This window comes from Periophthalmus magnuspinnatus, chromosome 21 (assembly GCF_009829125.3).
Source record: "Periophthalmus magnuspinnatus isolate fPerMag1 chromosome 21, fPerMag1.2.pri, whole genome shotgun sequence".
Lineage (NCBI taxonomy): Eukaryota > Metazoa > Chordata > Actinopteri > Gobiiformes > Gobiidae > Periophthalmus > Periophthalmus magnuspinnatus.
The window spans coordinates 11,536,387-11,674,890 of NC_047146.1; the positions used below are offsets into that span (position 1 = coordinate 11,536,387).

Here is a 138,504-nt window from a genome sequence, read left to right on the forward strand (position 1 = left end):
CTCCTGCAGCCAGCCAGAGGTTCATTAGCGTGCATGCTGCATCTCCATGTGGCGCTGCCTCCACAAAATAACAGGCCATTCAACCTAATGAGCCTGAGATATGAGGAAGCACTCAGAACCAGCCGGGCCGTATTGCTGGGTGCTTGAGCGCTGCCTGTTTTTTAGTGAAGAAGACTAATTTTGTCTCATCTGTGTCTCTGTTGTCAGCTTGTCAGACCTGTCACCATAGTGCCTAACGTCCCTGGGATCCCAGGCCCGCCCTCGCCACAGCCCACCCAATCAGAAGCCAAGCTGGTAGAGTATTTCTGACTTTGACTTTCAAATGACATATTATAAAGTTAATGTTTTTTGGCTATTGACTTAGCAGACACCTCTCATTTTAAATGCCCTTTAAGCGACACTTGCAAATAAAATAGTTTTGTCATTCAGACCATCCAATTTTGGTTAAAGTGAACTTTAACAAGTGAACATAAATCTATGAATGTGAAAAAATGAGAGAGAGGTTCCATATAATGCTTAGCTTAATATTTTTAGCTTAAAATGTGTTTTTTCAAAATATATTGGTCCATATTGGGGGATCTATTATGGAACCTATTTTGACGTATTTTATAGTACCAGTAAAAACTTGTTAATCATCACATTGGCCAGCCCTGGTATCACAGATTATATTATTTTGCGTGGTGATGGTAAGGACTTCTCTTTGAGTCTACGTTGGTATGTTAATATGGTCACAAACTGGGTGCTTTTGGTACTGTTCTTTACAGGCAGCTGTCAGTAACATTTCAAGTATTTAAGATGAGATATTGCCAAGTACTTCTAAAAACTACCCTCAGCATCCATGTGTCATAGTTATTCAAATGAGAGTTAAGTGAGAGCTGAAGTTTTATAATTGTGGCATAACCATGACTTATTACTACCAACCTTCCTAGTGTGCTTTAGTGGTTTGTAAAATACTAGCCTATAAAAACTGATCTACATTACACTATATATCTGAAATATTGCAAGAAAAGGACTAGTCTTATGTTCCCGGTTAATAATCGTGAGGTGCAAGAATATGAAGTGTCGGCAAGCAGGACGGTGGCAATGTGATGAAGCACTAACCAAGGAACCTGTAAGTGCTCACAGCATGATATGGCCGCCAAAATTAACAGATAAAGAGAGGGCGAAGGATTGATCCCGAGGAGGTGTGGGGGTGGGCTGGTGTGCAAGTTTGTCAGGGATCACGGGGTACCGCACTGACAAACGTAGAGACAGCGTTTTGCCCAGCATGCCGTCGCTGGGGCCGACCGAAGGGGGGGCGAGCGACGGGAGCCAGCTGGGGGGCATCCTGGCACACGCTCAGCTCGGCACATTAAGTCAGCCTCACCCTGAGAGGAACCTTTTGTTCAGCAGAATCCTCCCTGACCTGTGCACCCCCCCGCCCCAGTCCCCCCACATACAGCTCATCAGCAAACACCTAATGAGCCCGCGTCAAGAAAACAGACCCGCACTCAACCTGCCTCGCTCCCTGCCCCCACACTCCTCTCAGGGGGCGCGGAGACGGCACTTTACAAGGACTGATGATGCTGCAAAGACCACAATAATGATAATTAACTTGCTGAATTTAGAAGATTATGCTGTTAATTAGTTGCAAAATAAAGATAAGTAATATAGTAGCAGATGGTTGAATAAGACCCATGAGATGGAGGGTTATTACACTGATGAGGTTTCCATGGCAGAGATGAAATATGAATCTGACTGGCTTTTCCCTCTTTCTATGGGCCATTCCCTGAGAATAATATCTTGTTTCTGCCAGAAGAGCTTCTGGAAGGGTATTACACGATAAACTAATTTGGTAGATAGATTGGTCTGGCAAAGGTAGTTGTTAGAATAATGCAGCCCTCTGTTTCCCATGTAAATGTATTCCCTCGCACTTTGTTATTGCGTCGAAGGGCTCATTCACTTTCACCTTGTTTGCTCACTATTTGATTCTGGAGGAATTGGCTTGTGAATCATGGTCACGCACCTACATTGAAATTGTTTCTGAATGTGGCTGTATGTCGTGGGATCGGCTTCCAGTCAAAATATGTTTAAGTTGCATAGGTGAGCTTATTATTTAAATTTGACATAAAGACGCGGTACCATAATGTCAATGTTATTAGTTGATGTGCCAATAATAGTGATTGTTTACATAAAACTGAGTCAGAGCAAGATAACTGATTTGATGTGATATGTAAAGTTGCATTTTCTTGAGAACTGATGTAAGATCGTTGTGGTTTGTAATCTTTTTTTTTTTTTTTTGTCCAGAAATTAAAGACCACAGTAAGCCAGCAGCTCCCTCAGGTAACCAATGGTGATGTTGTTGAGGTGCAGAGTAGTGCTGTGACCCACACGACTGCCTCGGCATCCCCTGCCCCCACCCCCGCTTCAGTGCCAGCCCCTGCCCCAACTGCTACTCTGCCCCCAGCTCTGGCCACAAGCGAAGAGCCTTCTGCACACTCCCTCCAGCAGCCAGCCACCTCCACCACCGAGACCCCTGTAAGTTTCTACAACATGCACATTTTATCTTTAAAACCGCTTAATGTGTGTCATCAAAATGACAGCTGACAATTCCTTTGAAGCAAACATTTGGAGCCATTGGAGTTGAAATGGATTTGGATCAAAGTAAACGCTTAACATTTAAGAAAAGAAACCAGGTAACAGCAGTTACCTAACACATTAGTGAAACAAAATATCTTATAACATAGTCTTATCCCACTTTTTACTGCACATTATTTTCAGACCAGGAGAAATTTCAAGGCTGTATAAATGTCTATTACATATTTGGTCTGTTTGTCCCAGGCTTCTCCAGCACCCCTCGCACCAAACCCCCCAAGCACAGGAGGTCGGCGGCGCAGAACCACCAGTGAAGATCCCGACGAGAAGCGCCGCAAGTTTCTGGAGCGGAACAGGGCTGCAGCGTCCCGCTGTCGGCAGAAGAGGAAGGTTTGGGTCCAGTCTCTGGAGAAAAAGGCAGAGGACCTCAGCTCCATGAATGGACAACTACAGGTGATCTCTAGCTTCACATCCTGCCTTCAGCACGTGTTTGGTGCTCACAGGTGTCCATGTTGTCAATATGTATGTACATGTTTAGCGTTGTGTGCAGCACATCTGAGCACAGACTTCTTCCTTCTGTGGTGATGAAGTCATTAAAGCCCATTAAAGAGCGCTGGTGGTGACAGCAGCAGTGTGTGAGCCCTTTCCATCGATATGTCCCTGTCAATAAAGATGTATCCTCCAGATGTCAGCCGCACACAAGCGTGTCTTCGCTTCTGTCTCTGCAGTTTACTGAATGGCCTCAAAAATCTCCTAGGGAAAGGTGTCTTTTTGAACCTTCATTTCACTGGAAGCAATTAGGATCTGATGCTGACAAGTTCGAAACAGTTCATGTATCTGCTGTCTCTGTTGATAAGTGTGAGCCGGGGGTGCGGCACATCGGTGTTCCAGACAATTAAATGAGATGTGGTGTTTATTTGCTCACTGTCTTATTTTCGATCTTAGCAGGGTAAGTTGTGGAGGGGGAGGAGGGGCAGAAACAGCAGTGGAAGAAGTAATGGGTTCATGTTGTTAATATTAGCTTCAAAAAAAGCACTTGCCATGGGTGCGCTGGCTGTGATTTAATTTAAATAGACGGAGGTCAAAGAGAAATGATAGGTGAGTGGAGAGGGTTATAAACAACAAACGTTTTGGTAACTACAAAGAAGGGACCAACATGTGGCAGAGAAGAGAGAGGACGCCTCACATAAAGCATTAATCAGCAGTGCAGCTTTAGTAAAGACCCACGCTGACATGGCCCAGCTGATCAGTGAAAGTGCCTCTAATGATGCACAATTATTTTAACATCATCCTTAACTGGCTTTTTAATGAGGTGTCAGACCAGGCAACTCGCTGGGCTCTATGTGTTCAGTTTCCATTCATTCAAAGATAGAAACAAGCGTGAGTCTTGAATTACCCTTTTTCCATATATGCATGTACTGAGAGGTGCTAGCATTTTAAACCAGCCTGTGTTTGTTCCTTCATTTGTTTGTAGAGATGATTTTAAAAAGCACTTTTTATTGGCTGTAAGTGGCAGCCTTCATGGTGGAAGTGAAGCGAATGTGGCGCTGGAAACGTGCGCTTCTTCCAGCTGTGTTTAAACCTGTCTTACAATAGCTCAGCCCTGCCAGCAGCAGCAAGGCTAAACAGATGGAATCAAATAAATTGGCTGCTTTTAGACTAATAGATTAAGCTGCCCGTAGTCCTTTAAAGGAGAAGAGAAGGAGCTTAAATCTGCCACGGTGCGTTCGTGGGCCCCCGGCCGCTCTAAATCCAGTTAAAGTCACCTTCAGCGTAATGTGGCTCTCTTTTACGACATGCAGAAATCCTGCGCTCCCTTGGGAGCAGTAACGACACGCAGTGTAAATCTCTGCTGCATCTACAAAGTTGCTCTGACAAATCTGAGCAGCTCACCTCTGACAAATGTGCCGGGCACTCGTCGGTGAAGGCCTATAATTATTGTGAAGAAAAACATAAATGAGCAAGTGCATCACACACTTCTGTGTTCATTCATTATACTGTTGCCATTCTGGGGTTTTCCACTGGGCAAGTTACCTGCTTACCATATTTACCTTAGCCAAGGAGGACTACCTTCTCTATCAAATGTCCATTGGTTCATTTATGTCTTTAGTTTGTAGAATTTTATAAAGTTTAATGTACATCAGAAAAAACACCTGATATATCGTTGAGCTTATTTCCAAGACTCAAGAAAACAGCAGAAGTCAATACTCTTTGAAATTGACACATTTTTCATTTTCATTTTTTTTTTTTTTATTGAGGGAGAGCCCAGTGAGAATACCAGACACTACATAGGTCCATTTAAAACATTAAAAATAGGTGGAGGTGTTATTATAAATATGTATCACTAGATTATTGAAGTGCATTAGTGGCACCAGTGTACCCAGTTTTGTATGTCCTTGAAATATATTCCATTTTTGGTAAGAAAAATAACCAAACATTTTTTTCCCCATTTCAATTGAGGTAGACAATCGTGAGATCTTCTATTGAACGTTTCCATATCAATGTTCAACAAGCAAGTGAGATATTCAGGCACTCTATCAAGTAGCCCCTTATAAATAAATTGTATGCCATAGTTTTCTTTTCTGACAGATCGCGATGGCCAACCTACTTTTCATAGTGTAGAGTGATGGGTTTTAAATTCATCACCTGTTATGAAATGAAGGGCTGAGTGAAAGAGTGTATGTGAAGGTTTAAAAGTAGATAAGTATATTAAGTAAACATTTTATACTTGTAACTCGAATCAATGTGACATTTGTCAACAATAACAAAGCTGATGTAGCATACAGGATGTGCCTTAAGCAACATATGTTGTAATCCTTTTAAATAATCTAACAAAATAGTCTACCAAAGAATAGTTAGAAGTGAGCCCCCTGTTTTGATGTTTTCATGTCCAATTCTGTTCCACTTTATTAAGTCCTCTTGTGTGTCTCCTGTCTCCCAAAGAATGAAGTCACCCTGCTGAGAAACGAAGTGGCTCAGCTGAAGCAGCTCCTCCTGGCTCATAAAGATTGCCCTGTAACCGCCATGCAGAAGAAATCTGGCTATCACAGTGAGTAATGCCCCATTATTCTCAGCCCGAGGCACCCAGTCCAACACGTGGAAAATGAGCCACAGCTAACATCTCCAAGCTTTTCCTATGAGCAAGTATGAGCTATTGGCACGCTCCCCTGACTTTGTGTTGAGAAAGTTTGCCCAAGTTAAAATATTTGGTGCCGTATTGAACACAAATTCTGATTAATAGACGAGGCCACAGGTGTTCACATCCAAAAATCAGTGTGACTCGATATCAAACATGAATAAGCATTTGTTAGGGGAACATTCAGAACATCGCAGTCCAGCATAGACTCAAATCCTTAATGCACACATTTCCTTATTTTCAAAAAAAAAAACTTTAGGTTATTTATTCAGATGCTTTCCAGTTTGTTTGCATTTCTGTTGTCAGCTGCGTGTCTGTCAGTAAGCTCATTTAGAAGTACTCTGCTGCCATTTCTCTGTTTGCACATAGGTTTTGTCATGTTTTCTGCTCATAACTGAACAAGCAGCAGCCCCTTAGCTCTTCTTCTCAGCTCTAAATGCCTGCACTGACTCGTATTGACAATGATTGCCTCTGAAATGAGTCTATTAAAGCAGGAGGCTTGACAGGACTGCAGAGCGCTCTGGTGGTGGCCACTGGGCTGTTCATTATGCATCCCTTATTGTGAGGCATCCTCTGACACCCGTCATGTGCATTAAGGGACTGATGGTTTCCAGGCTGAAGTGGGCTGGGGACAGTGGCACTTGGTATCAGCTGGGCCGCTATAGAGGCACCAGAAATGGGCCATCTTTCTTTTGTTTGTTCAAGATCTCTTTTTATTGGACTTTCAGTGTGACAAAACAAACAGGCCTTAACACAATGGGCTGGAAGAAGAATTCAAGTTGTAGGGCAAGATTTAAAGTGACAGCTATGATGTTACTTTTAAATTATAAGTATTATATTGTTATACCGTTATTGTCCATATAAGATAAATGATGACTGATACAAATTTATTTATACTTGTATTAATTCATAATTACTAATTGCATAATTTCATGTAGCCCTACTATGGAGAATCCGTCCCGCGCTTTTAGGTTTACAGTTCATACTTGATTAGTTATGGTAAATTTAAAAAATAAAAATAAATCAAATCTTACTGCATACCATACCACCTTGAGAATGCCTGGTCTGTTCTGATCTCAGGGGCTCAGTAGCGTCAGGCCTGTTTAATACTTGGAATCGAGACCACTGCTACTTGTACTAGACACTAGAGCCACCAGTGTCCATGTTCTCTAATATATAAATCAGTATGTTGAGAGTGAACCATGTATATCATGTGTTTTCCTTAATATTCACTGTCCCCACCAAATAAACAAATGATGATAATAAAATGTATGACTATCAGGCATTTGTGGAATGCCATTAGTTACCCATATAACCCACATTTCCCACCAGGCAACAGTGCCCTCCAGACCCTGCACTACCCTCCACACTCCTGCCCACGCGTAGCAGCGGCAGGTGCGGTGAAATTACCCAGACTGCCCTGCAAACAAGCCAGGACATGTTTTGGGTTTGGCTGGCCAGTCCGTCCATCTGCTCGCGGCACTACCCAAGAAGGAACTGGCTGCTGCAGAAAACCTCCCAAAATTGCCTGTATTATGATGTATCAGCCGGCCAGAGCCTTAATGCCATTAGGAGCGATAATGCACACTTGAACATGGTAAAAACCCACTAGGCGGATTTATTCTGCGCCTGACCTTCTGCGCTGAGAAAAGTTTATAGCTCTTTGACATTCACTGGCACTAAATCAAATGGTCAAAGTCCAGTCAGAAAGGCAGAAGAAAGCCCTCCAATGCATTTGTGTTGCATTTTAATTACCTCTCTTGTTCTGGAATGCGCACTTTTACTATCCCGAAATCATTAATTACAAAGTGCCAGAACAAGTGACTTCATATCATTAGCAATATTAATTATCATTGTGCTCCTTATTCCTTTATGAAACAGAGCATGAGAGTAGAGAGTTTTTTCTGCCTCCATCAGGATCCAATTAATTCAATGCAACTGCCTAACAGCTGGTGGCATTTCGACTCCAAGTCTTCGCTAGTCTCCAGTGTGAGCATCATTAAAATCAGGTGCTGTAATCATCTGTCGCGGCAGTAGTTGGCAAGGTAACAAAAAACAAATGAGAACGCAGTTAAGGGATGGGGAAACAGTGCCACATGCCCCACAATGTAATGTACCCTTATGATGTGGGTTTAAATTGACATTGGAGCTTTAATTAAAGGAAAAGGGTGGCACAAGTAGCATTATGGGGATTAATGGAACAGTTTGCAGAAACAGCACGTGGAGGAGGCTGCATTACATCTGACGAGGACGACTTGTTATCAACCTTCCCACTGCCTCCTCTAATGTGTCTAAAGCTGGAGTTAATGGGAGAATACTTGTGCATTAAGTAGTGTGGTTAGAAATATGTATGAACAAAACTGCACTGTGATGTGTACAGTATTGAATTTGTTGCATTTAAGCGATTCTAATTCAGGGGAGCCTAAAGTGGGGCCCACGGGCTGAGTTTGGCCCTTTAATGGCGGGTCTAATTTGACCCAAGAGGTGAAGCTGCGATTTTTAAGAAGTATGGATTTTATTCAATTTTGCACTGAAAAAACTGCCAGGAGTTTAAAGGGAGCCCATAACAATTCAGTCATAAATATCTTTGCAGACCAACTTTTGACCTGAAAAACATTAATAGGTTTGATCTTTGTCCCACTTATACATATTCATTTTGGTTCAGCGAGGGAAAAAGTTTGGGCACCTCTGTATCTAGTTGCTAAATGACAGTTGGAAATAAGGGATAAATAAAAGAGCAGTGTTAGGGCTACTGCTTCTCAGCTGGGAGATTTTTGGTTTATTGCACAGCCCAACAAATGTGTAATTATTATTTTTCCTCTCTTTTCACACTTTCAGTTTTGGCTTCTTTGACATTTCCAACATTGATCATTTTTGCCAATACACATTTTATGGAGCCTTGACAGGGCAAAATAATTACTCTTAAGAATTTTGTGTTGAATACAATCAATCAAAATCAAGATAAGAATTGATTTTAACAAAAGTAGAGATGCACAATATAACAGTAAATCAACCACTCCTCAGTAAGCATCGGACAAGATTGAAATTTGATGTCACAATTATCATAGCCAAAGTAATTGGGATTAACGATTATATCATGATAATTGTTAAAGTTTGTTATGTTATGGATGTGAATAATCAAAATTTTAATATTATGAATAGGTTCCATATTTAAACAGTGAAAGTGAAAACAACAATGATCTAGAGGAGATAATCAGGATTAAGTAGCTTGTTTATGCACATTCTGGATACTGTGATATGACGATTATCTTTGTTGAAGATTCTCACAATTATATAAAATGTCCCACGAACGATTATTTTTTTGACCTAAATGATATTATTGTCTCCACTCCTCAGGTCCTCAGATGTATTCCCAAAGCTTTTTTCCCATAAGTAAAAAAAAAAAAGTCTTCATCAAAAGTGAAGTGTGTGTTTGATTTACAGTTCTGGAGAAAGAGGAAAGCTGTGAGGAGATGTCGGTCCCGGGCAGTCCTCAGAACGAGGCCATCCAGCACAGCTCTGTGAGCACGTCCAACGGAGTGAGCTCCTCCTCAGCCTCAGCCGTGTCTGTGCCCCCTACCACCTCATCCGACCAGAGCACAACAGGGAGCTGATCCTGCTCTCTCCAGTCTCACAAACAGACGAGGGGATTCTCTCAGCTTTATTTACTGTCTTCTTCTTATGTTTGGTGCATTTCTTTTAACTTGTATGAAGAAAACCACTGGCACTTTAGGTGTAACCATGGTGATGGAATGTTTTGTATTTATGACTTATTTATTAATGTATTTATTTATGAACTGTATATTGAGCCTCTAGCTTGGATTTGTGAATTGTTAAGGACTTGACCAAAGCACCCGGCAGCTCAATGTTAATTTATTTGCTTGTTTCTTGAATTTGTAAGCACCAAGTATGATATTCTGTCACTTTTTTCTATTTTGCGTTTTACTTTTTGCACATTTTGAGAGACGACGGGTTTACCTTTAGGGTTCAATGATCCACTAGTTCTGCACTGGCAGCTTTTCTTAGTTTTGAATACAGTCAAAAATGTAAATGAATCAGATTTGGACACTATTAGTTGTGTGTGGGTGAGAGCAACTGTAGTTGCATTGTGCATTTTGAATGTCTGACCTCCACTTGTACAAAGCTGTGAGGAGGTCCATGAGTTAGAATCATGTGTGAACTCATTTACATTCCATCTGTAGTCTGATTGTTTCTGAAGCAGTGATTGTAGGGCCCTCTCATTACTCAATCATGGTGATGTGGACTCATGCAGTGCCATTAACGTTTTGTATCAAATCTTTCAGCACATATGTCTATTTAGTTGAAGCCTGTTGTTTCAGATGAAGGCTCTGATGAAGTAAATGACCTGTGGAGAAAAGACCTGGCTGTAATGGTCATAAGTGACTTGTGCAGAGCACTTTAGGACTTAATGCTGTTCTCTTGAGTGCATTTAGGTTCATTGTAAATACCATTGTATGTGGTCTTGGTGTTCTGTACCTTATTTTTAGGTTAGTCAGGATTGTGTAGCTGAGCCCAGTTACCACAGGGCTAAATTTCAGTCAATAGATGCACCTTATTGACTGCTTATCGTAAATAAAAGATGTGAACAGGAATCACAATTTAACCTAAAGAGGATGTATATTAGAATACTACTTCTGCTTGTAATACCTGCAAGAACTGATTAATCTTTGAAATATGTAGAAGCCAATCACATCATGGAGTCAGTTTGCCTTTTCTTAGTTTGTATTGCTTACTACTGTGTAGTTTAAAGACAAGATAACGCTGTTTTCTTAAGATAATTTTTAAAGTTTGATTGTTATGTGCTATTTGCATGAGATTCCAATTCTCTGCGAGAATTACTGTAATGTCTCAAAATATTATTAGACAAGTTCATTCAACTAAGTTAATGAAGGCTTTTTGTTTTACCTCAACTGCTTAAAGGGGTGTGATTCTGTGTTGAAAGTGTACTTGTAATTTGTGGAAGTTCTGTAAAACAAGAATTGATAAGTTGTTGTAATAAAACTTTTAATATCTCTTTACATTTATCGTTGCCATATTTTGAATTCGATTTTTTTTCTTGGAGCTGCAAACCTTGCACATTATTTATTCTTCACCAGACCTACAAATACAGTAATAACAAAATATGTTGACATGACTTTTTAAGTGTTATAACTAAACTAATGTAGTTTTAGATGATCAGATCAGTGCGTTAGGCCCACAGTTCTCTCCTCTTAACAATGCTGACCTTGGGCAAACTTAAGCTATAATGGATTCCGTCCTTTTTTCCGTTTGTTTTCCTACCACTCACTCCCACATCATGAGGCATTCATGCTGTACTCTTAACAGCGTCAATATAAACTGGAGCTGAATTTGAATCGCAAACCTGACCTGGACTTCCAGAGACATGGTTAGGTTTATACATTTTAATTATTTTCATTTACCGGTACATGGCAAATTTTGACCTTAACAAAAGTATTTTGAGGAAAGAATCAAATCGAATAAGGCCCAGTTTTTATTTAAGTGAAAATGTTGAATTGACTTATCTGATTTTGTCCCTCAGAGAACAAAATTGCATGGTGTCTGCTGCCTCCTTGTGGTTGCTCATATCCAAGTTTTATTTCATTATTTTTTACATGGATCAAACTAGATTTGAATTAACAACATACGTTTTAACATTTTGATATGACTTTTATTATTATTATTTATTAACCATTTAATTGGCCATTATTAAAAGATCCCAACTTATATGAACTTATTTTAAATCTAAAACATAATGTAGGAAAATCTAATAAATTGAATACTGATGATTATAGAGATGCATACTACCAAATGTATCTCACTTACAATGAACACAAAAAGTCGAGGTGTCTTATAATGCTCCTTCAACGATGTCACCACAGAACTGCAGGACTAAGTCTACGTGCACTAACACAAAGTCTCCGGCAGAGGGCGCTGTGTCCTAACATGTCATGGGGAAAAAGAAGCGTGTTATTTATGTAAACATTATTGACGTCAATGAATATTCAGATATACACGGTCTAATTGTATAATCATTAATATGAGCAGGGCATTTTCTCGATTTTAATTATCCTGAGAAATTAAACACAAATGGAAGTGGAAAATTTCAAAACTACCGCGAAATATAGGCAATGTAAGTCAAAGATTATGTGACTCCCCCAAATACCACATCCAACGTTTGATAAAACAATCATTTAACTTTCATAGAGCAATTCTTATTTAGGCCTTACATCAAAGAATAGTTTAGTCCCAGGCTGCTCACAAAGTAGAACTGGGGCAGCTGATTAGTGCAAATCACACAGGGAGAAATAGATATGTAGGTCATAGCTCACCAATAACAAGGCTGGTGTCTGTTTGTGAATGTAAACTACATGTGATCCTGGAATATGCTATCTTTGAAGTCAGATCCAAAGAGAGGATAAAAAAGATGTCCTTCCTCTCTCCTCCTCCTCTTCCTCCTCCTCCTGCTCCTCCTCCTCCAGCACAGTCTTAATTGTGATTGTTTGATTAATGAAATTCCCTCTGGCAAACAGACTGTGTTATTCATTATTCATTCCATAATGATTTTAATGTTCATTTGATGAGGTTTCTGTAATGAAAGCACAGAGGTAGTTTTATGTGTTATACAGCAGCGTGGGTCAGCGAGGTACTCTTGAGGATCCGGGCTCAAATCTGACCCGCTCCTCCTGACAGCAGACATTGAATGATGGGGTACAGATACAGATACAGAGGGCTTTATGCACAAATGACATATTAGACTACACGTGTCACTAAAACACTAACATGATTTTGCCTCTTTTTTGTTAAGTTTATCATTTTACTTCCTAGTTGGACATGAACAGCAGATGTAACAAGTAGATGTAAGTCCAAATATTACGTTGTTAAACCAGATACTCCTGACCATAATCCTGAAAAGCTTTTAGTTTTTTGGAAATTTGAATTAAAAGCCAACATTTTAAGAATATTCTGATAAAACTGGAATGTCTCATGGTAGGCACAGTTTGTTGCCTATTAGATGCAGTGTATAGGCGTCTAATTTGATTTAGGATTGCTAAATGTTATAAAGGATGCATACAGTCTGTTCCTCTCTCTTCCTTACCTCCCATGATAATGACAGCCTCCTCTTCCTGCTCTCCCCTCCTTCTCCTCCCTCATCCTCAGCTCCCCCGCACAGTTTAATTAGTTGAGGAGTAGGGTCAAACGTCCTCATTTACACAGTGTAACCTCCACAGGCAGCACGGCCCTTTGTGCTCCTGTGCACATACATGTTTAAACTGCACACGTCAGCCCTCCAGCTCCAGTCTGTCCAACAATAGACTGCTCCTTTCCCCTGCAGAGAATCCAGGCATTTACACTGAATACAGATTATGTAAATACTCTGGTTATGTCCCAAACTAAACATATTGTGAGCTCCTTGCAGCAAAGATGGGCCCCTTTGTCATTCAAATGTTTCTTGGAAGGGCATTGAGTTTACAGACCATATGTAAGATTTAGATTTTAAATTTCATGAACATGACCTAACTGTTTCCCCAGATACAAATTGGACATGTTCAAATCAAATATAGCTGTTCCTGATAACACTTGTAATGCTGATTTATTCTTGATTACAAAAACATGATGGCCAAGTTGTTTATGATATACTGTAATTTGATGTTTTGGTTCTCAAGATGATTATCCAATCAGAAAGCAGAATGAGCTGAACTCGAGTCTCTCATCTGGGTTGCCAGTTTCATTACTGAAATCCAATTGCTTTAAATATACAAGCCACCTCTCTGATCTGAATACACACTACCTAAACCTGCTGCCAATCATCAATCAGTGCTAGTGCAGCCTGTGCAATTCAGGTGAGTGAATTCTGGAGGCCCTGAGTATTCAGATTAGGCATGGATTTACACTGAGTTAAAACAATGGCAACCCATTTTCAGTTGTGATTGTTGTACCTGTTTTAAAAGTGTATAAGGGAGCAGGTACATCCCGTTTTCCCTGTACCTCCATTTATTATTTTCAGCAGAATTATGTTGTGAGTGAATCTAATGGCAGTGGTCTTGCATTTGTGGTTGAGCTAATTCCAGCATTAATCCCACAGGCCAAAGATGGGACACACCGAAGGTTTGGTGAATCTGTCCCTTGGGTCAGTGATGCCCCGAGTTTTGTCTGCAGGCAAGACATGCCCTCTGTGTTAGCTCTGCTTCACATTAGCATTAAGCTACTCAGCATTAATATATGCGGGTGTGAGTCTGTTTCCCCCAGCAAGTGATACTGGAATCAATATTTAATAACTGTTCACATCATGTCCCTGCTGCAATATGCTGTTTATAGTGTCTCTGTAGAGCTGAACAAGTTTTGTACTGGGTGCTATCATTGTCAGTGCTGTGGTCTCAATGAAGGGCTATTAGCCTATTTTTGACCATAGTATTTAAATATTTATTTGTTTTTGCATTCTGAAAGCATAATTATGTTGGGGAGTTTTTAATAGTTGATAACGGCTAAAGATAAATCTTATGGTCATGTTGTAAGCTTTTGTTGCTCTGGCTGTATAAGGTGAGTGTGGCTCTAGCAGCCATATTCCCTTGTGGAATTTCAGGTAGCCAAAATTACAATAAAATATCAACTATATGTTTTTAGTAACTTTGATGTTCATTTCTATGTGCATACAAAGTAGAATGTGCAATATGTTTTTCCAGGAAAGATATAATGTCGCTCCCTCATTTACTTGTGTGTCTGGCTCTGTAATCATATTCAAATCCTCTTGTTATTTCATGCAGAGACTCTCTCCCACATGAGGGAGACCCCACAAGCCCTTGTCATTGGTCCAAAATCTACTCGTAGATGTAGTGCATATGTAACATAACATTCTGTGTGAAGAGTATTGTGTAGATTGAATAAGATGTTTGGAGAAAGATATTTCAATAGTGTAATAATAATGTTCATCATGATAGAAACAATGTTTAGATTAATGCAAAGTTCTTGTGCAATTGGTTGCTAGTAAATCACATTATTTTAATCACATTATGTTGCAGTGCACAATATAAACATAGGATGGAAACAGCATGGTTACTAAAAGTACAGTTACTGTTAATGCATGGTAATAATCACTCATGAAAACACATTCTATTTGATTGTGATATAATATTTAATTTTAAGCTTAAACCAGAATAAAGGCAGTGCATATTTTATTTGTAATAAAATGAAAACATGGCTTCAAAATAATAGATCCCTTTGTTATTACAATACTGTAAAATGTAAAGCACATTTTTATTGTATACAATAGTAAATGTCAAACAGATCTGATCAAATCCTACTGAGCCTACCTGTCATTAATGCTGTACTTCTGTAGGCCCACCTGCCGTCTCCACCTCCTCTGCAGATGTGTGATGACTGTCCAGTGCGTCTGAGGCTCTTTTGATGGCCTGTCCCACTAATAATGCATGAATATTGATTGTATGCTGAGTGGAGGCATGCAGCTCCTCTGATCCCAGTGTGAGGAGCACTTTTTTCTTTTAAACTATTTGAGAGAGAACATGCTGTGCAGGAACTGTGCTGACTGACCTTTGACTTCAACATGCTTACACCAGGGAACTGTGCCTCTAACTGCTGACCTGTACAAAGAGGAATCGATCAGCCAACACTTGAGCTGCCTCTAACCATTGATCGAAGATTGATTAGAGAATGAGTCAATGCAGAATTAGTTGAGGAACACTACCTGATTTTTGATCATGTAATAATGCGGACATGGAAAAGAATGTGTGGAAATATTGACTAAAACACACTCATTTAGTTATTTAAACATTTGAATGTTATTGTTTTCACTAATGACCAGTCACATGTTTGTATGCATTTGAGTTATGAACTACTTCAAGAAGACAATCGTTCACAATCCATAGTAGCAAATCAATGCCAGTCCAATGATTTTACTGGAAACATACTGGTTGGCTATCCTGATAACGCACAAAGAACAAAGACCCCATGTGTGTTTTTAAGCATCACATTAGGACAGGGGCTGCAGCTCTCTGTATTACTGCTGAAGTTGTGATTTTGATTAGCTTGCCAGTTGATACAGTTTGTAAATGTAGCAGTGCACTTGTTGTTAATCACAAATCCATAAAGTAACATTTCAGTTCTTAAAAAATACACATTATGGGGATATTGAGAACTATATAACATATGTAGATCATTATTTTACATTTTACTTATAGTAAACTGCAATATTGATCTAAAAACTACTCAATAATAGAAATGTGTAAGATGAATTATTGTTCAAAACTGCAGAACTGATTGGCACTGCCGCTTCACAGTAGAATTTCAGTGTAGCAGGCCATTTAAGTGCTTTTGTGGTTCAAAATGGCTATTTTGGTCATTTTCAAAATCCTTGTATGACCTTATGTCTCCATATATTTTTGATTACTCACAAGTAAGCACAGAGAAGAATACGGGGATAAGGCTTAGGTGAAAACTGAAATTTGCAGGGCAATTTAGGATTGTTCAAACATGCATGAATTAATCTAAGTACAACTCTGAGCAAGCTATAGATGAGGGAACACCAGTTATAAGCTCTTTAATCAATTTTATAAGAATGCCATCTTTGAACTATAACATAATTAGATCAACATGATAAACTTTAAAATAAAATAATTCAAGACATCATGGGAACAGACCTCATGATCTGGTTTGGAACTGCTTGATTCTGCATATATAAAATGTCACCCAGGGTGGAGCCATAAAACATGATGGGACAGGCTGACATTGACTTGCATTACAATGTCGCCCCCAGTGTCTGCACCCCCCTCCCCTCAAAGTGCCCCCCACCCCCTCCCACTGCTGACCGCTTTTACTGATTGTACCCGTATCATTGCAGCACAGCCCTGTTGATTTATTGGTGCTGTAGCCATCTTGATCCCCCTCATTAGCTTCTTCATTACACCGTCGATCATTTGGTAGGACGCCACTTCGTAACTCCACTTTTTATTGGGAACGTTTTTGTGGCTGTTATTGGGATTGGGATTTCTTATTGTCCTTCGTTTTATTCTTGAGTTTTTGCTCACAATGGCTCTGAAAAGTTTCTAAGAGATGAAAAATGCCTTACCTGCAGTTTGGACAAACCAATGAGCTGTTTAACATAGAAAGTCAAGATTAGATTAGTATTGCCATGGAGATTATTTTGCTGTGTTCCCTTAATAGTTAAATTCACTGTGCTATGAAATGTTTTGTTTATTTCTTGCCATTTGCAGTATTTGTCTATGCACAGTTTACCAGTGGCTGATCCTATTTCCATTCAGTGCTAATTGCTGATCTTTGCTGGCATCACTGTGGCCTGTGCAGTTTTTTGACCTTCAGGGAGCTGTCAGCTCATGCCAGTTAGTTAGCCAGTTCTTTACATTCAGAGAGCTAAAGTCGTTGTGCTTTCTTTGGTAGCATTTTGGTGACAGTTTATTGCTTTATCAAGTAAAGCTAATCACCTGTGGCTTTTTTGGCTGCTGCTTAATGGACCCAGAATTTGGTCTGCACATTTGCCCCAAGACCAAAATGGCTCATTGACTGTAGCTGAGGTTAACATCTTTGGTTAGCCACACCGTCGACATCGTTTGTACTTTCGACATTATGTGTCCTAGTTTTTTTCAGCATCAATCATTGAGTAAGCTTTTTAGAAAAGGTTAAAATGGTTTGTAGGAGTGGCCAAGCAAACATAGGCCTACACCTATAATACAACAAACCAAGAATCAAGATTATTATTAACCATGGCTGGGAGAGATATAAAAAATCCTCCAGTCTTTCGTCAAGGTGATAATGTAACAACTGCTGCTGTGACTTCATTATCCTATGGCTCTTACAAAATTGGAAAACCCCAACTGCTTCCTGTCCATTGTACATTCAAATATAAAGACGCTTTTAAATGACACAAAATCATTTACAGTGAGGCGTTACTTTACATGTGATTATGCATAATGCCTGAACTGCAGCTCTATTTGAAATGACCTCTCGATGTTAGCATGAATGCAATTACGACCTATTTCCCTGCAATATTTTCTGCTGTCTTTTATGGCGTTAATGTATCTCTGTCTTTTAATCAATATCCATAATTACTCAGATACAATGGGTCGATAATAGTTTGTGGGCTATATCCATCAGCTGCTATTAAAAATGTCTCTTTGTCACAACACATTGCACTAAGTCAGTTCAGTCACTCAATGCACTTTTCATAAATCTATCAAATGGGTTTAAAAGAGATTCTGAAAAGACTCCTGTACTAAAAAATATGGCTTGTGGTCTGTCAAAAAGCTTTGCCCCTCACCACTCTTAAGCCGGCTGAGCTTGATGAGGTAAAGGGATTATCAGCCTGGGACTGGAGAGTTAAATATGAGAGCAGCAGCAGATAAAGAGGCCACTTCACACTCACATGAGGAGTGTTATTATGTCTCTATGGGATCACAGCAGAAAGAGCAGGGCACCACCAAGCACTAAATGATGGACAGTAAGGGCAGAATTATTAAACAGGTGCACAGGGATCAGACTATTATGCATTTTAATATATAGCTACTTGATATTCATTTCTTAAGTAGGACACCATGGTATATTTCCAAGATTTTTTAAGTGGTTTATTGTCTAGTTTTAGTTTTGCATTATCTGTACAACATATTGAGGTCAAATTGCACACTATATAGTTTACCTGCTGTTGTTAATGACAGTTTGGAATGATGAATATAATTTCATCACAAACTCTTCTGCTTAAAAAAAAATAATGGTATATAGCTAATAAAATAGTTACTTTGGAAAGGAAAAGCCACAGAGAAACTCTTCTTTAAACCTAAATATTATGTTGTGGGGAAATGCTGGATTAGAATAGGAATAAATACATTTCATTCTGTACCAAAGCCACAATGAAACATTCAAAAACCATTACCTTTGTCTCAGTGTTAGATCATTATTCACGATCTCGGGGCACATGAATTCTGTTGGACGCTGCAGGAAATTGTGTCATGCCTGCTCTGGTCTCGTATTGTAATGCAGATGAGATTTTATGCATGTTATCTCCCCTCTGTTAATGACATCATCCATTGCAACATCCTTCTAAGGCGTTCTTCAAAAACAACAAAATGGCTGCCTCTCACATACGTTTTGCTTATAGTTTTTCTTCAGTTTTGACTTGGTCCCTTCCCTGTGCGGTTCTTATAGAATATTATTGCTCACCAGAGACTGAAGGTTGTGTCGCACCGGTGATTGTTGAGGCTGATTAGCAGACTTGCAGCTGTTTGCTTTCACTCCACCGAATGAATTAATCAAGAAGACAAAGACAAGCTAATCACTGTTTTAACGTCTCCTATTAAATCAAGTGAGGGCTAATTACCACAGCGTTCAATGCAAGGCTTTCAGAAATATTTCATATAGCCTCAGGTTATGAAATCTGAAGTAACCAGAATATTATATTTTTGTTTGTTTGATATTTCTTTTATTTATTCTAAATCATACAAAAAAACCCTGCAGATTTTAGTCGCATTCTGGGCTAAGGAAACTGTTTGTAGCAGTTTAACGTCTGGTAAAATTAGATCAATCTATAGCCCCCAACCAATGACTTTTGAAATTCTGAAATAAAACTAAAATTAAAAATATAAAATAAACAATGCAATACACATGTCTTACATCTTTTGGCCTCAGAGCATCCACCATTTCCCTCTGAATTAATTTCTCTTCCATTGCAGGTCTGGACACTGTATTACCATTGTGAGTTTGGGACAAGGCCTTGGCTGGTCATTTCACTTCAGTAAATCCATGCAGGCTTTTGTTGGACCTTTTCTAATTTTATCTCCTTACACCAGTGTCAACACACAACTCAGACCATATAAGCCGACACATATTGATCGCTGCACACACCGTGGTACTTATTACATTTATGTCCCAGTGCAAACAGACCTAAAGCTTTTTGTTATAGGTTCATCTGATATCAGTGTTTCTGCTCTGTTCCCTGGTTACAGAAGTAATAACGGGGGAATTAGTGGGACTTGTTTGCTGTATCAGTCTGACAGAAACTGTACATGTGATATTCCCTTATGACTGCAGAGCCAAGCCAAGAGCCACAAAGCGCAATAGAGTGTGAAGGTAACAGTGTTGTTTTTTTATTAAACATTTAACGATTTGATATTAGAGCTTTTATGACACGATTTCTTCATTCAAATCTGGGACAATGCCCTAGTGTAAATGACAGTGTAAATAAATAAAGGCAAACATATTTCTTGTGTATTGTCTAAATGTGTTCTAATGGTGCTATATATATATATATATATATATATATATATATATATATATATATATATATATATATATATATATATATATATATATATATATATATATATATATATATATATATATATATATATATATATATATATATATATATATATATATATATATATATATATATATATATATATATATATATATATATATATATATATATATATATATATATATATATATATTATAATACAGTATGAGGAGAGGTATGACGCTTGCTATACAATCAGGAATATTCTAGCTAGTCCTGGTTGCCTCAAAAGTGCTAATCTTCACCTACCGTCCTATTCCTTCTCAGTGGGGAATTAGCTGAGTTCCTCTAAAATAAATCAATGGCCTATTTGAATATCACACGGTAATCACAGTAGTCACAGAAGCATGTGACGACCTTTACGTCTGATGTAACTGCTTCACCACAGAAAAAGTAGCCCAGGAGTTTCTGTCTCCAAGCTAATGCTATCAAAAACCAATTTACATATTAATGTTAAAAAGCACCACAATCTGAATCTGCATACAGAAACAGTCGACTTGGCATCAGTGTTTTCATAAAGTTTTTCATTTTAAATTGAGTTATTTACATATTTACACTGTACATAAACACATTGTGTGTGAGCATTCATCTGTAACCTGCTCATTGCTGTGTGATCTTTAAATATTGATTTTGTTTAGTGATGCTAATTTCCCATAGAGAGCGTAAAGGTTTTGTTTTTATAGCCTCTTTGTTCACAAGGGTGCTTTTGCTGTGATCTTGTTGTGCATTACTTTACATTTCCAACGTTTGCTTCCCCTGAGTCAGTTAGAGTTTTGAGTTTCTTAGGGGTTATTCTAGAGAGTGGTGTGGGGTTGTGGGATGGGGTGTAGAGATGGGAGGGGCGTGACGTGCCAGTTTGCAGTTTCAAGATCACCCACCCACATGTTTCCTATTGTTATTCAAGCCACAGTTTCAGAAATTAGCATGAAAAAACAAGTCCTGTGGTGTATGAAACCCTTAATAATTAATCCCTAATTTATTTTTGTTTTACAAATCTTAACTTGCCAATAATTAAAGGCATTTCAAATTCTGCTGAAAGTCATAGAGCACATACTTCAATTATTATTTTCCTGCACAAATGTTTCATATCAAATAACCATTGTATATCTATATTGTATTCATCGGCAGACATTTTGCTCCAGGCTTTCTCTTAGTTTCTCTTACTATAACCACAAAATGAAAGTAGTTTACTCATTCGTTGGTGTCAAAGGATGTTAAATGAGCACTGACCCTGGTTGAGACAGTCCATGGTTAAGCTGGGGTACTGCCTCTACAATGAAACGCCTTGTTCTGGCCCAGCAGTGCAGCAGAAGATTACATCCTAGCTGACAATTGCTTTGAAATCATTTCAGCTTGTGATGAATTGCACTGTTATGTATTCCGCTCATAAAGTGAGGTTAGATAACACAGGAGGAAAAAATGGGGCTCACATACTACAGGTTACATAAGCATTTGTACTTTTTGGGTGGACTAACACTTTCTAATAATAGTTTCTGTTTCTGTATTTTGTATTCTTTGACATGCTAAAGAGCAGCAGTGTAGGTATCACGTACAAGCCTTTTAGACCAGGTGTCCATCTCGGTTTTTGCCTAAACTTCAATGATGTTATTCATGATGTCAGTCAAGGTTCACTGATTTGAAAAGTGCCTCGAGTCAAGTGTATTGACTGAATGATACAGTAGTGCATATAAATGCAGACATGTTGTCTTCACGCCTAATCAATGTCAATCATTTGGCAGTTCCATTCTCCAAGATGAAACCACATTGTACTGTTAGTTTACACTATTCTGTGGAAGAAAGTCTTTATGTAATTAGAAATACATTTACAATATTTACTACATTAATGTACTAATTTATTTCAAGTAAGGTTTAAGTTTTGCATTAACATTTGTATTGGGATAGAAGTTGTGAGTGACAAGATAAGATCACAAGAAAAACCCTTCAATTAAATCACTTGTTCTCCTCTGAAGGTGTGAAAACTAAGTGGCAAATGACAACAAGAGTCACACCTCTAGGCTTCAGTTGGCAGCTATAGTCTACCCAGGCAAATGTTGGGACTTTATGTGGAAATGCTATGACAAGTTTTCAAAATATAAATATTTTAATAGAAGAAATGCTGTATTAATTAAATTGTTTATCCTTAGAAAGTCCACCGTTTAAAGTCAATATGTAGGCTTAATGCATGATTAGCTTGAGTAGATATTTTCTGAGTGAACACATACAGCATAAATAGACCTGTGTATCTTATATTTTCATGTGTTTTATGTGGCCTTGGTGAACTCTGGATCACTGTATGCTAACATCACATAACAGTACAGAGCTCTTTCTTATTCAACACAGAACAGCTAATAATACTGAACCTGTTTATAGATTTTTTCAATGTAAAAGTCTAATTCCATTTTAATTACAGCCCATTAAATCCACCCATTAAAATCACAAACCAGTCAGCTCTGTGCTAGTGCTAAACCTGAATAAAAACACACAAAGCACATAAGCTCTATCCAAAATTCTGCTTTCAGTCAAAATAATGTCACATCTTACATTAAGTGGCTGCTAGATGAAGCTGATTTCTCCCCAGTTGCTCAGAATATCACACTTTGACACCTCTATCACCAGGTAGAACAGCACAGTGTGAAGACGGTGCCTTCGCTGTCTCCTCACGCTTTATTTTCAGGCATTAGTGGGTTAGTTGTAAGGTTGCAACTAACCTGTCAACCAGTCTCATAAGTCTCACATCTAATTTTGTCTAGGATACACTCGAAAAACTGCCTGTCGTTCCTTGTGATTTCTGTCAGTGTAGCATAAACCATACTAATTGTATTGTTCATACCTCAGCTCCTTGTAAAATATCTATTAACACAAGCTCCTCCTGGGACCAGTCAGCTAATTTGAGCAGCTAAGACAGGCGGTAGTGTATAAAAGAAGTCCACCGGCTCAGTAGCATCATTCTCCTGGGAAGCAACAACTCTTACCAGATGCTGTTCCTCTGTGCCTGCTGAAATAATCAAGTACAATATGGTCAGTGCTCCACAGGTCTGTGTCCTTAAAGTCACAGCACACACTGAGCTTGAAACTATGGGAGCGGAATGGAAAGTGGCTGCTGACCATCTGGTACATGGTAAACTTTATGAGGTAATACATGGAACATTCAAATCACTTATAATAAACTCTGGTATTTGGACACATTGTTATATAGTGTTTTTCCACTTTCAAGGTATTTAAAGCACTTTACATCAAGGAACCACTCACACATTCCTACACACACATTCATACATCAGTGTATGCAGACACTGGGGGCAAGGTGGGTTAAATGTCTTGGCCAAGGACCAAACGACAGCATTCATCCATCGCACCACCAACTTGTGGATCAGTGGATCTGACCACTAAACCAATGATGTTTATGTCAAGAGTGGCATTCGAACTGCCAACCTTTGGATCAGTGGACAAATGTTATACCAACTGAGCTACTAGAGTTTTATGCTTCTAAAAATACCCTGAGTTCACATTAGTACAAGTTTAATCATCCATTTCATAATAAATTAAAGAAGTGCAATGAATGTCTGCAATAACACAGGTGTATAGGCCTATGCAAAAATCAGTGAATTGTAATACTTCACTGGATACAGGTGCAGAACTATCACAGATTACAATAGCCATCCAAAATTGTTCATAGATGTAGCCATAAATTACCACAATAATTGTTTGACATTGACATTGCCCGTGCTGGGGGTGATATTCACCTTATTCCGGAAGTTGCTGTGGGTGCCGCCATCGTCAGTCAGGTTGTATTATTTTGCATGGGGCTACTGATCTTAACAGCAAATAAGTTCTACACGGACCACAGAGCCATTTTAAATCCTCCCAGAGAATCGGCAAATGACTTGTTGGTTACATGAACATAGAACATTTTATACAAATCAACCTACTTTTCTCAAATCATCCACTAAAATGAATGGGATTCCCGTTTAACCAGAAGTGCCACTGCAAAGAAAGTTTGATTTAGTAGTATTTCGAGGCCAAAGTGGGTGGGGTGGAATAAGGTCACTACAGTAGCTCTCATTTCTAGTAGACTTTTGCCTAAGATAGTTTCTTAAAGATAGATTTATTAGTGACAATGATTTTCTTATGAACGTCTGTCATAATAAAGCAGGAACTTGAACGGAAATTCAGTCCTTAACATAAGGCTTCACACCAGCAGGATTCCACATTACTCAGTTCATGCTTCCTTAATTATTATATTGCTATTGACTGGGTCATGTTGCATAACAATAAAAGAATGTGGCCTAAATTGTAAATTAGGTCTTTGTTTGTAACTCGATCAAGAATGCACTTTTCCAGTCTAATTCCTGCATTATCTAACTCTGATGCAACAGCTCTCTTTTCACCAACAACAATGGCCTGAATCTATCTCCAATATCTAATTTTACAAGTTGCTTTGCTCATCAATGTGCAACGCAAACTGGACAAAATGGACCGGAAACCTCTGCCCTGTAGCCTCAATGAATACATATGATTATGTGAAAACAAGTTATGAAATCTCCCTGTTCAAGTGTCCCTGGTGATGTGGAGGAGGATGCAGCAGGTTATGTAAGGCTCCCACACTGAAAGAGCAGCATTAATCTATAAACTCAGAGAGATCATGTGATGTTCAGATAGCTTCAGTGACGTGCTTTTACACATGTAGCCTATGTGTTCTGAGCCATTATTGAGAGATTAGATTTGAGCTAGGCTAAATCTACCATACATTAAACCATGTGCTATGTGCTATGGGTCAATTCAAGTTAAAATGATTGTAAGGCTTTAAATAGAGTTTAGAGATGAATGACGTCAAAATCTATTTACTCAATACACTATACAATACAATACATACAATTGAATCAATGCAAATTTTATGAATATGTCTCGAATATTGAACTGCTGCAAAGTACAGTTTAATGTGCTGTTGAAGTAGGCCAAAACAAAGATACTTTTGGTCTTAACTACATGCTAATAGCAATGTTGGCTAAATAATCAATCTAGTTTGCTAAACATGTTTATATAAATTTCAGTAAAATGGACAAATAATTCAAAGGATTTTTCAGATAGCCAGATTACAATTAGCAACAATAATTAGCTAACATTTGTCTTTTGTTGCGTATTGGCTGACCGGATGTCTCTATTTACACAGGACAGTCTCAGTTTTGAGCTCCGTGTCTCCTGTCCCAGCAGTTTTGTCCAAGTTTTATACAAGAAATATCTCAGGTCTCCCTATTTTTGACCAATTTTGATAAATGGTGGAATATATTGTGATATATTTAGCGAGAATAGACAATGTTACACATTCTTTTCACAGTTTTCTTTATACTAACCATCCCAAACTGGGTGTGTCCCAGTTTTTAATTTTGAAAATCTGATCACCCTAGTGGTGTATGCAGCATCACTTTGAGCCTATACTATCTCTGTACTCCTGAAGTACAAAAGGTAGGCTAAGTCATTCTCTTGATATTTCATTTCGACATTTCAAAGGTATCTTTTTACGTGCTAGCCTACATCATTAAGTGATATCTTCTGACTGTGTACTCACTAAGTAGATCATTTTCCACAGATTCTTCAGCTCCGTTTAAACACCTCTACAGTGGACGGTACTACTTCAGGTATTGACTAAAAGAGTGTATCTTGTTATCATTAGCCTGTTGCCAAAATAGCCTCCGTACAATGACTCATTCATCAAGCCCTAAAAGCTTCTTTCATGCTACCGCTGTGGCAAAGTGCACTCCACATGAAGGCCAATATAAAGAAGAGGTAAACTACCATTTAACTCTGAATTATTCAAACCTTTCCATTTGTCATACTGTGTACAGAGTTTTTTCTTGAATCATGGTTAATTAACCATCAACCAAAAACATTGGCTATGTTCCTGACAGGCTAATTACAAGGTGTGCTTGTGCAAATTTTATTTCATGTGTGGAGGATGATGGACTCAATTTTGTTAGTCTACTTAAGTAAAAGTACATATACAAAGGTAAAACATTACTCAAGTAAAAGTAAAAGTATCATATGAAAAAAAGTAAAAGTATTTAAGTGCCCATTTAAAAATGTACTTCAAGAGTAAAAAATAAGTAAGTAATAAGTATTTCACACAGTGTTGTTAATTTGTTTTAGTGTTACATGTAGTGATATTGACTAAAATTATACAGAAGACTAGCAATATGAATCTTTCTTAATTTTTCTTATCTTTTTCGTATTTATTTTTGCTTGCTCAAAGCAGAACCTTGAACTCAAAAACTTTAACCAGGATGTTATCACAAACACGGTAAAAATAACCCCTCAAATCATTTCAAAAGTACTTTTTACTTTTGAGTCCAGTTCAAAAATGCAGCAGAGTAGAAAGTACAGATACCTGCTCTCAAATGTAGTGAAGTAAAAGTAAAAAGTATCCACTCTATAATTTACTTAAGTAAAGTACAGATGCCTAAGAATTCTACTTAAGTACAGTACTTTACTGTTAGTCCAATAAATGCCAATGCCATTTTGTGCCATGTATCATTGCACAAAATAACACATTTGTGAAAGAAAAAAATGCTCAGACCCCGACCGAGGCATTAAGTAGCTTACAATATACAGAGCAGGCAACACTTGAACTCAAAACTCGCCACAATGGTTCAATGCATATTTCTTTATTTTCTTCTTGCAGGAATAAAGACGAGCAAATGTGTCTGGCTCCTCCACACTACAGTGGGCCTATGCATTGTAAAGAGCTTCTCCTCGGCATACTGTGACCTTCCTGTTTGAATTGAGAACGCAGATAGCAGCCTGCCATACATCACTGTCAGCACACAGACTGCTCCAGCCACATCCAGGTAATCTATTTGTCCCGCGAAAATATGGTGTAATTTGTTCATCTTTCTTGCAAGCGCAGCAAAAAGGAAACAATTTGAACCGTGCCACGTGCCTATGCACCGGTTGGGATGGGAGGACGCCACAGTAGGCTGCCTCAAAGTATCTGCATTGACAATATATTCCTCCTATGCATCGGTAATTTCAAGTCTCTTCCACTGTATTTTATGCTCTGTGCGACGCCACAGCGCTGGAAAAAGATATAGACTTTCACACATTTAATGGAACAATTGAAGCCAGCCACCCATGTATTTCTGCATTTCCACATCACTTATCTAAGGATTTCATTCACTCCTGTCATCATTATGTAAGCTTATATAACTTTAATGTATTGTTTGTATAGATTAATTGTACTTTCTAATATTTGTGTGTGACTTTCTGGTATGTTGACATTCCAAACACTGAACTTCAATATGATTGTGTCATGATGTCAGTTTTCCCTGTCCTCCCGTGCTCTCTCCCCCTCCCCTACCTGTGTGTCTGGAGCTGGGTGGAGTGCCTGACTCCTCCCGTGCACACCTGGGGTGCATCAGCCTAATCACCACCACCTGCTGCTGAGTACAAGAAGGCTTGGCAGTCTACACTCGGTGCCAGACCGTCCGCGTGTAAAACGTGAATGTTTCTAGCTAAGCTTTGTTATTTGGTACTTTCCTGCAAATGCTCATTTGGATTTATGCACCCTCCAGATTCCTGCCTCCACTCGCCCAGCTCCTGCCGTCACGTTCCAGTCCCGGTATCGTCTCCTGCTCGTCTCGTCTCCGGCTCGTCTAGTCTCCTGCTCGTCTCGTCTCCTGCTCGTCTCGTCTCCTGCTCGTCTCGTCTCCTGCTCGTCTCGTCTCCTGTCCGGTCCTGGTCTCTGGTTTGTCACCCGCTCCCCGCTCTGGTCTTCGTCTGCTCCGCCCGCCCTGGTGCCGCACCTGCTTCTATCCCCGTCCTGGTCCTGTCCTGCCCGCCTCTACCTGCACCGCACCCGCCTGACCCGTCTCCCGCTCCCCGGTTCCTGTACCTGCTCTTGTGACCTGTTTAAAGACTGCATTTTCACCGCTGTAAATAAACACTGTTAAAACTGCTCTGGTCTGCATCCTTTGGTCCTATCCGCACCGTTACGACAGAACGGTCTGGCCACTATGGACCAAGCAGGCTCAGACCCGGACCAGACGCGCCGCCTCACGCACTCTCACCCCGAGGCGGTGCTGGGTCAGCATGAACAATCCATTCGAACTCTATTGGAGCTAAATCAGACATTGTCCCAGCAGGTGGCACAGCTTAACCACCAGGTGGCCGCGCTCCTCGTCACCCCGCCTGCTGCAGCTGGAGCGCCGCCACGCCTCCCGGAGCCGAGAGGCACGGATCCGGAGCCGTATGCTGGACAACCTCACCTCTGTCGCGGATTCCTGTTCCAGTGCGAGTTCATGTTCCAGCAATGCCCTTCTCGTTTCAGCTCGGGGGCCACCAAGATCCGGTATATATGTGGATTACTCCGGGGCAGAGCTCTCCAGTGGGCAGAGGCGCGCCTAATGAAGACGTCTGTGGATAGCCTGGATTTTAATGAATTTGTGTCCACGTTTAAGCTGGTGTTTGACCACCCGCACTACCAGGACAATGCTGCCTCCCGGTTATTGACTCTCAGCCAGGGCTCCAGGACGGTAGCGGATTATTCCATTGAATTCTGGACACATGCGGCGGAGCTGGACTGGACGGACAGCGCGCTGCGGGCTGTGTTTGTGCGGGGCCTGAACGAGACTTTGAAAGATGAATTGGTTTCCCGGGACGAACCCCCCGACCTGCGGAGCCTCATCTCCCTCACTCACCGTATTGACAACCGGCTACGGGCTCGTCGCCGAGAGAGACGCCGGTCACCGGTCCCGCCGGAGCCACGCGCTGCCCCGCCCCCGCCAGATGAGCCCATGCAACTCGACAGGACCCTTGTGTCGGCCGAGGAGCGTCAACGGAGGCGTCGCCTGGCCGGGGCTTGCCTCTACTGCGGTGAGCGCGGACATTATGTGGTCACTTGCCCAGTTCGGCCAAAAGGGGGGGCCCACCAGTAGCGCTGGGAGTACTGGTGGGCGAGCAACACATCCTGGACTCTACTAATAGACTGCGGCTCAGCGCCACCCTGTGCGTTCGCACAGAGACTTTATGCGTTTCCGCCCTTATCGACTCCGGGGCTGAGAAGGACTTTATTGATGCCCAAGTCGCGGAGCAGCTCGGGGTCTACCTGGAGCCCCTCGAACGCCCCTTAAATGCCCAGGGGCTCAATGGACGTTTTCTGGGGCACATCACCCACATCACAGAACCTGTCACCGTGATTCTGTCCGGCAACCACCAAGAGAACCGTCAGTTTCATGTCCTGTCCTCCTCCGCTTCTCCTCTGGTCCTTGGTTACCCCTGGCTACGCGCCCACAACCCTGTTTTCGATTGGGCCAGGGGCGGAGTTTCGGGCTGGAGTCCCGATTGCCACGCCAAGTGCCTTCGGTCCGCCCTCCCTCCGGCCGGGAGGTCCGTTCCTGTCGCCGATCCGTCCCCAGACACCCCCAATCTGTCCTCGGTGCCTGCTGAATATCACGACCTGGGGGAGGTTTTTAGCAAGAGCAAGGCCCTCTCTTTACCGCCCCACCGCCCATATGACTGCGCCATTGACCTCCTGCCGGGTGCCCCACTACCATCTAGCAGGCTATATAACCTGTCTAAACCTGAACGCGAGTCAATGGAGGACTATATCCGTGGGTCCCTTGCTGCCGGAATCATCCGCCCGTCCACTTCACCCGTGGGAGCGGGGTTCTTCTTTGTGGCCAAGAAGGACAAATCCCTGCGGCCTTGCATTGATTATCGGGGTCTGAACAATATAACTGTAAAGAATAAATACCCGCTACCCCTACTGGACTCGGCATTTACGCCCCTCCACGGTGCGACCATCTTTTCCAAGTTGGATTTGCGGAATGCGTACCACCTGGTGCGCATCAGGGAGGGAGACGAATGGAAGACGGCCTTCAAGACACCCCTGGGACATTTCGAATACTTGGTTATGCCCTTCGGTCTCACCAACGCCCCTGCCGTATTCCAAGCCCTCATCAACGATGTGCTCCGTGATTTCCTTAACCGATTCATCTTTGTTTACTTGGATGACATCTTGATTTTCTCGCGGTCCCTCCAGGAGCATCACCAGCACGTTCGCCAGGTTCTCCAGCGCCTCCTCGAGAATAAACTGTTCGTGAAAGCTGAGAAATGCGAGTTTCACGCAGAGGAGGTCAGCTTTTTGGGCTTCATTGTGGGGCGGGGCCAAGTAAGAGCTGATCCTGAAAAGATCCAGGCTGTCACTGAGTGGCCCATTCCTACCAACCGGAGACAGCTCCAGAGATTTATCGGCTTTGCCAATTTTTATAGACGTTTCATCCGGGATTTTAGTAGGGTTATCTCGCCCTTAACTAAACTCACCTCTCCTGCTTTGCAGTTTGCCTGGTCCCCTGAGGCGCAGACAGCCTTCGAGAAGCTTAAGAGACTATTTACCTCCGCTCCCATCCTGCACCAGCCCGACCCTTCACGGCAATTCATCGTGGAGGTCGACGCCTCCGACTCGGGAGTGGGGGCCGTGCTTTCGCAGAGGTTCGACCCCCACAACCGCCTCTGTCCCTGCGCCTTCTTTTCCCGGCGATTGTCCTCGGCCGAGGTCAATTATGACGTGGGGGATCGGGAGCTCCTTGCCGTAAAGCTGGCCTTGGAGGAGTGGCGCCACTGGCTCGAAGGGGCGGAGCAACCATTCATCGTCTGGACCGACCATAAAAACTTGGAGTACATCCAGTCCGCCAGGCGCCTCAATCCCCGTCAAGCTCGTTGGTCCCTCTTCTTCAGCCGCTTCAACTTTCTCCTCACCTACCGCCCCGGATCTCGGAACGTCAAACCAGATGCCCTCTCCCGCCAGTTCGCCCTGGAGGATAGCCCGGTCACCGCAGAAACAATTATCCCCTCCTCGTGTGTGGTGGCCGCGGTCCATTGGGAAATCGAGGACACCGTCCGAGAGGCCCAGACCAACGACCCCGACCCAGGTAACGGCCCTCCAGATAAACTGTTTGTTCCCGATTCTGTCCGGTCTCAGGTGCTCCAGTGGGTCCATGCCTCCCGTTTCGCCTGCCATCCTGGTGCCGGTCGCTCTCTCTCCCTCCTCAGGAGACGCTTCTGGTGGCCCACGATGGACACAGACACCCGGGCTTATGTCGCCGCCTGCCAGGTATGTGCTCGGGCCAAGGCCTCCCACTCACCCCCCTCTGGTCTCTTGCATCCTCTCCCAGTTCCTCGTCGCCCTTGGTCCCACATCGCCTTGGACTTCGTGACGGGCCTTCCCCCTTCCCAGGGGAACACGGTGGTTCTCACCATTGTGGACCGCTTCTCCAAGGCCGCCCATTTCGTTGCCCTGCCTAAGCTCCCCACAGCCAAAGAAACTGCCGACCAGCTGACCAGTCATGTCTTCCGACTCCACGGCATCCCGGTGGACATCGTGTCCGACAGAGGGACCCAATTCACCTCTCAGGTATGGCGGTCTTTCTGCGACAGTTTGGGGGCCACGGTCAGCCTCACGTCCGGGTTCCACCCACAATCTAATGGGCAGACGGAGCGGGCCAACCAAGACCTGGAGTCGGCTCTACGGTGCACAGCCTCCGCCAACCCCGCGACCTGGAGTACTCACCTGCCCTGGATAGAGTACGCTCACAACTCCCTCGTGAGTTCCGCCACTGGTATGTCCCCCTTCGAGGCATCGCTGGGATACCAACCCCCTCTCTTCCCCACGGAGGAGAGGGACCTCGCCGTCCCGTCTGTTCAGCGCCATCTCCAGCGCTGTCGCCGGATCTGGAAGAAGGCCAGGGCGGCCCTTCTTCGGGCTGGAGCGCGCACTAAGGCGACGGCCGATCGCCACCGTGTCCCGGCGCCCGTATACCAACCTGGCCAGATGGTTTGGCTCTCCGCCAAGACGATCCCGCTGAAGACGGACTCCCGTAAGCTGTCCCCCCGATTCCTGGGACCGTTTAAGATCATGAGGATCATAAATCCATCGGCGGTGCGCCTCCAGTTACCCCCGTCTCTCCGGATTCATCCGACCTTTCACGTCTCCCAGGTTAAACCAGTCCGGACCAGCGACCTGTGCCCTCCGGCCGATCCCCCACCGCCCGCCCGAGTCATTGACGGCCACCCGGCGTTCACCGTCCGCCGCCTGATTGACGTTCGTCGCCGTGGTAGGGGCCTCCAGTACCTCGTCGATTGGGAGGGTTACGGTCCGGAGGAGCGATCCTGGGTGCCCAGGGCACGCATTCTGGATCCCGACATGGTGAGAGACTTCCACCGCGCTCATCCTGACAAGCCTGGGGGTCCACCAGGAGGTGGACCTTAGGGGGGGGGTACTGTCATGATGTCAGTTTTCCCTGTCCTCCCGTGCTCTCTCCCCCTCCCCTACCTGTGTGTCTGGAGCTGGGTGGAGTGCCTGACTCCTCCCGTGCACACCTGGGGTGCATCAGCCTAATCACCACCACCTGCTGCTGAGTACAAGAAGGCTTGGCAGTCTACACTCGGTGCCAGACCGTCCGCGTGTAAAACGTGAATGTTTCTAGCTAAGCTTTGTTATTTGGTACTTTCCTGCAAATGCTCATTTGGATTTATGCACCCTCCAGATTCCTGCCTCCACTCGCCCAGCTCCTGCCGTCACGTTCCAGTCCCGGTATCGTCTCCTGCTCGTCTCGTCTCCGGCTCGTCTAGTCTCCTGCTCGTCTCGTCTCCTGCTCGTCTCGTCTCCTGCTCGTCTCGTCTCCTGCTCGTCTCGTCTCCTGTCCGGTCCTGGTCTCTGGTTTGTCACCCGCTCCCCGCTCTGGTCTTCGTCTGCTCCGCCCGCCCTGGTGCCGCACCTGCTTCTATCCCCGTCCTGGTCCTGTCCTGCCCGCCTCTACCTGCACCGCACCCGCCTGACCCGTCTCCCGCTCCCCGGTTCCTGTACCTGCTCTTGTGACCTGTTTAAAGACTGCATTTTCACCGCTGTAAATAAACACTGTTAAAACTGCTCTGGTCTGCATCCTTTGGTCCTATCCGCACCGTTACGACAGATTGGAGACATACTCATTAATCAAAATTAAATGCGAGGGAGCGTGGATGTAGTTTACAGTTGTTGTAGGTCAACAGTGCATTAGAAGAAAACACTTCCCTTATATAACAACCTCCCTAAGCCATACAAATGCTCAGTATTTCTCAGCTTAATGGCTTAAAAAGGGACGTGAGGGAATGTTGAATTGCTTAAAATAAAAAAAGTTTTAGGGTCACTCACAGATTAAAGAATGAATTGGAACTTAATAACATAGCACTGTGATCATCATCAGTACAAACATCACTATAAACTAGCTCTAGAGTAGACCACTGTCCATTCTCCACTGCAGCATCTTTGGACAGGTTTCAAAACAGGCAGATCAATCAGTGTCAATTAGAGGCACGTTCAAAGCAAACCACATCCTGGGAGAGCTGGGCCCTCCTTGTGCACTTACCAGCAGCCAGACTATTATAGTGCAAACAGTGTAAAGTGCCCAGGATCTGAGCAGAGGAGAACGCTGCCCCTTATCACCAACTCTCTCCAGCATGTCCTCCAGAGCCCAGACATCCGCTGAGTTCAAACACCCCTTTTATGTCCAACTTAAAAATACAGTTCTTTAAGAGCTCTATCTACCTGGCTTTCTTTGTTATCCACAGGCATCTACCCCCTTGGCTGTGCCTTATGGCTGTGCTTATTGATTTCTGAAGGGGAGCTTGAACAGGCACTTCCTGTGGGGAGGTGAGAATGCTAGACTCTTATAATAGGCGAGTCGTGGGAGCATAATCACATTTGAGTGGCGGTGTGAAATATAAAAGCACTGTGCTAATGCTCCTCGCCCACATTGCCGTCACGGGGTTATATTTGAAATGTAGTTTGCATAAGTGCAGAGGGCCTTGCATCAGGACAAACTATACACATATATTTAAAACAAAGAAGGGCTGTATTATGATATAATCTGAATATATGGTTATATACCGATGTATGTTTTTTTTACAGTTTTAATTGTGGTGAGTGTTTTCTGTTAGTGGTTTTATTGTTATATAAGATAATACAGTGGTTAGTGAGTATTTAGGACAATGAGTCTCAACTTGTGGATATATATATAGGCCATTGGGAATTTCAGTCTTTTGAAACCTAAATATCTTTGCAACATAAAACTACACTGTAAGACACTATAATATCTATGATAAACCTTTATTTTACCAACAAAGTTACGTATCTCTCTCACTCACTCTTGAATTTATTTACCACACGTAGTCAAATTCAGTGGTAGAAATAGAATAACATGAAAAACAATGACTAAAATGTTTTTTGAAAGTTTAAAATAGAGCTGTAGCCATAGCACAGCCATAGATGAGAATATTCATACAGAACTGGACATTCCACGCTGCATAAAAATTGAGGTTAGGGTCATAAAAAGTATCAGTGGTAAAATGTCCTGAATTTTTGGTGACAAACATACAACTATATCAATAAATAAATACATAAATAGAGCTTTTTTCTAAATATATTAAAAATAAATTTAGTGTCTCGTTGAATCATGTTATTTCATGCTATGCCACTACTGCTACACTTCCATTCTGTTTCATCTTCATCATATTTGGCTATTTCCTGTTTTGTCCTTCTCATTCCATCTTCCTTTTATGGAGGTGGAGTGTTCTCATGGTGCGTCTACAGCAGTGATCTCATAGTTTACGTGCCTGCTGGGTCGCCTTTTGTGCGTCTAGCTCTTTGTGCGCCCCTCTCCACGCTGCAGTTTCTGTGGTAACATGATTTTGAAAATAGCTACTCCCCACTCTAACGGCCCACTGTTCAAGTTCTCCCGGCAGCAACCCACTCGTCTTGACTCATTCATTGCTCATTATCATCCCCCCCCCCCCCATTTGACCACCCCTTCTTTATAACTGATGGGGACAGAGATGGTAGTGTGGTAGTAGTGGTGGGGGCGGGGTGGCGGTTACTATAAAGCCGCTGGTTCCGCACTGTGATTGGCTGGTGGGATGTGTTTAATCCCCTGGACTCCTCCCCCCTCACTCTGACAGCATCCACACACACATAGGGCTGAGTGTTCCAGCAGGAATATCAGCGTTGCACAGGGAGGAGAGGATTAGCTAGAAGCCAGCTCATCTGCATATGTACTGTAGCATCCAGGACTGCTTCTTTTTTGTATAAACCTGGTATTGTCATCTCAAAGACTTTACTCCTGCTATTTCCACAGCGTTGAACGGAACTGAAGGACTACTCCTCTATTTTTTTTTACTATGATGTCTTGTCATACTGGAACTTGCAACTGACTGTCTACCATCTGAACCCCAGGCTTTCTTTCAATTGCTGGACTTTTTTTCTCCCCGCTTTCACTTTGTTTCCGCAGCAACAACATGCCATCCCAAGAGTCCTACGAGGAGAAGTCCCTTGTGCAAAAAGCCAAGCGGGAGGCCAATCAGGAGGATATGTTGGCCGCAGCTCTGGGGATGAGAGTGGGGCCACAGAAACCTCCGGCGACTTTCTGGCAGCCACTGAAACTGTTTGCCTATTCACAACTCACATCGCTGGTGCGGCGAGCTACTCTAAAGGAGAGCACACCCAGGGCTGAGAAGGTCCATAACTTTAAGGTAAGTTTGAACAAGCGTCAGGTTTTCAGCTCAGTGTGAAATGTTTCATCATGTATGGCCTGAGGGGGAACAGAGCGGCGTCAGAGGAGGTTCATCAAAAGGAAATGTGTTGGTGGTCTGTGTACTTCTGTGGTTTTGCTTTGAGCACCAGATGGACAGATTAAGCACATGGAGAGGGGGACAGTGGAGGAGTGTATCCCTGTTTGGCTCAGGGTACTGGTTTCACTGGGAAGAGAGGAGTACCATATTACCATTATTTTGTGGATTAGTTTCTGTCTACTCTAGTTCTACATCAATGAAATGAGTCATTTCTTTTGTTTAAGTAGACCAGCCTTATAATGTGTTATTACAAATCTGTGTTGTTGTTTTTTTTAAGTATTTAATAACAAAGTAGAATGAGGAAATATTACGTCTCAAATGACATCTATCCTCATTATACTTTGACTAGTCGTAGTTTTTTCTGCTCCTGTTCAACCCAATATGTATGCTGTGTAAGTTCTAACGATAGCTAAGCCTTTTACTGTTGAATTTATTGAAATAATCTTAATTCATGTAACTGAGTATACTTTGTTGCCCTTCTAGCTAAAACTAACGATAATATGTAGTTTAACTCCGTTCAGTCCAGCCCTTTGGCTTTGAACCTACACAAAAGAATCAAGTATCATATAATACACAGTATCACACAACATCATATGAAGAGATTGTGGTTGCTAGCGATAACAACAAACAAAGTGCCTTCCTCCCCTGCCACAAATCAGGAAGCGCCGTGGCTCCCCCTCGATCCCAGCGCCCACTCTGATTGGCTGGACTGTTGTTACCTGCCACAACATGGGGTTTTCTCTCCCCTCAGCTTCTATGTGGGCGACCCTCTGGTGTTTTCCAAAGAAGATTATCATGACACCTCACACCTTCTCTGCGGTGAAGTGTCAAAGCTGCCAGTGCCACGATGCCAAGGGGCGCTCTGCTCCCAGCTCTGGAGTGTCAGTCTGCGAAAACAACAAGCCTCCTCTATAGACACAGTATCCCCCTGTGTGCCACATCCAAATACTACAATGAGGCATCTGCTGACTGCCTTACTCTGTCACTTGTATCATCATTAAGGCTCTACTTGTCCAATGTTTTGGTTTGTGTGATATTTCAAGTGTGAAGACAGAATCCATGGCCATTATTGTGATTACAGCTATTGTCCCAAAATATTACAAAAACACTATAAGCAAATACTATGTCATACTCGCCAAATATACAATTTAAAACATTACATAAACAAAACAGTACCTAAATAACTGTTTCAAATAACTGTGTTTTCATTTATGATCAAAATAATTGCTTTTTCTCTTAATTTTGCAGCCCACACATATCATTATACGAAACCATTATGTGGTATAGTTTTACTCCACTGGTGTGTTAACAGTCTGATATTATAACATTACAACACATCTTATTAGCAGATGGTGGGTTTGAAAAGGTCAGTAAGGGACCAAGGAAGGAGACATTAATTTTTTATGTCAGTGTGAATAGCTGTCTGAATCCAGCCATGTTTTGTGCAAGATGGCCACGTACTAACTGCAAAAAATAGGCTATAAATGATCATAACATTTCAGTTTAACCAAATTGCTCACTGGATAGAGCATTAGAGTCTGTGAAGGTCCAAATTGGCACTTAATTAAAATACAGCCAATGGCGGAACAACTATTTTCTGCAGATAAACAGCTAAGATTATTCAGTTAGACCTAGTATTTACATCACTATAGCCTGTAATGTGATATACACTCTTAAAGTCTAACCTCTGTTTCTCTTTGTTGTAGGTGCACACATTTAAAGGGCCACACTGGTGCGAACACTGTGCCAGCTTCATGTGGGGACTCATGGCTCAGGGAGTCAAATGCTCAGGTACGTACTGTTCAGCTCTTACATAAACACGGCCTTCTGTTAACAGCATTTTCCACCAATACCAAATGAGCATTTATTTATGTAGGTTACTTGGTTTTTAGTACATCTGGTGCGGGATTAAGAGCATTAGATTAACCGAATCCCACCAGTAGCAGTGTGGTCCCAGATTAGTCGTTGTATAACACAATGAAATAGAGGCTGTGTATGTGTGATGTAATGCAAAGTTATGACCATGTCATAGCCACTGGCCTATTTTTTTCCAATCAGAAACAAAGTTATGATTGTTATTCCAAGTATTACTAAGTATCAGTCAGCTTTGAGTATTCACTATGTAACCTTAACAGCTGAGGTTCAACATTTACAGATTTTTATGTTTGGAGTGCCCAAGAGCAACCAATATTTGACTAACATTTGAAACTATCTATAGTCTTGAATACTGAGCAGACAAACTCCATGAAACCTCTGATATTGGAGGGTAGGCTGTTGCTATGGAATGTTTCTCCTTTGCCCTATTTAAAGAATAAGCTATTTCTGTTCCAAACATATTTACATATCTTGTGAATTGGTGCTTGCAAGCTCAACAAGCTCCTATTGTTGATAAAGAATCCTAGTGTGAGAATTTTGAGTCTAGCTGGGGTATGAGTTACTTTCCCATCAGTGAACAGTGTTACAATCCAGCTCGATACGTGTCTGTCATGTTTAATAGATGAAACAAGTATGCCACACAGCTTTAGCGTTAAATATTTATGCCTTGTTTTTAAAGCTAACAACAATAGCACTACTACCACATATGTTCCCATGCCATTTCCCAGCTCAGATTTTCATTTTGGTTGTCATTCCTCACAGTATCGGTATCTAGAACAACCCACTTTCACATGATGTACAAATTAGCATACCAAAAAGTGTGCTCAACCCCCTTTTTCAGTTTGAATGTGCTAAGTGTTTTTGGCCCAGCACCACAAAGACAGCTTCTGCTTTTGGTTTTTGTGGCACATTTGCTCATCAGAGTATATGTGCGTATAGACCCCCCTCTTCTCCAGTCTCATCCCATCACGGCCATGAAGGAAAACAAAGCTGGCATGTCTGTTTAATGAGGACTCCGAGCTCTGTTTCCACACATTAAAATTCACCAGCTTCAGCCCCACAGCTAGGTCAGGTCGTTCAGACACAATTTTATGTTGGGAACCAAAAAATGATGATAATGAAGTGGCTTTAGGTTATCTTTGCCAAGATTATTATAGCTTTGCTGGAGAACGTTACTTTGTTACTCTCTTATGAAATGAGGAACAGTACGGCTGGATTCTGACTATACAGAAAATGTAACTATAAATAGGCATGTAAAATGTCTTCAATTAAAGAATCAATTTAGTCAGTTTGGTTTACATTTGAGTTTATTTCAGAGATTTTTTTTTCAGCTACAAAAGAATATTCTGACAGAAAATTTTTGTTGAAATAAGAAGATTGAGTGGTCAGAAATATACAAAAATATGACCTCAAAAATAGACCTAGAACTAAATAAATTGGAAACAAGTCAAAATTATTCAAATTAAATATTACATACATATATTGAAGTCATCTGAAGTCACATGAAGTAATTTTAATTAGATTTTTAGTTGTGCTCTGTTTAAATTAACATATCTATCCAAAAGTAAGTATTTTGAGTCAGAATTGCTTGTAGGGTTTGGAAAATAAAATGCTATGATACCAAAAACAATAGCATTCAAATTATCTTAAAAAATATGAAAAATGTAGCCAACAATTTCATAAAGCCTTTAACCAAAATAAGCCAGCACAGTGCATCATTCTCACGATAGCAACTCAGACAGAGTTGACGGTGCGGTAAACCAACCTCCTCACTCTCTTGGAGCTCAGGTCCCAGGGGCCACTGGCTCACCCTCACCCGCCCCACATGGGACCCCCGCCCTCAGTGTGAATGCAGCCAGACACTGATAACAGATCTGCCCTATTCTCCGCCTGTCTCATGCACTTATGAGAATCATCTCTTAAAATAATTACATTTTTGCCCCAATGCATATCAATGTGGCTTGTGTGCTGTTCTCAAGGGAGCCATATTAATCAAAATGTGTCCTACACCACTCCAGAAATCTAGCTTACACCAGATCTTTGAGAATGTGAGGTGCTTTTTATATTTTTGGTGCTTGAAGTACAAAAACAGCTTGTCATTTATCAAAAAATCAACTTAGAAAAGCCTGTGAAGATGTGAGCGTTTGCAAAGCGGCCTCATTTCAGTGAGAGAAAGTAGGTCTGGAGTAGCCCGCGGTGCTTGAATTGCTGCTTCCTCAGCCTTTGTGTGCCAGAACTGGGATTTGGAAGAGAATGGAGCATGCAGTGTTCAGTCTCCCTCCTACAGGCCAGACTGCTCCTCTGCTACTTAAACCCTCTCTCTCTTGCTCTCTCTCTCACTGAAGTAAGTCTCTTCCTCTTGCTCCTGCCATGGAGAGAAGGTGAATTTTGCCCTTAAACAGCTGTGCTCCTTGTGCTCCCATGGGCTGTGACTAAAGACTAGATGCATGATGAAGGATACTTAGACACACTAATGCACCATTTGAGCACCCACTGGGCTACATTCAGAAGCACAAAACAGTGTTCGAAATCCCACAATTCAGACGGTTTCTTTGTTTCCTGGTTGTTTTCCCACTCGATGAATAAATAAGTGCTTGTATCCAGAAATGGCCGGTTTTATCCAGTACTCAAGGACACTTCAATGTCCCCTTTTGGCAGCAAGACAAGAGCTCTCCAGTGGTTCTTTGACATTGAGGGGGCAAATATTGATCAAGGGGATTAACAGTGATCTGCGAGCCAATGAGTTTAAAGGGCCAGCCACATCGCAATTAACCCGTGCAGTGCAAATGTGTGAAGAACACTTTAGCTCCGATTATTAAATGTCCACACCACAAAAAATTCAATTACTGAGGATAGATTTAATTTCACTGGAGAGCTGCGGATATATTGAAAATGCACAGTGACAGGTCTAGGAATGCCTTGTGAATAATATTTTCTTAACTAAAATGTGTTGTTTCTACAGATTGTGGTTTAAATGTCCATAAACAGTGCGCCCCTCTGGTCCCCAACGACTGCAAACCCAGCCTGAGACACATCCGTAAAGTCTACAGCTGTGACCTGACCACTCTGGTGAACGTTTACAACACAGCCAGGCCCATGGTGGTGGACATGTGCATCCGGGAGATCGAGTCCAGAGGTCAGTTTAGGACATGTACTAGAGGGGATGTTTCAAATGCATTTTTAGAACAGAAAATGATGAACTGGTATCATGGTTTAGATACAGGATTAGGTAAAATACTGTGCAACTAGTGACATTGACATGATTTGTTACAATGTTAAAGATATTGGACCTGATGTCTGGGGTTACAGTTTAGGGGAAAAAGTTTTATCTATTAAGTCACTAAACCTGGTAACACTACCCTTTTATTAGTCTTAAAAGCAACACCACCACCACCACCACCAACAACAACAACAACAACAACAACAATTACTTCATTAATATTGAACAGATAGTTTCTTAAGAATTATTCAAGCTTAGTAACTTAATTAATGTCCTAACACTAACTTAATGATTTGCTCAGTATGGCTTAAGTCTTTGTTCATGCTTTATTAAGGCTAATTAAGGCATAGGTGTTACAAAGTGTAGGACAAAACACTTCTAACTCACAATCATAAGAAATTCTTTTTATAATAGTCGTGAACCATTATTTCTTCACAAACCCTGCGTAGCTGATAAAACATACACCCTAACCTGCAATGTAAACTCTTGTTCTTTAAAAGTTCAATTTACATCGTTTCGTATCCACTCCAGCTCAGCCATTTCTTTTATCGCCAACTGTTGACATTTCCTGAAATATAACCAGTGTCTTACAATTAATTATTTTGAGATATCTTGCTAATAAACCAACAAACAACGACAAAACAAAACATATATAATATAACATTGTGTTTGCTGGGCTATAATGGCTAAACTGTATTTGTGGTGGTCATAAAAGCACAATAAAATACGCTTTACTTTTACAGCCAACAGTATACAAAGATTACATTACTTATGCCGTTAATGTTTTAGGGTGCCCAGACAACTGATGAGACTGTTGGTAATTTTCACTATAATGAGGAATCCATTAGTCTGTTTCCTACTGCCTTAGCTGATTGCCTCTCAGTTAAATCATTGGGCTATATAGGAAACTGCCTCATTGTCTGCTCGCTAACACACATCTGGAGCTAACTTTGATTTATGTCTTTATTATTTTGCCCGGTGATGCAGAAAACTATTTGCATCTACCCGTGTTATCCCATTGTGTGGCATTGCGGCCATTTTGGTTTTAATTCCTTATGCATATTCAAGAGTGCTTAATGGCAGTTTCCAGATTACCCAGGGCGACGGGAGCAGGTGAATTTTTCTGCATTAGCACTGACAGCCGTGACAGTGTTTAACTATTGTTATTATGTCTATTTGTCTCCCAGGGCTGAAATCTGAAGGGCTCTATAGAATATCAGGATTCAGTGATTCAGTCGAAGAAGTCAAGACGTCGTTTGACAAAGGTTTGGATTTATCTATACTATCGTCTTTGTAAACAATACGGCTGCCAAAGATTTTCAATGGAGCAGTGTGATATTGCAACAAATGTTCAGCGAGTAATCAACAGTATGATTTATGACCACACAGTTTATAACATATGGGTAGATTATTTCACGTAGGAAGGTACAGAAGTGTAGTTGGATTATTATCTGGCTATGAAATCATATTCTAGAGAGTAATTAGGCAACAAACTAAATTATATGTCATATCAGAAGTTAGTAGTTGTAAAAAGAAAAGTGTCATATTGTCAATACTGTACCATACTTTGTTACACAAGTGCTTGAATAGTTGTTTCTTTAATTACATCACAGTTGAAAGCCTCTATAAATTGCTGTCACCCTTTGAGTGAAGACTGACACGGCATGCGGACATTTGCTTACATAAGATTTCCCATTAATGAGAAAGTGACATGTAAGTAAAGGATTAGTGTCCATCTGCTGCCAAGTATTCTTCCAGTTCAATTCAGTGTGGACACGAAGTCTATAGGGGGCACATACAGCAGCCTCTGTCTAAGCTGTAGATTGAATAACCATCTTGGGATTCAGAGGCGGGCAGTTTGAGAAGGAGGCTGTCTTTCTTTGCCGAGAGCAGTGTGAATTTTAACTGAGAGGAGGCGCCCGCAGCATTGGGCTAAACTCTGAGCCAGATCGGCGTGTGGGAGATCATCCATGACAGAGTGTCATTCCAGCTCACAGCCCTGTGCTGTTCAGTCTGCCTGCACAAGTAGGCCACAGCCCACTCACAAACGCATGCTTAACTCCCCAAGTCAAAGAGGAGAGAGGCCAATGATACGCAGCAAGAGTTTTGATACTGGTGGTCAGGAGATTTCTGTGAAGTGTAGAGCTGATGTTAGCCTTTCCTGTGTAAAACTCCTCACTTTAAGTATTTCATCATCATGTCCACAGATGGTGAGAAGACAGACATCTCAGCGAAAGCCTATGAAGACATCAACATCATCACAGGAGCGCTCAAGATGTACCTGAGGGAGCTTCCAGTCCCTGTCATCTCATACGACGCATACCCCTGCTTCATCGAGGCTGCAAGTACGAGCAAACGCTAGTGCTAATTTAGTTGTTAATATCATCTTGCATTGTATGGGTGGAAGAAATAGTAAACTGTAAACAATGATTTTGAATAACAGAGGACAGAGATTTAAAAAACAAAGATACTGATTTAAGTCTATCTTACTTTCACTCAACTACATAACTACCTTTATCATGCATGTTACAGAATTTTTCAAATCAAAAAAAAAAAAAAAAAAAAAATTCTGAATATTTTTCAATGATACGTAGTCTTTTTATTTATGTTTGTATACAAATTAAAAGCTCCCTATAAATTAGTAGCATGTCTTCATTCTATTATTCTTACGACATGCCCCTGTTTTTCATTATATCTCCCAGTATTCCTCTAATTGCATCTATCATTTGCAGCACACCAGCAAAACTGCCTCAGGCCTTTGTTGTTCTTCCACTAAAAGCTTTTTTTATTAGCAGATCTGTGAAAACCCACCCGCTCCCAGACTAATGGCCTTTATTAGCAGAGAGGAAATCACTGCAATGCTGATTTTATCTCGTCCCTATTCTGGACTATTGAATCACCTTGTCATTCTGTTCCTTCCAGAGCTCTCAGACCCAGAGAAGAAGCTGGAGGCGTTTCGAGAGGCCCTGGCTCTGCTGCCTGAATCCCACACTGAAACGCTCAAGTACCTCATGGCACACTTAAAAAGGTCAGCCTCCTCAGTAGCCTTTACTACAGCTAAAAGTCAGCAATTTTTTTTTCTAACTTGACATTATAATCTGCTTGCAGGGTGACACAGAATGAGAAATTCAACCTGATGAACGCGGAGAACCTCGCCATTGTCTTTGGGCCCACTCTGATGCGATCTCCAAACCAGGACGCCATGACCGCACTCAACGACATCCGCTACCAGAGACAAGTGGTGGAGGTGCTGATCAAAAATGAGGATCTGCTTTTCTGAATACAGGACAGCTCAAGCTAACCACTATAATCCGTCTGTGTACAAACTTGAATCACAGTTTGAATGACACTTTTTAACCAACCCTCCTTTTTCTGGGTTTGAACCTTGTACTTATACTCTTAGTTTCCCCATTTTTGTCGGGGATGATAGGCCAGCATGCTGCGCACACGGTCTTTTCTTGTGTTGCTTTTCTAGTCATACTCCAATACTCCAGCATGTCTTCAGATGGCATGTAGCGCTCAGTTCATTTCTCTTCTGTCGTAGTCCTATGCTGTAAAATCCAATAAGCTACTGATTTTTGCACTGTACTTTTACAATGCTGTATTTTTGTACCTCTTGTACTGTTTTTATGTAACTGTTTCTAGCTCTCTGCCTCTCTGTCATTGTGTTCACACTGATGCATTTGCCTGACATTTCTAATGTGTTATATGCAACGCCATACTTTTGTACATTTAATTTGGACTGTATATTTTGTAAACATGTGCATGATCACTTTAATTTATTAATTTAAACATTGTTCTGAGAAATGAACCATGATGAACATCAACATTAAAAACAACCGATAAAACCATTTATGTGTAGGCCACTGTTTTGATTGCAGTCATATTAACAACACTCATAATGCTATAAAACTCTAGTTGGAAATCAGTATTATGCACTATATTAACTAGGGTATAATCATGATACAGACATTTCTAGAAGAGAGTAGCTAATGTTATAATAACACTTTTGATATAGTCATTTTAAAGAGCACAATAGATTCGAGGTTATGATGAAATTGACATTACCATTAACATATGTAATCTAAACAATCCGCAATATTTCGTATATTTTTTGCATTTAATAACATGCTTACACAGAGATTTGCAGTTTGAGAAGTACACATAATGTAAGAAAGAATATGTAACAAGGGAGCAAATTAATTGAGTATTTTGCTCATAAATAATAAGTGTGTAATTGCCCATGCAGATTCTGACCTTGACAAACTGATGATGGTGGATAGATGGTGACGTATTTTGCCGTTGGAGACGTTCTGCGATGGAGCAGAGAGCCTCGTGCACACAGCCTTCTGTCACACTGTTACACACACAGACTAAAATCACCTAAGGCCCCACTATTCTGTCAGGAGAGGCTTAATTACTGCTGTAGGACCAGCCGTGTCACGTGAGCGTACGCTGCTTATGCATAATTACCCACAGGTTATCATTTCTCAAGCAACAAGCAATTTCTAAGAAGCACGAGGAGGGGGAGCATTACGTTCTGTTTCCTCAGTGTGCAAGAGCTGTATAAGGAACATTTTGCCTTTTATATTAATTTGAGGTTTAAGACATGTCAGCTCTAATGAGGGTTGACATTATACAATAGTAAATAAATACAATCGTGCCATAATAACTATAAGAAAATAAGATGAAATAAAATGAATGAATAATAATAATAATACAAAGGAAAAAATAGAAGAGCTTTCAGTTGGAGGTGTCTAACGTATATATAACTGAAATGATAATATGAATTCATTTCTCTGTTTGCTGACCTCTGGTGGATAGAGCAAATCGTGGCCCTATCTTGCAATATTCTGAGTGATTAATATTGATACTAACCATCTATGTATCTAAACTATCATAGGTTCCATTGAAAAACAACATGTACCCTGTTGTGAGCTGCTTTTGTTCTTCCAGCCTGTATTTTGGAGGGACATCTTAACACAAAGGCGATGTTGAAGCCATCCCTCGCTGACACATAATCACTGGGGTTTTGTGGCCACATCACGTCCAGTTAATGTGCGCCAAACTCAGCCTTGTCTCTGCCGATTGTCTGCTGAAATTGGATTTTCACCCAAGCGTTTAGCCTCCGCCCGCTATCATGGGCTGTTTTAAATATATCATACCTTCATCTGTATAAGTGAGTGGGGGTAAGGCACACCAGTAATGTTATCAGGCCCTGTCTATCTATCCATGAGACACACTCATATTGTCCTGCATATGAAAAGACGTTCTGCGGTGGAGGGGCCTTATTCACAGTAATCAGGCAAAATTTAAAATTCCGTGATCCATGAGATAGCTGACCTTTCTGCGACGACTCCGATGTTTACGTCAAAATAGAATATGACATGACCACATTCAGTACAATAATAAGGTTTAGTGGTTTAAAATTGGTCTAATAGATGGTGGTTTAGATGGTTATTTAGTCTTAAAATTGTATTTAACGGTGCTTAATGCTGCTTTGCAGGTAGCAGACTCCCAACCAGGAAAAACTGTATTGTGCACCTTTAATACAATATTTATATTGTTTTCCAACTACAAAAACAATGCTAGTATATGAATGTGATATTTCATGGTAAACTGTTAATCACTATGGCACTGGTCCAAATATTTCATAATTCTGTAACCCATGTATATTGATATGGAGATAAATGCTTTCAACATGTACTGAATGTGAAAATACAATGATATTTTTCCCAGATTTTACAGCGATATTATATACAATATACAGGCCACGTAGCTTCTGTAATCCTCATAATCTGTATTGAAGATTGAGCATCCAGTGTGTTGCCCACTTTGCATCCATCCCCCGCGGATATTCACACCCACTGCACATTTAATCGCTTATGGAGCAAATACCACCAACCCACCCCGGCATACAGTTCTCCGGAGACCTCAATCCTCGCATGTGACCTGCAACCACCCCCCACTTCAGCTCCAAAAATGACCATTCTAACGCTGGAATGGGCAGGGGGGTATTCAGGTGGTCTGGCTGATTGGAAAGACAGTGGGCGGGTTAAGACAAATCCTTCTTAATTCCAGCATTGCCAAAACGGTCATTTGTGCCTAAGTGAGATGAATGGAGAGAGCGCTTGAGTGACTGGCTGATGGAACGCACGGGGGATGTGAGGAAATTGAGTTGCCTGACCCATCACTGGCCACATCTACAAAAGGGTGTGGGGCCAAACATCTGGTCTCAAATGAGCCACTGTAGTGCACACAAGGCTGCTACACTGTCATTCAAGCCACAAGAAAAATATTTATCAGTGAATGTTGGGTATAAATGCATTGAAAACCTAACAAATAAAATACATGTATCAAATGAATTGTGGGACTAAAGGACATTACATTACGTTTAACTTTCCTTCATCTTTGGTATTGTAGTCCAGACTTTTTTGTATTTTACGGTATTTGAACTCATATATGTGCATTTAATCTCATCCCATTTGCCATTAACAATGCTTGTACACAACCTACCGAATGTACATACAAATTTTTGGGATTATTTTCTTTCCAGTTTTGGTGCTGTGAGGTGCTGGTGGACTGTTTGATGGTCCATTTCCAGGAGTTGGAGTTAGTGCCCATCACCCCCTTCCACGAAGCTGGGTCGTCTATGAGACTAACCTAGGCCAAGTCATAGTATGAAGTGGAGAACGTGATGCTGTTAACGTCCTCCATGTTCTTCAGCGTGGCCAGGTCAGTGTAGTTGTTGTTTTTGCAATACTTCTGAGCTCCTGTCCAGTTCATTTTGATAAAGTGGTACTCATGAGTCACGCCGAAGCTGGAAAATCTGGAGTCTTACTTGTATATCAGGAACAGACAGTACTTTACTAGCCACGTTTGAGTATCTACAAGAAAAAATTTGTTATGAGCAGCCAACTCCATTCATTGTGATGTGCTTGGTGTTTTCAAAATCCTCTTATGAAAAATGCAGGCTGCAGGCTCACACACCACAGAAAACTGACTTGTTGTCGATGAAATCAAAGTGGCTTTGGTTAAACGTTCAAATACTGTACTTTCTTTAGTGTTAAACAAATATTTGCTCAGTAAAGTGTTGCGTAATATGTCCTCTTTCAACGCAAACATCTCAATACAAAAGCAACTTCCCACAACACAGCAAGAACACGCCTTTCCACTGTGGGAACTGAACCTGGGATCCTGATGCTGTGAGAAGACAGTGCTTTCCACCTGTTTGTTTAAAATTTGAAACTAGAAATGCCATAAAACCCTCAGATTAGCTTGTGCTTGTTAAAGTTGTCCATAGCAGTGCGGTTCGTTTTAACAAGCTGTCATAATGTGCTTCTACTGTGTTAGTACACCATTTGCTCCAAGCTTTAATAAGGTAACCCAACACGTGGTGATTAAACGGGCACTGGAAGGACCACTTTCCTGGGGTCAAGGTCAAGTTTATTTCCAGACACCACTCCTTCACTTCAACTCTGGGCCCACACCTCTTATTTACTGTATCACACAATTATTTAACACATAAATGTTAATAGTTGAATGAGAGACCGAAGAAATGTGTTGCGTCTTTGCACCTTCAGGTTGTCTACAGCCAACTTCACGATGGGATATTTCAGTAGTGGATTAGCTCGGCATGTTGATCTTCTAACACATGACAAAGTATGCAGCCCTCTCAGATGACAAGCATTGGCACAGGGTCATTCAGAGACAATACCGCTGTGTGGCTGCCGGTGGACAGTGCCGGGCTGGACAGTAAGTCATTTTGTCAGCGTTGAAAGAATGTTTTAGGTAGGTCAAACCTTTTTAATTGTGAAGTGGTCAGCAGGAGACGTGTTGAAGTTGGACGTTGGATTCGGATGCCTGGCTTTATTGGCAGTTATGGCACTATTCATCACTATTCATCTGTTAATGCTGGCAGGTAAAATGAAAAATCTGACCTGCATCCTAAACTAACTCAATGTTCTTAACCTTTGAACTATAATCTCTTTAACTATTTGATCATAAATTTTCCCTAACCTATAGTCTAATTAGTTTATCATAACCAGCTCTTTGATTGGCAACAGCACGTGGATTCCTTCCATTTCACAGACTTTAAAATGTGTAGATCTACAAGATATTCTTAATAATAACATTTAAATGCCTAAAAGCCTAATTCCTGTATAGAGGGTTGTTTGAGCAAGGGCATGTTAATACATTTGTGTTAATGACTACATTTGATTTGGCAGATATGTTGCGGTGAGCTTAGAATTTTACTTTATTAGTTTTTTTAATTATGTATATCTGTATTTGTTATTTTGCTTTAAACATAACAAGGAACAACAAAAGGATTTCAACCATGTGTAACAACTGTATTAGCTGTTATTCCTTTAGTCCTTATATTGACCCAGTAACCACTATACATTTCCCATTTTAAATTCCAAATACACTTCACATAATTTCTCAATGTATAAAGAAGATCAGTATAGTAAAATGATAAAAAAAAAAAAACATATATTGACATTTTTCCATAAAGGGAAGTTGTTGTCTATAAAATGTAGCTTATGAGTCAATTTATGGTACTCTACTTACAATGTTTGCTTTCAATTGACATAAAATATTTAATCACTTCCTGCCCTGTCCTAACAATATATACTAACACAATTTATTAGATGGACTGTAGCAGAAGTCTTAAAGGAGACATACTCTGCAGAAGTGACTGTTATAAGCTTTTGCTGTATGCTAACTCAGAGTTGTTTGTTGAGTGAATCATGTGTTTCATCCCAATACTTAGTTGATATTATTTACTGATAATTAAGACTCCAAAGCATGGGTTTCAAAATGTTGCATTAAGATGAACAAAATGTAAATGATGATCTACTTATGTTCTAGTTCCATCAGTGCTAACCTGCAAAACCATGTCTTCTTTAATGGTATTCTATGTGCTCTGTCGTAGGTGTAGCTTGGGCCTCCAGTGATGAAACCCGCCTCGTAAAGACCTTGTTCACTGGGTACAACAAGGTGGTGCGTCCCGTGGCTCACTTCACAGACCCGGTGGTAGTGACAGTCGGGCTGCAGCTCATCCAGCTCATCAGTGTGGTGAGACTGTATAATAAAAACACATGTAAACATCCAGTCTGAACCAATAATCACTACATATCTAAACACATTCTTTCTTACAGGACGAGGTCAACCAGATCGTCAGCAGTAACGTGCGCCTCAAACAGGTAGTTTCACAAATATGAATGCGTGTATCACTGTTTGATATAATTATCTGTTTGCAAGAAGAAGATTTTACACCATGTTATAATGGTTTTCTCTCATGGGCTTGCTCAGAGTTGTATTTTGATTGATTCATCCATGTTTCAGTAATGCTTTATTGGCTTTTGAGGCTTGAGTGCTACAAAAATTTCTGTTTTCACCTACCCCCTATCCTCACTCATAGCTGAAATATTAAATACATTTTGACTCATATACATATAAAGTAAAAAATGTTTCTTGGCAATATTTCTATAATGAAAACATAGTAAATACAAAAAAATGCCAGTTCTACAGATTTTAACATGAAATCATGCAAATATTTTTATTACCGTAAATTTCGGACTACAGAGCGCACCTTGATATAAGCCGCACCAGCTAAATTTGAAGAGAAAATCAATTTTGTACATATATAAGCCGCACCTGAATAAAAGCCGCAGGTTTTCATATTGTAACATGAGATATTTACACAGAAAGACGGTGCACCGACACGCTTTTTTTTAAACTGTGCCTGAAAATTGGCACCAACACGACAACAACACGGGATGAACACATCTGCAGGTTTAGAAAATAAAGCTGCACCAACACGGAAAATCTGCTTTTATTTCCTCTGAAAACTTTTGTCGTCTTTTTACATTGACCAAGTTGGATTCATTGATGTCGAGCTTACGTGCAGTGGCTCTATTTCAGGGGTCGGCAACTCGCGGCTCCGGAGCCGCATGCGCCTCTTTCAGCCTCATACTGCGGCTCTGCGTGGCTTGGGAACTGACACACACACAGCTCACAGTCCTGCGTAAAGAGCCCTGATTTTCAGACGTTGTGCGCACAGGGGTCAGGAGCAACTTTGGCCCGTCCCTAATGACACACTAATAAGCTCGTCCGTAGATGTATCATGAAAATCCTGCTGGAAATCGCCACAGAAATCTATTTGATGTAGTAGCAAGTATATTATCTGCTCTTGTCTCCGCGGTGACGTATCACGTTTAACACATCAGACACGACGCATTAAAGTAGAGCCACAAGCGAGTGAAAATGAGCCAAAACAAAAGTCTTTGGAGATCTTTTTAACAAAGGGGAAAAGGACAACTGAGGAGCCAGAAGAAGAGACTACGACCTCCAAGAAAAAGAAAGATAAATTTAACAGACAATGCCTACTTAAAATCTGGGTTTGTCGCTACAGGTGACTCACGCACAGAGTCCGCTCTGCGTAACATACGGGAAAAGCAAATAAGGCAATGAAACCTTCAAAACTGCTTTGGCACATGGAGAATAAGCACCTGGGATTAAACGATACGCTACGAGTTTTTTTTGTTGTTGTTTTTTTAAAGAAACTGCGGAGTAGAGTAGACATAATCACATAATCAGCGCGATGCATGATGCAGCGGTTTGGTGAGTTGTATTTTTTTAATGCACTTAAGTTGTTTTTGCCATATTTATCTGCCACGTGTAGAAGGCTTGTCCGTGAAAGTAAAACCTACATTATTCCGTTACATTATTGTTATTATACAGTGTTATCTTCATTTTAGATGTCAAAAAGTATTTGCGGCTCCCAGTGTTTTATTTTATGTGGAAAGTGGGTCCAAATGGCTCTTTGCGTGCGTGTTAAAGGCCGACCCCTGCTCTGTTTCCTTTCTGTTTCTTTATCTTAAAAACTGCATCATATCCATTTCATGATGCGCAAAATGATCGTTCAAAATCAAAACTAGTGAATTCTTCAGAGCAGAATCTTTCCCCACGTCTGTCTCACTTTTACGTTTACAGCTAGAGAGCGCCCCCCAGGGGTCGTTATCCAGTAAAATTCCATATATAAGCCGCACTGCTGTAAAAGCCGCAGGGTTCAAAGCGTGGAAAAAAAGTAGCGGCTTATAATCCGAAATTTACGGTACTAAGCAACTAATACTGGATATTACAATGGACAAAATGTAAAAAAAATAAAAATTAAAAAAAAGAGAGAGAGATCTACATATACATACCAGATCTACATATAAATACCAACCACCAGAAAAAAGCATTTTATGTCAGTAGTAGCCAGCACATCTGTCACATTATCACTGCTTTAGGCGATCCCGGTCTTTTCACTGTAATGACAGCATTCTGGACCAGTGGCTTTCAACCATAGTCCCTGTTTCATTCTTCTTGACCTATTTTGTAAAGATGATTCTACTTTTTGGGCACAAATAATAAGGAATATAATAGTAATACATAATTTAAAATGTTGTGTTTTTTTTTGTTTCTTTTTTTTTTTACAGTTTAACAACCATACTAACCTGCATTTTAATTTGTTAACTGGACTCTGTAATTTAAAACAATTTCAATTAGAAGCAGTATTTCTCATCAATGAACACTTACCCATTAGAATATTGAAAGGAGGACATGGAAATAACTGCAGCATTATGCATAGTATGGTCTATAAACTCAAATGGCCTAACAAACAAAAGGATTAATTTTGAGGATAGCAAATGATGAGATTATTTTTTCCAAACCCTGAACCCCGATTAAAGCCCCTATTTTATCCATTGTGTTGTCCTTACATACTAAATCTATAGGCAACTTAGCTTTAATGTTATTGTCCAGTTATGTACAACTTCCCATTGTTACACATGTCTGTCTCTTTCTATATCCAGCAATGGAAAGATGTGAACTTACAATGGAACCCGGAGGATTATGGGGGAATCAAAAAGATCAGAGTTCCCTCCACTGACATTTGGAGGCCCGACTTGGTCCTCTACAACAAGTAAGCCCCTCCCACAACTATAGTTAACCCACTTCAGCTGCAAGCCATGTATTTAAGTACTGCATTTTCCAGCAACAAACTGAGCACCTGATGTTTGCATCACACTTTCCTATACGCTGTAGTGTGTAGAGTGAAAGCTCACATTTCAAGCTAAATCTGGCCTGGTGTTACCCCTCAAGAACACCCAGCACCCCCCCTACACATGCACACACATATGTTGGATTTACATGCCTTATGGGGACATTACATTGACTTATATTTCCTAGAGACTGATCCTAACCTTAACAATAGTTACTACTTAACCTATTTTAACTTCACTTTGTCCCATGTTGTGGATCTAATGATAAAGGATGGAGACTTAATGTAAGAGAAGCAGGTCCTCATAATGTTAGTATGTATACAGATTTTAGTCCCCACAATGTGATAATTATCCACCCACACAAAGCATATGCCAGGTTTGACACACTGCTGCTTTCTCCCTGACAACCAGTGTCGCAGCAGCTAACACCAGGCCACGCTCTGGTTGGCTGCATGTGTGAATCCAGTGGAAGCATCTTCAGGCACCAGTGTCCATCGCGTTGACATTCCACTCATTACCTCCCCCCACTCACCCCCCTGATGTGGTCTAGTTTGATTTAAACAGGCAGCAATATTGGACGTGCGATTCAAGGAGTGAACTTGATGATCCATTTATGAGGGAAAATATTACCTGGTAGTAGGGTCCAAGACTGATGCAGTTTTATTTGCAGATAGAGTTCAAGCCTGTAGGGACACAGTCTATTCAATGTTGAACAGTAAGATAGAGAGGATGAGGTGGACGGTGGTTCTGCTGCTGTGGTAGAGAACAGGAAGGTTGTGACATTTAGTTGAACCTGCAGGGCATCATTGGCAAGAGTCTTTATATGAACTAATTGATTAATTGAGAGATGAAGGTACAAGGCAGGGCTTAGCCAACTGGGGAAAGGAATGAGGTTATAGTTCCTAGTTATGTTGTAAGCTAATACTTACAACATAAGTATGCTTTGTACCTTAAAAACAAACCAATAGATAGTTAAACAATATCTTCCTGGTTGAATGCACATTTCTGCTTTGTTTGCATGTGTCTGTAGTGCGGACGGAGACTTTGCCATTGTCCACGAGACCAAAGTGTTGCTGGAGCACACAGGCATGATCACATGGAACCCTCCCGCCATCTTTAAGAGCTACTGTGAGATCATTGTGCTGCACTTCCCCTTCGACCTGCAGAACTGTAGCATGAAGCTGGGCACATGGACCTACGACGGCAAGCTGGTCGTCATAAACCCTGTAATCACTCAGTGCAATTCTATGATCTCAATATAAACAGACGCTATACAACACGGGGCAACAGTGGCGCAGGGGGTTGAGTAGGCAGATAATGTTATTGTGTCCATGTGCACCAGACTTTACCCACATCGTTCACATTTTCTGCTGAAAGTACAGGTAGTGGTGATAGAATGGATAATGAAAAAAGAAAACTGAAAGATAACCATTCACCTAGTTTGCTGAGGCTACAGTAGCACCAATGTCAGAAGCAAAAGATTAATGAAAGTGACAAAAGAGCAACTTATGTATTATAATTATATTGTCTGTATCTCAAATGTTTCATTCTGGTTGTTTTTTTGTGATTCTACCAGGATTATCATTATCAGCAATTATTTACATTACTATTAGAGTCTGCATTTGTAATTAGACTGGCCACCCTGTTCCATTCTCATTTAACACAACTAGATGGTATCTACGTTACTGCTGTGTGCCAGCTTTGGCCTGACACAAGAAGATTACAGATGCGCTTGAACAAAGGTCAGGTGAGGGGAGGGGGTTTCACATCTACCATCTACTGGTTAAAAAAAAAAAAAAAAAGTGATAAACTTACAGATTGTAGCTGTAAAGATTGAATATTTATATAAAAGTGACAATTGGATTCATAGATCACAACATGAGTCACCTCACAATGCGTCAGAAAATTTTTTGATTTAGCCAACACAAACAGTTAAAAAATCAAACAATGAAGCAGTTATCATTGGTCGATAAAAACAATCAGATTGAGCAACATTCTTTCTCAAACTCTTACCACAGGACAGTGACCGGCCGGACCTGAGCCACTTCATGGAGAGCGGGGAGTGGGTGATGAAGGACTTCCGCAGCTGGAAGCACCAGGTGTTCTACTCGTGTTGCCCGGACACCCCTTATCTGGACATCACGTACCACTTCCTCATGCTGCGTCTGCCTCTCTACTTCATCGTTAACGTCATCATCCCCTGTATGCTCTTCTCCTTCCTCACAGGCCTGGTCTTCTACCTCCCCACTGACTCAGGTATGGACATGTAACCAGGCTCACAAAGTAGCCCTAGAAAAAAAATGGGAAAGAAGGCAAGGTCAGTTACAAAATAGTGTACAGTAATGTGTTGTACTTATCAGGAAATGACTGATGCCTAAATGCCTCTTGTGTTTTCTTTTGCACATTTTATGGTGAATTGGAGGGCTGCAAAGATTAATTGCAATTTAATCAAAATCACAATTTGAATAAATACAACAAGCAAATTGCAAAAAACCCCCAAAAACAAACAGAAGTTAAATTATCCTGGATTATTCTGGATAAAAATGGCTAACCCCATAGTTTAGATCTGTACAAATGTTTTGGAATGTGATTAGCGTATTTCAGTCTTTTGTCAATTCTTCTGGCTGCGTTTAAAATGTGAACTTCGATCAAAATCCTATTATTAAAATCAAATCACAATTCTTGTCAGAAAAATAGCAAAACGTTCAGCCTGAGTGAAAGGAGTAATTTGTTGTTGTCTTGGTGACATACAAAAGCAGTTGCAATCCCTAAACTAACTATCTCTATTTTCAGTCTGCATTTCTCCTGAATTTGTCTCACTTTAGTGTTTTCAAATTGTACAATATACATTTTTGCTGTTTCTGTCTTGTGAATTAACAGAGCAAAACATTTTTATCTATAGGCCTATTTTTCTTCATAAGGGACTCATCTCATGTTTTTGTCTTTTGCCCCGTCTTTTCTCTTGCGGGTTTGAGAGGATTTCAGAATGTCAAAACAAAATGAAATTCCCACTGAGTAAATCTCATTTCAGCAGAAGCTTAGACCAAGACAGTCCAATAATAAATTCGCCAGTGAATCGTAAAATGTCAACCATATTTAATCTGTTGGCGAGTCCCAATTCGGTCCTCTGACTTTCTCTTTAGTCCATGAATAAATTAATACTAGTGAACAAAAGAGGAATATTAGTAGAAAACACTTATGATGCTATACTGTTATGATAACTTAAACAGACAGCAAGCTCCAAACTTGGCCTTTAAGTATGGGGAGTCTAGCCTCAACCTCCACATCTGGCATGGCTATGGGAGCAGACCGGGCTCATTACCCAGAGTCCCTCAGTGCTGTCATGTCTGAACCAGGCCTTTGCTTTAATGTATTATACATCACTTGATCTGCGCCTCTGATATGACTGCTGACAGAAGAGTGCAGAAAGAGGCTGATGCCAGAAGATGCTCTCAGTGGGAAAAGCCGGCATCACAAACGACACGCCCTGAATACGGCTGCTGTGAATCACTGTCAGTTTGTTTACTCTTTCTTTGGTTTGATTTGAGGATAAAACGTCTGTTCAATGTTTTAAAGTGTAGTAAATGTCTGGAGGCCTCGCTCACGTGGGCCTCACATGAAGCCTGGATTTGAATTGTTGTAGTATAGTCAAGCCACAAAGTAATAATGTAATAGTATTATTGCTATCATCATGAACATCTCTTATCTCAAAAACTGGGTTACAAGTTATGATTTGAGACACAGTTCAGTTCAGTCAGCTTCATTCACAGTTACTGTCATTTCTCAGAAGTGAAAAATGTTGCAGTTGCTAAGAAGAGTCTATTGAAAAGACGATGCAATGTGTTTCTTCATTTGGCATGATTTGGTGGTATAATACATTTTTAAATGGTTTTCAAACTCAACTTCTTTAAATCATACTTCAAATAAGGTTTACAGTCAGTTAACAATTGCCACTTGCAGTAACCTACTTCAGACTCTAGGGGGCCCCACACCGCTGAATAAATCATATAGTGCGGAAGACATGCGTAAGGCACAGTGATATTGTGGTTCAGACTGTAATAGCCGACACATTTTCTCTGTACAGTTTATATTCATGAAATATACCCATACTGTACCTCTTTAAACGGGAAGCCTTTGTCCAGTGTGTAACTAAATGATTTTGAGCCTCAATAACCTTACCATGCATATGTATATATCCTTCAGTGTTATCTGTAGGCCTGTATGTTGCAGGTGAGAAGATGACCCTGTCCATCTCTGTTCTCCTGTCCCTCACCGTTTTCTTGCTGGTCATCGTGGAGCTCATCCCCTCCACCTCCAGCGCGGTGCCTCTTATCGGGAAATACATGCTTTTCACCATGGTTTTCGTCATCGCTTCAATTATTATTACCGTCATTGTGATCAACACTCACCACCGCTCCCCCAGTACACACACCATGCCTGAATGGGTCCGCAAGGTAAGCACATCTCATTTATTACTTGAAGAACATCGCCCTCTAGTGGTAAAGGTGTGGTATTGCTTCTGCTTGTGTATTGTTCTCACCCCATGTGCCCTGTTTTACTGCCCCAATGACTGTACCCTTTGTTTTATGGCAGGTTTTTATCGAGACAATCCCCAACATTATGTTCTTCTCGACAATGAAGCGTCCCGGAAAGGAGAAGCAGATTAGAAACATCTATGGCGCAGACTTTGACATCTCAGACATCTCAGGTAACCAGGCGACCTCAGTGCCCTACCAGTCACCCATCACCAAGAACCCAGATGTACGCAGTGCCATAGAGGGAGTCAAGTATATTGCGGAGACCATGAAATCGGATGAGGAGTCTAACAATGTAAGCCATTTTATTTTGTGTCTTGTGTAGAAGTTCATGATCGTTAGGATATAGTAAGACTCAAGTAATCTAAAAAAAATAAAATAAAAATAGCAACAACACTACAAAATCCAAAAGGTACTGGTAAAAGTAGCCTATACCGAGTAGTAGACTATACATTAGACCCATACTTGACAATTACAATACAGTAGTTTCTTTATTACATTACTGATACTTAGGCCTACATATTCTACATACAACTACTACCACTATCCTATTTATTTCCAGGCAAGTATAAGGTTAGCCTACACATTTGAATTTGTAGTCTATCATGTATTTTTTGTCATTGTTTACATCTCATTAATTAAAGGCATAATTGTTATTCCCCTGCAGGCAGCTGAGGAGTGGAAGTTTGTTGCCATGGTGCTGGACCACATTCTCCTCTGTGTCTTCATGGCGGTGTGTTTCATTGGCACTTTGGGTGTGTTCGCAGGTCGTCTCATTGAGCTAAGCCTGCTCTGAAGTCTTGACACAGTACAGGCCCAGTCCAACCCAGTCCCTGTTATTGTGACCTCTGTTTGCGTTGTTGAGTTTATGGCTGTATACTCCTGCTGTTATGGTTTGGTGACTTTATACTTATATTGTTTGATTTTTCATATTTGACAATAAGCTACTTTGTTTTGTTTGACTTGACACATTTATGGGAACAATTATTAAAAAATATTATTATCATCATTATCATTTTTACCATTTTTCAGTGTGAGATGTGAAATTACGCTTATTGACGAGTAGGAACAGGAGCACTGAACTGTACTCACTCATTTGACTGTCAAATATGTGCATAATTTGTTGTTTTTTTTCCCCAAGCACACTCTTAGTTTCAGTTTGGAAAATATAATGTACATATTTAATAGCCTAAGTGAAATTTTAGACTGGACTGAATGTTTTTGGGTTGTTTTTTTTTACCATTTAGACAACAGTGACACAACATTAGTAACAGTGCTTCTTTTACAGCCTGTGTTAAGGAGACAGCAAGCCTAACCTATGCAACTCACAACTTGTTATACTTGCTATAATAACGTACAACAGTAATAAGTAGCTTCACAATGAAAAGAGGCCATTGTTATTAACATATTTCCAGTTGCACAGTGAATCCTCCTCATTCATGACAGTAGAAGCTGGCCACGCCCCCTCCCCGCTGCGGCGCCTGTGATTGGTTGGTCGCTGTAGACGCTTTGGGGCAGAGTGACTGCGGCAGGTTACCATAACGCAGATTGTGCGCTCCCTCAACAGTTTCTATGGGCTTACATAACACCTTGTTTATGGTAATCAGGGACTTTATTTTACAACCTCTTAAAATATTCGTCGTAGTAGCTAAGTAAAGTAGTATTTAAGTCACTTTTAACAGCAGACTTTATAGCGGATATACAACTTGTCGACTACCTCCTACTATGGCTCCTCACCCACACTTCTCGGGACAGATAACATGAGGAGGACGCAGCGTGCAGAGGTAGGCTATACAAGTTGTTTAACCGTTAGACAAGTTCCTGTTTTTTCTGTCAAACTCAACCTCAGGCCTATATTATTGTATTTATTTGCATTATTATCAGAGGCGTGTTACAACCAAACATAAAAGTCGTTATCTTTTTGCCTTTGAACCAATGACTTTCTGTTCTCCACCATTTCTCAGTGCTGCTGCTGCTGCTGCTGCCTTGCTTTAGTGGTTGGTGGTTATATCTTGGCCCAAACCTATAGATGACAGCCGACAGGATCATGGCACCAGATGGGACTTTCCCCTTTTTGTACGAGGAGGACCCGGGTTTCTCCACTGGCTCCTCTGCCATGTCCATTGACAACTTGTTCCCTGCGTTACTGGAGTGCTTTGGCATTATTCTGTGTGGGTACATAGCGGGAAGGACTAACATCATCACCTCCACCCAGGCCAAAGGGTTGGGGAACTTTGTGTCCAAGTTTGCCCTTCCCGCATTGTTGTTCAAAAATATGGTGCTGCTGGACTTTGCCAACGTCATCTGGCCATTCTTGTGGAGCATCCTCATTGCCAAAGCCTCAGTGTTTGTAATTGTGTGTCTTCTAACATTGTTCGTAGCCTGCCCTGAGAGTCGATTCAGTAAAGCTGGTCTCTACTCAATTTTTGCCACCCAAAGCAATGATTTTGCTTTAGGGTATCCTATTGGTGAGTATGTCGTCAAAGCTTCCCACATTTACCACTGTCAGAATGCAGTCTTAAGTCCATAATTACACATTTCTAACACCTGCACAAAGTGTATGTGTTTATCCTTGTCATTCTTTAAACCTTTGCCATTCCTTTGGAAATGATAAATTGTTAGTTTAATTGTTGTTTTTACCATTTATAGACTAAACATGTGGTTAAGTATGATTTAATGTTCAACCTAAAACTTTACAGCTTTATAATATTTTTGCGCAATTGTCTTTCTCACAAAACAGTGATTTGCATTTACTTAAAGACTATTCAATTTTAGCTTTACACTGTCAATAATAAATACACTGGATTAAATTTAACTCTTCGTAATTCATGCATTTTATTGTTTATATTTTGCAGTTGCAGCCCTCTACAAGAACACATACCCAGAATACCTCCAGTACATTTACCTGGTCGCACCTGTGTCACTAATGATCCTCAACCCTATAGGATTCGGGTTTTGTGAAATCCAAAAGTGGAAAAACCAGATCAACCACCAACAAGGCAAAATTGTCATAGTTGGACATGTTATTCTACAGGTCCTGAAGAATCCTATAGTATTTATGGTTATTTTTGGTATCATTGCACACTTTGTACTGCATCAAAGAATCCCTGCATTCATGGCAGAATTTGTTGATGGGTTGGCTAACTCTTTTGGAGGAGCAGCTCTTTTCTATTTGGGTCTGTCCATGGTGGGTCAGCTGAGGAAGTTAACCAAGTCCACTGTTGTGACTCTGATACTGCTCATCACTGCAAAACTGTGAGTGAAAACTACCACCAGTCACTTTGACCAATAACTTACTTATTTTACCAGAATGTAAGCCATACTCTTAGATTAGATCCCTGTTTAGTAAAATGACTTTAACAGAGCACTGAAAAACACTTGCCATGAGTAGTTTCATTATAGGAACTTTGGCTAGCCAACATGTTTTGAGTGACTCATACTCTGGAGACCACAAGTTTTACACAAGCTATTACATGTTTAGTGATCTATTCAAAGCCTTGACTTGCTAATGTTATTCCAATGCTATCATTTACAGTGGTGCTTATAATTATTAATATTCATGTTCTGTTTTATTTAATTATTATTTTGTAGGTTATTATTACCCCTTGTTTGTAAAGACATGGTGGAGCTGTTGGACAACAGCAATACTAGCACCTTAAACCATACCAGTCTCTCCAACTATGCTTTTCTCTATGGAGGCTTCCCAACTGCTCCAAGTGTGGCCATCTACGCTGTTTACTACAATGCAGAAGTTGAAGTTGTAAGTATAAAGAGCTGTTTTGAAGTACACAGTTTTTATATGTATGTAATAATTTTTTGTATTTCTTTTCAGGTGACGTCCGGCATGGTCATTAGCACTTTTCTGTCAGCCCCTATAATGTATGTCTCTGCCTGGCTGTTGACAATCAACTGGATGGATCCAGATGTTTTGAGGAAATCGCTGCAGAATGTCAGCTTCAACATTAGCATAGTGGGACTAGTTGTTTTGGTAAGTAGATATAATAGTTAGTCTAGTGATTATGGTAGTTAGTGTGTCTCTAATGATATTTTGTGCTCATATCATTTTCAAATGTATTGTGTGTGTGTATTGTTTCTATCTAGTTAGTCAAGACTTACATCATATGTTGTGCAATCTATTCCGTATTGCTACACATAAATGTTTAAAGTTTAGGCCCTGTTATTTGCCTAAGGAAATAATATATACAATACAATAACATTAACAAACATCTTCGTTTAACAGGTTTGGACGATAAGTGTCATGTTTCTCAGTAAAAAATTCAAGAGGCTACCTCACAAGTTCGCGGCCAATTTATTCTTTGCTCAGGTCCCTACACTGATAAATGAAATGTACAAAATCTCATCTAAAGTTATGTTGCATTTGTAATATTAATTTCTCTTTGTTTTTATAGTTCATGACATGCCTTGGAATGATCCTGTGGAACTATATTGTTTACACGGACAACTTCATTGGACAGATCTTTACATTCACAATATTATGCATCTCTCTTTACAGCACTTATGTGTGGTCAGGTAATGTTTACGAAATATAGAGCAAATTTGACCATTTTTAACACCATAATTTTTGTTTTAGGTTTGATAGCCCTGTCTCTTGTTCTACTGAAAAAGTATGAGGATATGAAAGTGTCATCAGGCATGTTGGTCATTGTGGGCTGGGGGTGAGTTACTAAACAAAGAAAGGAGAAATGAAACAGAAATATTTGCAAAAAAGTGCATGTTTGTAAAGGACAATAAAAACAAAATACTTGACTTATGATTCTCTTTATTTTGCTCTTCTATTACCAGAATTCCTGCCTTTGTAACAAGCATTTTGCTCATTTCTGGGGAAATGGTGTCTGGCACTATAGATTTTGCTTTCTTTTACGGCAAGGCTCAGGTGTGTAAACCATCCAGCACTTTTGTCTAGGTCTGTGGTCGCTGCCCTAGAAAAAATACACTACAGTATTGCCATTGACTAAAGTCCCGGCTTTGTGTCCTCTTCCAGATAATCTGCTCCACAGTAGTGGCTGCCCTGAGTATACTCCTTGCAGGCAGCTCTCTTGTGTGTCTCAGCAGAGGAACCTGGGCACAAAAGGATGAGGGAAACTCGCCCACTATTGAAGACACTCTAGTGGAACCTGATAGCCCAAGTATTTCTGAGTCAAATGGTTTTTCAGGTGATAGTGACAGAGGTATCACTTTTTATATTGTTATAAATCAAACCTTACATTTTACATGCAACCTCTGACCTCATTATTGATTACTGTGAATGCCTGCGTAGTTTTACATCGGCCATACTTGTTGTTTGTTATCAGCTTGCCTCATATGTGACTGTGCCCCACCTCAGCCCATGCCTGATATGATCATAAGCACCAATATGAACAACCAGCCCTCACTCAGAGGTATAGTCAGTCATGCATTGTCTCTGCAATGCTTTTCTTTTGTACACAAACCCAGCAGACCTTCCTAATATATATCTGAGAGGAGACAAGGGTATATTCTTGAAATGCTTTTCCTATTCTTCAGGTCAGTGTGAGAATAACTGTGAGCAGACGGAGTGTCTGCTCATTCAGCAGGAGGAAGAGCGGTTGCAGCTTGTCGACAGACAGGTGGCCCGACATCTTATCTTGTGTCTACTCCTCACTGTCTGCTTGTTTGCTGTGAGTAATTGACCTCAGGGTTGAAATTAAACAAGTTAATATTAACACATTATTCTTTCCAAAGTCCATTCATTTACACAATATATTAGATGACTTTATAGTGTAACCTTTCCTTACACGTCAAGTGTTAAATCCCTTTTAATTCCTGTTTTGACAGAACTTGTCCAGCTGCCTGTGGTTGCTGTTGAATTCTGTTCCAGGTAGACTGTATTTAGAGCTGCAGTTTTTCTGTGCAGTGGCTAACTATGGGCAGGTAAATGTTTTAAAACTGGGATTAGTGGGATTTCCCTTGTGTACCTCTCTGGTAACTATGATGTTTTGTGCACCCAGGGACTTCTCTCATTTGCACTGTTTGGGCTGGACAAACATTTTATCATTCTGCCATTTAAAAGAAGGTAATTTTCTACCCAGTTTTATGTTTTTACTAAGCAAAGCATTGTGTTCAATACATGTTTGATAAACTTTTAAGGTTATACTCCCTGTGGAGTAGAAGACAGACGGAGCAACCCCGGACAGATCTCCCAGAGGATATCAGGATGACCTGCACTCAGTTCACCAAATACCACAAAGACCAGTGTAGTGAGGATATTGTCAGACAGAGAAGGTGAGAGTAGGTTTGCATACCTGTGTTCTGATCACATATAACAACAAATATTTTTAGTGTTTTAAAATGTATAACTGTTTTCCGTTTTATTAACATACTGCCTTTTTTTGGTGCTGGGCTCTGTTGACTTGTAGGTGTGGCAAGAGGACTATGGTGGCCTGTTTTCTGGGTTCTGAGCTAGTAGACTGGCTGTTGCAGGTGGGGCTAGCCCTGGACCGTGGGGAGGCTGTTCTCTATGGGACAAGGCTGCAACAAGGCGGTTTGCTACAGCATGTTAACCATCTGCATGGTTTCCAGGACAGTCCTCTATATTACCGATTCACAGAATAAAAAAATATTTCAAAAATGAGATGTCAGCTCATGATCAAATAATGCCACTTATTTACATTAAGGGAATGTTGCTTCTACTTCTATATAAAAATCGAATTCCTTAATAACCCTCTGTGACAACTATAAGTTAGGTGTATGACTAAAGCACATAATTCACACAATTTGCTAACGTCAAAGTAATTTCATGCGATACGACAAAATCACCCCAGTGCTATTTCAAAGGTTTCTTTTGATTATCTGCTGTTTTTTCACCATTAGGTATGGCCTCAAGTAGTGCCTCAGTGTAGAAATACTTTGCCTAAATACCTCAATACTTATCAAAACCAAAGAAGGGATTATGTCATTTGTACATGGCATTCATGAGGTACTATGGTGACATTTCATCATGTGAATGAATTGTGATTTTGCTTGGATGCTTGTAAATGTACACAAGATGAGGGAATGTAATATTTGTTGTGTTGTTTATTGCAGTATTATTTACAAAATATTATATTAATTAAAGTAACAGATTTTATTGAACTATTAAATATTGCAATGTACTTAATTAATTGAATCATGCCCAATCATGAGTAATACAGTTTTACACATGTTATACAACACTATGATGTTCTTACAGCTTGATTAACGTTTCAATATTAATCTCAACCACATTTGTCACGTGTTGAGATATGTTGTCTTCTGTGCTCACCAAATATTGGATTTTATGCAACAGTTGTGTTTTCAACAAGTTGAGACATCTCCCCTTAGCTTTTCTCATAAATAGCCATCTCCTCTTGAACACAGTTTGAAAACAAGTTGACCAAGTAATCTGGCTCCGTAATACCCTCTGAAACAATCTTGTCCATCTGATCAATCTTGTTTTTTTCAAGGCCCCTCATCCTCTCTGTGATCTTCTGTCCTCTGTCCTGCAATTCAAACAATTATGAGTTGTGAAAAAACAACAAGTAGTGAAACTAAATGACACAATTTCAACCTTGTGGGACTCAATAATGGCAGATACGAGTTCATGCTTGACAAATAACTTGTGTTTGCGATCGGGTTTGCTTTGGAAACGAGGCTTCTTCTTCACTGGATCATCTGCACCATAGGTAGGAGAACATGTCTCCTTAATCTGCTCCATGCCTTCCATAAAAATGAAAGGTTTGAATACAGACCTGAAAGATATGTAATAAACACATGTATTAATAGTTCTGTATACTATTTCTTCCAACAGATGAAATGTCATAACTAAGATTGTAACTTGTTTATGACTGGTATGTAGCCATGAAAGACGCATAATGCTGTGTTGTCAATCAAAGTTATGATAAGTGGCAGATGATGTAAATACTGATTGTTTCTTACTTACTTGCACATGCATGTGTAAGTGGGTAAGGGAGGGTGTTAAGTCCTTATTTTTGTCTTAGAGCAATTCCTTTTGTTTTGACATTTTAAGATTATGGAGATGGTATGACCAAAACTGAAACTCATATGAGGTGTTCTTGCTCTGTAGTGTTCATAGTATAAATATATATTATAATTCAAAATCAACTTTCATACCGTGCTGGATCTGGGGTTGCAGTAAAGTAATGCACGGCTGGCAGACTTTGATCAATAGGAACCACAGAAACCATGCTTCCTGTTGACATGAACATTCCCTCCATGTTGATGCCACTTTCTTTATCTCTCAAGATAGCCATCATTGTTTCTGCAGTAATAGAACCTTAAACATAAAAATAAAATACATTGTTGAACCTTTGTTTTAAAATCTCCATCAGCCAACCAAAAGACTTCAACAGTGGTTACCATTGCTTTTTTCCAGTAGCATCTTCCCCTCACAGTAGCGACTCCCAGAAGCTTCGATTCTGGCTGTTGTCAGGTAGGAGTAGACTGTGGCAAAATTAAACTGACTCTTTCCATCCCACCAGCCTTTGCTGCGAGCGTAATCCCTCATCTCAGGATGCTCTCTGTCAATCTTCGTAGTGATGCCATACTGATTGGATATATTGCGATATCCACCTAAAAAATCAATAAAGACTTAAAAAAACAAAACAAAAAAAACACCCATATATTCTTGAATAAATAAAAAGGTACAGATGTTTATGTGAGACTGGACAGAATGGAGTGAAAGAACGTTAAATACATATACACTGCCTGGCCAAAAAAAAAAAAGTTGCCACCAAAAAAGTAGGTCACACACTCTAATATTTTGTTTTGCACACAGTCGCTTTGGCATTGTTTCGATAAGCCTCTGCAATGCCACATGATTTATTTCTATCCAGTGTTGCATTCATTTTTCACCATGATCTAACCACTGCACAAAGCCTTCTCCAGCACATCCCAAAGATTCTCAATAGGGTTAAGGTCTGGAGTCTGTGGTGGCCAATCCATGTGTGAAAATGATGTCTCATGCTCCCTGAACCACTCTTTCACAAGCAGCTGGCAATTTATTTTTGGCCAGGCAGTGTACATTAAATATGGTGCTCTCTAGTGGACAGAATTGCTATGACAAATGGTGTAAACAGTAAGAAAAGTTAAGAAACCATATAAAGACATAATTTTATGCTTACTCTCTACTCTCTCTGCTGCCCAGTACTTGGCAGATGTCTCCAGCAGCCAGGCCTCCTTCCTGTCAGAGATGAGGAAGCTGTTGTGGTAGGTGAAGCCACTCTCATCTTCCATACAGGATCCCCCCTGACCATATTTCTGCAGAAGCTCAGTGATCACATCCACTGCTCCCTCTGCTGTGTCTGCCCTTTCGAGTCCTAGTCTGTAAGACAATGGTGATTCCGTTCTATAGATTATAAAGTAGTAAAAAACATATACTTGGAGACTACAAACATAATTGTGTGGTAAGTACAGAACAAGGCTTGTATCCCAAAAGCAATACCTGACTAGGTCCATGCCGAGAAGGGCCTCCTCACCATCAGCACTCTCTCGGCCCCATACTGCTTCATTGCCAATGCACACTCCATGTTCATTTGCTCCCATCTCTGCTCCCCATAGCCAGGCTGGTTTACTCAACACCACTGCATGTGTGTGGGGGACCTGCTCAATCTCGATGTATGTGCACTTCACAAAAGAAAACAAGGTAAATACATTGCAACTTAATTTCCCTATCATTCTGACTGTTACTCACCTCCACTGTCCTGCCCTCTGCATGGTCACTGGCAGGAACATACACCACCTCCTGCACCTCGTCACAGGGCCTGTCCGAGTTCTTCCCAAAGATGATGCGCTGTCCCACAGTGGAGGGGGGCAGAGCTACAAATGTATCACAGGATGACGGTTCCATTCTAGGTCAAAAAACTAGAAAAATAGATAACATCTTAGGACTTTATACAATAAATTACAGACTAACATTTCAGGAGGAATTATGTTATTAGGTGCAAAGATTCATTCCCACAGAAAAGACAAACACTTAAAGGCATCAATGTGGAATAAGGAATTAAAAGGTCCATGTATTTTCCAATGTTACCTATAGCTGTCACTCTGTAGTTTCTACTTTCATTTCTGCAAGTTGTTCTGTCCGTCTGATGCCCATGACACGGAAACAGTATGTCACGTGACGTAAACATTAATCATAGAGGTTTAATCTAGAATAATGAATAAAACTGTAAAGAGTTGGCTATACAAGGTCCATCATGCATTGGACTTCTTGGCCATTAGTTTTTACGTGTCCGTAAGAAATGTAAATTGTTCCGTCAATTCAAGGTCAATTTTAGCTTACATATCTTGTTCCACTGCGAGTTTCTAAAAAAGCAGATGCAGACAAGTAAAAAAAAACAAAACAAAAAAACAAGAAAAACAAAAAAAAACTGTTCAGTCGCTAATAGTCCTTTAGTTATTATAATAAGGTAACTGTTCAATATAGTTTTATTTTGTCAAAGGAGATGTTGGTCAGAATCACTTCCGGAGCGATCCCGTTTGTTGAGTTTGTTTACATGCGCAATGAGAGCAAGCTAGAAAAATTAAAGAAATCATAGTTATCATTTTGTTTAAAACCGTGGTGCAGCCATGGGGAAGTCATTTGCTAATTTTATGTGCAAGAAAGATTTCCATCCTGCGTCGAAGTCAAATATCAAGAAGGTGAGTTAAAATGTTTCTTTCATTTTAGCCGTCGCATGCTACCTAGCTTGCTATGCTAAATGACTATTATTTGCTGTGGCAGTCCTGTTTGCTTGTTATAAGATGTGTTTGCAAATTGCAGTCATTTTACTTAAGTGAATGTCCACTAAACGTATAGAAATGAAGCCTTAATGTTACTTGGTTTTGTCCATTGCTAACTAGCGTAACCTATGGTGGAGAAGCGGGAGGCAACTTCGGTCACAAAAGTTATGAGACTTTCGTTCAGTAAATCAGTTCTGTCAACAGTTACTCAACATTTTCTTCCACAGTAAATATGATGACATGTAAGAAAGTGAAAAGTACTACGCTAGCTACAGGCTATGCAAATATATCTTCATATTGCAGTCACTAATATCATCCAGTAGAGGGAGACATTAGGCATCCATCGTGGGCATCATCTATGTCTTGTTGTGTCTGGATATTGTGTCTACACTTCTTATTGATGGATCCCTACAGAGTTTGTTTGGAATGTTTTATGCGTGTGTTCTATTGTTTCAGCATTAACAAAAATCTATGACCCTCAATAGAATTAATTCCTTATTCTATTAATTTTTTGTGGGACAGGTATGGATACAAGAACAGAAACTCACCTTCGAAAAAAAGAAACAGGAGGAACTGATGCAGGCCTATCTGAAAGAGCAGGAGACCTACAACAACAGGTTAAATTCAATCCACGAACATCATTGTTTATTTTAATAATTTGTATTTTTTTATGATAAACTCATTATTTGTATTTTTTCACTATAGAGTCCTGATGGGAGATGATCGTGTGAAAAATGGGCTGAATTTCATGTATGAGGCTCCACCTGGAGCATCAAAAGGTAAAAGTAAGATCCAAACGCATGATGAATCTACCAGTATGGATGTGACTAATGTTTTTTTTTTCTTTTTATAATGTCTATCATGAAGAGGAAAAGAAAGAGGTAACGTGTGCACGGTTTTCTACCAAAGTTAATTTTGAATTTAAATGATCTAATGTGTTTCTGTATATCCTCCAGGAGGGCGATGAAGAGTACAAGTTTGAATGGCAAAAGGGAGCTCCTCGAGAGAAGTAAATTGTTGACACATTTTTTAATTTCTTGTTGTTACAGTCAGATTAATAGTTTTTCTTCCTTCCTTTTCTCTCAGGTACGCAAAAGATGATATGACTATTAGGGATCAACCATTCGGAATCCAGGTGACTTAAACGAACATTGGATTTTTAGAAAATGCAAAAGAGAAAACGATTACTATTTAACTGAATTGTTTTGACCATGGACAATGGAAATAATAATACAATGTTCTGTTAGTGATTTAATTTTTTGGTTTATTTACATTTCATTGTATTTATAGCATGTTGCATTTGTATCTTTTTAACTATACTGCAATCGCAATTAGCAATTTAAAAAAAATTTTGCCCCACATTTGAATCTTACCTGAGTATTTTTAAACATTGTCTAAATAAATGTTTTCAGTCTACTATAAATTTCATATTAAACTGAGTATTCACATCCCAATTTAGATTTCATTTTTTCCCCAGCCCTTTACACACAACTCTTGTTTCTCCAGGTCCGCAATGTGAGGTGCATCAAATGTCACAAATGGGGCCACGTGAACACAGACAGAGAGTGTCCACTCTTTGGGCTGTCGGGGATCAATGCCAGTCATATGGCATCAGATGATGGAGCAGGTATTTTTCTCTTTATCACTGTAAAAATAGACAGTAAAACACTTTCTTTGTGACCAGCATTTTGAGCTTTTCTGCTACCCCCACTGTATTCTTCCCCTGTCTGCCGGGGCTTCAAGTCTAGCTCTTGATTCTGGGTTGTGCAATCAGCAAGTTGAGTAGTAAAGTAATAATGTTTACCCTGGGAGAGTCCAGTCAGTGCATGGTCTTGATGGTGGAGTGCCGTAATGGTCCCCCTCCTGTGCCGGCAGAAAAAATGTAATTATTGTGTATTCTGCTTGCCCAAACCGCTGCTTTGGCAGAGAATGATATTGTATGATTTGCTCAGCCGGAAGTGGAGTGAGTTGATTTGATGTCCCATTCTGTTAACAAAGCCGCCCCTGAAATTCCCACTGTGGAGATAGTGGCTGGCATGGCTCTGACATGAATGGGACTCTAAGGCTGTGATTTGTGCTAACAGGTCCATCGATGCACCCCTCCGAGTTAATGGCGGAGATGCGAAACAGTGGGTTTGCCCTGAAAAAATGTGTCCTTGGTAGGGATGCGACTGTTTGTGATCCAGCGCAGGTAATTGTCAGTCTCCTACTTCCTGTAACATACGCGTGCAGTATATACCTTCACCTTTACCTGAGAAGGAAGACTTCACAAAACTGCAATAATACTTTTTAGTACTAGATATATTTTATTTTGGGATAACATTTGTCATTTTTTATGTAGGAATTTGTTGCTAGTGAAGAAGAGGAGGATCCAGAGGTGGAATTTTTAAAGTCATTAACATCAAAGCAAAAACAGAAGCTTCTCAGGTAAAATTATAATGGTAATAAATAGTACTTATAGATGCCCTTGAAAACAACCAAGGATTTCGAAAATTTAATCCCTTAAATAATAACAATAATTGTTTTTTTTACTACATTTGGCTCCTTCATGCAGGATATGCAACATAAAATAAAAAATTACAGTGCCTGATTTAGTAATCTAAGCTATTGACTAAAAAATGTTTTGGCAAAAATGTTAAGTTGTGCATATCATATGTTGAAATAGTTTCATATGTCACTACAGTTTACTCTTTTTTTGTTGTTGGTTTTTTGCTGATTAAAAACAAAATTTTGAACATATTGGCAGTTATTGAATTTATTCTCTGCACAGAAAACTCGACCGCCTTGAGAAACACAAGTCCAAGAAGAAAAAGAGCAAGAAACAAAAGAAGAAGAGCAAAAAGAAACACAAGAAAAAGGCGGACAGCGGCGACTCTGATTCCGACAGCAGTAGCGACAGTGACAGCAGCAGTGACACTAGCGCCGACTCCAGCCCCAAGAAGAAGAAAAGTAAGAAGAAAACATCCCGTCGAGACAGCAGCTCCGAAAGGCACACCAAGGGCCACAAAAAGTCCTCTTCTCACAGGGGCAGGTCACTGAGCCCGCGCACCCATCACAACGCGGCCCATTACCAACAAAGGACAGACAGGGCAAGCAGTCCAGTGAACAAGCAACAGGGAGGTCAGGACAAGCAGAGAGGTAAGAGGAGCGGAAGTAAAGACGACAACAGGCACCACAGAGACACTGACGGAAGGAGAGACAGGCCAGAAGACGGGATGAGAAAAGACAGGGGAAGGAGCAGGAGTCGAGATAAAAAGGAGTGCAGAGAGGACAGGAGTAAGAGCAGAGAAAGACAGAGGGATAAAGAAGATTCAAGGAGAGGTAGAAGTAGGAGCCAGGACAGAAGGAGGGATAGAAAGAACAGGAGCAAGAGTAGGAGCCCATGGAGAAGGGAACGTAGTCCAGACAGAGAAAAAAGAAAACGCTAACAGTTTTGGTGTTGAGAAATTCTGTTATTTCGCATCTCGCATACTACCACTACCAAAGTACCAAATTGATCCTCCTACAGTTTCCCCGCATGAAGATTAGATCGTCGTACCTCTGTTCACCAGTAGAGGGAAGCAGTCCACAGACAATGTAGTTAGGTAGGCCGTAGCAGTCCGGTTTCTCCTGCTGTGTAAATTAATTTATGTCAGAGGCAATTCAATGCCTTAACGCGTAAATTTTGTTTTAATTTTTTGGGACTTGTTTGAAATACAAAAAACGTTTTGAATACGACTTTTTTTTTTTTTCTTTTTCTTTGATGCATTTTATTTAAAGAAAAAAAAGACAGCATTGTTTGAAACGACTGTAATTCTTGGCTTTTATCCCTAATAAATATTAGACTTTAAAATATGATTATTTGGATTAAAAAGAACAAAAATAAATGAATATATCCTGTTGAGATTATGTTTTATGTTTGACACTGAAGATGTTTGCGTAAAGTCAATGAACATTTTAAGCTTAATAAATTCAGGCATTTTGGAAATTAATAACGCACTATTTTATATTTCTAAATTGCGACATTTGCCTGGAATCTGTTCCTTTCAAATAAAACGTAGCATAGGATGACCAGTGTATCAAAAAATAAACGCCCGTTTCCAATAACAGTAATAATTATTGCATTTTTATTTTGCTTTTGTCTACTTTTTTCTCGTTTCAACTCTGTAGAGCCACTTCAACGTACACCAGTTTAAACAAAAAATAGGCTATTTTCCATCAATGAAAAAAATTAATTACATTCAAAATAAAAAGTACACATTTTAAAATATTGTCTCTAAGACATAACATTTGAGCATTTTCCTAAATGGGATCCTGTCTGATCGCTCGTTTAAAAGCCTTGTTGCGCCAAAGGAAATGAAAATAATTTGCCTGTATTGCCTTCTGCTCAATTTAACAGGCGTCTGAAAGAGGCTGTGTGCAGGATGCCTCTCCCTGACGTATTCCCATCGTGCACCGAGCTGTAATTATTATTCCTTGGCTTTTCCTTGAGTCGGACGCTGCACTGGCTACGCACAAAGAAGTCAGAGAGCATCCTTGAACCCTTTCAGCGCGGGGCCACTGATATTCAAATAACACACAGGCCATTTGACTGCACCGCGCGCACTGCATTTCAAATCCAACATTTGCATCTGACTCTTGGCCCTGGCTTTTTCTGAAGTTTAAAAACCGTTCCCATAACATCTTTGTGGTTTGTGGTAAAGAGGAAAAACCGCCATATAGCACAATTTTCGCTCCATGGATATGCAAATTCTAGCAGTTAATTTGGACAATTAGAATAAATATTCAGGGACCTTTGTCATCAAACCCCCCTAGACGGCCCCCGATAAAGTGCGAGTGAACAAAAGACGCTCGCAGATTAATTAGATATTTGATAAGACACGAATCCCTAATCGCACAGACAAGACACATGGGGCTGCGATGTGCTCCAAGTCATAATTAATAGCATTTAACAAGGTTTTCATTTGGCCATGAAATGTCTTTTCCGGGGCATTAAACATTGATCTGTTCCGTAGGGAAAGCGTCACAGGCGGCTTACCAGACCTGGTTTTAGGCAAATAACCTTTACACCAGGCCTGCACCCCCTAATCCTCAAATATTCAACATGTTCATGTGTTCTAGCCAAGACAAATAATTCACTAAGATACAATTAAAGCCTTTTAAGACGTTTTAATTAATTACGATAAAATGAAAGTCTTATACGTGTGACTTTATACAGGTAAACATTTATATATAGATATTTCAGCAAAGAAAAAATGGTAACCGAGGTTAGGGTAAGCTTGGTACATACATATCCACAAAGTGCGTCCAAAGTAAACTCCCTGATGTCCAGGATAGCAACACGATAAAACAATAGAGCCGAACATTTACAGAAAACACACAGTTGAGGCGTCATTTACAAATGCAGCTCACAATGTCCCGAGTTCAACAGGCTCTGCGTTCTGCAACATCCGTGTCCCCGGCCTGAGGTGAGCCGGTACCGCTGTGAGACAGTCCTCCGTCTGTCACTAGACCCGTTTAACAGTGCAGTCTGTGGCTGAGTCAGGCCTACGGCTCGTCGTGAGGAGACGGCTCCTTCACAGTGATCCGAGGGTTGACCCCCTCTAAAATCAGTTCTGGGGACTCGGACCTGGGGGTCTCCAGGTTACTGGTGTCGGTGTCACTGTCGCTGCCCTTTTTGCCACCTCCTCCTGCCGTGTGCGTTTTGATGTGCTTGCTCAAATGGTCACTGCGCATGAAGCGCTTGTTACACACCGGACACGCGAACCGTTTTTCACCGGTGTGCGTGCGCAGGTGTCTCTGCAGTTCGTCTGAGCGCGTGAACCTTTTCCCACAGAAAAGCCAGTTGCACACAAACGGCCTCTCGCCGGTGTGCCAGCGCAAGTGCGCCTTGAGATGTGATGTTTTTCCATACACTTTCCCGCAGCCTGGGATGTGGCAGCTGTGGAGTCCCTTCCTCCTTAGGCTAGCCCCTGCGGGCCCCAGCCGCTCGGCCTCCTGGCAGTTGGGACAGTCACATGTGGCCCTGCCTGAGTAACGCCGGGACGATCGAGAGGAGCTGCTTATTCCTGAGCCACCTCCAGAAATCATGGCGTTGGCAGAAGCGTCTGTATACGTGGGAATGACGGTCTTGAAGCCGTCCTGCGTCAACAGGTGCTGGCTCGTGGACAGGATGTGTGAGGCAGATGGGCTGATGCCAGTGGAGCTGAAGGCAGAGTGTGTGAGAGAGGAGAAGTCTGGGTTGTACCCGCTGAGCTGGGGGATGGCCTGGGGCGCACCAGAGTGCAAAGAACTCTGCAGTGAGCTCGCGGGGTTCTGAACGTCCAGCCACGAACCGGGGTTCGTATGGACGTCCCACCACGAAGAAGCACCGTTGGCCACGTCCCCGGAGATGGTGGAGTGGAAGCCGGACTTGTACCAAGACTCATACGGGTGCGCCATGCCCACGCGTGGGTAGAGGCTCTCGGCAGACGTGTGCACTTTAGAGATGAACGCTGACTGACCGGACTCCTGAGAGGTGACGCTGGCGGAGTTGGAGAACAGGCCGCTGTATTCGCTGGAGAACGCCGAGGATGTGGGGGATGTGGAGGCTAAGCAGAAGGCGCTGTTCCCTGCTCCACTGGTCGGGGTTAGTCCTGTGGACGCGCGGCTCGTTGCAACTGTGAACCCTGGCAGACTGGAGCCTAGGTTACAACTGGACGAGGACCTCTTCCAGGGGTGAAATCCACCTTTGGAGAAAGCGCTGGAGTCTGGCAAAGTGGTCAGGGGACTGGTGTTGCCGATTTTGTTGCAGGTTGCTGCCAGCATTGCTAAAGGTGTAGTTCCAAACCGTGGCTCTTCCTGTAAACATGGCAAATAAATTAAAATGATGCACACAGCCGTGAGCCAAAAAACATAAATTTGCCTCAATACGTTTTGTTTAATGTTTTCTTTCACATTAGAGAAATAAATTAGGCCCCTGGAACAAATGAACTGTTTTCAAAGCACAACATAACGTCACTATTGGCAAACAAAGTGTCATTTGCGCACAATAAAGTTACGAAGTTATTGAATTGAGCTGAGTTTATTTTTTGAAAATCGCGATCAAAACAAGCAAAATGTGACAGCGGCACACAGCATGAAATGCTTAGACTCCACTAAAACAAAAACGCGTTTCCAACTTTTGCCGAAACTTATTTGCACAAAACCAGCAGCAAACCTACCCCAAGTATAGACGTAGCCATATCCAGGGTCTGCGCCGCGAGGAGAGAGTTCGCCAGTTCGGTGCCGTACAACTCCAACGTGATCCGGACGCACCGTGTTTGACTTGGGTCACACGGTTTCTCTCTCTTGGCTCACAGCTCGAGTCTCTACCTAGTTGTACTGAACGTGTTCTTTGAAGTACAGCTGGCGAGGACGCGCAGCCAATCTAATTGCTGCATCCGTGGTCGGGGATGAAGTCAGCCAATGAGAGACGCAACCGCAGACAGAAACACCAAAACTCCTCCGTCAATCATGTGCTGTACAGCCTCTGCTCTGACTGTCATACAAGACACGATTTGGTATTTTTAATGCATACAGTTATTTTATGTATCCTCTCACGAAGTCTCAATGTCTCATTTCTGGTCTGAATTGGGTGCACACGTGATTTCGACAGAGAGGTAAGCGTTTCACTCTTTCTTCGCGTTTGTGGACCGAGCACAGCAGCAGCATCATGGTTCTTCCAGATTTTTATCTGTAAGACTATGCGCAGCACGTGAGAGTTAGTTTGTGTAGGAAGCATATAACCGCACAAGCCTAGCCTATAGGGACTGCATGTCATAATTATTATGCGTCTTATTTGAACGAAATAAGCAGTGAACTCATGCCCTGCTTTATTCAGCGAGAGAAAACGTGAAAGATTAGCAGTGAGCTTCTCAGACGTTGCTCATAAGTTATGAGCTGCAAGAATAAAACTGTTTCTAAAACTACATTACGACCCGAAACTGATGAAGTAAACCCACCTGTGAACGCGCTACAGCTGGTGCGCGTAACCGTGTTTACGCACGGACGTGTTCTCGCGCCACACACCGTTAGGGCAGTGCAGGTGAGGGGTTAATTAAAAATGACAGCTCGCTTTAACAACACGTGGATTTTACTGTTGGAAAGTTTCAAAGTCCAGAGGATTTAAGGCCCCCCACCTGTCTATTAAAGTCAATAAAACCTTTTAGATATCACATTTTGATACATTTTACTGACAATTTACATGATTAAATGTTTCAATTTCTTCTAACTTCTGCGTATTTTTAATACGTCTATCTAATAAACTAATACGCCCCATAACTTGTTAAAAGGCGGGAGGATAATGGCACAATGTAAAATTGACCTGCTCCGATGTGAATCATCATCATTTTAAAAGGTAAAGCAATTTTCCACAGAAAGGCTTGACCGAAAGATGTGCATTACTGTAGCCTATTCAAAACGGACGGATAATGCTCCATTATGGGCAGAACGCTGCCAGTCAACACAGGCGCAATTTGTTCAAATCTCCCTTTTGCTTTAAAAACCTCCTTTTGGAGGAGCAATAAAACCAGCCACATCAAATACCACGAGCAGAAGATGGAATAATTCTTCCAATCACGACAATTTGCCAGAGTGCTATTAAAAGTATTAAATGTCTATTATACATAAACAAAGTTGAAGGCACTCAATTAGCGCGCGCGTAAAACGGAAACAAATGGAGAAATAATGGCATGTATTTTTCTACGAATAAACGGATTTCATATTGGATATAAAAGCCATTTTAGTTACGCCACCACAAAGGCTAATATATGTATTAAAAAAACACGGTCACGTAAATTCAAATCTGTAAAATTATTCCTGATAATTTGTGTTAATAAGTTAACCATTGTGCTAGGCCCAGCTCTAATATAGAACATTTAAACATGAATATGTAAAACAGTGCGCGTAAATAAATAAATGTTTCACTTTATAAATACAAATGTGATAAAACACTACATAGAATTGCATATGTTTCGTGGTCTATTTAGTTTGGACAAAGGCAGGGGACATGCTCTTGCCCTGTCACTGCAGTAGTATTTCTGAGCTGAATCTGTAATTCCGTACTCCATTCGTGAGCACTTCTCTGTGGCAATTAGGAGCCTATTACAAGCCATTAGATTGATCAATGTACCTTAAACAATAGGAATGATTTATTTGGTCGAACAAAACGCTCTGCATCTATTGTGATGAGTCTAAGTGGGGGAGCATCCATCAACAAAAGATAAATGATTAATCCAGACCTATTCATTTCAATTCGCACTACAAAAGGCTGCCACCCTTCGCCTCAGATCCAGATTATTAGGGGCTGTTTTGTGCATGTTAAACCAGACAGGCTGCGGGTTTTAGTTGTGCCCCCGCGCGCTTTAATTTGTACTTCTGCCGAGCGAAGTTTATTTGAGGACATTTAACTAATTGTTGTAATTTGGTGTGCTCATGTGGCTACACCTGTTTCACTCAGAGTGGGATGCAAGAAATCACGAGAGCAAGGGTGGCACACTTTATTAGCGCGCTGCATTGTTGTAGTAACTGGCACACTTCATCTGGATCAGGCTCATTAACACAGCAGAGCTTTTTTGTAAAATGCGACATTTTCTGTATTATATAATGTCAACTGTATATATAATTTATGACATTTTTGGAGGTAAATCATCTTAATTTAAGCATTTTAAAAGTATAGGTATTGCAGCAGTAGGCCTGTTATTGATTAAAGTAGGCCTATAGATCTTAAACCTATTGAAATAAGTGCATTTGTCACCATTAAATATTTGGGAACCTTTGTCTATATCAGGCATTCAGATGATTGAATCCTTTGAAATGGGTTAAGTTATAAAATTCAGTCAGTGCATGAGTTACACCAGTGTAGTCCCAAGTCTGGATAAATGGAAGGTCAGATTGGGCATGTGCCATGGCATGAAACCTTTTGTATGTAAAGTCATTACACAAATCATACACATAATAAACAGAAGTTACATATGAAAGATAAAAGATCAATGGAAATATTTTGTCCGTATGTCTGACAGAGGCAAGTTAATAAGTAAGAATTAAAAAAGAAAAATAGTTAAACATGGTCTTGGTTAGACAACAACAATCAGGACAAATACAACGCTGACCACCGTTGACAAATGATTAATTCATTACCATCTCCTCATCCACTTAATTGTAGGACAGATTATGAACTTGCATGTTAGTATTGACAGCTAAATTTAGCACCAAAGGTCGACTAGGCAGCTTGCAGTGTCAACTTTCATTTCTGGGCAGCAGATTCTATTTTTGAGCCCAGCGAGGGGAACCTGTTAAAGTGCAGTCAGCTACACGTGGAGACTTCTACTCTACGTGTACAGACCACTGACATGGTTTATGAATGAATTTTGATTTTTTTTTTGAGTTCTTGAGTTTGTGGGAATCTAATCTTAGTGTCCAAGATGGCTCCAAAGAAGGTTAGTCCGATATGCAGGGCATTGTGTGATATGTTATGTAACAGTCAGTGCCCATTCTGACTACAGATTTCTCTCTGCATTTTAGGGAAAAGGGGACTCACCCAAGCCACCACCCATCATTGGAAGATTTGGAACTTCTCTGAAGATCGGAGTGGTCGGCTTGCCTAATGTTGGGTGAGTAAATTCAGTTATTTAGGACCCCACCATGTGCTTTTTAGTATATAACAAAAAAAATATATATTAAAGTTCAGTGTAAGAATGACATGCATTAAACTAAATGTTGCTGTCCAAAATAAAAACAATAAATGCAAAATGGGTCAGATGCTTTGATATGTGCACAAACAGTGAGCTCACATTTAATGATCAAGTAAAAGGTGGAGTGTCTATACGTGTCTGGTTGGAGAATATAATATAATCCCAATCCTACATATCAGACTTTATATTTGTTAACTTTGCAGTCCTAGTCCAGTCTCACCTGACCTGCCCTCCAGCAGCCTGCCCCTCCCTGAGTGCACTCCCTGTCTGTCATATAGACCCGTCCTTACGTGCTTTACTACTGTTCCTTCACTTTTACGAGACTGCTCCACTCATCAGTCATCCAGCACTATTGTCTGAACTCACAGGAAGTACTATAATATCGCACAGTGCCTTATTAACGAGTGAACAGCTCAATTACTCTTTATTATGACTGGTGACATAGAATCAGTCACAGATGATTCACATAGTTTTCATACAACATTCACCATTTCATATTTTTAAGTCCTAGATTCCAGTATTTCATATTCAAATGTTTTGTTTCTGCTATTCCAAACTCCTTTTCACCTATTTATAGTAGTTAATAAGCTACTTGCAACTGAGGAGTGCAGGCCAGTAGGTTTGGCTCTCCTTATTCTTTCAAGTTTCCTTTACCTTGGAGACTTATGCTGGATTTACTCACTGCATCAATTTAGTGGGTTAAGTCTCTCCTTTTAAAGCTAAATTCTATTCTATAAATAATAAAATAATGATTTTAAATCATCTCTGAAACATACATTTTTTATAATATGGACGTATGTATTAAGTATTTTTGCCTTTACATATGTACTTATTAAATATTTTTATACTGACCAAAGTTGAAACAATTAGAATGAGTATTAGAAATATATTTTAAAGTGGCATGTCAGAAACCGAGGAAGGTAATAGGACAAATATTTAGTCAGATGATCAGGGTGTGTTTCCATGAGACAAGTTGTTAACACACCTTTACAAAATGGCAGTAAAAATTATTCAAAATCATTAATCAATGAAAAATAAATTCAAAATCCTCATACTGTTCCAGAGCCAGGTCTCTAAGTTTTGCGTTGTACATGAATGTAAGTTTCTTTGAGGACAACACTAACACTAGGTGACAGAGCTCAGAACAGGGCTTGTTGTCTTAGACGAGCTTTCATGTCTTCAGCATTTCATTCCTACTTTATTTCAGAGACTAAAACTAAGCATTGTGTAAATGTACTTGTACTAAACCTGTTCATAATATCACAGATGAACTGCTTTCTTTGGCAGCAACAGGCAAAGACATTGGAGACTCCAGTTTCTCATCTCCTGACTTCTTGTGGTAGTGCAGTGATACCTTCTCATTCAGTTCTGGGTTACTTGCTATTATCACCAATAACTCAGTGTTGTAGACTAGTCATTAGAATTACCACTTTTCTAGTCCATGGTTCTCAAGCATTTTAGCAAATTCTTTGTGGATATTTTAACATTCTCACTTCATTTATTCAATGTCTAGCAAATTATCCAATGAAAAGGCATAATAAGGCCTAAAACCCCAATCTTACCAAAACAAACCACACTTTCACAGCTGGCTTTTATACATCCATCTCATTTACGATGGTGGAATCAGGGAAACAGTAGCACCATCGAAGAGAATCAGGAGTGAACAAGAGGAGAACTGAGATGATGAGGATTAACAAGGCATTCAGCACAATAACACACAATCACACAAATGATTCAAGATGGACTCATTATCTGTCATATACAGGGCTGGATCATAAACTACCTATAACCAAAAACATAGTCCTGGAGTTTCACCATACAGTTCTGTCATATGTGAAGGGAGCACTCTGAAGTTCCGCCGTAAGTTTGCGATAAGTTTAAAGTCCGAATTATTTTCCGGTTTTGATTACTAATTATATTCTATAACTGATTAGACCTCATGAATTGTTTTGCATTGAGGAATCGTTGTTAATCAAAGCAAATGCCTCTTTTATTTTTAAGCATTCAATACATGTTTTACGGAGGAGTGTCAGTGAGTAGGGGTCACGCAGCCAATTAGTGTCTGATTAACTAATCAAGGTAAAAAGTGGGGAGGAAAACTTACAAATCCATTTGATTACCACATATCTCCACTCTATATTAGTTATATGCAGAGGTGGACTGTGACTAGATTAGCTCTTTAATTTAGCATAAGCCATTTTACAATATTATTTTTATGTCAATTACATTTCTTAAGTTGGATATCTCTCCAGTTTTATTTTAACTTTACAATATTTGTGAAAGTTAAAATAAAACCCAAAACATACCGGTACATGTTATTTCTGGTACTGAATGCAATTACAGTGTTTAGTAGCAGTCAAGTAGAAAATGTCAGATTGTAACAGTAAAACTACCAACAAAGAAGTCTAAAGAAGTAATTTGAATATTTCTTTTATCTTGTTCTACCCTTTTTTATTGGTAGTGTTTCAAGGTGATCTGGGGATTGCCTTTAAGTATGTTGAAGATTACAGTGTCTTTATATATGTATGCACTTAAGCAATCTCCAGTAATTTCTTCTCTGTAGGACAGTGCAAACAACCATTTCAATGTGAAGCACTGTGACGAGCAGGATAAAAACTACAGGATTATACTTAAGACCAGCTGTCATTACTCTCAGGCACTCACCATTGTCTATAGATTGTGAAGGATTCTTGAGATGTTGTACTAAAAAGACCTCCCTTCACAACACAAGGCACAGGTTTGGCACAGATCTGTATGTGATGGTAATTTACCACTTGAGTCCAACTACAATTGATCTATTAAAGGATTAACTGACCTTGTAATTTATTTTAGCATTTTTAAACACATCTGTCAGAGTGGAGAATATTGTAGCCAATAGTAACAGGATGAAAAAATAGCTAAATGAGATGTTTGTATTATAACATTTTCAAATCTCTTTAGTTTTTAGTGTTTTTTTTGTTTTGTTTTTTTTTAGTGTTTTAGTGCTTTGTTTTGTTTTTTACTTTATTCTGTTCTACTGGAATTCCATCCATCCATTTTCTTCCACTTAGCTGGGGCCAGGTTGCGGGGGCATCAGTCTAAGCAGGGACTCTCAGACTTCCCTCACCCCAGACATGTCCCCCAGCTCCTCCAGTGGGAGGAGCTGGGGGACATGGCGTTCCCAGACCAACCGAGAGACATAGTCCCTGCAGCATGTCCTGAGTCTTCCCCAGGGCCTCCTTCCGGTGGGACATGCCCGAAACACCTCCCCAGGGCGGCGTCCAGGGGGCATTCGGTACAGATGCCTGAGTCACCTCAGCTGGCTCCTCTTGATGTGGAGGAGCAGCGACTCTACTCCGAGCTCCTCCCATGTGACCGAGGTCCTCACCCTATCTCTAAGGTAGTGCCCAGCCACCCCGCGGAGGAAACCCATTTTGGCTGCTTGTATCCACGATTTTGCCCTTTCAGTTATTACCCAAAGCTCATGAAAATTGGTGAGGGTAGGAACGTAGATTGACTGGTAAATCGAGAGCTTTGCCTTTCAACTCAGCTCCTTCGTTACCGTGACAGTCCGATACATCGACCGCATCACTGTTACTGGAGTTGATATGGTAAAAGTCATAGGATAAAGTAAAGGCTTAGTATTATTCTTGGTTAAAGCTATTTAGTATTTAATATTATTATTAATGAATACTTTATATGTAAATCATGAGATTTTATGTTTACACATCCTGTTGTCTTTTGGGATGTAGTATTTCTTTAAAATGTCTCAAGGCTCTATTCCAGCAGCTCTTGTTCCATGGACTGACCTTACTGCTGTTTTGATTTTCAGGAAGTCAACCTTTTTCAATGTGCTGACAAAGAGCCAGGCTGCGGCAGAAAATTTCCCCTTCTGCACCATTGACCCAAATGAAAGCAGAGTGCCCATTCCAGATGAACGCTATGATTTCCTCTGCCAATTCCACAAACCTGCCAGGTATGGGGTCTCATCGTGCACGCATTATTCACACTTGAGTCTGCGCTCGCTCCGGCGCCTGCTATAGGTCTGAGGACGTATAAGCATGTTGTTGACACCGACTGCCAATACAAGGTGTGATTGCTCTGGTCTCTGGTCGCTGTTAAAGAGGCAGCATCAGGACCACACCTGGTTATCATACATGTTTACAACAGCTGTTAAAGCAAGGCCCATTCACATTTGCTCTGCTCCACTGACACTTCGCACCATCTTTCTCAGGCTTTGACAAACAACTACAAAGAACCTATCACTATGTGCATTTTTATCACTTTTCTAAGACAAGTGTGGATGCTACTGGAGATGCTACCAGTGTGGATGTTGTGTCTTGTTTGGGTATACTATATGCTTTAAATGTATGTATTAAACTGCCATCATTTTAAGTCAAGGTTTAACTGATGTTTTAACTAAGACAATTTGGTCATGTAGCCAGTAAGTCATACTAGTCCTTGTCAATTGTTTGAAACTAGAATGAACTAATACAAACATTATCAATCAGTAAAAAGGGGTGGGACCAAACACAACTATGGAACGGAGAAAAGTTAACCAAGTAAAGAAATAATTTTTGGAGATGACATATGTGAGTGGAGGAGGGGTGAATTGTGTTTTGTGTTTGTGGATTTATCTTACTGCCTTTTGCTGTTATGGGAAATCAACCAGCAAAATGGCATCTTCTGGAAAGTTGGATCAAAATCACACTGAACAGTCATGTGGAGATATTGTTGAGTTTTTATGCCTCAACTAAGCGCTGACTGTATACATAAGTAGAGTGACCAGATTTTCAAACTTAAAACCTGGGACACACCCAGTTTGGGATGGTTGGTATAAATAATATTGTGAAAAGAGTGAGTAATATAGTCCATTCTCGACATTCTTGTGGGTTAGTATATAATATGAGGCACTTCTGTCAGTGCATTTTTTGCCTTGTGGTCATTTTCAAGCCTGGTTTTCTGTGTTTTAGCTAAACAAATGGCAAGACATTGTTCCCTTTACTGTTGGATAGTGATGTGACGTTACTGAATGAGTCGACTCTTTTAAATGGCTCCTTAATGTGAATGGTTGGAATTGGATCAAATTTTTTAAAAGAACCGTATCTTTTTTTCCCCAATTTTTATGCATTTTTACACTTAACCAACACAAGAATCAGCACAGAAGCAGAGCAGGAGTAACAGGTTTGTGCAGAAAAACATATTTGGCATCATAATAACAGGTTATTTTTAAGTTATTATTGTTATTGTAGTACAACATTTTATTTAGATTTTCATAATTTCTTAAATTCAAGTTTGAACGATTTTAAACAAATCTGAGCCTTGGTCATTTCTTTCTGTGATTAGTTTGTAGATAAAATGAGTTCTCATAGTGGCTTCTTTCTTGTAAATAAATAGTAAAAGAGCTCTTTGAAGAGAACAGATCCAAAAGATTTGGATGCCACAAGGGAGCCAAAAGTTTCATCACTACTGTTGGAGGGTATCAGATTGGTCAAAAAATAGCGACACCTGAGACATTTCTTGAATAAAACTGGGACAAATCAATGGTTTTGGATAAATCTGCTGGGACAAGGGACACAGAGCTCAAAACTGGGACTGTCCCGGTTAATTAGAGATGTCTCGTTAAGGGTGGCTATCCACTGTCCTAGTGCTAGCCACACTTTTTCTTAGATGTTTGCATATTTGTATATATTATTAGTCAGCAAACTCCACTGGCAATGCAAATTAATGTTGAGAAAAGTCATGCTGTCCACTGATTTCACCCCTTTTTCTCTGTAATGTGCAGTAAGGTCCCAGCCTTCTTGAACGTTGTTGACATCGCTGGCCTGGTGAAAGGAGCTCATGCAGGACAAGGTCTGGGCAATGCCTTCCTGTCCCACATCAGCGCTTGTGATGGCATCTTCCACATGACACGTGAGTAACTGACTTTACTCTATAAAACAGTGGTTCCCAAAGTTCCCTGGGGGGCTTCAGAAACATTACAGGGAGGCTCCTAAAGGTTGTCCTCACGTAAGCAAGAGTTTTAAATCAACTTTACATAAGAGATTTGTTTATATTTCTTTATTAGTATTTTTTATAAAGTGATGATGTCATATTTCCAGATGGGGGCAAGAGACAGATTTACTTTTAACTGCCCCCATCTGTATTAAATATTCTGGTTCAATTGAATATTGCGTTGTTATTTGAAACCTTGCAGTATTAGTATTAAGCTCATGGGAACGTATTGTTTTAACATATAATCTAAGGAGAAAACATTGCATATTCTTTTATAAATATTAGAGGGGCCCTGTGTGATCTTCTCATCGATAGGGGGGCCACGGCACAGCAGACTTTGGGAATGCCTGGTATAAAACATATGCACGGTCTCTCCATTCTTCTCAGTGGATCAGCAGCATGTTGTGTGGTTTGTTGTCAAGATCAACAGCATGGTTAGGGTAAGTTAAACCCAACCACACGTTCCAACCGGGAGGATCTTTCATAGGGAAAACACAGTGAAAAAAACAGTCCTGTGGTAGTTTTTGAGTCACAGTCAGCTGTATAATGGGTGGATCAGAAATAGATTATATGCTTGTTCTATTTATGAATGACAAGCATACATTAAAATTTGCCTCATTTTACAATTTGTCAATTTGAAGTTTAAGGAAGTTACGCAAATGGAAACAGATCAAATAAACTGGATAACATTTAATCAGTCAGAAACCAGTTATACCATTTAATGCAATTGCTCTATATTTTGTGCAAATAATTCATAAAGATTCCAGGATTAAGAATGTTCAGGATCCTAACACAAATTGTTCTCTCAAAATTGTAATCTTAGCATCTTGGAAAGTCACAAATGATCAAAATGTCTAATAAGGTAGGAACAATATGAAGGCATGAATGGTCTTGTTTATTTGTGAGAACAGTTAGCTTACATGTGATTAGCTCAGTACACACAGCTCTCACACAGCGCTCAAACTAAGACATCCTTCAGATTATTTAGCAGGTTTCTCTTTCTCTGCCCGCCGTTCCCCTGCGCCTCTGACATTTTTCTTTGTCTTACACAATTAAAGTGTTACACGCTCGAATAATTCAAATTGCAGCTATTGAAATGACTGGAGAGGGCCTTTTAAAAATAGCTGAGTTTGTGTACTGATTGTGTGCTGTTATTGACTTCCCCTCTGTGTGAAAAGAGGCTGATTAGAGGCTCTGGAAAAAGCTCTGATACAAAGGGTTAAGATTAAGGCCATTTTCTATATTGTTTCTAACTACAGTATGTTTTATATGACATAGTCCAACAAACAAAGTCTGCCCATTTTTGTAATAAAGGCCAAACTTGTTGGTGTGGATGTGCATTCTGTGTATTTTAATAGGGATCTCATTCCAATGCTGCATTTATATCATGTGTTCTGGTCCTAAAGTGGTAAAGTGTGATATTCTATACAGATTTTTAAAAATCTTTTTAAATGGCATGTACCCATTTTTTTCCCCATATATTTTAGCAAAAGGGTTCTTGTACCCAGGGGCGGCACCAGGGAAGGGCTTGAGGGGGCACTAGCCTCCCCTAGAATTATCAATGCACCCCCATAGCTCCCAAAAGACTTTTGCTCCACTTTCATAGTCCATCCAAGCTCGTCTAAAAATGTTGTTCAAAATGAGACTCCAAAAAAAAAAAAAAAAAAATAGAATTCCATATTAGCTTTTATAAGTCACTATGGAGGCCACAGTAAAAGCCAAAAGTAAAATCTGTCAACTGGACAAAAAGTTGTAAGTGAGGACGTTTTGCTTCTCATCCAAGCTGCTTCTTCAGTTCTGGTCAGATTGCAGACTACAACTTGTTTAAAACAGCAAAGCAAACATGGTAGAGGGTGAGGGTTGTGCTCCATTGTTTATAAATTATAAACCGGTTGTCCCAGAATTAGCATGCTAGCTGTTGTTAGCATTACTGTAGCAGCAAAACTCTGAAAGTTGTGGAAAGCGCTTAATTGTGGTAAATAATTAGGATTCTCAGAATGCATAAGGTAAGTGAGGTGTAACTTTTTTAAATGAAATAACTCTCAGGTACATAATCTTCAAGTTACATCAAGTATTTGGATATCAATTTCTTATTTGTAATCAGCCCAAATGGACATCTTACGTTACATTAATCATTACACTGCAGTTTCGCTGGTTGGTTTTGTTGGTTTTGTTCTGTATCACATTTAATTGGCTTAATTAATAAAGTTATACTGTCTGAATAATACTTGATTTCCTTGTGTAACAATGTAAAACAATTAACATAACAAACAACATTTAATTAACTACACACTTGTCAAAATGTCACACAGTACAACAGCATGGCACATTTTCACTTCAGACTTTTAACGTCTGGTCTATTTTTAGCTTGGGCTCTAATTACTTAATGCTTGCTATATGTTTCTTTATAGTCATTGTTTTAAAAATGGCTGTTAAATGGACATACCACACCCTGAGGCCAAACCAATCCTTTTGTGTCTGCCCCTCACAAAGACAACTCCAGTCCACAGCAGTCGGAAATGGGCCCATCAAACCCACGGCTTGTGTTGTCTGTTTACATCTGGGGCTGTGGCATGTCATTGTTTTCTTTTCTCCAGTCCTTGCAAACAATGTGCTATGTTTCACAAGTTAACCATTACACATAGCCACAGTAATTATATCTATCTGATGTCAGGCAAACTGCAATGCTCCAGCCACTGCTTTTATATAACCTGATTATATGGTAGGGAGAATCTCACTTGGTCTTGTCTGAAGTGGTGTGTTTTCTGTCTGCGAATTAGCACAAGAGTTTAGAAAGACTGAGAAGAGATACGTTGCATTAGCCAAGTGCAGTTGGTTCTTGTTTGATTTTGATTGAGTTGCTAGTGTTGGACCTGTTCTCATTCATTCCTTGAAAACAAATCTATTAGGCTGTGGTTTTACTCGTTGTGGTGGTAATTGTGAATTGCAAAAGAAATTCTGCCAGCTGGACAAACACTGTGGAATTGTGAATAATTTTCAATATAGACATTTTGTTTTAGAGTTTAGAAAGACAATGAAATGTACACCAGATCTGTTTGCTATGAATTCATTAACAGTGCACTGTGTAATGTATTTCTGGTGGAGGGTTTGGCACCTGCTTGTCTCCTTGGAGATGTTATTGCTTTGCCTCAAATGTAATACAGTACGGTATTAAACATAATCATCTGTGGAGAGGTGACTCAATTGGATGTCAGTTGATTGACTTTGAATGCTACAAGGAAACAGAAAATTCTTAGTGGATCCTGTGTTTTCTTGATTTGCTTGATTATATGGCCTTAATTAGTCCTACCAAAATAAGCAGTTCCATTCTCATCTGTCAGCTCTCTGTTCACTGACACACCTACATTCCTAATTGCACGTAATTCAATTATGTCATCTTTTAGGCACTCCTTTCCTGCACACGAGCTTCCAACTTCACTGTACCACTTGGAAAACTCAACTCAACTATTTTTGCTCTTGTACACTTGTAAGTCAACCCTTAATGACTTTGAAAAGCATGTGTAAACACTGGCTTGACTTTCGACTTTCCCAAAAACTGCAATGACATTCTAAATCTCACTCGATGGTCTCGCGGGTGCAGAGTTTGGAGGCGTGTTGTTCCAGTACCTCTGCAGTGACTGGAACGGGCCTCAGACAAGACACGGACACGTTCTACTCCATCTCCTCCCCTGTTTGCCGCCAGCAGCTCGCCAACTCACCTGGCGCCATTCCCAGAAGTTTGGTTTCCAGCAATTAGATGTTTGAATGCTCACCAATGGTCCCCAATCACCCCACAGGGAGCCTCAAACCAGCTGCTAATAAAGATGTATTCTCAGTCGCACAGTGTAGCCTTGAGATACTGAGACAAGTTTAATCCGAGGGGACAGGCTGTGGTTGTTGTGGTCAGTCGAATGAAAAGTGACTGTTATTTTTGGGTAACTTTAAAACTGTGATAGTCATGGGGCTCTGCGTAGAGGCTCATGGTGAAGTTTTATGTTAACAGCCCAATGTGAAGTTGGAGTTAGTGTTCTATTGAGTTATTTGGTAATGGAAATTGTTATTGGAGTTTGACAATAGGATTTTTTGTTAAAATGTTTTGAATTCCAGATGTTTGTTTTGTTTTTTTTTCAGTGTTAAAACTTGCGTGGAATTTACTGCTTAGTTCCACTTTAACCTGCTTTGTTTTGATGCATTACTTAAAGCTATTAAATGTAATGATCTTTCTTTTTTATTTTATTTGTTGATATGTTTTACTTAAGATGTAATCATATTAATGAAGAGTTTGTAGTGAATGAACAGATGACTGTTCATATATATATATATATATATATATATATATATATATATATATATATATATATATATATATATATATATATATATATATATATATATATATATATATATATATATATATATATATATATATATATATATATATATATATATATATATATATATATATATATATATATATATATATATATATATATATATATATATATATAGGATGCTGATTCCTTAGCATGTGCACTTTTTTTCTTTTATCTAGCTACATTTATAATGACTTGACACAACTGTAAAGCTCTGTGGATGCTGTAACTGGTTGGCTGTTGCATCACAGAGGTGCCAGGCCGGCCCACACCGCACTAATCGCTTACACTGATCAAATCAGAGCCTTTGTTTCGCCACAGGCCTGTTGAACACACTGCACCGAGGCCACATGATTTATGACCAACCTGCCTCCACACTGACGCCAGCTATGGCTTCTCTCCAGGATCCTCTCTGTCACTCAGCAGCTCACAAAGCTGACAAACATGCAGCACCTCGCCCATTCACTCTTTGCTCTGTGAGCAAGCTCATGTTGTGGTACTATAGTTAAATCTACTGCACTGTGGGATGATTAAAAAGGATTCATCCATTAATAAGATGTTGGAAAAGTAATGTTTTTGCTTATTTTTATAGCCGTACTGGTTGCAGGCTATTCCGGCTGCTCAGAACATGAAATAATGGAAACTGTAACTGTTTTGAACAAACAACAAAATGATTTATAATTATGCATGTAAGAGCTTGAGCCGTATCATTTATAAGTGAAAGAACATATAATTTAGTCCCAGTTATAGAAAAGAATGAAACTCCCTGAATTCCAGCAGACGCCACTGAACTTAGATGTACTGTGTCTCGCCATCTAATAATGTGATAAATTATAGCATATGTCATATAATATCACTACAGTTGCCATATTACTATAAAGTTATTGAATTGTCAAATGCATAGCTTCTTGATTACACTGTATTATCATGATATTACACTATATTTACGTTATTCTCTCACGCTTGGCTGAGTTTTGATGTTGTTGTACTGTTTTTTTGTTTACATTTTGTTTTACCTCTGGGGGTTTAGATCATTGTAGCGTGGCGGCTTGGCCTCCTTTGTGTGCTGGTGGCCTGCTTGAGCGGCTGTCACAGCATTTAAATGAGCATTTTGCTTCAGTGAGAATGAAGAGTTTTTGTCAGCCTCCACTCATGGTGGATGATTAGAGAAAAATGTGTGCCCATCTTGACTGGAGATGGCCACAGCTCCAGATAACATGCTCAGTGATTGAAGGTCGCAATATTTTGAATTCTAATGGGCTTGTCAGATGAATTGCCTGAAATAGACTGTAGAGTCTGGGTGCTTCCTCCCCGTGCCCCCCTCGCCTGTCCACCGTGAAAAGAACCACTGGGAATGGCAGGGCCCGATGATCATAGAATTATTGGATGGTGATTCTAAACCCTTCAAAGAGGAGTTGCTATGGTGATCTGCTTCCAAACTGTGAAATGATTCACCTCTGAAAGGCTGAGGGTCTGGAGCTGCTCAACACATCATTGTTCAGGTGCTGGTTGGTTAGGAAATTGCCGGTGCCTGTGCAATCAGCAGCTCTATAGTAGTTAAATATCTAAAAAGGTTTGTTCTCACAATGATGTGGGACAACAGAGCACTGCCTAGGACGCTTCACTCAGGCTGCACTTGTAATGCAGGCTGAGCTATGAGAAATGAATGAAGAGGTTAATGATAAGATCATTAACACTGTTGTTCCTGACAGAAGCCAGGTTGTCCTTTCTCTGCTCACCACTGCGTCTCAGTGATGCTGACTTTGGGCTTTTCAGTCCATCATATCAATATTATGCAAAATGCTCCTGAAATGCACTATACTTTATTCTCCGATATGCCAGCAGATTACACAGGTATTGGGGGCACCTTGAGCTTTTGATATTCATACTATCAGCACTGTCATTTGTATGTGATCTGTTTGAGAGATGGGATCATGGAGAAAACATGAGTGTCGCTCAGAAGGCCCCAAACCCTCCATTTACTGGTGTCAAACAGCTTTTTAGCAGCCAATGTATTTGCCATAATTGACTCACACCAAGAAACAAGGCTGAATGTGCCACAAACTCTGTTACAGAAGCAGCTCACTACAAATTGCCCGTCAATTTCTGCGATTCTTAAAATGAATGTCAAGGCGATATTTCCTGAATGAACGTAAATACTCTTGTGTGCGTTGCCAGTGTTTTTATTCTGGGAAGAAGACATCCATAATGTGCCTTTCCTGACAGACTCGTAAAATAGCTTTTACTGCTCTGAATACCAGGAGGATTGCAGCGGCACAGAGTTTGCATGAACATTTTTAAAGGCGGCGTGAGGAATGCAGCTTCTTTAGATGTGCTCCTGGGCCCGGCTGCATGTGAAAACACGCGTAGGAAGTCACAAGTCAATGCATACTGTAATTTTGCTGAATTATGATGACCACATATCCTCCCAGGTAGCAACATCACAGAGGCAGCTCAATCATTATCGATCTAGCTACACTCTGATGACTGCCTTGTCTGTGCGCCTGACAGGAGAGTAATGATATAAGCTAACCCTGTGCTTTCATACAGATACCGCATACATGTATACATTTTAACGCAAGTCAGAACTTTTCTACTTTACAGCTGCTATGAACACAGGTGGACTGGTGACAAACTTTGGGTTGTTGCACTTTGAGAATAAATACGTTCAAAGACTTTTACTCATTTATATTTTACTGGAATAGGAAATTAAATGACCTGTGTTCTTATTTAACCAATGAGAGCTATTCGTTATGGAGCGCTTTAGCAATGATTCATTTCTGTGCAATTACCAAGGCAGACTTTCTGTCTCTTTGCCGTCTCTGTCAAAAGTAGGTCATGTGATAACACCATTCAGGATTTAATGTAACGTTTCAATTACATCTACTTTGAGAACTACAACTATCCTTTCTTAACAATTTTTTTCAAAGACACTCCCAATACCGGTGCAACTATAAATGTTAATTATTTTTATTTAATTATATTACTATTTGGGTCAGTCCCAAGCTGGAAAAAATATAAGGATGGGCATCTGTAGCAAATCTCCAGTGGCAGGTGGTGGTCTGAATGTAGTGGATTCATATCAAAGAGCTCGCTTAAAGGGTCTTGTAAGTCTTTAGCCTAATCCGTATTCGCGGCATCCATCTCCATTAAAGCAGTAGATCTTTGGCTGTATCACTGGAGAAGCACCTGTTAATATTAGCCTCCCAGTGTCGCCTCTAAATTGACTCTCTACAATAGTGACAGTGTAAGACAAAGCACCCTCCCTCACCTCCTGCCCCCCTCTTGTGTGTTTTAGTGCCCTGCATATGTCTCTTTGTGGTAGTGGTCTTCTGCACGGCCCTGTCCACAGCATCTTGTTAAAGCACTAATTGTGGAGATTGCCCCCTCGGATTGCACTCCCCTCTTTCACCTCGTCTATTTGTTCTCTAAGCTGTGAATGGGGTGGCGGTAAAGTAGATGTGAATGTTAAATTAGGCGAAATTAATTAAAGCAAATTACTGTGGAATATGTGGCAGTCAGAGGAGAGTGTCAGCTGATGACTAAATAGTGACTGATCAGCTGCTTTCAAAAGCCCCTTTGAAATCTCACTTATCGGTCCTTTTATTGGGTATGACATTAGCTGGGGCACTGATTGCCTTTTTAAATGTGTTGCAAAAATGACCTAGTATTTTTCCTTGGGACATATGGACACAGATATTTTATTTTAGATGCTCCAATCAGCAGTGATTTATATGAATTCATACTGTTATATTACCCATGCAAACCCTTTCAAAGCACTCTGCTCATAATTAATACTTGCTAAATTGAACAACAAACGCATAGCAGAAACTGTAAATCATAATTGCTTGTAATGTATGTATATTCGCTCAGCTAACAAAATGATTACATTGCATTATATTTTCCAAGTTCACACAGACACAATGGCAAATTTTCATTCCAATCAGTGCTGAACAGGGAGCTGGTAAATTGGAGCGGCAAAACAATAATTCCACTGATTAGCCCCTTTCTGTGTGGCGTAAGTGAACTGTTTATACTGTGGAGTACCTCTGCAAGAGGAGAGGAACCAAAACAGCCTGATTAGGCAAAGAGTAATTGGATAAGTTCATTTCAGCATGAGGACAACGCGCAGGATGACAGCTTGCACAAAAGTCGCAAGGCTGGGTTGAACTGCAGAGTTTTTGACAAATCTGGAGCTTATTTTTGCATAAATATGACCTAAATAACTCCAGAAGAGCATAGAGTTTGGGAGAAGAGCTATTGTTTCAACATCTTTGTAAAATGGTTTACAGATGAAAATGTGTTCTGTTGGTGACACTCAGTCATGGTCTTTTATCTTTTCCTCATTACAAAAAGTGTTGTGGCAGCTAATTATAATCAAACATTGCTAATATACATAACATTATTTTCTGAAATTATCATGACTCATTGAGACAAACAACAACCTGGGTTAGTAACATTAAGTAAGAGTTTGTCAAAGTCCATTGTGGTACACATTTTTTAACCATGCATGAAGGAAGGGTCCACATGCATTTTGAGTTAATGCATTAACTGGGCACTTGTATTGTTATTAGTTTATATGACACTGTGTCCACCCAAGGCTACTGTAGAAAGGGATGTCATGAGTGTGAATTTAAAATAGGTCATCCTCTCTCAACACTCATTTTAAGAAGCACGTGCAGGCTGTCAGTCAAAGATTTGGCACTAAAACCCATGATACAAACGATATGTGATTAGTGATGTGCTGTTTTATATGAGAGCCACTTGAGCTGAGCTTTAGGTAATACCACATAGTGACAACAACATGACTCATCAGTGTGTAGAACATGCATCACTGTCTTGGCGTGTTGACCGATATGCTGACAGCTCTGTGAATGAGTAGTAGCATCTTCTTGTTGATGTTTGTGTCTTGCGGGGCTTCTCCTGTCAACATGCGCTGCACATTTGGGTTGTCAGTGCTCTAATCTGCCACTGATAACACTCTACGTGTGCATTCTTCACATACTGTCCCACACCGGAGCCAACCGTCACTCACGCCATTTCCACTTCCACACTGACACAATGTAAACTTAAGGGTTAGGTGATGAATGAAGAGCAGAAAGGTGGAAATCATTTGGCTCCTGCTTGGGCTACTGGTGGCGGAAGCAATTTTGTACTATAAAAACACCTTCTTTTTTACGTGAGTAATAAAAAAGGGGGAAATGATCCAGTTATGGGTCTAGTCAGTTAAAAATGTGTTTTATCTAATCTGTTGTCAATGTATTGTAATTGTAATCAGATTTCTCAAAGCATGGTACATTACATTGTATTTTTCCCCAATGCTGTAGCATTATTCTACTAAATAGAATAAAATAAATGAATGCTAGCCTTCATTTGGTCTTGGTGATATTGTGGGCTTTCTTGTGTGACACCCCCCACCCCCACCCCGAGGAGCTCTGCTGGAGGAGTCCTTAGAGCCACTGGTGCTAAATGGCCTTCTCCTGCCTCATTACCTAATCACCAGCACAGCTCCAGCTTAAGCACTAAAGAGCACGGCTGCCACCATTTTCTTATGACATTTTGCTCCTAACCATGCTCTTTTTAGGCTAATATTAAGGTAGGCTGGGCTTTTGAAAGGTAAAACACGGCTTTCGTATGAATGCAAATGCACTCATGAACATTGATATTTGCACTATGTAACTTTTCTGGTAAAATCTTTGTTTAGTTGCAGCAAATATCAGCAAAATTTCTTGCAATAGCATTAGCGTTGTTTAGGCTAGGCCACAAGCTAAACTACGGAGAATGTTATTAGCTGAAACTTTAAAGCACAGCAGACCAAGTTTGTTGTGAAGTAATTTTTAAAATGAAAAAATAATTTAAAAAAATACTCTTTAAAGTTTTTTTGTGCTGTATTAATCTAGTAAAGAAGATATAGGCAGATCATTACTAATATAGAAGTACAGAAGCTTTTTCAATATGTTTCACTGTATTTGTCATAATATAACTTCCCACTGTGAATTCTTATGTAAATGCTTATTTTTCCCATGTTCTTTGCAGCACATAATGATTTCTTTTGCAACTAAATCTAATCTCATCTCACAGTCGATGCCATTGATCTTTCTCGCTGGTGTTTCCAGATGGTGCCACATTGTCATTCTACATGGGGGTTTACAGTATGTTTTCTGTCCCATCTCCGCAGGTGCATTTGAAGATGAGGATATCATTCATGTGGAGGGGACAGTGGACCCGGTGAGAGACATGGAGATCATTCACGAGGAGTTAAGGCTAAAGGACGAGGAGCTGATCACCCCCATTATCGACAAGCTGGAGAAAACGGCCATCAGAGGAGGTGACAAGAAGCTCAAGCCAGAATATGTGAGTTTGTGTCCCCAGCAGGCCTTTGGTTCCCCTCACAGCACGCTTCAAAAGTATAGCCCTCCCACACACACGTTTTTTTTTTTTATAATCTCCCTCCGATAAGAAGCCCCCCTCCTTCCTTTTCTGTTTTTTTCCCTGCCTGAGATGGGAAGTGATCGGGGGTCATGATTTTCTGCTGTAGAAATCATTAATAGAGAGTTACTTATTCAGCTGCTGACCTCGGGTCGCGCTACCAGGCTAATGAAAGTGTATCCGCACAGCTCTTTTCATCTAAAGTAATACTCAAATCAGACACCTACAGCAGCAGCTCCGGAGAAAATTGTGTGAGGCCAAGCGCTGGGTGAAAGGGAAGCCTATATGTCGTTATGAATAGCATAAATGTTTGGCATATACTTTGACAGAGCGCTTAGGGTTACTCATATAAGGAGATTAGAGGAAGTGTGTGGAAGCGCTGCTCATATTGTTAGGCTAATGAGGGTTAGCTGCTAACTTTAGCATCGATTTGGTGGTGAACGTCTCCCACTGCCCTACCATGGTGCGAGCATGAGCAAACCTGGCCTTTTGCTATAAGCTGCATGCCCAATTTGAGCCTCTGACCAGTCATTACGCTAACGAGAGGGGCTATTTCACCTGCTGCAACCGCCCCCAAGCCCGACAACCCCCCCACCTACCCCCACCCCTGCAGACGCCCCACCACACCCCCTCCTCCTCCCTGCCAACAGCACTTCCCCACACCCCTGTAGCCCGCAGACAGGAGCCATTCAGCCCAGGCAGGTGGCCGCTTACGCACATAATTGCTAACAATTTTAGGCAATGAATAAAAATGATCTACATTACTTGTCAAAGGTTGTGCACACGTCGGTGAAGTGAAATCTATAGAAGACCTCTTTAGATGGAGAAGAATGGGGCTTATCAAAGGCGGGTGCAGCTCAGAGACGCTGGGATTGTCTCCCAGTGCCTCAGCTGTGTGTTGTCACCTCCAAACATGTTTATGTCAGCATCAGAGCAGCGCTGCAGTCTACCCAGAGATGTACATTCTGACAATAGGACGCACGGTCTGAGCAATGACAGGGGCCTATTAAATCAGAAACAATATGTGAAGCAGGTGAAGGGACGGAGCAAAAATACTGTCTACACCTATTATCATGTCATCAAATGCCTTTATTTTCTGTCACCTAGTTCCAAAGACATCCTGTTTCATGTAGTTTTCAATTTAATCCAACGAGACAAACAGGACTCAAAGTTTGATCATAAACATAAAGGATGTAATAATTAATACATATAATAATATATATTAATTACTAAAACTGATTTGGGTAAAGATGAGTAAATTTGACATACGCATACTATGTTACTGTCAGATTTCCCTTTGAGCATGTACTTACTACATAATTGTACGGCCTCATGCTGGATGCACTCAGAAGAGTTTAATGCACAGGCTTTTAATAATGAACAGATCTGCTTTTAATCAACAGCTTCCTGTTGTGACAGGATGTAAGGACACACGTGTAAGTGCACATATTTAGCCAATATAATAAAACATGAAAACTTTTGGCATACCTAAGAGACTAAAATGTTTAAAAGATAAATAATAGCTATTATATGGAGAAACTGTATGTATGAGTTTTTGGATACGTACATAAGTGTTTGGACATGTTTTCTGAAGGACAGGCCACTTAATATTCCCCTGAGGTGTATTTAAATGATTGCAGCAGCACAGGCTCATTTTTATGCATTGTTATAAAGATTTAAATCCATTTGCTTGCGCTGTGTTTACAAGAAGAATATTTCATGCTTTTGTTGCTGTGAATCATCTAAATCCCTGTCCTCAGTAAACAATGCAGCGGTGGCGGGCCCACCAGCGGTGTGTGATGGTGGCAGGCGTTTGTGCTGACCCCTGTGGGACCTATCTGCCTTTTATTAACACCTGCCTGTTAGAGCTGATGAGGGAAACCTGGAGCGGGTTCAGCCCGTGTCACTGGCCGTTTGCTGTTTCCATTTCACACATGATTAATCTTTGTGTGAAGGCCGCGCCGCACTGGCCCTGCGTCCGCGCCTCTTCCTGCGCTCTCTCCCGCTGCTGCTCTCTGGCCGCACCACTAAAAGGCCTTTAGAATTCCTGTGGAGAGAGATGTGCCCAGAGCGAATGCAGCTGGCCGGGGGTCAGTGTGTGCCGCTCTCTCTGCCATTGTGTAATTGAGGCTCTGGCAGGATTTTTTCCTCACTTCTTTGAAAAGCCAGTGTGATTGTGAAGTGCTGCGAGGCTTTGGGGAGGGAAGAGCAGGCTGAGGGAGTGTTGCAGGGGGTGGGGGACTTTTATATGAAGGGGGAGGTCAAGTTGACAGGAACAAAAAGAATGTGTTCCGCTAATTTCTGTGGGGCTGGATCAACAATAATAGGCTCAATTTCTTTATTACAAATTTTATAACTACCTCCCTCCCATTTTCCCACCCTTTTCCGCTTCCAGATCCTGTCAAGACCCAGTCTTGCCTGTGGTCCCAGCCCACAAGTGCCTCAGTAATGAATGTGTCTTACATCGAGGCTGATGCTCCGTGTTTTCTCCACAAGAATCACTGAATAAATACTTGTGCAGCTCTCTGGAGTGCATTCTAAATGACAGCATTCAGAGTCAGAATCTGAGGGACCTGATCTTTTACACTTAAGTAACTGACTCTGATTAGTTCCCCTCTTGTCGATGCTGTCATCCATCCTTTTCATTAAACAATGTAAAGTATGCTGATAGCCCTGAAGGTCTTTCTCATGCTTTGTAAGACGAGAGGGGGTCCTGTGCGTGCCATCTATGTCAAAGCTGCACTCCTGCTTCAATCCCTGCGCAGCCATTGTTCATTTGGGCATCAGGATGCAGTGCATTTAGGAAATAATTACCCCATACCCCGCTGCGTTTATACTCTTTTTCATCTTCTTTAATGGCTTCTTGTTTATTCTCTTTTAACCCCAAACAGGACATTATGTGCAAAATCAAGAGCTGGGTAGTGGATGAAAAGAAAAATGTCCGCTACAATCATGATTGGAACGACAAGGAGGTACGTCTTTGAAGTCAGCAAGATGTATGAATAACACCAAGTGCTTTTTTAGTCTTCTTTTGTGCAAATGAATATTAATATCTGTTTTGTGCTTTATTTTGACAACACTTTTTATACGAGCTAATGACATCTGGCCATGCTGATCTTGATCTTTATATTGCCCCCCCCCCCCCCCCCCCCCCCTCCATGGCTCCTATATACACAACAGACTGTTCACTCTACTTTGTTTGCTGTGGTTAAAAGTTTGAGCCTTTTTTCACTGTGTCACTGTCTTTGCAGATCGAAGTGCTGAACAAATACTTGTTTTTGACATCCAAACCCATGATTTACCTGGTTAACCTCTCGGAGAAAGACTACATAAGGAGGAAGAACAAATGGTAAGTGCAGGGAGGTAGGAGAGGCCACCGTGTCTCATTGCACTCATTAATCACCAGCAAAGGGCTTTTTTTCCTACTTACGAAGCGGCTTTCTGCTTACTTTGATTGGATCTTGCGTCCTGACTGCATTAATACGGAACAGTGGAGTGTGAGAAGTGTAGACGCAGAGACGGACTGAAGGTGCCCCCCCGCTGGTTTTAGCGGTCATATCTTTGTGAGAGGATCTGCCTGGAGGTGGCACTAAGTACAGCACCACAGCCAGCACTGCCCTCCGACTCTGCTCTTCATTAAGACACATACGGACTCCATTTCACTGCAGAATTTCCATATGATATCAAAGGCTTTGAATGACAACAAAACAAACATGAGCAAGTGATTAATATAGTGCGGAGAGGGGACAATAAACTTGAGGCATAAACACCGCTATTACTATTATATGGCCATTTAGGGGTTTGTGTCAAATATTTGGTTTTGTCTACACATGTTGTTGCTCAAGATGGGGAATGAGTGGCATACTTTACAAGACTTTCGTTACAGTCATGGCTTGCACAATGTGAGCTTAGGTTTTCATTGAAAAAACCTTCAGAACTTTAGTCGGAAAAGAAACTGAATGGAAAACACAGAGTGAAAAGGGGAAAAAACAAAAGAATACATCTGAGCATAAATATTAAATATGAAATAATGTGTTCACTGAAAACAACTGATTCAAAATATATATTTGTCTACCGTATCCTCACAAATTAGGCTTTAATTGTTGATAATAACAATAGAAATAATTTTTAGATTTAGGCAAATCTCCAAACACAAATGTAAACACGGCTGTCGTTGTAACTGTGTGGTGTGTGTTTTGTTCCAAGTCGGTTTATAGTAATGTCATCTCCAGTGAGGCCGCGGACACATCCATTACATGTGAAAGGGCTACTTTTCCTCACTCCAGCAGTTTGTCAATAACACCAACTTGTGGATTGTTACCACACTTTTCCAATTGCCCTCTAGGCTTTGTGGTGTCACTTCTTGCAAAATTTGTTTTCTGTGCTTTACTTGGCAGCATTGTATTACAAGGGAAGTTGTTTACCTATGAGTGTTTGTTAAAATGTTCTTGACACGAAAGTATGAGTGTCAGACAGAGAGAGGAGGGAGCAAGCTCATAAATCAAATGATTCATGGCATGTGGAACATCCGTCATCAGCAGAAAGAGCTTTTTTAACTTGCGTGTGTGGGGATTTTTACTGTGAGAAATGCAATAAATCCTGTGCACTTTTAAACAGTAGTGCTCAGGTGTCCTGGGGGCTCCCCACTGAACAATACTGACATCAAAGTGTTGATGTTTGACAAGTGATGAGTCACTTCCCTTGTCCAGAGAGCAGCTCACACCTGTATGGAGATGATTACAGGTAGATCGAGCTGGCCCTAATTGTACAATAAATGCCGCTCTCAGCCCTAATGGCAGCTAGTCTGCAGCGGAGACGCCAGACTGCCATTTGGCTGTCGCCATGCTCTCGTGTTTTTCCACCGGCACAGTTGAGATGATGATACGCTTTAGGACTATTCAAAGCAAACAGCAAGACAAATTGCAATCTCAGCTTTAATGTGCTCAGAAAAGGGAGGCGAATCCTCGAATGAGGCAAATAAGCCAATTTTATCGGTGTCTCTTAGGACATTCATTGAGGCCATATCACAGGTTTAGTTTACACTGCTCTACAAGCACCTTTTCATTTCTGCTCTTTTGTTGATGGCATGTTGCCAGTCACTGTTTAGCTAGATGCATTTGAAGCCTATTTTTAGTAGTGATGTTTGTACCACGGTGTCAGAACAGGTTGGGTGTGTTGTAACTTTTATGTGACAACATTTGTCAAACATCTATAATGTAATAATGTTATCAGAGTTTAGCCCTGAAACTGCCCAGCCCGTTGTTAACTGCCATCATCTTGTTTGGAGTATGGGAACCACATACCAGGATGCTCTTGTTTAGACAAGAATATAGGGTATTAGCCTTAGCTAACCATCATTAATGTGGATCAGACAAGAAGTATGGCTCCTTTCATCCCAGCTGCTCTGCTGGAGATAGAACATCATTTAGTGTGGAGAGCAGCACATGGCTCTGCAGTGTCTACAGTGTCTACAGTGTGTACATGTGTATGAGAATGTGTCCGTGTGCATGTTTGAAGTCTGTTTCCGAGGCGACTCGCCGCTCATTTGGATGCTGCTGTAATTGCGGTGTGCACATCAAAGGCCTCTGATGTTCCAGAGGAGACCGCCGCTCCTCTGAGCAGAGGGCCGCCCGCTGCTCCCCTCTCCCTCCAGCCATCACTGCCCCCTGCACATCCCCGCTCGTAAAAAATGATTAAGGCCGCATTTGTCCTGTGTTTATGACTGAGAGGCATTGCGTGATAGGGAATGGCATCTCCAAGAGTCTATCAAGAGGCTTTCTCTTCTCCTCTGGTCTGGGAGCTGCCTGTAGATGGTAGAACGCAAGACATACTACAGGTTCATTACAGGACTACTGGTAATGTATACTCTGGCCTAAATATTTACACCTATCACTGTCAACATTGTTTATTTTTCTAGCTCTGGCATTGATTTATACATTACTTCTTACTCCGTTTTTAGACTGGCCAGACTTTGCCAAGAAAAATAAGAGGAAAAACTAAAAAGTCCAGATGTACTGTGATGTTTTTGATGGCATTTTCCTTCCTCTTCCTCTTGTTCTTTTGGACAATGTACATTAAAGTAAATTGGCGCCTCTTAAGTAGATGAGTTGACCTTTAAGGAAGCCGGCGAGCGTGGCCTGCCTCTGAGTGCTCTGCTCTTGGAGTGTGAGCGAACCACGAGCTCCTGCCTCACGGAGCTGCTATTAACGCTGTGCATGGTGTGTGTATGTAAGTGTGAGTGCACTTCTTTTTAGTATTTTATGGGAACGTCAAGGCTTTTTCCTCTTGTGAGAATACTCCTATAGGAACAAAGCACAGGTCCCTAAAGGTAACCTTCAAAAGTCATCAAATGTCTCCATAAAGTGAATGTAATGCCCCTTAAATACATGGAATACATTTACTAAGTATGATAAGATTATGATTATTACACGTTTTGCTCGTGGTGTCAAACAGGTTCAATTTGGCAAACAGCTAAAGTGTGGCAATGTGCTGTAATGGTCGCCTGTCAACATTAAGGCATAAATAATTGTAATTAATACAACGCTGAGCTGTAACATTCATCATCTAAATCATACATCATCCTGTTTGGTTGACATTTTTCAGGCAGCTCTGGTTCCACAAATGTTACAAAACATTACTCTCCTGTTACTTTTCACTTTCCACTTCTACATAGGTACAGGTATCTAACTATGTTACAGACAACTTTATTTTAGTGCAACAAAAACAATATATTTTTGGCATCTCTATGAAACAGAAGACTGCTACTCTACATTAAGAAGAAAGTGCTATTTATGTTTATTTTTGGTCACATAATTTTAATGTAACCAACAAATGGTGTAGTCCCATTATGAATATATATTTTTATTTCATTCTATAATAAATAAATGTTAATTTATCTAATAATACATTGCTTGTAATACATTTGTGTCTTGTCTTGAGTAGCAATTACAATATTGATGTAATTTGTGAAAGGTATCAAATGCATACTTGTTTTGTCCTGTAGGGGGAGCTTTAACAACTATATTGGGGATACATCATTTCACAACAGTCACGGGCTAAATTCCTACAAATACAATTCAGTCACAAAGCCAGTGTTACTCCGATGACATGCTGTATATTTTTGCTTTCACTACCTGTTTTAAGAATTAATTCTGCTTTTTGATGTTTACGTTTGATGCTTTTGTCATTTATCCCTTGGGACCTAGAGATTAGGCCCCCTGTTATAACTCCCTGAAACTCCACTCCTCTCTGCACTCTGCTCCTCCAAACCAACACTCCCATAAACACAACTCTGATTTATTGAGTGCAAAACCAACGACTCCATCCAAGTTTTTTAGGAACTACTATCCACAAGCTCCAGCGCTGCATTCAAAGCAAACAGTTCCAGTTTGTCCACTATAGTCTTTTTCAGTATGAGATCACTTCCCATACAACAATGTGCACACAGTGATTTGTAATGGTGGGCTGAAGGTGGTAGGCAACAACAGAAGAGGAGAGGCAGTGCAGTAAAGCTGGACCAGATGGTGCTAATGAAGTTGCTGTGTGAGTTATAGAGCAGTAGACGGTCCCTGGTCCAGGTAATGACAGGCCTGTTGTCCTGTGTCAGCCTTCTGTGTCTTTGTTGTATAGAAGAACAGACACAATCCTGTTAGACCGACTAATGACATCAACCTCAATCAAACTTGTTTTTTTTCTTGGGGCTACAGCTTGACTTGTAATTGCTGGAAAACTTTTGTTTTTAGTAATAGTGTTTACACCATCTTGTTCAATTGTCTGTCACGCTATGACAGAATAATTCTTTCTGTCCTGTTTAAACTGTAGCTAATTAATTGTTGTTAACAAGTAATTTAAACCAACAAATGATGTTTACAGTGTAAGCTAAGTGCGTATGACAGGTTAGACAACAAGTTTCACTAAAACACAGTGCACATATTTATATTTAAGAGATAAAATATATATACATACATACAATTTTGTGAAGCTGAGATAATTTATTTACTTTCCTGGTTGGACATAGATAGCAGTTGTGAGGTAATTCCACTTAGCAACCATTACACACAGGACAAAGCTTGCCAAATGTATCTGTTAATACTGGATCAATAAAACATATCACAACAACTTTGAACTACCAGAAAAATGTCATCTGACTCATGGATGGAATTTTCCTTCCTATGTTCACAATGTGTTTTGCAACTAATTAAGTGAACGGTATTGTTATGAATCATTAAAATGTTTGTGTCAAATTTAGCTTTATCTATATACAGCAAATTAAATAAATAATTGACATATTATAATGTTTCACAAAGCAACAAAATATATATGTCTATACAAATATATTGTTTTGGGCCATTTATAACATTGTGTTAATTCTAATTTGACTCTAAACACAGCTCATAACAGGCTTGTATATTCCAGGGTCTTTGTTTGCTCTGCGTGTTAGGGTTATAACCGATGCACTTGGCTGAAAGGGAAGCCCCAGCCAGCCTCTCTCACCTCTAATGAGACAAATAAAATGAATTTAGTGTTGCCACATCCCGCTCTCCAACACCTATTAGCGGGATTATTGTTGAACTGTTATGAATGGGGACACAGACAGAATTGGAAGGGGCCATGATTGTCTGATGTTACATATGTCCTTGATTACCTTGCTCGCGCTTTATTCTAATAAGTGGCATTCATTGTGCTGGGTAGGACAGGCCGACAGTCTGACACGCGACGAGAATAAATATTGCATGTGGTAGACATTAAGCTGTCATGGCGGAGAAAAGACGAGATGGAGGAATCCGTGTGCTGTGCGGCGCCACTACACTTTGCCTGCTCTTGTCACAATTGTCACATCTTGATGACTCCCCCTCTTTCCCTCTCCCTCAGCCCTTATTTTCTCTGGCCCAGTCAACTGCTCTGAATGACAGCACGGGTACCCCATATAGAGAATTATTTTGGGTGATGTATGATGTGCTGTTTGACTGTATGACTTTAAACAAGGCTTTTAATCATGTTTCTGCCTGAAGCAATATTGTACATTTTGTTGATATGATGGTAATTTTATCCCTTTACATTTTGGCTTTAGAGAATCACAACTGGAAGTTCAGAGGCCTATAAGGAGTGCATTTAAGTTTACTTATATGAAATTTCAATTGTCCATGAAATAGTGGAACTGGATGTATTATTTATCATAAAAACTACAGAAAAATAATTTAGAATGTATAATTCCTGAGCCTGTATGAAGTGGATCTTTTATTTTAGCTTTGCATTTTATGTTTCAAATGTAATGTTTAATGTAAGATAATAATCAGAAGACTAAAAAACACATACTAAATATAAACACTGCCTATCTGTGTCCTTAAATCTATGCTGTAAAAGTGTTCAAATCAAATATTGATTTTACCAACTGGTAGTGTTTTAGGTTTAGTGATTTACTTTTAACTGCAAATATATTGAACATGGCCAAATTGGGACTCTCTAATAAGAAAACACAATGATCTCACGTTCGGTTGCCAGACTGGACTAAAACCAGTTGGAAATAAACCTAAAAAAAGAGGCCTCTTTCTGATCTGAATTCTCACCTAAATCTCAGCACCTACAGATCATTATTATTATTATTATTATTAATCAGGGCTAGGCTTCAGATTATTAGTGGTCCTGACCTATGTCCATATAATAAGAAAACCTCAATGGTAGTTTAAGCACAAGTAGCCCAGACTAAGTAGTAATTCATCATACACACCTTTAAGGCAAGGCAAGGCAAGTTTATTTGTATAGCGCAGTTTGTAAAGTAATTCAAAGTGCTTTACAGAATAAGAAAGACATTAAAATCACAATACAACAAATCAAAACATAAATAATCATAAATAATCATGATGAAATTAACATTAAAAGAGAAGAGTGCAGAATAAAAACCTTTCAGTCATGTGCAAAGTCTACGCAAAATGACTGGTGGTGAATGTCTTTTTTAAAGCAGGGAAAAACACTAGAGCAAGCCTTAATTGAAAAAGCTCTATCTTACAAACATATACGCTGAGGTTGTGCTATATCAAAACTATGCAGTGTGTGATGCTCTTAACATAATTTTGTTGTTTTCTATGACAATGACAATAAAATGTCAAATCTTGAGTCTGAGCAGCCCTCAGAGCGCAGAGTGGGTACAGGTTTCAAAGCGGGTAAAGTTGTTCAGAAAGCTTGTTATCTGCACACCCTCCAGCTTTGTTTGAGTTGGATGTGAAATGATGCTCTTAATTAAAGCTGCTCCCATTGTGCCCGCGCAGTGTTGTTTCCTGCAGAACTCCTCTTTGAACTCTAAAAGGACAGGACAATATTGGTGATACAGTAGCTGTGTGTGCGGTGAGGTGTGTGTCAGATGTGACGCCTCTGTCTGTCCTCCCCCCTTCCCTTCCCTTCTCTTCCCACTCTCTCCTCTATCTCTCCTTCTCTTTTCTCTTCTCTCTTCTCTACCTGGTCTCTCTTCTTCCATCTCTTCTTTCCTGTCCTCCTCTGCCCCCCTCTCTCTACTCTCTTCCCTCTGCTGCCCACTCTCCCCTCTCTTTGCCACTTTTTTTCCTCTCTCCTCTCTCTCCTCCCTCCCGTCTCCTCTCTCCTCTAGCTCTCCCCGTCCTCTCTTCTTATTTCTCTTCCCTCCCTCTCACGCCCCATTTCCTCCTTTCTCTTATCTCTAGTCCCTCTCTCGCCTCCTCACCTTTCCTCTCTCTGCTTTCTCTCTTTCCTGTCCTTTCTTACCTCTCCTCTCACCTCTGTCTCACCACTCTCCCTTCTTTTTCCTCTCCTATTTCCTGTCCTTTCTCTCTGTCTCTCTCTTACCTCTTTCACCCCTTCCTCTCGCTCTTCTTTTTCTTCTTCTCCCATCTCTCTCGCCTTTTACTTCTCTCTCTCTCTTGTCTCCTCACTTTCCTCTCCTCCTTGCACGCTCAGGAGCTCACCACTAACTGGGAGGATGAAAAGCTTCCCACTGAGGCCCCCTGATGTCCCAGCCTCAAAAGACACCATGAGCACATACCTCTCATGTCTATCTCCCAAAGCACACATAGACTGTTAAAATTAGACACAGGATGAGGAAAAAACATACCATTAACATTTTGATTTATTTTGTTTGTGTGAGATCAGATTGTTCACTGCATATCTATTAATTACTAAAATAACAGTTATGTTGAGTAATTTGAGTAAAACCGGGTCTAAAAACGAATACAATATAGCCAGGTTTCAACTTCCATTAATCAGTGGTGGAAGAAGTACTCAATAATGTTACTTAAGCAAAAGTACAGATACTGGAGGAAAAAAGTACTCAAGTAAAAGTAAAAGTATCACATGGAAAAATCTACTTAAGTAAGAGTATTAAAGTACTCGTTTAAAACTGTAGTTGAAGAGTAAAAAGTAAAAGTCTTTCATGCAGATTTTGAGATCTAATAAGGCTTGAAAGGCATTTTTTCTAGCAGTTTTTCTTTGTATATTTTTGTTTGCTCAAATTATGAATGTGTTAAAAAGCTTTTTCAGAAGGTCTCAAACAATAATGAAAAATATTTTACTTTTCAGTCCTGTTCAAAAATGTAGTGGAGTAGAAAGTACATATACGTTCTTTCAAATGTAGTGAAATAAAAGTAAAAACTATCCACTTAGAAATGTATTCAAGTAAAGTACAGATACCTAAAAGTACAGTACAGATACCTAAAAGTGCAGTACAGATACCTAAAAGTGCAGTACTTTACTACAGGTGATATCTTCAGGATTTTTGCCCAAAAGATATACAGTCTGTTTTGAATTGCTATGGCAGCGGTACTAAATTTACATCACTCCGCAACCCATAGATAGCCTATAATATGTACTCAAATATAACTCAAATATGTACAAATCTGTGTATTTGTACCTTGGACCCTAAGTCTAACCTACCCTCCTTCAAATGAGATGGCTATTCCAAATAAGTAGACTTTGCTCTGAACAAATAATTTAGTAGAACATAAACTGGTTTGTAATGACTTTATTTTAGTTATTTTTTCATGGTGACTGTTATTTTTATTTTTTTAGGTCATTTTGCGCAGTATGCATATTTTCAGATTGCACCCAAGCATTGAATAAGATGAACACAAAGTCTGAACTGTGAAAAGTATAGTGTATTTGTGACCCTGCAGGCTCACCCCTCCCTCCTCTGCTGTAGCTTACTGTAGAGTTTATTAGTGCCATGTGTGGAGTTATGCTGCACCTATGGGCGTGCCAGTGGAGGATGCAGGTATAATAGATTACTCCTGAGCCCAAGCGCATGTGAAAGGAGCTCTTAAAGTGGAGGTGTTGTCCCGCCCTTTACAGCTTAACAGGCCTAAGCACTTGTAATAAGGCCCACCTGTATGAATGAATGTCAGAGCGGCTCGGGTCATTGTCTCAGGTAGCTGCTGGCCCTGTACTTGAGCGGCTCCCATTGTCTTCTCCTCTAAGCAGATCAAAGCTGCAGCAGAGTCCAGAGAAGCCCCAGGCATGCGGAAACACAGGAATTATCCCCCATCAAGATTCCCACACAAAAAAGACAAATAGACTAGCCCCAGAGGGTGGCCCCCCGTGGGACGTCCCCATTCAAACGCCAGCCTGTTGTGGAAGTGACAATTGTTCTTCCATTTTGTCTTTCCAGCATATATTGTCTTTAGATTAGATGCGGAGTGCCTAAAGCTAACATTACGCCCTGACGCTGGTTCAGATGGAGGATAATCAGATTGACAAACGAGCTGTTTGTTTAGCGTCACTTTCAAATTTACTAGCTCTAATTGCTTCCTCAATAATTCATGCCCTGTTCACATATGACAAACAGAAGCAAATGTAAAGAAGCTAAAAGTCTGTATTGTGAATGGAGAGGAGCAGAGAACGCACAAATACAGCTTGAGCCTTCAAGTCGGTGAGTGATTAGCAGAAATAATGTCCCTGTCACCCTTAATCACATTAAAACGTGGTTAACATTTAATTTTTCCCACTTGATATGCAAAAATTTCCACTTGATTTGCAGCAAAGGCCATTGGAATTCCATTATAAAAAGAATAAAAATTTCAGGCATCATTTGTTCTGAGAGGGAGAATATAGGAGCAGAAAGTGCTGAATCTTTCTGTTAACGCAGAGCTGAGAGTAGCACTCAAAGCTCGGGCGGAATAGTAGCGGAAAACATGTACAAACACAGTTGTCTTGAATTTAAATAAATATGAATGTTTACATACTGTTAAACTAAAGATTATAGTCTCTGTTGATGGCAATCCAAAGTTGTGTTGTAAAATTGTTACTTACTGTTGATTTGATCTATTTGCAATGGTATTAAAGAAACTGATTCAAAACTTTTGCTGATGGCTGCCTGAATGTGCAAAAAAATGTCATTTTATACTTTTTGTGACACAATATTTTGAGCAGCCATATGTTTATATAGTAATATATAGTATTTTATGGTATACTCTGCACAATTATTTTGTGATAGTGCTCAAATTGTGTTGCTTGAATAGAGTAAGTAAACTTGTTTATGCAGTACTTTTGACATATTCATTGTTTTGATTAAATAAAGTTTGTGCAGGGAGTGGTTTAACAAAGAAATACTGTTGTTAAAAGATATTTGTTTTTTTTAAAATAGTGATATCTCACTGAATGTTATGTGTAATATATCAATTAGCACATGTATCGCAAAATAATGGTATTATCATATCGCAAGCAATGTATCGTGTAATGTATCGAATCATGACAGACCCTGTGATTCCCAGCACTAATATATATGCAGGATGCACACTGTAGATTGTAAAAACAGCTAGGTCTGGTAAAAAAAATAGATTCCCTGTCAAATTTGGTTGTTGGAAAAGCTTGTATAATAGAATAACTTGACACAGATGCTCTCATGGTTTTCAAATAAGAAAAGACACTAAAAAGACAGCTTCACATTTTACATAAACATTCCCCAATTTACCTTTGCATGTTGAGTTTTGGTTCAAATAATTGGAACGGACAAAGAAACAAATTGTGCAGAAGTTGACGGAGGACCGCGGCTCTTAATTGACAGTGCTTTGTTTGGGGGAGTTAGCTTTAAGGGGGTGTATCCTGGTGCTAGTCTGGTCCAGTGTCAGTCAGGACCCGGACCCCCTAGACCCCCTAGACCCCCGTGCTCATTTGTTCTCCATCTTGCTTTCACATTATTAAAATCATCCCTCAGCCCTGCACCAAGAGCCTCTTTGTTACTGGGCTGCCTTGGCTGCGGCTCTGTCAAGTCTTCACCAATTACAGTCTCAGGTACAATGGTCTATTCACGGGATCACAGCCCTTGACTGGTTTGGAGAGAGTGATTTGTGATCATTATTCAGCCGCCCGGAGAGAACAACGCCGTACCTGAGGAATGCAAATAACGTGCCACCAAATAGACAGCTGTGCGCCCAAAGTGACAAACTACAGCTGTTATTATCTCAGATTGGATTTTTCCCCGCTCAGAGCGCACCACAGTCTCCTATGTTTCAGGTTTTGGGATCTGACTAAATGTGTTTTATTTTTCCCGTTATTACAGAGACATTAGCCAGCTCCTTATTGCGGTGGCAGTGAAACGACAGCCGCGCACACACAATGAGAATAGAGAGGGAAATATTAGGGTATGCTTCCTGTCTGGGCTAATAGATCTGAGCAGTTGTGAATGTTATTGTCAGAAACATTATAGGTGCACCTGATTCTGTTCTGACCCTGTGTCACCCCCGAACACCACTCCTTTCTTTAATGTCCCAATGTTTGACAGAATATTTGTGAAAGTTGTTGATGCCAATCCTTTTTGAGGTTTTATCTGTCTAAAACCGATCAACCAATCAGTACAAGAGCACACACCAACAAATATGATTATGATTAAACTTATATATGTGAGTTTAGACCATGTCACAGTTTATATATATATATATATATATATATATATATATATATATATATATATATATGAATGACGTACTTAAACACTATCTATGTACGTCATTCATATCTGTTGTGTTTATGTTTATTTTGTGTTTATGTTTATTTTGAATAATATTTCCTGCAAAGGATAACATAAGATTAACATAAGCAAGCTGCCCAAGTTGAAATAATAATTGTATAATGTGGTCTTCAGAGGACCTTCTCACTCAGGTGAACCTTGCATTTGCAAACTGTTCCTGACCTCTTGCTCTTGTCAAGTGACAAGACGTGCTTAAGTCTCTCGTTTGAGTCTTCTCGTTTGAGTCCAATTCACTTGGGGCTAGTTTGAGTTAAAAACCAAGTTCTAGTTCTCATTGATCTAGTCCAAGTCCAGTTCCAAGTCATTAAAAAAGGTAAGAGTGCAAGTCATTATCCAAGTCAAGTCATTATCAACTAAAATAGTGAGTCGAGTCAGGAGTTGGAAAATGAGTCACAAGTACCATCCGGAACTCTAGTACATCTCTTTTTGTCATAACCCAAACACTGCTCATTCAGTTAAAGACAAGCAACAAATTGGCAACATTTTCTCAATTTTCTTTGGACATGAAGAGACACATGTAAATTAATATCTTATTCTGACATTAGATGCTTTATTAATTTAGTAGATATTTTTTAATAGTCTGTTGTGCAATGTGGACTTTCATTATTTTTTTAATTAACTTTTTCTTCTTCTTTTTGCTTTTGATAAAGATATAAATAAAGTTAATTTTACAGTAATACCCTATAGTTCAATGGTGGGTTGATCAAGAAACAAAAACTTTAAATTTTAAAATTCCATACCATACATTTTAACAATCTCGTTCATAATTATTAACAGATAAATGTGTTTTGCAGTTGAATTGAAGTTCTGCACTGTGGTATGTCTTCCAGTTGGACAGTTACGGATCAACAGTTCAGAGCATTCAAGTGTTTGAGATGAATAAAAATATTTGAGCTCTTTGAGAGTGACACTACATGGGTCACCTCATTGTATTTAAAATAAACCTCACTTTCATCTGCCGACATTTAAAGTACTCTGTTCTTTTTTACGGCACATAACAATAATGATTATTGTGTTATTATTACACATGCAATTGTTTTTACTTTCTGTATGTGCTGAAACTTTGTTTAGAAATAGCCATTTGATGTCATAAAAACATCAACATGACTGGTCGTACTCATAGGCAAGTCATTAAGAGATTAAAATCCCATTACAAATAAATCAAAACATAAATAATCATTATAAAATTTGTATTAAAAGAAAAGAATACAGAATAAAAACCATATGCACAGCTAATATACGCACATGTAACATAATAATAATAAACCATTTAAGGATGTATCATACAGCGTCTACAACACGTCATTTACTCCAGGTTCTTGTTAGTTCATTTAATGTATACCTTTGCAGTACATAAACCTGTTGCCTTACCCTGACCTCTTTTTGCTCATGTACACTGTATTGATCAGACTGGTTCTGTAATATGATGCTGTAGGTGATAAAACGGTGACATTGTTATTGGAATAGCTGTACTATTGAGGTGTCCTGTCCCTCCTACTCTTTGATTCTTAAAGGCTTTAAACAGGAAACTCGGATTACAGGTAATAATGGGGGCCCTCTAAATCAATCCAGCCCAGGAGCCCCGTGTGAGAGAATAGATCTATGTGATGTTGTTCGGGGAGATCTGACCAATCACAGGCCTGGGATTCTCGTCCAGCTAATCTCATAATTGCCCTAACTCCCTCGTATTGTTCTGGCGGAGGGTTACCATTAGGTGCAAGGATATCTTTGTCCACAATGTCAGGCGTCCTACTGCACGGGAACAGCAAACAAGAGGAAAATGACAAAAGTGTTTAAAGTAAGGGGAGTTTCAGACTTGGTTTTGGTCTAATGCAGAGTTGTGAAGACAGACAGGCAGGAAAGATGGCCACAATAAGAGATGCCATAAGGCAGTTTGAAACACAGATTAAAGTTGGAAATTTGCAGTTTTCCTATTTGCTTGTTCTCGGTCTTATTACTTCTTTTGGTTATGCTCACACTGGTCTAAAATGTGGTTGAAATTAAATCAATTTTGATAAATGATGTGCTAATCATGTCAATGTGAACAGCTTAGACGCAATCAAGACACTTAATCTCAGCACCAAATCAAAGTGGAGTTTGTGTATTTCTTACTAACATTCCTACCCTTTGGAGGATATAATTCATGTATAATAAGATGCCATATCAGATCCAAGCTTTTTTCATAGTGTGTCAGTTTCTTTTTATGTTCTGTGTTGACTCATCTCATGCAAAATATATTTATATATTTTTTATTATACTTTACTGAAGGTATGCTTGTATATGCCCACACAAAATGTTAAATAAACAAATACTAAATGCTTAGACTCATGTGTATTTCATATTTTTGTTTAATCCTTAGTGAGCTATTAAGAATCCATTCTTTTTTGATATAGTACTTTTAATGTTCAGATATTTATGTTTTAATATGAACCAAAAAGCAGATCATTAACAGATTTAGCACTTGACATTGAGTTCCAGATACACAAAAACTCTCTTTGCTGGGTCACTTCATCATCCTTCACATTTACCCCCAGCATCTCCACACAGAGTACTGTCCCTCATCCTCTCCTTTCACATTTTCAAAATTATGGGGCCACAATCAGTCCAACACAATCTGTACACATATTTGCTTAGACAAGGCCCTCATAGTTAACCTGTTTGTTAGTTGTATAATTCCATTAGATGAGTCTCTACAACCGTGTTTTTCTGAATACTAAATAAGAATAGTGTACTGTGTAAACCAGCCAAGATGCTGCATGTCCACACCACTGTATACATTTACATTGTGTCCACTACACCTCACCCTGTAACCTCTCTCTGTGTGTTCCTCAGGTTGGTGAAAATCAAGGAGTGGGTGGACAGTCACGACCCTGGTGCACTGGTCATTCCCTTTAGCGGCGGTTTGGAGAGTCAGCTACAGGACATGACGGAACAGGAGAGCCAGGACTACTGCTCAGAGCACAAGACGCAGAGGTTAATTAGCATGCAGTCCCCTCAGCACCGCACTATCAGCCGTGTCCTCCATGCACTCCTTTAATTGCATGTGCTGATAGAATAATAAATGGCAGACTAATTACCATTATAAAGCCAAGGATCCCTCTTCTTACCGAACAACTCAGTCAAAAGGGTTTTCCTCTAAATGAAGTTTTTAACTGTCATCTGTCATCTGTAGGTATAATTATAACTTGGGCATTCTGCTGTATTGTTCTGGTCTGAAAACGTCTATGGAGAGAGAAATCGTGACAGCGCAGGAGAAGGAGAGGCATCGCAGTGAATTCTTAAAACCGCTAAATGAGTGTGCAGCTTTGTAATTAATCAAAGGGACCAATGGAGAGTTGAATGTGGGGTTTGAAATGAAGTGACCTATCTTAGTCAATTAATGAGTTTGTACAGGAATGAATGGGAATTATCTTAATAAATGGGATGCTCAAAAGGGCAATTTGAAGGTACCACTGCTTCACTGAGTTACTAGTTGTGAAGTCAGAGCAAAGTGTACTGTTGTAATGTCATCTTTTTTCCCCCATGGGACTAGTGTTCGTATTTTGTACTTTAATACTATTACACATAGAGTTGGTTGTTTACTTTACAAACTTAAATCTTACAGTTCTGGAGATAGGAAGTAGATTATGTAGATTATGGATTTTCTAGGATTTATTTCAAGTAAGAATACTCTATTGGACATAAAAAATCAAAATAACTCAAAATTGTCAATCTCCCTAACAAGAAATAGGAAAGGTGTATGATTTGTTTAACTACCGAATTGCCTCCTCAGAAAAAAGCACAACATAGTGGTCTTTTCACTTTGCTGTGCACTGATTGTAATGTTTTTTTTCCTTCAAACTTTACTTTGACATTGGACTGCATGTAACAGAGAATGAAATGTGTGTAAATATTACATATAATGTGTCAGATGATTACACAAATTTTAACAAAATGGCAGCAACACGTATGACAGAAATTAAAGATGCTGATAATCTGTGTTAACACGTCGTCTCTTGTCCATGGTGTTATCTCCTCCAGTGCTCTGAGTAAGATCATCAAGACGGGCTACGCAGCATTGCAGCTTGAGTACTTCTTCACGGCAGGCCCAGACGAGGTGCGGGCCTGGACTATACGGGTAAGAGACACCAGGCAGCCAATCAGCTCGCAGCATCCACGGTTCCACGCTGCTGCCACCCGCTCCCATATCACACTCTCTCAACTTTGTCATGGTGCTGCTTTAGCCGGTCATTACAGGCCAGGGATAACTTCAATTTACTGGTGAGGCGCTGAACGGTGAAACTGGGGGCCACATTGATTGAGGAACAGCAACAATTGATTTTGCCCATTACGTGCGTGAGAATGTTTCCATCCGGCACCGATCGGACGGCCTCCTCCTGCCGCGGGAGATAAGGCGAGGGGCATTGTGGCTGCCTAATCTGTGTGACGGAGGGTGTCTGTGCTAGAATTGATGTGCTCTTTCATTGGAGAGTTTGTGGGGCTCGTGGGGGCTCCTCCTCCCGGTGCATCTACCCCATGTCTCCCCCGGCCCGTCCGCCCGCTGCTCCAAGTGTACGCGCAGCATCACACAGGTTACATCAATACAGGTGTAGAATTTACATGCTCGTATTGTGCTTACATTCAGACACTGATCCTATTTTCACAAACACTGGCAATGCAATAGAGGAGCATCATGTCCAAGTTTATTAGATTGCCAGTACAATTGATATGATTGATAATAAATAAATGAATATGAATAACATCTAATTATATAGCCTATTAAATGTAGGTTATTATAAACGTTAGGCCTATGCATTTGTGCAATTTATAATTATAAGTCAGTCATGATTTTATATCTGAAGAAACAATTATTACTAGAATAGTTAGACTGAGATGATTGAATGGACATGGAACTCAGTCATTTTCTCTGAGCCCTGCTTTTTAGGCATAAAGACATACTTGGGAATTTCTACTGGATCCTATTAAAATCAGTAAATCAATTTTCATTTTATTATAAATATTGTCAATGCATATACAGTTTTATTATTTATTAATTTAATAAACACATTTTTTAGTAATGACATGCTTTCAGTTGTAATGGCCATCTATTTTGTCAACATCATAATGTGTTTGAAGTACCCTTTGGAAATGTGCTAATAAAGCTGCATTAATGTAATAAAATGTAATTCATATCTGCTGGATACAAAATACAGAAGAGACAATTAGGGCTATGTAGGATTCGCAAAATGAAATGAAAATTTTGGTACAAGTGGTTTTAGGATAAGTAAAGATATCCATGTTAAAGGTTCATATTTCAAATTTCTCATTTACTTAATTCCCCTCCTCTCTTCTCTTCAGATCATTAGATTTTAGCACTCGACCTGTAAAGCTCGTCTTTAATAGTGTTTACAGCTCACTGTTTACAGGCCAGAGCAGGACGTGAGCTCACCACATTCGTGTAGTATTTTTTTATGGGACACATTACATTCTAGCCTGGTGACATCAGCAGTGCTTTTGACTGATCGTAGTTGTGGCTGTTTACTCCCTAAGTCCCTCACACTTCAAAGCCTCTCCTCTTACACATAAGTGATTACACCAGGCCTTGATTGTGTGCGAGGGGCATTTAGTCAGGTAAGCATCACTGACTAACTATATTAAGCCAATACATCTTGCATTGTAAAAACTCCACTCAGTAATGTCGTGTACCCAAATCCTTTAACATGCTTTATTAGGCAGCCTCGAGGTGACGATTATCTATCAGCTCCCTCTGCATAGCTCTTAACTAGGACAATGTGGTTCTCTTGTAGTGCACCTTATGGAAAAAAAAAATCCCCCCTTAATCTATTTTTCTCAGCATAGACAAACCTTGATGCTGATTAATGGTAGTTAAACTGGCGAGCGCTCCGTCAATGAGATTGCAAAGAGATGGTAATGTATTAGAGTCATTAAATACGCATCATTCTTTTGGCATGAAATATGTTGACCCCAACCTGATTATATACATAATTAAAAGTGCGCACCAGTTCCTGAGCACAGACGCGGGAGCCAGAGAGCAGACAGGAGTGATGCACAACACACACGTCACTTACGCACATCGTTTGTCATTCACGCCCGCCGTTCTTTCAGACGCATATAAATCACACACTTTATCAGTCCACACTCCAGTTAGGACTCAGACCTGAATTCTGTCTGTAGCTGTAAGATTTAATATGGTTAATTATGCTACTGATACCTAATAAAATTTTACTTTTTTGAATTTATTGACAACTTCAAATGTATTAACTTGTGTTGTAATATAGTGAGATATTTATGTTCTAATAAAAAATGTGGCTTGATCTTAATGACTCTGTATGTCAAGTGAAAGCAGCGATAGCTCATTAGAAACAGAGTTACTGTTTTATATAAGGCCAGGTTATGCCATAAAGCCCAGACTTGCTGGATCTAACCTCCTGCTCTCACTGTGTCAAGTGTATTCTTGACAGTTGAGTTTTCTGTTGGTATCACTCCAAAAAAAACACAAACATCTGAAATCAAAATTACCTTGCAAGTTTAAATCAAGCTTTTAATGGTAAACTGTCAGATTTGTATTACACTTGGACGCTCCATGCATTTTACAAAAATTTATTTGATGTAAGTGTCTTGCTCAAGGACACAAGAGCAGTGGGGGTAAAGTTTAAACCACCAAACCAAACTTCAAGTGGGTAAACGCTGCACTTCCTGAACTGATGCCATTTATGTACACTGTATCTTAGTCCACTTGTTGTGTTGATTGTATAAACCCTATATCTGTACCTTCTATAGCTGTTGTCCATAGGCCATGGTGCTGTAAGGTTCTGTGCCCTGGCCCCTCTGCTCACCGGGTCTCACTGTTCTGACCACAGAGCGGGGCAGCGACCCGCAATAAGCACAGATTGCTTGGACAGAAATCAATACCTCCAGGGAATGGGAATCACACACGCATTGATAGCAGTGCCGCCGTCTTATCGGTGTCCAGGCTGGCCTAGCGTGTGGCACAACCAACTGGAAAGCTATCCACAAATCAGCAAACCCCGAACCAAACCCACCTGCCTGCACTGCTCAGTCCACTATCACCCTATCAAACAGCATGTCGGGCACGCAGTGCAATCCATCTTCCAGCAAAACAATTCACTGTCCACTCTCTCTCTTTTCCTCTTCTTTTTGTGACAGAAAGGAACCAAGGCTCCACAGGCTGCGGGGAAGATCCACACCGACTTTGAGAAGGGCTTCATTATGGCCGAAGTAATGAAATTCCAGGATTTTAAAGAGGAAGGCAGTGAGAACGCTGTCAAGGTGAGCCCGAGTGCAGACAGGCAGTAGTCTCCAGTGATCAGTGAAGAAGACAGTTCACCTTTACTCAGGGGAAGGAATTACCGCGCACCACTTCTGACAAGCTGGGCCTAAACAGTGGCAGGGCGCTCCAGCTGTGCATATCTTATCACAATGTGTCTTAACTGGCGGCTGGCAGCACTTGTTCACCTCTCCAGGCATTTAGCACATCTATAGAGACGCTGCCGGCTCAGAGCGCAGAGTTCCACAGGCACAGTTCCCGAGCTGCTCTGACAGTGATGTAAAGAGGCGAGTTAAACAAAGTGTGAAATGCTCCAAATGAAAAGTGCTCCATGGATCAGGACCACGGGAATGGGCTCGTATGGCTCACTTTGATTATGGACACTCACTGGTTTCTATTGCAGATGGTCAGGGGAGTTTATACATGCACTTTGCCACATTAGTCACATTTGTGTGTTGAGTTTTACATCAAGTTTAGTTCAGTTTTTGGCGACATCTACTGCTGTTGAAGTATGCATAGCAAGACAGATTTCTCAATTTCTCTCAACAGAAGCCCTGTAGTTAAATGTAAGAAATAGCTCCAGTGTAAGTTTCTTTGTATTAAAATATTCATTCTTGAATATTCTAGGATTGTGTGGAAAAGGTAATGTTACTTTGTTATATTTACTAGTGTAGACCAGGACTTATATAGATATTTTACAAATCATAGTGATTTTTAATTTGTCACTTTTTGTATCAATTAAAATATTCACATTATAATTCCTAAAGTAGTATTCAATAATATTTTCTTAAAATCAAAACTAAGAAATCAAATTTCATTACTTTGTAAAACAGAACAGATATTTCCTCTGAAATGCTCATATTAATTTTGACTTTTTTCATCAGTTAAGAGAAAGTTTGAGAGAAAGCAATAAAATCTGAGCAGCAAGGGTCAATCGGGACATGAGACTGTTAAAACCATTTAGCAGTGTCAGCTGTAGTCCCCTGAGTGTGTTAACTGATTTCATGGTGAATTTGTAGGGACAATATATGGGTGTGACCTTTGGACAACAAGCACACTCTATCCTATAAACATGACAAAAAACATTTGATAGTCATATATTTAACATTAGCAGTCTGCACTTTTATAAAGTATACACAGTTTATAATCAACACTGTAGGGTGTCATTTACTAACGATGGGTACTTACTAAGTGTAGTCCTTCTTACTCATATATGAACACTTGTTATATTATCTAGTACTATTGCTAATGTAATTATGGCACATTCATATGTCAGACAGCCAATTTAAACCTATGAAAACACGAAAATCTATTTACTATTCAAGCCTTTTTAATGGGTATCTGATATTTAAAGCGGTGGCCATGCATTGTCCACTCCTCCCATAAGCTCCAAACAGTGGGTGAAACGCTTCAGTCTCTTGGGGCTGTCTGACTATTGTAATCAGGCGAAACCATCTCTGTGTCGCCTCCTTACTGCTCTCTTGCCTAATCCCTTGCAGAACATGCAGCCTATAGCATTAAGGGCCTATGCTATTTAACGCCAGTTGTGGGAATATAGGCCCGTCTGAATGAGGGGGCCAGTGTATGGGGATATCACATTATTAGTAATCATATCTGCTTAAGCCAAGCTCGCTGCTCCAGATGGCTGCTTTCAAGTGCAAATGAACCAGTTAGCCGTGTCTGCTTTAATACATACTACCAGATCACAAATAGCCATTGATTCCCCCCTCCCCTCCCTCTCTCTCTCTCTCTCTCTCTCCACTGTTTCTGAGTATCGAGCCCGGATTAAATGGTCTCCTGAGCGTTTTAAAGCCACATTGATTCTTCTAATTAATTGTGCGCCGTGCAGAACCAGAATGCATAAACCTGTCCGTGTTAGCACTTCAAGTCAATTATAGCAAGTTGACAAGGCAAGGAGAACAAACACTTAGCATACACAAAGGGAATCAGAGAAGTTATTCGGGTTTCCTGGAGAAGTTGGATGGTGTGGATAATCAAAGGCGTGGTAAGATTGTAAGATTGGGCACAAACTGGGCAGGGGGCGGGATTATGGGCTCGGGAAGGAGATCAGAGCGCCCCCTCCTCAGTGAAACATGGATACAAGTGTTCAGTGGGACCACATACTGCATGACATTTGCACTCGGCTGGTTAAAGACCGGCTAAGCAAATGTAAGTGTGTAAGGGGGGAATTAGGGGTGTATGTACTTAATTTTCCTGATTCCCTTTTAAACACACTAATATCTCTCTGTCCTTTTCTCTGCAACACTCTACACCTTGAAATTAGATTTCAATGTGTAGAGTTAGATTTAAATTTACACAAGTTTATACCTGATTTCCTCTGAATTCAGTAATCAGACTACATGGTATATTTTATACACTGGCAAAATTTGTAACAAAAGCCACTTTTATAGAACTACTATGGACACTTGAGACAACCACTTTGATCGCTGAGATGGCCTGTTTGACTCCTACAAGATGAAACAATGCCAGTGAAAAACATTTCATGTGGCCATGTTTTATAAGCTACTATACATACATGGAAGTTGTATTTTTAATGCAGTTGGTGTGATCAAGAAAACCTGAATCCTGCTATGAAAAGCATTATCAACACAAAATGTATAAATATTTTAGACATTGTGGAGTGCAAAGGTTTATCATATCTAATCATATGTTTTTCTATGTTATCTTGCAGGCAGCCGGCAAGTACAGACAACAGGGCCGCAACTATATCGTGGAAGATGGCGACATCATCTTTTTCAAATTCAACGCACCCAATGCTCCCAAGAAGAAGTGACAGAGACAGACCCATTCTACCTTTTTATTATTCCTACACGTCACACCTCTTCTGTACTCTGTATTTCAGTATTTGTCTACAATAACTACTTTTTGCACCCACCCTTGTACATCTCATATAATATCTGACAGGACCCCCCCCCCTTATTCCCAGTCCCCACTCTAGTATTTGAAGCAGCATATTACTCTCCAGATACTTCATTAATCTCCATCACAGTTGCCAGCGGGTGACACAGCTGACAGTGGGGACAAAGGCACCTGCTCCTCCAGCCCGCGCCGCTAGATAATACGTGTTTTACAGTAGCCCAGATGTCGGCACTCAATAAAACATTTGACAAAAAAGGCGATTTGGTTGTGTTGTGGGATGTCTGTATCGAGTGGGGGACGGAGATAGCGCCTCTGCCCAGCGCTGATTAGAGAATTAAAAAGACACAGCTGACATTGACTGCAGTGAACGCAGAGGGGACACAATCACAGTGTAATGTGTTAAGTGTAGGCTGATTTTAGAAGGGCATATGCACAGAGCAGGTGTGAGGGGCTGTGCGCTGGGCAGTGTGGTGATATGTGCAGAGGCTGGGTTACACATGAAGCTACAAGTTGTAACTAAGGAAACATTCAATTGAATTTACACGTTCAAATTAGAGCATCTGTATTTATAAATTGGGTAGTGTATAAAGTCTGGAATTTCTGTCTTTTATCTCATTCATATCTCCATACATAGACCATTAGATAGAATCGGCTCACTAAAGTTAAAAGATAAAAATCATAACATAATTGACTATGGTAGGGTTAACACGTTTATCGTCTCTAAACATACATAAACACTATTAGGAAACATTAACCAACATGGAGCTCTGTGTTGTGTTGTGTGTGGTTAATGTGCTTAGACTACAGTTACAAACTGAAATGTCTCACCTTTGAGTCTGAAAATCCTGCCCGCTGTCTGTAAATATCTCAAATATCAGTTATGTCATTGTCCGTATATTCTACCACAGCAGTTGAGCATTTGTTTACCAGTTGCTATGGTGATATCATGGTGATGTCTGCAGAGCAGTGATATAGAGTGAGTGCTTTATGGAGTATGAACACATGGCAGTTACACATTGGAATTCTCACTGATCGAGGTATAAATTACATCAAAAAACACTATGTTCAGTTTTGTGCAAATTAATATATGAGAGGCTATGGTGTGTATAAGAGGCCATTAGTGACCTTTTTACCCCGAAATTGAATTAAATTAAATAATTAAAGGAACCCTTGAGGGAAACATTGGTATCCAATGATGTCTCTGACCATATGTTGCTGTCCACACCGTCTCTGCATTTCTGCATTTCCAAGAGACTTAAACATAGCCTACCTCAGCTTTACTTCCATTTTCATTGGAAGCTCCCTTGTTAGATTTAGATTTTCTTGCTCCCATCCCTGAACAATGCAAATACACGGCGAATAAACCAGGATATCCATTCAAACCAATTTCTTCCACCAAAAACTCAACTCAATTTTATGAAATTTTGAAGGTATGAAAATAGAAGTTGGTCCAATTCGTGGTCGTTCTGTCACAGAAAAGGATTCCTGTTGTCTGAAGTAGTGTTTTTCCAGCCCTATACTTTGAGTGTGAGTGTTTGTGAAGCGTTTATGCTGATGGAATTGTATGGCTGCCGTCGCGCTGCTCCAAAAGTAAGATTGTATTCTCGGCGGGAGTCCGAACAAAGAGGCGCGGATCAGCGGTGCTTTGCTGAATATCTTGTAACCATTAAGACCGCCGAGAACAAAATGGCCTTTTGATGGGAACAAAAAAGATTGAATAAAAATGGTGATTCTTTTTTTTCTTTTTTTAGACGATAGCATTGCATATCCAAGTTTGGGATGGGGATAGTTGATGGAGTCGGAGCTTGTGCTAGCATCATAGAGGATAGTGTTTGTGATGGAAATAAGATGGATTATAGTTTTTAAGGCTTGAGATCAGTGGCAAAGTATAGGAGTGTGTTTATTGTGGTGCGATGGAAAGAAAAACAGATGACAACATGAGTAACATTTGGAAATGCTTTGTGCAATAACCACTGATTGTAACTTCTCTCACCAGAGCCAAGAAATGCTCCACATACTAAGTTCTGTAGCAGCATGCAGTGTAGCAGCACAGTCTGTGTAAAAGTATGTAGTGGAGTAAAAGGCTTTTTTTTTAAATGAATGCATATGTGTGTGGTTCATATACAAACTCTTATGACTATTGCACTATTAATACCTCCAGTAATGCCTCAAAAGTTAAACATTTCAGTAATATAAATGATCAGTCCCAACTTCACTTCATCTGACAAAGGAGTCTTAAGAAATGAGAGGTATTGACGGTATTCCACACCACCCACTTTTGCCATAATTGAGACTGAACCACGCTTCTTTGTGGCGACATTTCCAGTTAAGTGGGAATCCCATTAATTTAAATGGAAAAGTTTCACCACTAAAATATAATATAAAGTAGGTTGATCTGTGTCAAATGTTCACTGTCCCTGTGCACCAACAAGTCAACAATACACCAATTCTCTGGGAGGCTTTAAAAGGACTTTGTAATCCTTATTTGCTGTTAAGATTGGCAGCCCCATTGCAAAATAATACAACTCGAATTACGATGCCAGCGCCCACAGCAACTTCTGAAATAAGGTGAATAGAGGTAATAGATTACTCCTCTCTGTAGCGTCAAAAACAGAGTGGAAGGAGCTGCTGAGCTAACAGTTTCTGCATTCTTCCCATGACAGTTTTGGTGCCATTGGTCGACCTAAACCCACAGCCAAGATTATTCATATACCACAGCGCAGGCCATTGAAGACTCACTCCCAATGGTCCGGTTGTGGGGCATTTTGTTTTTCATAAAGTGGCAGTAAATCTTGTAGAGAATAAGAAAGCTATTTACGGTCATGAGTTCACAGAGGGCTGAACTGAATGTACTTATAGAGTAATAAAATCCTCACAATCAATGGCATTAGCAAGACACAGATTGACTATTTGAAGAGTTGTACATCTGTGTTATAAACCTACTGTTCTTTAGGTGCACTATGTAACTTTTCTGGTGCAATAAATGACATTCTGTGGAACATTCTACCAAAGCAATAGCATTTCCGTGGAAACAAGCAGGTGGTGTATACCCTCCAACTGAAAAGTTACAAAGTGCACCATTAAATTGAATAATATGTAAATGTGAGACATTGCTCAGCATCAAAGTATTCTCTAAAACAATATGATTCTACATTCTACATAAATCTACTCATTTGTTCAGCCCCATAGTCACCCACTATTGTCATAAATCTCCCCTACACCAAAGAACTGAGGACCAAGAATGTGTCCTACAATGAATAAACATAGAAAACCAGCTTCAGTTAGCACGCATCAGGGACTATGAAGAAATGCTTTGGTTATTATGAAAGCATTGCACTGGTGAAAGAAATTATGTCTTATTTTGAAAGACAATAAAACGTTGCCATGCTGTAATTATTGCCATTGTGGAGCCACATAGCTCTACACTGTGAATACAATAGACCTGAACTGAATATAGAATGGAGATTCGACCATTTAGATCTTCATTGGTATGCAGTGATTTCCTTGTATCTTGTATAATGACAGAATTAGTACTTTGATTTACGGCATCCTTAATAACCAGTATTGAGCCGTATCAGTGGTGAGTGCCATAAACAGCTTGGAGCATCTCATAAAGACATGACAAATGGAATATCTCTCAATCACAACAGGTGACATCGCAAAATATACAGCCAAATACTTTACAAGGGCATTTCTCATTAAAGAGGAATCTGCAGCGGTAACTTGTCAAATCTTTTACAATACAGTTTATGCCTTATAAAGTGCATGTGCAGAATTTTACAGCCCTGAGGTTGCAATGTTGCTCATCTAAAATGCACCAAGCCATTATCAGTACAGCTAAATGAACAAACACTTGAAATACTTTTACAACAATGCACTTTTCTGTTAATCAGACCACAACCGATGTTTATAAACAGTACAAATTGTAAAGTGCATTGTGTGTAAAAATGAGGCCTGAGACTTTGAGGTCTGTGTGGTTTTTATGATCTTTTTTTAATACAATGTGCATTTTAATCATTAATAATTTTAGAATGACTAAAAGATGGATGATATCTGTCACTTGGACATAATATTTTTTTCTTTACTGGCCCCTTGTGGATGGAGTTGGTATCTTTGGTCTAGAACGCTAATTACTCCACTGGACTGTCAGTTCTCTCCTTCTGGACCTTTTCAATATAAAATAAAAAAAATAACCCTGTGCAATCATTTATTAATATGGACAGTTATAAACGTTGACAATGTTTGCAGCAGCCAGTACGCATAAGGGGAATGTTTAAAAATATATGGGTTTTTTGGGTATTTATTATAAGCTATTGCATTTGTAGATCATTATTTTATCTAAATATAACTCCAGATGCAATCATAATAACATGGCTAAAAGCTCATAAAAGTAGATTTTATATAGTATGTCCCCTTTTTAATGTACTGTTCAATCTTTCACTTCCTTACTCTTCACTTGCACAGTAACATCAAAATTGGGACTAAACGCAGAGTAAACCCGGAGTTATATGGACTCGACAAGGACAAGCTGGGACAGACCCAAACTAAGTCAGAATCAGGGCTAAACCTTAAATTTCTTTAAATGTGTCAATATATCTAAAGCATTGGGAGATTTAGTTCATAAATCCAAATATTCATCATATAATTGTTTTATCAGCCTGATAAACTTAAGCGCTCATTCCACAGATGTCTCTCTTCTCTTTCAGACAAAGACCATGTTTCCTGTTGAGGTTTGCCCCTGCTGACGTTTGTTATTCCATCCACAGACTGATCCCACTGCAGCACTTACAGTTTGATCTCGACTCCTATTTGAGTGTGCCACATGGGGCCTGCAGCGGGGCACCATCTCCCTGTGGGGTCACTCGCTCTGGACAGGCCGCCATGAAACAACTGTCAATATGTTAATGCTCAACACCATAGGCTATGTAGATCAACCAGCCATTCTGTTCTTTGTCTGTTTGGTCCATAACAACAAGAACCAATGAGTGGCAGTGATTTTGTCATTTCATCCATTATTTTGTCATTTTTATCCACAAGTCCTACTTCTGTGTTAAACGGATAACAAAAAAGTGGTGACCTTGATAATCAACATTGTTATCTGCAACCAATGTTCCCTCTAATTTTTCACGAGTCTGAGCAAACACACAAACTCCCTAAGCGGTCCCATGGACCACTGTGAGCGACATCAGACGTGCGCACTGTGGTCATGCTGCATCACATCCATCCAAGTTAAATGGTTTATTAAAAGAATCAAATTACCACATTTACATTTGTGTTATAAGACTTTTAATTAAGTGCTTTAGCCTCTTATACAATGAAAATGACAAAAATCTAGCTCATGACCTGTGTAGTATGTTAATGCTATTGGAAGTATAAATATTTTATTTTAACTATGGCAAAACATGAGCTTCCAACCAAACCAAGCCAACTGTAAACTCCAATACTGAAAACACACTTAACATTTTTTTTTATAAAGCTCTGACTTGTATTATGAGTATAAGCCATTGTGTGAATCTTTTGCTGTGCACTAAGTGAGATTGTCCTACTGTGTCTGGGAGACAGTCCGGTAACTCTTTTTCAGTATATGACATGATCATTAGATTTTTACAACTCATAAACTAGTGACAGTATCAATGACCAACACACACTGAGAGGAATCTGTATCTGCACACCCAGCTGCTCTATTACTGTACATTTACATATCATATCAAAACACAATATATAATGTGTATTTGTATATAAAATATATTCAAAACAAGTGGTATGGGCCAAAATAAATATATTTACAAACCACACACTGCAAACAGTGAACAAACACACACTGGAGACTAAAAATACACTGTACATGTGACAGTGTGACAGTCATTCTGTGACAGAGGTTAGAGGATCGAGTCCCGCTCGGACCAACTTCTGTCATTGTGTCCTTAGGCAAGACACTTCACCCAAGTGGTGTGTGTGGATGATTGGTGGTGGTGCAGATTGGCATTAGCTAATGCTAATAATTACAAATAATACACATTTGACCCACAATTAAGTCACTAGCAGAATAAACCACGCTTACCGATCAGGTAAGATGCCTCTAGTTTAACTTGTACAAACATCCACAGTGTCCTCGGTCGCGTACTTCCTTTATTTTGTCCGTTTCCTCATGTTTAAAACGCAAAACTGCTGCAAAACAGTGCGTAAAATTACGCAATTAAGCGCGGATCTTTGCCCGAGGGCGGGTCGTCGGAACGTTAAAGGGTTAAACACTTAGCATCATTAGCGAGTTTTCACTCCACGTCGGCCACATCGGCTAAAACACTAGTAGCAGCGCATGAGGACGCCTGGCCTGTCAATGATATATCTATATCTATATCTATCTATATATCTATATCTATCTATATATATCTATATCTATCTATATATCTATATCTATCTATATATCTATATCTATCTATATATCTATATCTATCTATATATATATCTATATCTATCTATCTATCTATATATATATATATATATATATATATATATCTATATATATATATCTATATATATATATCTATATATATATATCTATATATATATCTATATATATATCTATATATATATATATATATATATATATATATATATATATATATATATATATATATATATATATATATATATATATATATAATTTATTTATTTTTTATCTGTGTGCCAGCATGTTTCATGTTGTCATACAGTCCTTCCTTGAACAAGAATGGGGGCCTTAGACATCACCTTTCACCCATCTATGACTCCATCCTCAGACGCAGTGCAAGCAAAGGAAACAAAGAAAACAATAGAGCTAACCAGGATGTCAATAGGTGTGAAAGCACCCATAAAGAGTTGAATGAATCCCATAAAGAGTTGAATGAATATACTAAACATGACTCAGGCACAGTGCACACTTAGTGTAGCTCAATAGAACTAGCTTACATACAATAGCTGTTTAGCTAAACAATAGCTGTTTCCAGTTTCAATGTAGTTAGCTCCTCCCTTCAGATAGATATTAGGTGATGTCCACCAGCAACTGACCAGAACTGAAGACGTTTTGCCGTCTTCACTCCTACAACTTTATTGTCCAGTTGACAGATTTTACTTTTGTTTTTTACAATGTTTCATGCTAGTAACTAACTGATTACCCTTCCAAAACTATTTGTTGATTTACAACAAAAGGAATGACAAAATATGATCAATTGTAAATATAATTGATGCACTACTGTCCTGCTGCCTTTGCATTCTCCTAACACCATAAACTACTGTTACATGCAGAGAACAGATCATATATGCCTCTATTTCCAGGTACACCTATCACATCAAACCCTTATAGATGCTCTGAATCCCCTACTGGGTAATTACCTCAAAGACTTCACAGATTCTCATGAAGTGAATGCAGGGCCTGTCAATATGAGCTAGAGGTGCCTTGTGGCTCCAGCCATATAGGACCCATTAGGTCTGAGGTTATGCATTTTCTGTAGCCTGTAGGTACCCTTACAACACAAGTGTCACTTTTAGAATATTTGACTTTTCCCTTTAACTTGGAGGTCTTTGCAGAAATGGTTGATACGTTTCCAAGGACTCCTGCAGTATAAGACAGACACAGGCGCAATGGTTTTTCTAAAGCTGTTTCCATTGGCCTGTGTTTACCTGACACTTGGATTGACAGCAGAGTGATTGGAAATATCCACCATTCAGCGCCGTGAGCTCCTGAGTGCCCGGAAAGTGCTTTTGTAGTCTGCCTGTAATGGGCCAAGTTTGAATTGAAGGTTGAGAGAAATAGCCTCACTGCGGTCGCGCACTGTGAGGAACTGACACACCACAAATAATACTCAGAAGTGGAGTCCTGATAGCATCACCAGCACAGAGTATGGCACAATGGCCTGCAGCTGCTCATTTCAATGCAGCTTCACCATGTTGTAATGTGCACAATCACATACAGGGACAAACTTGGGCCAGACAAAGGGCAGCCAGTAGACCATGAAACAAAATCTAAAATACACTTTTGACCTGCTCTACTCTAGCTAGAAATTCTTCTTTCTGTATTATAAACAGCACTAATTTTATATATATATATATATATATATATATATATATATATATATATATATATATATATATATATATATATATATATATATATATATATACATACATATAAAATATATATATACACATATAAATAAGTGGCATGTACTTACTTATGCATATTTGAAAACAGAGACAGTTCTAACTTTATTGTGCACTGTACATACCATGTAATAAAGACAGTGTAGCCTATTATACTTAAGCCTTAAGGAGTCTATTTTATTATTCTATCTACACATGTCTGACTCAGACTGTATGACAGCCACACGCATATGCAGCCTTTGGTGAAAAGCAGAAATCTGTTAATAAACAGGAGGAATACGCAGATTGCTTCAACAAAGGGTGATTGACAGACCAGTGAGCAAATGAGAGAATGGACCGCAATTCCTGCAGCCAATCACATTTGCTGAGGACGGCGGGATTTCCGTATGTGACGCAAGCGCTCCAGTCAACAGAGCAGGCCCCACCCTTTGTGTTACCTTCTGCCCGTCAATCAAAATAAAAAATCTGACACTTAGCTACTACTGTTGTACAATCAATATAGTCTGATCATGCACGGCGACGTGTGACTATTAGGACTGTTTGTTTTACGACAGGTCACGCAATGACTGGTATGTAAATGCGTCCTCTTATTCCGCTAAGCGATCTCTGGCATCCTATAGCTAAATTAGCTCGCTAGCAGGCTACAGCTATGAGCCACAGTGGTGCTTCTTGTTGATATTGCTAATCATCCCTAGCATTGCTAGCTTCAACAAACTACTTGCGCTGGTAAGTTTTATGACATGGATTGGCTCGCCCTTAAAATCAGTATTGATAGTTTTCGGTGTTTTATAGCTTATATCAGTGAATGTATTTGGAAGAACAAACACTTTATTGAAGAAGATATAATTGTATTGTTAGCTATAAGTTGCTAGCTTTTTGAGCTAGTGCTATGTTTGGTTCTCGTAAACTCAAACGTGTAGGCTATTTAGCTAACGTTGGCTCAAATCGACTTCGTCCTTATAGTAATTTTCTGCATTCTAGCTCCAGAGCAGCCTTTAAAACCCGCGGATATGGACGTGGAGAGCAGTCAAAGCGACTTTTTACAACAGGAGGATAGCAGGAACTCTCAGGTAAGGCTTCCCGCTCATCGGTGTAGCTTCTACGTGTCGTAAAAATGTTAGCATTGACAAAGGTCTGCAGAGAGGTTTGCTGTGCACGTTTGAATTTTGGAAAGATTTCTTGTTGGTTTGAAACCCCTCCCCTCTGTCCTGGGCTGGTGTCTACGTGCTCTCATTACTCGTTATGTTGCTACTTTGACTCAATTCAACAGTCGTTGCTCCTCCCAAACTTCACACATTTCACGTGATCGCACACTGGCGCTCACCCCAAAACACGTGTCTTATCTTTTAACATTAGTAAGTTGTATATAGAGTATGTAGTCTCACGGTCATGATTGTGCTTGCAGACAACAGATGCGACTTCTTCACAACTGACTGGGACTGACGAATCTACAATGATGCAGATCCAAAATCAAGGGATATTAACATCAAATGGACAGTTTGTTCTTCCTCTGCAAAACCTTCAGACACAGCCAATCTTTGTGACGTCGGGAACTGACACCTCTTCTGCCAACTCAGTGCCTAACATTCAGTACCAAGTAATTCCTCAGATACAGACTGCAGATGGACAGTTGAGCTTCTCCACCTCTAGTGTAGAGGGGGCAGCTTCCGGTCAGATCCAGATCTTACCTGATGGTAGTGTTACATCAGCAAACATCCTCAACAATCAGACTCTCATATCACAGAGTGGAAATGTGCAGCAGATCCAGGGGGTTTCACTTGGCAGCTCCACGTTCAACAGCCATGGTCAGGTTGTTACTAATGTGCCTATGGGACTGCCCGGGAACATTACTTTTGTTCCTATTAACAGTGTGGACTTGGACTCTCTTGGTTTGTCTGGTGCACAGACTATTGCTACAGGGGTCACAGCTGATGGCCAGTTAATAATGGCCAGTCAGCCAATGGAGACTTCAGAGGATCAGTCAAAGTCCGGAGACCAGCTGACACAGACACTACCAGGGCATGAAACCACAACAAATGCAGAGATTTTTGTGCCAACGTCTTCCGCAACGCTACCTAATCAATCCAGTCAGTCAGATCTGCTGTCCGACGTGGCCTTGTCATCTGCAGTTTCAGACACAAACAGCACTCTGCAGGGAGGCTTCATCCAACCAAATTCTGAGCAGAGCGCCCAGGTGTCATCTGCTCAGCCCATCCTCCAGCTGCAGCAGCTGCCTGTGCAAAGCACTAACGGGCAAGCAGTGCAGTCTGTGGGCGGAGCCCAGGGCCTTCAGAATGTGCAGCTACTCAATCCGGGCACCTTCATCATCCAAGCCCAAACGGTCACACCATCAGGTCAGATCCAGTGGCAGACCTTTCAGGTGCAGGGAGTGCAGAACTTGCAAAACCTCCAGCTGCCTACAACACCACCCCAGCAGATAACACTGGCCCCAGTCCAGACGCTCTCACTGGGTTCCAATCAAGTGACTATCCCCAATCTGCAGACAGTCACTGTTAACTCAGTGACACAGGAGGCACAGACAGACATTCCTGGAGGTGCAGTACATTTTTTTTATTTGTAAAAACACAAAAACTATGTTTTTTTTAAAACTAACCTCTTCAGACAAATAATAATAATAACAACATACTGTTATTAAATGTTTTTTTGTCTGAAAGTTATGCAATATTTACATTACTTTACAGGGACTAAAACAACGGTCTACTTTAAAATAGTTGTAAATACCATGAAAATATCTTAATGTTGGGAAATGTGATGCATGACATGTACAATATGGCCATCTGTTATTCCAAAATGGTGTCATACTAAAAGCTATACTAAAATGTATTTGTTAATATATTATTATTATTGTTGTTGTGTTAATGTAACTCGTAGACTATACAAGATTCCTTTGGTTAATGGTTGAGTTATTAACACTTTTACTGTGCAGGCATCAGGATAAAAGAAGAGCCAGACACAGGAGACTGGCAGTTGAGCACTGACTCCACCCTGAACACAAGCGACCTGTCACATTTACACGTCAGGATGGCTGAGGAGGACGATCAGCTCGGACAGGAGGGCAAAAGGTTACGCAGAGTGGCATGCACCTGCCCCAACTGTAAAGACTCTGTGGGAAGGTGAGTTAAGCCTGTCTCAAACAGCACTGTTTGTGTGGTGTATGTATGTTTTTTTAATTTTTTACTTGGTGTCCCCATTTTGATTGATTTGGAAGGTTACCTCTCTGTCACAGCTAATCACATGTGTTAACTCTGTCTGTTAACCAAATGTGCCAATTTTGTCCCATCATGACATTACTGATAATTTGGTCGTGGTCATGAAAATCAGTATTGTCACAGTGTGAAATTCACACCTTCTCTATCCATATGTGTGTTTCACAGGGGATCCGGCATGGGCAAAAAGAAGACACACATCTGCCACATTGCAGGCTGTGGTAAAGTGTATGGGAAGACGTCCCACCTGCGCGCGCACCTGCGTTGGCATTCAGGAGAGCGACCTTTTGTGTGCAGCTGGATGTTTTGTGGGAAGAGGTTCACACGCAGCGACGAGCTCCAGAGACACAGAAGGACACACACAGGTGCCCCTTTTACCCTTGATGTTTGCACTTTGCAAAAACAGACGTAAATGTGTTAATTTGGGCCCTGTAAAGTCTTTACTCATGTTAGAAACAAGAGTTCAATGGATTCCCATATAAAATATTAACTTACAAGCATATAACACAAAACAACACTAGATTAAATCAAATTAGTTTAGAAAGATGTATGTAATTTTACTGGTCCAAGACAAAAAGCTGTCAAAGGCATCAAATCTAACAAATCTGACACAGGAACTGCAGCAATCATTTAACCTTTGAAGAAACCTGCTTGAGACCTCTTGCTTTGGTTAAAGCCTTTGGTGTGAAGCAATGAGCTGCTTTTGTAACAACCCAAAGGAACATCATACCAGGACCTCATGTCTCAACTCCTGCTAAGCATCTTCCAGCATTGTTCAGCATTTTAGTGTTTTAATGTGTCCCAATGTGTGTCATATTCAAACCCATAAAATCTATTCAACATCTGGCCCTAACTTTTCACTCTGTATTTTGTGCGTGACAGGAGAGAAGAAGTTTGTCTGTCCTGAATGTTCCAAGCGCTTCATGCGGAGCGACCACCTGGCGAAGCACATTAAAACTCACTCAAACAAAAAAGGTATGAACTCTGGCAGCGCGGTAGTGGCCTCGATGGAGTCTGCCGGCTCTTCAGACAGTATCATCACCACAGCAGGCGGCACCACCCTCATCCTCACCAACATCCAGCAGGGCTCCAGTGCCGCCCAGGACATCCTGGCCAACGCAGAGATCCCTCTCCAGCTTGTCACCACGGTGCCAGCCGCGGAGGTCATGGAGTGATTTACACTCCACCCACGGACTTACTCCATACATTTTTATTCATGTTTTGAAGAAAAACTCAAATTCTACATATATAAATATATATTTTAACACAAAGTAGTGGGTCAGTGTCTATCCTCAGTGCTCACTGAGAGGAAACATGCAGTGGAGACTTGAGGGGGAAATACATTGCAGTAAACACAAGGAAATGCCTTATTTTGTATAATATTGTGTAGTTTGAAATGTAGGAAGCCATTTTGTTTTGTATCTATCTGATGAGTGTTTTCACAAATTATTTGTAAGTTGAGCAACTTTCTTTTGACTTTTGTTTATGATATATTCTCATAACGGCCTTAGTTGCCAAGCTTGTTCCATGTTCCTCCTGAGGAGTCACTTATTTTATCATGTTAATAATGTATTTGTTTTACGTCCACACAATTCTTCTTTTATTTTATGCATTTTTTGCATCCACTGCACTCCCTGTGCTTTCAATTTTGTATGTCCTTTTAAAATTTATATTTTGCAGATACAAATCAAACAATCAACATTTTGTAAGCTGTCTATGGGATACTGTTATAATTTACATTCTTAGCTTATAAACTTTTGTCCTTATCTCTATTTATACAAGGCTTTTCATAATTGATTTGTAATACAAAAAGCCTTACTTGCTCATTGTATGTTACCAGATGTTTTTTGTAAGAACCTTTTTGGGGTATTTCAAATTAAACCATGCATTTTAATATAAAAGCCATGTAATGAAGGTTATTGCCAAATTGGATTTAACACTCAGGTTTACTTGTGATCATAGACAAACCTGTCTGAGAGCCGGGTGGATGACAGGAAAAAGAGTTGATGGACCAAAAGCTCAGGCGTATTAAGTTGTCACCACGTTACCTGTGCTACTCCAGTCTCATCCTTTGTTCTTTATTTGGTTCTCTTTCATAGACAGGCCATGGTACTCTGCAGTATACTCTTTATATATAATTCATCTTTGTGTTTTTTCTTTATACCAATTCTCCATAGAAGATGAATGTTCACTATATGATATATAATATACGTTTAGTTGGCATTTTGTTTAATTATACATTCTCCATTTGTATTTGATTTTAACTTGAAATCGTTAAAGGCAAATCCCCTTCAGTTATGGGTTTACAGGTGATATAGGAATGACCTTTACAATTATGCATTTTTTTTTCTTCACTGGGACATGTTATGAGTTTATTATAAATCACTCAACATTGGAAAAATGTATTGAACACCGACGGTTTTTCTCACTTTTTTGCATAAATGTCAAACCTAACGTCAATATTAAGCCTCTTACACTGGTCTTTTTATACTAATTATTATTGTGTGTAGACCTTAAACACCCCTTGTGGGCCCCTAGTCCAGTAGATGTCACTACAGCCAAAGCAGCAGGTTTCACAGACTCTGATATGACCCCTTGACCTTGTGTTTAAAGTGCTGCTAACAGAAAGACAGGGGCCTCAGAGGCATTTTTACAGTGAGTGCAACATAAAATATTCAAGGTACCAGCTCTCTACCTGTACTGCACTTAAAGTTTGAAGAATGGGGTACTGCATTCTAGAAAAAAAAAAACTAAACAGCAGAAGCTTAGTCAGGAGGTTACTCTAATTCTTGGAGGAGTTTGCTAATGGGCTAGATAGTCCATAATTTCTAGTGGTTATTTTAACAGTAAATTGTAAACATAAATATTTAAGCAAAGAAGTCAATACGTTTTATCGAAAGAATGTGATGCAAATGATATGGTTTTGATGACGCCTCTGCCACAGCCTAATTTAGAGCAGCCAATCCGGCGCTGTATGTTCTGAGTGATGGTGTGAGTCCCGCCTTTTTCAGTTAGCATCAGTTAGCTTAGCAATATAGTTTACAGCGCGGAAAAACCGTTAGAACGAGGCTTAGTGAATAGTTTGTAGCAGTGACAAATTAACTCTAAGCTTAAAGGTGATGGTAAACTTCATCATAAGGAAAGATGGTAAAGTACAGTCAGGGAATGCTACGTGTAGGAAGACTTACTAACATTAATATTAAATAAATCTTAGTTATTATTTGCAGTTAGTGAAAAAGAAACACGTGTTTGTTCTAGTCATATCTCATACAAAACAATTTCTCACTCTAATCTCATCTGTGTTTAGGACATTTCCCTAATTAGGTGCTTCTATTTTTTAGTGTTATAACAATGGTGGTATGAGAGAGCGTATTAAAGGCTAGCTGGATTTAGAGCCTGTGAACATTATTAAAACTCCAGTCTATGAAAAGCTTTATCTCGTAAATCTGGCCAGAGAGCACATGCTTTTAAACTCTTTATCAATTTGCAGAAAACCATTCAAAAAAAAAAGAGATCCAGTCCGTTTTGCGGTTTCCTTTCATTTGCATAATTTAATGAGTCCTGTTCATTGTAATGCAGTACCAAGTGCTGCGGGAACATAGAATGACAGTTTGAGTTAATGAAATGTGTTAACGGTATCATCATTTACTTGTATGTTAATTAGCGCAATTAATTTCCCCTGCTCGGTAATCTGAATATTGTAATAATCTTTGCTTCCCTCCAGGAATGAAACCCACAAGACACAAACCTCTAGGACCATTGGGACATTTTTCATGAGTATGAATGATTTTTAAAAATGTATAAATAAACAGTGAATTTTAATGTGAACACTTTGTTTGAAACTCTGCTTTGTCCTATAGGAAGAGCTCAGAGAGTAAAGGATAATTGTCTGTCGTCACGGTTACCTGACCTCTGACCTGCCTGAGGAAGTGTCATGCTCTCTCTCCAGGATGAGGTGTGCTGCCCCGGTCGGTGCCGATAAAAGCTCCATAAGTGGATGTGCTCCTGGTGCCTTCAAGGAGGAGACACATCAGGAGGCAGGTGAGCGTGACCATGGGCACAGTTCTTTTACTTTGACCACCAGCTGAAGCAAACTCCTTCACAAACTGGCCCTGCCTTGTACCTCAGGTCAACTTAAGTCCTGAATAAAAGGTTAGCCTTACTAGTAGAAATAATGAATCAATTTATGCAAATGTTTTCTTCACTGAGAAATATTAATGGTTATTGATTGTATAACTGACCCCTTTCATGGTTTGTGTGGCAGTAAATTAAATGGAACCAGGCTTAAAATATCAGGGAGACAATGATTTCATGAGATTCTTTCAAACTACTCTGAGGACTTTTCAAAGCAGGACCAGCTAAAGCTATAGTCCCATTTGTTTCTTGCCCACCCATTAAGATCACTAACAATGCAAATTTAAATTCTTCCAACTGGAATATGGCCTGACTGGGAGGAGGGGGGTAGTTAGAAATAGTAAGACTTGATCTGCATGTTAAAAATTACAGTGACTGTCTAGTTTAACTAATATTGGGAATATTAAAATAAAAACAGGAACATTCCTTTTGTGAAGAATTGAAAAGGTAGTGTTTATAAATTTGTAGTTTGCTGTAATTATCTAAAATTATTATTTTGAAGGTTTTCTGATCACTACACTTTTTGTGGCACACAATTGCATTTGCTGACAGACAGGTATTATTCAAAATCTTTTTTATTTATACAAACTTGTTTGGATCTTTTCATTACAACAGACAGCTTTGGCTTATCCCACTCCAGCTGAATGGTGTAATTGTACTGGCTTCTTCCTCAAACTTCTTTTTCCAATTCATGTGCAAAATGCATAAATACAATAACTACATGGAGGCAGAGCTACACTATAATCATGCAATAACGTTCTGAGCGTATGTGTGGTGGGATTCAAATGCAATAGGGATTATGGTTCTTAAGCATTGGGAGGTAATGTGAACTGTTGGTGGAAATTACTTATTACATTATACTGTCCCGGATATACAAAATACTGCTGCTTCTTAGTCTTCTGCCCAATTTTAACTGTTTTCGTTTTGGAGGAGGATAGGACTGCAATTTTGGAAAATGACTATTATTTGCCTTTCTCGGGGAATCAACAACTTGAAAGTACAGTGCCATGAATGAATTGTTGGCATTTTACATTCATTTACAATATGTTTGGTCTGCCTTTTATTTAATCGCTTGGAGACTGTAAGCGAAAAACCACTTATCCGTCTTACTCAACATTTTGTTTATAGCCGCTGTCTAATCGTGTTTTTCCTCTCAAAACCATTTGAAAATGACCCTCCAAAAAGTGCTTCAGATTTCTGCATTCCTTACGCATTCTTGCCCTTGATCAAACAGACAATGGCGGATATCTCTTTTTTTCCCCAGGCGAGGAAACGCAGCATGGACCAACTCAATAACCTGATATTCAACTCAATGTGGCCAATTTAGCAGAAGGTCAGTGCCTATTTCTTTTTTCATTTTTTTAGTTCTGAGACAATTTGGTGACCTCCCTCTGAAGCCCCCAGCAGGACAGAGTGGAGGCAAACAGGAAAGTGCGTGTGTTGACATTGCAGCGCGGCCCTGGACTTGTCAAGGTGACTAGATACCTGGTGTGGCGACTATTATGCAAACCCGCCAGTGCTTATTTTATACATTTAAGGTCATCATTTGAAGCTGAGATGGATATTTAAAGTGGAAAGTATAGTGCACTTGCAAATCCATCATCCCTTTATATGCACCATTTTAAATTAAGCTGACTTGTTTCAAAGGCAAATTACAGTTTGACACTGCTCCAAATCAGGAAGCTAAAATCTAAAGTCTTTATTGTGAAATTTCCATCCTGCTGTTTTGCATTTACTATATGTATGTTTCACTTAGACCCTGCTGTGAAAATTGAATCGTCCACAATGAGACACCTCTGTCAAATTTCACACATTATGCTTCTCTTTGTACTCAATCCCAGTGTGTGCCTGTTTTTTTTAGCCGAAAGACAATTGCGAGGAGATTAGCCGTCATAATTTGTAAGCTAGTCTCCCAGCGATGATATAGTTTTTGCACTAAATGCACAAAATAACTCTTTGTCTCTTTTTGGTAACACTTGAAGGTCAGACATGACAATGGTTTAAACTTACTCATAGTCAGAAGAGGGTGAGTATTTTCAATCGATGACAAGAGCCTGGCCCTTGCTGTTATCTGAGCCCATTCAAAAGCGATTTCAGAGACGTTTTGGATCTGAAAATGTACATTAAATGGTGTCAACAACATTGCGGAGGTCAGAGTGGAGTCTCCCCGGCGAGTGTGGCAGCTGTGGCGGCTCTCGGGGACTGGGCGACCCCCTGAGTGGCGGATTGGTGATGGTTCTCAGTGTCTCTCGTCATGTGCCTGGCAGCTTT

The 138,504-nt window shown here is 40.2% G+C and overlaps 9 protein-coding genes across 16 annotated transcripts in view; 7 read left to right on the forward strand and 2 right to left on the reverse strand.

The window, feature by feature from the left end:
* atf2 (activating transcription factor 2) overlaps positions 1-10,749 on the forward strand; it is a 14,479-nt gene extending 3,730 nt beyond the window's left edge. For all 3 annotated transcript variants that reach the window (XM_055230629.1, XM_033987311.2, XM_055230628.1), the window contains exons 8-12: positions 208-294; positions 2,287-2,517; positions 2,821-3,027; positions 5,518-5,623; positions 9,155-10,749. In XM_055230629.1, coding sequence (XP_055086604.1) covers positions 208-294; positions 2,287-2,517; positions 2,821-3,027; positions 5,518-5,623; positions 9,155-9,324 — 801 coding nt within the window. In that variant the 3' untranslated portion in view covers positions 9,325-10,749. The remainder of the gene's footprint in view (positions 1-207; positions 295-2,286; positions 2,518-2,820; positions 3,028-5,517; positions 5,624-9,154) is intronic.
* A 24,301-nt stretch (positions 10,750-35,050) lies between these two features.
* Positions 35,051-44,641, forward strand: chn1 (chimerin 1). Its single transcript, XM_033987504.2, has 7 exons — positions 35,051-35,597; positions 37,403-37,487; positions 40,534-40,707; positions 41,979-42,056; positions 42,999-43,136; positions 43,714-43,819; positions 43,900-44,641. Exons 1-7 carry the CDS (start codon positions 35,364-35,366, stop codon positions 44,069-44,071), a joined length of 987 nt encoding a protein of 328 aa, XP_033843395.1. The 5' UTR covers positions 35,051-35,363; the 3' UTR covers positions 44,072-44,641.
* Positions 44,642-48,651: 4,010 nt separating this feature from the next.
* LOC117388850 (acetylcholine receptor subunit alpha) lies at positions 48,652-58,229 on the forward strand. The gene is made up of 9 exons (XM_055230721.1): positions 48,652-48,712; positions 49,727-49,869; positions 49,953-49,997; positions 52,653-52,762; positions 53,872-54,067; positions 54,860-55,097; positions 57,072-57,295; positions 57,435-57,671; positions 58,044-58,229. Exons 1-9 carry the CDS (start codon positions 48,673-48,675, stop codon positions 58,170-58,172), a joined length of 1,362 nt encoding a protein of 453 aa, XP_055086696.1. The 5' UTR covers positions 48,652-48,672; the 3' UTR covers positions 58,173-58,229.
* Positions 58,230-58,887: 658 nt separating this feature from the next.
* Positions 58,888-64,351, forward strand: gpr155a (G protein-coupled receptor 155a). Of its 2 annotated transcripts, none has more exons than XM_033986596.2 (16): positions 58,888-59,160; positions 59,341-59,844; positions 60,232-60,631; positions 60,968-61,136; positions 61,209-61,364; positions 61,617-61,700; positions 61,786-61,906; positions 61,968-62,052; positions 62,180-62,270; positions 62,379-62,565; positions 62,689-62,775; positions 62,900-63,033; positions 63,191-63,286; positions 63,364-63,428; positions 63,503-63,637; positions 63,772-64,351. In XM_033986596.2, the coding sequence occupies exons 2-16, from the start codon at positions 59,406-59,408 to the stop codon at positions 63,965-63,967; spliced, it is 2,445 nt and encodes an 814-aa protein (XP_033842487.1). In that variant the 5' UTR covers positions 58,888-59,160; positions 59,341-59,405; the 3' UTR covers positions 63,968-64,351. The 2 variants fall into 2 exon arrangements, with proteins under 2 accessions (XP_033842487.1, XP_055086694.1); XM_055230719.1 differs by having other exon boundaries at positions 62,379-62,550.
* Positions 64,352-64,710: 359 nt separating this feature from the next.
* Positions 64,711-67,475, reverse strand: scrn3 (secernin 3). 2 transcript variants are annotated; one of them, XM_033986597.2, is made up of 8 exons: positions 67,422-67,475; positions 67,083-67,239; positions 66,834-67,015; positions 66,514-66,713; positions 65,750-65,962; positions 65,504-65,666; positions 64,941-65,121; positions 64,711-64,872 (listed from the first exon to the last, which is right to left on the reverse strand). In XM_033986597.2, the coding sequence occupies exons 2-8, from the start codon at positions 67,236-67,238 to the stop codon at positions 64,711-64,713; spliced, it is 1,257 nt and encodes a 418-aa protein (XP_033842488.1). In that variant the 5' UTR covers position 67,239; positions 67,422-67,475. The 2 variants fall into 2 exon arrangements, with proteins under 2 accessions (XP_033842488.1, XP_033842489.1); XM_033986598.2 differs by having other exon boundaries at positions 67,083-67,252.
* A 394-nt stretch (positions 67,476-67,869) lies between these two features.
* On the forward strand, positions 67,870-71,818 carry cir1 (corepressor interacting with RBPJ, CIR1). The gene is made up of 10 exons (XM_033987279.2): positions 67,870-68,032; positions 68,636-68,730; positions 68,819-68,892; positions 68,981-68,994; positions 69,070-69,122; positions 69,200-69,248; positions 69,620-69,740; positions 70,198-70,304; positions 70,455-70,540; positions 70,884-71,818. Exons 1-10 carry the CDS (start codon positions 67,961-67,963, stop codon positions 71,539-71,541), a joined length of 1,329 nt encoding a protein of 442 aa, XP_033843170.1. The 5' UTR covers positions 67,870-67,960; the 3' UTR covers positions 71,542-71,818.
* A 386-nt stretch (positions 71,819-72,204) lies between these two features.
* sp9 (sp9 transcription factor) lies at positions 72,205-75,438 on the reverse strand. The gene is made up of 2 exons (XM_033987551.2): positions 75,295-75,438; positions 72,205-74,932 (listed from the first exon to the last, which is right to left on the reverse strand). Exons 1-2 carry the CDS (start codon positions 75,313-75,315, stop codon positions 73,640-73,642), a joined length of 1,314 nt encoding a protein of 437 aa, XP_033843442.1. The 5' UTR covers positions 75,316-75,438; the 3' UTR covers positions 72,205-73,639.
* Positions 75,439-75,625: 187 nt separating this feature from the next.
* Positions 75,626-121,344, forward strand: LOC117389262 (obg-like ATPase 1). 2 transcript variants are annotated; one of them, XM_055230722.1, is made up of 11 exons: positions 75,626-75,732; positions 78,635-78,723; positions 82,616-82,759; positions 84,569-84,696; positions 95,329-95,504; positions 98,471-98,551; positions 98,831-98,928; positions 113,398-113,538; positions 114,586-114,682; positions 117,733-117,855; positions 120,546-121,343. In XM_055230722.1, exons 4-11 carry the CDS (start codon positions 84,690-84,692, stop codon positions 120,645-120,647), a joined length of 825 nt encoding a protein of 274 aa, XP_055086697.1. In that variant the 5' UTR covers positions 75,626-75,732; positions 78,635-78,723; positions 82,616-82,759; positions 84,569-84,689; the 3' UTR covers positions 120,648-121,343. The 2 variants fall into 2 exon arrangements, with proteins under 2 accessions (XP_055086697.1, XP_033842802.1); XM_033986911.2 differs by lacking the exon at positions 75,626-75,732 and adding an exon at positions 78,389-78,549 and having other exon boundaries at positions 120,546-121,344.
* Positions 121,345-129,276: 7,932 nt separating this feature from the next.
* sp3a (sp3a transcription factor) lies at positions 129,277-134,261 on the forward strand. 3 transcript variants are annotated; one of them, XM_033986751.2, is made up of 6 exons: positions 129,277-129,441; positions 129,854-129,942; positions 130,278-131,427; positions 131,820-132,006; positions 132,268-132,464; positions 132,982-134,261. In XM_033986751.2, the coding sequence occupies exons 1-6, from the start codon at positions 129,435-129,437 to the stop codon at positions 133,272-133,274; spliced, it is 1,923 nt and encodes a 640-aa protein (XP_033842642.1). In that variant the 5' UTR covers positions 129,277-129,434; the 3' UTR covers positions 133,275-134,261. The 3 variants fall into 3 exon arrangements, with proteins under 3 accessions (XP_033842642.1, XP_033842643.1, XP_055086695.1); XM_055230720.1 differs by lacking the exon at positions 129,277-129,441 and adding an exon at positions 129,452-129,598; XM_033986752.2 differs by lacking the exon at positions 129,854-129,942 and having other exon boundaries at positions 129,284-129,441.
* Positions 134,262-138,504: the final 4,243 nt, after the last annotated feature.

Bases quoted from the DNA above. Each gene is read 5' to 3' on its own strand.
- sp9 (XM_033987551.2), bottom strand. From the start codon at position 75,315: ATGGCTACGTCTATACTTGGG. The intron at 74,933-75,294 runs GTAGGTTTGCTG...CCATGTTTACAG, and splicing joins TGGCTACGTCTATACTTGGG to GAAGAGCCACGGTTTGGAAC.
- LOC117389262 (XM_033986911.2), top strand. The intron at 78,724-82,615 runs GTGAGTAAATTC...TTTGATTTTCAG, and splicing joins GTCGGCTTGCCTAATGTTGG to GAAGTCAACCTTTTTCAATG. The intron at 114,683-117,732 runs GTAAGAGACACC...TTTTTGTGACAG, and splicing joins TGCGGGCCTGGACTATACGG to AAAGGAACCAAGGCTCCACA.
- scrn3 (XM_033986597.2), bottom strand. From the start codon at position 67,238: ATGGAACCGTCATCCTGTGATACATTTGTAGCTCTGCCCCCCTCCACT. The intron at 66,714-66,833 runs GTATTGCTTTTG...ATTGTCTTACAG, and splicing joins CTCGGCATGGACCTAGTCAG to ACTAGGACTCGAAAGGGCAG. The intron at 65,963-66,513 runs GTAAGCATAAAA...TTGATTTTTTAG, and splicing joins GGCAGCAGAGAGAGTAGAGA to GTGGATATCGCAATATATCC.
- LOC117388850 (XM_055230721.1), top strand. From the start codon at position 48,673: ATGGCACTATTCATCACTATTCATCTGTTAATGCTGGCAG. The intron at 49,870-49,952 runs GTGAGACTGTAT...TCTTTCTTACAG, and splicing joins TCATCCAGCTCATCAGTGTG to GACGAGGTCAACCAGATCGT. The intron at 55,098-57,071 runs GTATGGACATGT...TGTATGTTGCAG, and splicing joins CTACCTCCCCACTGACTCAG to GTGAGAAGATGACCCTGTCC.
- cir1 (XM_033987279.2), top strand. From the start codon at position 67,961: ATGGGGAAGTCATTTGCTAATTTTATGTGCAAGAAAGATTTCCATCCT. The intron at 68,033-68,635 runs GTGAGTTAAAAT...TTTGTGGGACAG, and splicing joins CGAAGTCAAATATCAAGAAG to GTATGGATACAAGAACAGAA. The intron at 68,731-68,818 runs GTTAAATTCAAT...TTTTCACTATAG, and splicing joins CAGGAGACCTACAACAACAG to AGTCCTGATGGGAGATGATC.
- sp3a (XM_033986751.2), top strand. The intron at 131,428-131,819 runs GTGCAGTACATT...TTTACTGTGCAG, and splicing joins ACAGACAGACATTCCTGGAG to GCATCAGGATAAAAGAAGAG. The intron at 132,007-132,267 runs GTGAGTTAAGCC...TGTGTTTCACAG, and splicing joins TGTAAAGACTCTGTGGGAAG to GGGATCCGGCATGGGCAAAA.
- chn1 (XM_033987504.2), top strand. From the start codon at position 35,364: ATGCCATCCCAAGAGTCCTACGAGGAGAAGTCCCTTGTGCAAAAAGCC. The intron at 37,488-40,533 runs GTACGTACTGTT...TTGTTTCTACAG, and splicing joins TCAGGGAGTCAAATGCTCAG to ATTGTGGTTTAAATGTCCAT. The intron at 40,708-41,978 runs GTCAGTTTAGGA...TTTGTCTCCCAG, and splicing joins CCGGGAGATCGAGTCCAGAG to GGCTGAAATCTGAAGGGCTC.
- gpr155a (XM_033986596.2), top strand. From the start codon at position 59,406: ATGACAGCCGACAGGATCATGGCACCAGATGGGACTTTCCCCTTTTTG. The intron at 61,365-61,616 runs GTAAGTAGATAT...TTCGTTTAACAG, and splicing joins TAGTGGGACTAGTTGTTTTG to GTTTGGACGATAAGTGTCAT. The intron at 63,429-63,502 runs GTAATTTTCTAC...TAAACTTTTAAG, and splicing joins ATTCTGCCATTTAAAAGAAG to GTTATACTCCCTGTGGAGTA.